The 121,896-nt window shown below is 40.7% G+C and overlaps 5 protein-coding genes, 1 long non-coding RNA gene and 1 other non-coding gene across 9 annotated transcripts; 1 reads left to right on the forward strand and 6 right to left on the reverse strand.

Moving 5' to 3' along the window:
• Nucleotides 1–3,027: 3,027 nt before the first annotated feature.
• On the reverse strand, nt 3,028–23,725 carry LOC132416372 (zinc finger protein 615-like). Its single transcript, XM_069540194.1, is given in 7 exon segments — nt 3,028–5,388; nt 5,391–7,019; nt 12,028–12,123; nt 18,134–18,226; nt 18,504–18,630; nt 19,808–19,996; nt 23,646–23,725. Coding segments are annotated over 6 exon segments (2,205 nt in total). The 5' UTR covers nt 19,823–19,996; nt 23,646–23,725; the 3' UTR covers nt 3,028–5,143.
• Nucleotides 23,726–24,775: 1,050 nt separating this feature from the next.
• LOC132416374 (zinc finger protein 615) lies at nt 24,776–48,620 on the reverse strand. Of its 3 annotated transcripts, none has more exons than XM_069540195.1 (6): nt 48,557–48,620; nt 41,521–41,702; nt 40,965–41,174; nt 38,048–38,174; nt 37,672–37,767; nt 24,776–27,852 (listed from the first exon to the last, which is right to left on the reverse strand). In XM_069540195.1, the coding sequence occupies exons 3-6, from the start codon at nt 40,977–40,979 to the stop codon at nt 27,743–27,745; spliced, it is 348 nt and encodes a 115-aa protein (XP_069396296.1). In that variant the 5' UTR covers nt 40,980–41,174; nt 41,521–41,702; nt 48,557–48,620; the 3' UTR covers nt 24,776–27,742. The 3 variants fall into 3 exon arrangements, with proteins under 3 accessions (XP_069396296.1, XP_069396297.1, XP_059855707.1); XM_069540196.1 differs by having other exon boundaries at nt 27,785–27,916; XM_059999724.1 differs by lacking the exon at nt 24,776–27,852 and adding an exon at nt 29,622–33,717.
• Nucleotides 26,252–26,338, forward strand: LOC132417353 (small nucleolar RNA SNORA40). Its single transcript, XR_009517795.1, has one exon. It is a non-coding gene; the product is annotated as a small nucleolar RNA SNORA40 (small nucleolar RNA).
• A 2,377-nt stretch (nt 48,621–50,997) lies between the features above and the next one.
• ZNF614 (zinc finger protein 614) lies at nt 50,998–73,505 on the reverse strand. Its single transcript, XM_059999744.1, is given in 6 exon segments — nt 50,998–53,792; nt 53,795–55,261; nt 55,570–55,665; nt 55,941–56,067; nt 59,488–59,710; nt 73,166–73,505. Coding segments are annotated over 5 exon segments (1,758 nt in total). The 5' UTR covers nt 59,503–59,710; nt 73,166–73,505; the 3' UTR covers nt 50,998–53,739.
• Nucleotides 73,506–76,612: 3,107 nt separating this feature from the next.
• Nucleotides 76,613–93,413, reverse strand: LOC132416380 (zinc finger protein 432). Its single transcript, XM_059999734.1, has 5 exons — nt 93,327–93,413; nt 91,675–91,862; nt 86,530–86,656; nt 84,732–84,827; nt 76,613–80,388 (listed from the first exon to the last, which is right to left on the reverse strand). Exons 2-5 carry the CDS (start codon nt 91,687–91,689, stop codon nt 78,668–78,670), a joined length of 1,959 nt encoding a protein of 652 aa, XP_059855717.1. The 5' UTR covers nt 91,690–91,862; nt 93,327–93,413; the 3' UTR covers nt 76,613–78,667.
• Nucleotides 93,414–98,237: 4,824 nt separating this feature from the next.
• On the reverse strand, nt 98,238–103,231 carry LOC132416458 (uncharacterized). The gene is made up of 4 exons (XR_009517596.1): nt 103,120–103,231; nt 99,247–99,374; nt 98,884–98,979; nt 98,238–98,582 (listed from the first exon to the last, which is right to left on the reverse strand). It is a non-coding gene; the product is annotated as an uncharacterized lncRNA (long non-coding RNA).
• A 1,677-nt stretch (nt 103,232–104,908) lies between these two features.
• Nucleotides 104,909–121,285, reverse strand: LOC132416381 (zinc finger protein 613). Its single transcript, XM_059999736.1, is given in 7 exon segments — nt 104,909–107,110; nt 107,112–108,708; nt 115,566–115,658; nt 115,938–116,064; nt 118,683–118,883; nt 120,407–120,519; nt 120,985–121,285. Coding segments are annotated over 5 exon segments (1,938 nt in total). The 5' UTR covers nt 118,704–118,883; nt 120,407–120,519; nt 120,985–121,285; the 3' UTR covers nt 104,909–107,010.
• Nucleotides 121,286–121,896: the final 611 nt, after the last annotated feature.

Genomic DNA, 121,896 nt, shown 5'->3' on the forward strand with positions numbered 1-121,896 from the left:
AACACATAGATCAATGGAACGGAACAGAGATCCCAGAAAAAGACCCACATACGTCAAGTATATTCAAGTGTTTGATGGAGGTACAAGGGTTATTCAAAGGAGAAAGATAGACTTTTCAGGGACTTCCCTGGTGGTCCAGTGCTTAAGAACCCGCCTTCCAATGCAGCAGACGTGGGTTTGATCCCTGGTTGGGGAACTAAGATACCACATGCCATGGGGCAACTAAGCCCACACGCCTCAACTAGAGAGCCTGCGTGCTGCAAACTACAGAGCGTACATGCTCTGAAGCCCATGCCCACAACAAAGAGCCCACACGCCACAACTAATACCTGACTCAGCCAAAAATAAATTTAAAAATAGACTTTTCAACAAATGTTGCTGGAACACTTAGTGGTCCATTGGCAAAAAAAAAAAAAAAAGGATCTCTAAAGTATCTCAACACTTTCATCCCATAAGTCCTATACTGGTAAAGGACTGATACCCAGAACATAGAAAGAATCCTTAAAAGTCAAAAATAAGGGACTTCCCTGGTAGCGCAGTGGTTAAGCATCTGCCTGCCAATGCAGGGACATGGGTTCGAGCCCTTGTCCGGGAAGATCCCACATGCTGCGGAGCAACTAAGTCCATGCGCCACAACTACTGAGCCTGTGCTCTAGAGCCCACGAGCCACAAATCCTGAGCCCACGTGCCACAACTCCTGAAGCCTGCACTCCTAGAGCCCATGCCCCACAACAAGAAATGCCACTGCAATGAGAAGCCCACACACCGCAACGAAGAGTAGCCCCTGCTCATCTCAACTAGAGAAAGCCTGCGCGCAGCAAAGAAGACACAACCCAGCCAAAAATAAATTAAAAATAAATAAATAAATTTATTTTTAAAAAGTCAACAATAAGAAACCCCAATTTTAAAAATGGGCAAAGACTTTGAACAGACACTTGATCAAAGATAACAGATGGCAAACAAACATATGAAAAAATGGTCTACATCATTTGTTATTAGGGAGATGCAAATTAAAACAGCTATATGAGGGCTTCCCTGGTGGTGCAGTGGTTGAGAGTCCGCCTGCCAATGCAGGGTACACGGGTTCGTGCCCCGGTCTGGGAAGATCCCACATGCCGCGGAGCAGCTAGGCCTGTGAGCCATGGCCACTGAGCCTGCGCGTCCGGAGCCTGTGCTCCACAACGGGAGAGGCCACAACAGTGAGAGGCCTGCATACCGCAAAAAACAAAACAAACAAAAAAACAGCTATATGATACAAGTACCCAACTATCAGACTTGCTGAAATTCAAAAAACTGAAAATATGAAATACTGGTTATAAGATGAAATAACGTGAACTTTTATTATTTGCAAGACACAATGCAAAAAATACAGCCTAGAAGATAGCGAGATTCTTGAATGTATGTTTATACAGATGATCCCAAGTTTTAGAACAGAAGTCTGAAAAAAATTTTTTTTCAATGAAATGGCTCTCATTGAGGAGTAGAATTCAGGAAAATGGTTGTTCTTACTTGTGTCAAAGAAATCTGAAAGGAAATGCCCAAGAGTAAATTTTGCAGTAAAATGAACAAATATCCTGTCTTTATTCCTATACACACCACTTGACCACGGTGCATTATTCTGATTTTTGTGGGGACAATGAGAAGAGTGTATGTAGGAGACAAAATTTTAACAGGAACCTTGGGGAAGGATCCAAAGGTTGAGCCTCTAAACACCCACTAGCCTGGGACTATGGGTCTCAAAACTTTCCGACTCCTGTGCTCTCAAACACAGACAAACTCTGTACTCCCTAAACAACACTAACCTCAAATTGAATCTGAAATTTACCACAGACACTCTTTCCCATTGACACTCCTCCCCCAATTCCAGGCTTCTCCAGATCATGAGCTGGATATTAAATAGCTAACCTAGGGGAGAGGCAGTGCTCATTGGTTTCACACCTTCCATCCAGTTTTCAATTACCGAATCTTGCAGACCTAACATATAGACCCTAAACCCTGACCAACAGGACCTTCAATCATTAAACACTTCAGATTAAGCCTTAATTTAAGGCTCCATCACTAACGCCCAGATTCCTCAGTGACTCAACCCAAATAGACCCCAAACACAGTCATTGACACGCATTCCTCTTCACCGACCCCAAAGGCCCCTCACTGGGGATCCTCACCCAGAATCAGGCTCAGCATATCTTGAGCCTCTGAAGACTCCTCTGGAAGCTGCCAAAGGCTGAACCCGGTCTAAAACCACTTCTGATTGTGATGTGTTCTCCCTGAAGTGCTTCTGTAGCTGTTGCTAGGGAAGCCAAGCGCCTGGGAGGAGTGTGTCTGGCGAGGGTTCTGGGTTAGCTTCAGAAGTCCGAGTTCTGGCCATACACAGGTCCTATGACATCACATGGCTTCATGACCTCACAGAGGTTTTGGCATTTAGGACAGGAGCAGCTTTAACGGCTGCTATCACTTGGCTGTGTGGGAAGACACAGAAATGTCTTATGGGCACCCCACTGCCTTCCTGTCTTTGCAAGAAATGGTCACAGGCATAGAGCTAAATTAAATTTTCAGGGGCCAGCACCTATCCAAGGCCAACGTGGTATGAGATGCATTTCAGTCATCAGTTTGTGCAAAACCAGCAAACTGATGGTGCCCTTGAACCCTTAGGCAGGAATACCTTGGGTACGGCCAGTTGCATGAACTCTGATATTCTTGTGGCAGGAAGGATGTGCAGAGAGCTTCTGGATGGATCCAAGGTTGAATTTACTTGAGGTCTATAGTGGAAAAATCCGTAGTTGTATTTCTTTTACTCGTGCTACTGCCACACTTGCAACACTTCTGACACGTCTGTCACCAAATATTGGGGGTGGGGCGTTTAACCACACCAAGCAATTCTTCACTACACCAACTGGATCCTTAACTGTGACTCAGTTCTAACACTGTCTACTTGGAGATAGTGTCAGATCCCACAGGTTAAGGGCTCAGTCCCATAAGACTGCTTCCACCCACTTCAGATGTCAATCACACGCAGCAGGTGCCCAAGTTACCTACAACTTGTCTGATTTGGCTACAAACCGGAGATTCCCACAACCTCTTCTTTGGGTTCAATTAGTTTTGCTAAATGGCTCACAGAACTCAGGGAAACACTTGCGTTTATCAGTTTATTAAAGTATATGATAAAGGATACAGATGAACAGCTAAATGACAAAAATAGGGCGAGATGTGGGAGGGTCCCAAGCACAGGAGCTTCTGTCCCTGTGCTGTGGTGTGTTACTCTCCCCATACCTGAATGTGTTCACCGATGTAGAAGCTCTCCAAAATTCCTACTATTGGGATTTTATGGAGACTTCCTTACATAAGCATGATTGATTAGTAACTCCAGTTCTAGCCCCTCTCCCTTCTCTGGAAGATGGGGAGTGGGCTGAAAATTCCAAGCTTCTAATCATGGCTGGATCTGTTGACCAACCCCCATCAAGGAGCCCACCCAGAATCACATCAATAGAGTAAGAGATGCTCCACACACTCTTATGTAGAAATTTACAAGGGTTTCGGAAGCTCTGTGCCAGAAACTAGGGGCAGAGACCAATATGTCTATTTTCTACAATTTCACAAGGTCAAACAGTCAACCTCAAAAGGATACATCCTAAATGATTTTTTTTTTTTTTTTTTTTTTTTTTTTGCAGTACGCGGGCCTCTCACTGCTGTGGCCTCTCCCGTTGCGGAGCACAGGCTCCGGACGCACAGGCTCAGCGACCGTGGCTCACGGGCCCAGCTGCTCCGCGGCATGTGGGATCTTCCCGGAATGGGGCATGAACCCGTGTCCCCTGCATCAGCAGGCGGACTCTCAACCACTGCGCCATCAGGGAGGCCCTATTTTTCTAATATTCTATAAATGACAAAATTATGGATACAAAAAGATCTGTGATGCCAAGGGTTAGTGTCGGGGAAAGGATGTGACTATGAGGATGTAGCATGAGGGAGTTTGTGTTGACAAAGCATTCTAAATTTTTACTGGGGTGTTGGTTACAGGAACCTACATATGTGATGAAGTTTCTTAAGGAGATATATAAAAACCAAACAAAAACTACTACATGTTAAAACTGGTGCAATCGAAATAAACCCTGTAGTTAACAGCACTGTAACAATTTCACTTTCCTCTATTTGACCTTATATAACCACACAGTAAACTGTGTTGTTATTATAAGATTTTACCTTTGGGAGTAGTGGGCTGAAGGGCATTTAGGAAATCTCTGGAATATTTGTTTTTGTGATTCTAAACTTACTTCAAAATTAAAAGTTATAAAAACATCACATTTATATTAATTTTATAAACCCCCTGATGGTACTTACAAACTTGGTTAAACACATCCAGATCTGTTGTTATACTTAAGAAACGAGTACATTTTTCATTTTAAGTACTTCAAATATTCTGAAATAACACAAACTTGGAACCAAAGAAATGCAAAAGTTAAATAATGAAAATTCAATCCATGTTGAGAGTAACTGCCACTATGTAAAATTTATAAGATCAATGACAAGGAAACTAGAAATATGGCTGAAGGTATCCTTCAGTTGCTTGTGAGGTGTAGTATCCCTTAAGACTTGTAACAGAATGCTCTCATTCATCATTTCCCCAAGGCTTCTTTCCTTCATTAAGTTGTCTGATATTTTGTTAACGTCCACCATATAGAATGGGTTTCTGCACGGATTTCCTGGCAAATGATAAAGCAATATTTACTGCTGCAAACCCTGCTATATTCATTGCCACAGGAAAGTATTTCTCTAGTGATAACTGACATCTGTTGAGGTATTACTTCTGGGCAAAGGCTTTTCCACAATTATACTTCTACCAATTAGAAACATTCATTCATTCATGTTCTATGATGATCACATATGATAGGGTTTATTTCCACTGAAGTCTTTCCTAGTCTTTCACACTCATAGGCTTTATCTCAGTATATACTTTTTAGACATAGAATGTCCTAAAATATTTTCACCAAGGCTGATTGTATCCGAATAGTTTTGTAAATTTTTTCATCAATATAAAATATGAGGTACTTGATCACTAAAGGTAATACCACATTCTTTGCATTGTGATTCTTCTCTGCATACTATTATCTTGAGGGTCTACAACCGGCAACAGGCTTCCCCAAAGTGACTACCTGTGAATTCTCTTATGTTTATCAAGGATTGACAAGTGGGCAAAATCTTTCTCACACTCACTGCATCCATAGGGCTTCTCTCCTGTATGTTTTCTTTGGTGAACACTGAGCCCTGACTTTGTGGTGAAGGTTTTCCCACATTCACTGCATTCATGTGGCTTCTCTCCTGTGTGAATTCTCTGATGGGTAATGAGATCATTTTTGTACAAAGAGAATTTTCCACATTCAGTACATGCAAAGAAGTCTTTCCTGAGTGAAATCTCTCATGTCGTATGAGGCATGTCTTCTTCCTAAAGGCTTTACCACACTCGTTGCATTTGTACGGTTTCTCTCCAGTGTGAGTTTGCTGATGTGTACCAAGAGTACTCTTCACGGTGAAGCCCTTGCCACATTCACTGCATATATATGGTTTCTCTCCAGTATGAGTTCGCAGATGTGCAACGAGCTTCCTTTTCGCGGATAAGCCTTTGCCACATTCATTGCATACATAGGGTTTCTCTCCTGTGTGAGTTCGCTGATGTACAATGAGATTGCCCTTCTGAATGAAGCCTTTTCCACAATCACTGCATACATAGGGTTTCTCTCCTGTGTGTGTTCGCTGATGTCCAATCAGCCGGGCCTTGGCTGGAAAGCCTTTTCCGCATTCACTGCACACGTAGGGTTTCTCTCCGGTATGAGTTCGCTCATGTACAATCAGTTGGCTCTTCACAGTGAAGCCTTTCCCACAGTCACTGCATATAAATGGCTTCTCTGCAATATGAGTTCGCTGATGTACAACGAGATCACCCTTCATGGTGAAGCCTTTTCCACATACACTACATACATAGGGTTTCTCTCCTGTATGAGTTCGCTGATGTCTGATGAGAGGGTTCTTCAAGGTGAAGCCTTTTCCACAATCATTGCATATATAGGGTTTCTCTCCAGTATGAGTTCGCTGATGTGGAATAAGACTCTTCTTCAAGGTGAAACTTTTCCCACATTCACTGCATACAAAGGGTTTCTCACCAGTATGAGTTCGATGGTGTGCAATAAGACGCCTCTTCTCGATGAATCCTTTTCCACATTCACTGCATATGTAAGGTTTCTCTCCTGTATGAGTTTTCTGATGTGTAGTGAGACTGAACTTTGTAGAGAAGGCTTTTCCACACAGACTGCATCCATGGGGCTTCTCCCCTGTATGAGTTCGCTGATGATAAATGAGCAGACACTTTGTGGTGAATGCTTTCCCACATTCACTACATGTGTAAGGTTTCTCTCCTATATGACTTTTCTGATGTTTATTAAACTGCGATTTCTCGAAGAAGGTTTTATCGCATTCAGTGCACTCATAATGTTTCAGTCCTGTATGAGTTCTCTGATGTTCAGTGAGCCTGGATTTTCTGGAGAAGGCTTTCCCACACAGACTGCATCCATGAGGTTTTTCTCTAGTATGAACTCTCTGATGATCAAAGAGCTGAGACATCTTGAAGAAGGCTTTCCCACACTCACTGCATACATGGGCTTTCTCTATGTTGTGAGTTCTCTGTTGCTTAGTAGACAGGGAGTTATTGCTGATGGGTTTTGCACTTACAGGAAATTTAATTTCAGTAAAAGATTGCTCATGGTTAGCATGGAGAAGGGATTTCCCATCTCCATTAAACTCAGCAGAGTTCTTTAAGTTACAGTTTCTCTTCTGGTTTTCAAAACTTATATTTGATTTTAAAGGTTTTTCAGTTAAGTCAAACATACCACAATTTTGCTTTAACAGGAAATGACTTTCGCTCTGATTAACAATATTTGCAAATGTATTATGTTCGCAGCATTGTTCCACAGTATTTTGAATGCTGTGATTTGGCAAGTGATGCTGCAGAAGGTCATCAACTTTCCTGATTTCTAGGAAAGAAGAGAACAAGGAATCATTCCGCAATCTCTCATAATCTTAATTTGGAAGAAAACTGTTTCAAAAAATGCTTTCATGTGAAGTAACTATTTAGTGACAATTCTATGTGTGGTATAAAAAGAAATATATTTGGTCTTCCTCCACAGAGCTCCTAAAGCCTTGTAATTTCCTAAGTGTTTAGGATGCTAATGAGGTGACTTAGCATAGGGTTCCTACATAACCTCAGGATGGGACTGACCACCAGAAAGACTAAGTGATTAGAAGGTTGGAACTTTCAGCTCCACCCACTGGCCTCTGAGAAAGGAGAGAGGGCCTAGATATTAAAGCTCTATAAGAACTCTTAAAAAAATTTGCTCAACCTTTGGATGGGTGAACACATCCATGTGCCAGGAGGGTGGTGCACCCCAGTTCTGGGGAAAGAAGCTCCCGCATTCAGGAATCCTTCAGACCTTGCCTTCTTGTACCTCTTTATTTCGGACCTTGTACCTCTTCACTTGGTTATAAACATAAGTAAATGTTTCTCAGTTCTCAGAGCCACCCTTGGAAATTAACTGAACCCAAGAAGCAGGTCATGGGAACCTCCAACTTACAGCCAGTTGGTCAGAAGCACAGGTAACAATCTGGACTTGCAATTGACATCTGACATTGGGACAACCGTGTGGGACTGAACTCTTAACTTGTAGAATCGGACACTATTTCCACATAGATAGTATCAGAAATGAGTCAAAATTTAGGACACCCAGGTTTAATTCTATGTACAGACCACTGAAGCAAAGGATAAAGAAGGCAATTGCAGTCTGTGATTCATGGTTAAAGGAGCAATGAATATGTAAGAGGTGGAGGAAATCAGGATATGTTCAAAGAAAAGACAAGGTTCACTGATGGACTTAATGGGAGAAGCATGGAAGAGGTTAAGACTCAAGGATTATTCCATGAATTATGTGGTTTCAGCCACTGGGTAGGTGGACTGCCTCTTAATAATGTGAGGAATATTACTGAAGTCCAGAATGAGAGGAAAATCTAGCACGCATTGTGAAACAAAGTTTTAGATGACTATTACAGGGACTTCCTTGGGGGTGCAGTGGTTAAGAATCCACCTGCCAATGCAGGGAACATGGGTTCAAGTCCTGGTCTGGGAAGATCCGAATGCCACAGAGCAACTAAGCCCATGTGCCACAACTACTGAAGCGTGTGCCTATAGCCTCTGCTCCACAATGAAAGGGGCCTGTGCACTGCAGCGAAGAGTGGACCCCACTTTCTGCAACTACAGAAAGCCCACACGCAGCAATGAAGACCCAACACAGCCAAAAATAAATTAATTAATTAAAAAAAAAGATGACTATTACATACCCAAGTACTATATAAACATGAACAGGTTGAATATATAAATCTTTAAAAAGGTTTTATCTGAAAATAGCAATGTGGATATCATCAATATACATTATTCAAAGATAGAGAACTGGATGAGACTGTGTTTAGAAACATGTAGAATAAAGGTGAAGGCACAGGGCCAAGGCTTTAGCCATTCCAACATGTAGAGTTTGGAATCCAATTAGGCCCACCTAAGAGAACCAAACATTGAGTATTGTGATCACGGATCCCCTGAAGATCCAGGTATATAGAACAAAATACAATGATGAGTAAGATGTGGATCCTCAGCATCTGATTTCAAGGTAAGTGTGACAGACTACTGAAAGACTGGTTATCATAGTCTAACATCTTGCCATCCTTCTTCATTCTGTAGACCACCATTCACCTAACTCTACCAAAGCACTAATTTGAATATTTTAGAATTTCTCTTATTGAAGTGTAGCTGATTTAAAATATTGTATTAGTTTCTGGTGTACAGCAAAGTCATTCATTTATACATACATAAATATATATATTTATATTCTTATCCATTATGGTTTACTACAGGATACTGAATATAATTCCCTGTGCTGTATTGTTTATTCAATTCTACATAAAATAGTTTGCACCTGCTAATCCCAACTAACCTCAAATTTAGGAGAAAACTTCTGTATTGTTTATTCAATTCTACATAAAATAGTTTGCATCTGCTAATCCCAACTAACCTCAAATTTAGAAGAAAGCTTCTGTAACCAAGATTCCAACTAATAGTCTAGCTGGAACATACCCTATGGTCCTATGTAAAAAGGGAACGTTGGTATGCAGTTACTCCATCCCTGCATCTTGCAAAGAAATGAGTGGCCATGACTGATGACTGGAAGATAACCTCTGAGTCCCTAATATGCTGCCTAATAAGAGTATCTTTTTAGACATGAGGTCTGAAGCCATAACATACAGTTTATACTAACAATGTGATTTGTGGTAGATGCCCGTTTTTTGTATGCCTGAGGCTTTGGACAACACTAACATTCTGATTCTGGGGTCTAGAGACAGCAGGCTTGGGTGAGCTTCCCTGGTTGGCAACACTTCACACGTATTGTCAAACATTCAAACATCATTGCTGGGAAAATTCAGCACTGTTCACATGACTCCACTGGTAGAGGACAACCGGGAACCTTGTGTGCAGCCTCTCCTGGAGTCTTTCCCATGCACATTTGATCTTTGATGACTTTAATCTGTATCATTTTATTGTCACACACTGTAACCAAGAGTATAAAAGTACATCCCCCTCCCAAATAATGGCTACCTTCTATAAAGTAGGCAAAGTGATCCACTTTAAAAATTGTATAATGCCACTCTTCTACTCAAAGTCCTGTTTTCTCAAATTATTCAGAAAAGAATCAAGGTCTTGAATGCCCTTGATAGGCAGTTTGTTACCTATGTACCAAAACCCGCAGCTACTACCCAGTTACCCTTAACTCTAGTCATTTTCCCTCTTGTTCACTCCCTTCTACCCATATAAGTTTCCCCAAAGTTCCTCAAACACATTCCAGATTCAGGTCTTTCAAATTCCCACAGTCTCACATTTAGAAAACTCCTCACCCAGGAAGATTACTCATATCCCTCATCTGTGTGCTCAAAGGCACCTTATCAGATTGCCACTCCCATTCCTAAAAGGGCAGTTCCAAGCCCCAACACCCACTCTTCCATTAGCTGCTTTAATTTTCCTTACAGCAATTTTTACACTAAGACATGTTAGTTACGCATTTGTTTATTATTCATTATAGAATATTTCAATTTAGAACGTACTGTGTGTGAAGGGACAAGATATATATATTTTTCCTGTTTTGTATTGCTATTAGCTTCAAAACTATTATGCTATTAGGCTCTCGAAATGCAATTTTAAAGGAGTAAAGCTAGCACATCAATTGCAGAAGGCAATCATATGTATGGAACATATTAAGAATACTTAGGGGACTTCCCTGGTGGTCCAGTGGTAAAGAATCCACCTTCCAATACCGGGGATGCGGGTTCAATCCATGGTCGGGGAACTAAGATCCCACATGCAACTAAGCCCACGCACCACAACTACTGAGCTCAAGCGCCACAACTAGAGAGCACGCGTGCCACAAACTTCAGAGCCCACATGCTCTGGAGCCCACGTGCCACAACCAGAGAAGAGAAAACCCGCACGCCACAACTAGAGAGAAGCCATGTGCCGCAATGAAAGATCCACATGCCTTAAGGAAAATCCTGCATGTCGCAGCTACGAACCAACGCAGCCAAAAAAAAAAAAAAAAAAAAGGAGAGGACAAAAACTCTTTACTCTTTATAATCAAGATGATATCATATCACGGGATCATTGAAAGAGAAAGTGTAATCACATGTGGCAGGAAACAGGGTTAACTGGGACTAAGTGTCATCAGAATATGACAAGAAATTAATCAATTTTATTTCTACATTCTAGCAATGAATAATCTAAAAATGCAATCAAGAAACAATTCCGTTTACTATAATATATAAAAGAATACCAATTTATTTAGGAATAAATTTAAGAAAGGAAATACAAAACTTATATTCTGAAAGTTAAAAAAAACATTGTGGAAGACATTAAAGGCCTAATTAGATTTAAAAAGATTCAATGATCATGGAACAGAATGCTAAATATGGTTAAGATGGAATGACTCCCCAAATTGACATACAGTTCAATATAATCCCTATCAAAATCCCAGGCAAATTTTTTTTTCTGCAGAATTTCACAAGCTGATTCGAAAATTTAGATGGAAATTCAAAGGCTCCACAATACTCAAAATAGGCTTGAAAAAGTTGGAGGATTTACATTTTCCAATTTCAAAGCTTACTGCAAAGCTATAATAATAAAGGCTACTAGAAGGATATATACATATAAAATACTCCAAAACTGATGGTGGTGATGGTTGCACAACTATGTGAATATAATAAAACACCACTGAATTATATAACTTAAGTGGATAAATTGTTTGATATTATATGAATTAAATCTAAATAAAACTGTTAAAAAATATAAAGTGAGACAAGAAGCTTTAGGAAAATAAATACAATGATAACATCTAAGAACTACAGGAGAATCTGAATTAGCAAAACTATGAAGGAAGTTATTTGGAGCAGACAGAAGTTATGACCTAGTTCTAACATGTAGCATGGTAAAAACATCTTTTCTAGCATCCAAGGTGGGGTTGGATGTTATGGTGGGAAATCATTATTTCCTAGCTGGGCAGGAAGAAGGTACAGTAGTAAGAAGAGTGATAAATTCAAAGTTCGCTCTTTCCAGAGAGGCCTGGAAAGTGGAATTTCACAGCAAGACAAGTGGTAACACAGAGATCCTGTGATGGTGAATGAAGAAGAGGGAGATTTGAAAATCCTAGGAAGAGGAAAACTATTTAAAGAAAAACAAGATGCATATGAAATAAACAGGGATCAGATCTCAAAAGAGAACAAAGTGATATATTTTCCTCTTAACTTCTACAAGGAAAAAGGGTTTTTACACTGGAAGAGAGGTACGTGGTAGGGCTGCTTATGTTTCCTCAGACACTATCACATCTCTGACGCCTTCTTTCCTGACCAGAGTACGACTTCCGTGGCTGCCCACCTTGCTGGGTCTCACCCACTCACCTGGACAGATTCGACCGTGGCTGTCATCTTCTACTGGCCACAGTTGTTCTCCTCGTTCCAACCTGGAGAGAGCATCTGGTTTGCTGGCTCGATACCCTGTTCATGAAAAATGATAGAAGACTTAGACATACCGAACTGGGCTGGGATACGGCAGGAAGGGATAATGGTACATGGAGGGAATAAACAGGTTTCACATCTGTAACCTCAAGGCTTTTCTCTCAGGAGAGGGGCTATATTATACCCTCTAGTCTGGGGCAAGAGAAGGATCTGAGACTCGACCATTGCAGAGGAATGCAGTTAGTCTGAAGAGTTAAGAGGCTGAGAATGGAACGGCCACTGACGGGCACCCTCTGAGGCACCCAGGGGAGCCGTCCTCACCCACGGACAGAAGGTTGCTATAGTTCTCCAGCATCACATCCCAGCACAGGTCCTTGTGATCAGGGTCGAGGAGCTGCCACTCCTCCCATGTGAACTTCATAGCCACGTCGTCATGTCAGGGATTCCTGTCATAACATGGTCTTATTTAGCGAAGTGATGTCCTTTGGGTAATATGGAAAAATGTAAAGGAAATTATTCTGCTCACTTTTGTCATATGGGAAATTAGTGGGTTTTTTTCCTTCACACGGTGTGATAGAGTAAGAATGCTAGTAAGATATTACGTTACTGTGCAGTCTTCCATTCATTCAACTAAAGTTGAAAATTCAAAGAAGTTTCGGTAATGTACCGTTAATTCCTCTAGCTGATGTAAAAACATGTGCAATCTCTATATATGTGAGCATTTGTAAAGGAAAAACCCAGTTTCGTTTCCTTCCTGTGCAGTGAAAAACCCAGTTCTTCTCCACTGTGTGCTTCCTCCCTGCGAGTCTCCTTTATTACCCACACAGAACATTTCGTTTCTGACCCTTCTGGTCACCAAATGTGTGGAGACTTTTTCCCCAGAACAAGCAATTCTCTGCCCTACCAGCTGGGTATCCTATAATTTAAATCAATTCTGACACTATCTACCCAGAGATAGCGTCAGATCCCACAGGTTATGGGCTCAGTTCCGTAAGACTTCGCGACCCCCACTTCAGACACCAGTCACAAATCCAGGTTGTCACCTGTGCTTCTGACCAGGCAGCTATAGATCAGAGGTTCCAATAACCCCCTCCTCGGGTTCAATTCACTTGCTAGAGGGGCTCACAGAACTCTGGAGAACTTATGTTTACCACTTTATTAAAGGCTATGATAAAGGATACGGGTGAATATCTAGATGGAAGAGATGTGTAGGGAAGGATATGTGGGAAGGGATGCCATGCTTCCACACCATCTTAGGGCACGTCCACATGTTCACCAACCCAGAAGTCCTCTGAACATCACAGTTTGGGGATTTCATGGAGTCTTCATCATGTAAGCATGATCAATCATTAACTCCATTTTCAACCCTTCTCCCTTCTCAAGAGAACAGGGGGTGGGGATAAAAAGGACAAGCTTCTCACCATGGCTTGGTCATTCTGGTGACCAGCCCTCATCCAGTAGCCCACTCAGAGTCACCTTGCTAGAACACAGTTACTCCTGTCACCCAGGAAATGACAAGAGTTTCAGGAGCCCTGTGTCAGGAACAGAGGTCAAAGGCCAATATTAAAACCAGAGATGTTCCTAGCGTTCTAATCACCTAGGGAATCACAAGGGTTTTAGGAGCTCTGTGCTAGAAACAGGGGGCAGAGACCAATACATATTTTCTATTACCTCATAGCATCTATTTACTAATACTGAACTCTATGATTCTTATAAGTGTATGAATAATACAGATTCCTAAATTCACCATTAGCAGTTGAGCCAATACCAAAACCAGTAATGAAGAGATTCCAGATGCCAGAATCACAATACATGCTAATTTCAGTAGTTAATATATTAAATGAAACAAAAGAAACTGTATAAAACATGTATAGAGCACAATAGGTTATTAGATGATCAAATCTGTAAAGAAATTATTCTTTAAAGAATATATATGGACACATATGGACACAGACTGATGCCTGTGTGTAGATTAGGCAGGATTAATATCATATTAGATAAAATGAAGAAACAGCTGTAGGAAACATGTTTTTACATTTATGAGAAGGACAGTTAGGGACTGCAGTTAACCTCACTCACCACATCACCTCTATGGAGAACCATCAAAATCCTATGTGAACTTGAGACCCAGGTGAACTTGAGACCCATGTGCCATGAAACGTTAACATCCCTTGAGGAACTGTTCTGCTTTTGTAATAGGGAAGAACAAATCTGACTCCATATCAGACCTGTTCCTTTTACTTTAACCTCACTTTAACCGTCGTGCTCTGTTGCCTGTACTTAGTCATGCTGGCTCTGTACATTTTGTAAAAGAATGCTGCCTATAGCTTGAAATATACAAGAACATCCGTGACCTGACCTGAACAGAGAATAACATTTGTCTTGTTCAAGGTTTACAAAAACATGGTGACCTGACCATGACCTGACTTACATGACAGCTGCAAGAACAAAGAATCCAACACCACCAAGAAGTGTGCAATAACTACCCAGGTCCCTCTCTCACCTTGCCTTTAAAAGGCTTTGCTGAAAGCCTTCAAGGAGTTCCAGACTTTTTAAGGCATGAGCCATCTGACTCCTGGCACGGTCAGGCAGTAAACCCTTCTCTGCTCCCAACTCCGACGTTTCAGTATTTGACCTCACTGTGCTTCAGGCACACGGTCTTGCATTCAGTATCAACCTTACCAACAATCTTCATCCATTTTTTCCTCTCCCAGCCTGTATTTACGTAATGTCAAATCTCATTTGCCCTCTACATGCAGCATATCCAGAACCTCACCAACACTGAACCCTCCACACATGCTGCAGTCAACCATTCTCCCTGTCACCATGTTTTTTGCAATAGCCTCCTACAAGGCTTTCCTGTTTGCCGCCCTGCTCGCTACTGTCTGCTTTCTACACAGAAGCCAAAAGGATTCCTTGAAAAATGTAAATTATTTCATGTCATTCCAGTACTCAAGAACTCCTCGTGTTTTTTTTAATTAATCAATTAATTTATTTTGGGGTGCGTTGGGTCTTTGTTGCTGCGTGCAGGCTTCCTCTAGTTGCGGCGAGCAGGGGCTATTCTTCCTTGTGGTGCACGGGCTTCTCATTGCGGTGGCTTCTCTTGTTGTTGAGCATGGACTCTAGGCACGTGGGCTTCTGTAGTTGTGGCTTGCGGGCTCTAGAACGCAGGCTCAGTAGTTGTGGCGCACGGGTTTATTTGCTCCATGGCATGTGGGATCTTCCTGGACCAGGGCTCGAACCTGTGTCCCCTGCATTGGCAGGTGGATTCTTAACCACTGTACCGCCAGGGAAGTCCTCTCCTCGTGTTTTCTCATCTTATTAGGGAGTAAAATCACGCTTCCTTGAAATGGAATACGTGACCAATCTTCCCCCCACCCCCACCCCGCCCCCACTGCTACTGCCTCTTTGGCCTTATACCCATCACTTTCCAGAAAGCACACTCTGCTCTGTCCACACAGGCTCCTTAATGTTTCTCAAACTCATTCGTGGCTCAGCCTTTTAAACCCGCTAGCCTCTCTACTTGGAAAACTCCTAACCCGGCAGCCTACTAACTTCCCACATTTCTTGGCTCAGAGGCACCTTATCTGAGAGGTGTTCCCAGCCTAAGGAGGAGCCCCAGCACCTACTCGTCTGTTATGCTGACTAAAGTTTTGTTTCTTTAAGTTTTACAGAAATATAGTTGATATACAATGTTGTGCTAATTTCTTCTGTATAGCAAAGCGATTCAGGTGTACATATATATTCTTATTCATGTTCTTTCGCATTATGGTTTATCACAGATATTGAATATAGTTCTCTGTGCTACACAGTAGGACCCTGTTGTTTACCCATTTCACATGTAATAGGTTACATATGCTAACCCCAATCTCCCATTCCATCCCTCCCCCACCACTCCTCCCCCTTGGCAACCACAAGTCTGTTCTCTATGTCTGTGAGTCTGTTTCTGCTTTATAGATATGCTGATTTGTGTCGTATTTTAGATTTCACCTGTAAGTGATATAATATGGTATTTGCCTTTCTCTTTGACTTACTTCGCTTAGTATGATAATCTCTAGGTCCATCCACTTTGCTGCAAATAGCATTATTTCATTCTTTCTTTGTGGCTGAGTAGTATTCCACTGTGTATATGTACCACATCTTGTTTATTCATTCATCTCTCAATGGACATTTAGGTTGTTTCCATGTCCTAGCTATTGTGAACAGTGCTGCTATGAACATAGGAGTGCATGTATCTTTTTGAATTATAGTTTTGTCTGGATATATGCCCAGGAGTGGGATTGCTGTATCATATGGTGACTCTGTTTTTAGTTTTTTGAGGAACCTCCATACTGTTTTCCATAGTGGCTGCACCAATTTACACTCCCACCAACGGCGTAGAAGGGTTCCCTTTTCTCCACGCCTCCTCCAGCATTTGTTATTTGTAGACATTTTTTCTTTTTTTTTTTTGGCCACCCCACAAGCTTGTGAGATCTTAGTTCCCCGACCAGGGATTGAACCCGGGGCCTTGGCAGTGAGAGCATGGGGTCCTAATCACTGGACCACCAGGGAACTCCCTGTAGACTTTTTCATCATGGCCATTCTGACTGGTGTGAGGTGGTACCTAACTGTAGTTTTGATTTGCATTTCTCTAATAATTTATGTTACTTAATCTTTATCACAGCACTTTTCACCCATTAGATATATTATTTGCTTATTTTTATTCTTTTTTATCTCACACCACCAGCCCCCAAAACACTTGATTAATTTCTTGACTCCTTTCTCTTAGACTAAAAACTTGTGACCTATATGTATACTGTTTTTCACTGGTCTTACCTTCCAGCATACAACAGGCTATCAAAAAAATGTAGAGGAATGAATCAAAATATCAATCACATATATGGAACACATTAGGGAGAATTTAAGAAAGAGGGTGGAAATATATCTCTTTGTGAGCATGATGATGTCAATATCATGGAGTTCATGGACAGAAGAAGAACTTTAATTGCCAAGTAGTTTGATTAGCTGGGATAAATGTCATCAGAATACAATGGAAAGAAAAATGAAAATTTTAGGGAAATGAAGACAGTAAGGTCTACAATCAACGAGAAGAAAGTTCAAAACTAATAAATACACAAAGGAATTAATTTGAAATAAGGAAGAGTTATGATCAGGTTGAGACCGGAACTGAGAACGTAGGATGTTAAGATAACGTCTCTAGTTAAAAATTCATCATGAACAGCAGACACATTTACATAAGACAGTTCTGCAGATGGGGAACATATGAGGTAATGCCTGAATGGCCAGGATGGAGGCTGCATAAGAGTAAGGGAGAATGTAAACTTATAGTGGTTTTCTGGGAGGGAAGATGATCCTGGGTCCTGGCAGTTATTCAGAACCCAGGAGAGCTGCCATAAACGTGAGTAAGTTATATAGGTCTCTGTGGTGGAGCACACTGGGGAGGGATGAATTTGGGAGTCTCCTCCAGTGACCCTAAGGAGCTTAGCTTATGACAATGAAGAAAACTTTGAAGGTTAGAAGATCATTGGAGAAAATGGAAAACAAAACCTTTGGAGAACCTCAGAGTGGGGACAAGGCACAGTGAAGACCAGTTTACTTTTGGGGCCGGCAGCCAACATGGGGTGAATGTGACAAAGGAAATCAACATTACCAGTGGGACAGAAAGGTGCAGCAGCTAGAACACAGTGAGGAATTCAAAGTTTTCTCTTTGGAGAGAGGCCTTGGAAGGTGGAGTTTCATAGAAAAGGAGGTGGAAGTGTACGAAGAAGAAGGAAAAGATATGAGAATCCAGGGAAAAGAAAACTATGTAAACAAAAATCAAGATGGGGGTAAAATAAAGAAGAAACAGATCCCGGAAAAGACAAGAGGCTTCCCTAAGAAGGGATATATTTTTCTCTAAACTCCTACAAAGAAAAAGAGGTCTGACATCGGGAGAGAGATGCATGGAGGCACTGCTTACCCAGCGTCCAACCCCCTCACAGCTGTGACTCTTCTCTGACCAACTACAGTGTGATTTCCACGCCTGTCACCTTGCTGGTCTCTCACTCACCTGAATGGGTTCGACAGTGGATTTCATCTTCCATCATCCATGGTTCTCCGTGATCCAAATTAGAGAGTACGTCTGGCTTTCTGGCTTGATAACCTATTCACCAGAAATGATAGAATATTTAGACCCAGTGAATTGGGCTTGGGGTCTGTGAAGACAGAATACTACAGCTGAGGACAAAACAATTTCACGACCTACAGAGAAAATGCTGTGCTCTCAGGAGAAGGGAGAATACCCATTTCTCATGGACCAGAGAGGGGACTGAAAATCTACCGCTTCAGAGCATCATAGACACTCCAGAGCTTTCAGAAGCCGAGAAAGGAAACACCACTGACTGGGGACCCTCTGAAGGGCACAGGGGAGCCGTCCTCACCCACAGACAGCAGGTTGCTATAGTTCTCCAGCATCACCTCTTGGTACAGGTCCTTCTGAGGAGGGGTCAGGAGCTGCCACTCCTCCCACGTGAAGTCCACAGTCACATCGTCAAACGTCAGGGTTTCCTATAGTAACAGTGGTGTTTAATGAAGTGATGTCCTTTTGATGATATGGAAGAAATGTTAAAAGTTTTTCTTCTCATTTCTACTTTATAGGCTGGATCTATATATCTAGGGGGTTGTTTTTGTTGTTCTTGTTTATTGATTGATTGATTGATTGGCTGCGTTGGGTCTTCACTGCTGTGCACGGGCTTCCTCTAGTTGCGGCGAGCAGGGGTTATTCTTCATTGCGGTGCGCGGGCTTCTCATTGCGGTGGCCTATCCTGTTGCAGAGCACGGGCTCCAGGCACACGGGTCTCACAGCTGTGGCACGCGGGCTCAGTAGCTGTGGTGCACGGGCTTAGCTGCTCCACGGCATGTGGGATCTTCCCAGACCAGGGAACGAACCCGTGTCCCCTGCATTGGCAGGCGGATTGTTAACCACTGCGCCACCAGGGAAGCCCCGGGTTGTTTGTTTTTAACGCAGAGGGAACAAGCAAAAGCCTAATAAAATACAAGGATCCAACTAAATATAATTGTGCAGTCAGTCATCCATCCATTTATCATTAGACGTTCTATAACGTATAAAAGTTAAACCTTCTTGTTAACCTAGAAACACCACATTCATATATATATATACATATACATACATACATATATATATATATATATATATATATATATATATATATATGACTAACACATAAGTCAATGAAATTGGGATGACTAAATCTTTATAGCCAGTTAATCAGAATCTTCTGGGAAGTGACTCAAGAAGCCAGAATTATAAGAAACTAAATGTTTAATAAGCATGTTTAAAGTGTATGAAGAAGAAACTTATTTTTTGATATGTGTACTTTGTTATGATTTCAGCCTTTAAATATATCCTTAAGTCAGCTGTGTAATGAACAAAAATAAAAGCAATATAAGAAAAAAGGTAGATTAAGAATCCAGATTTGAACATGGAAACCAAGAGTCAGTCACATTGCAAAGCCTGAGGAAACAGTTCCCATAGAACTGCCCTCGCTTCAGACACTGGCTGCAATTTCTAGGGTCCCCTGGATCACCCTCACTTCAGAAGCAGGCTACAAAGACACCCAGGGTCCCCAAGACACCCTTACATGCAATAATTACCTAGAATGACTCAGACAACTAACAAACCCATTCGGGAACAAAGAAAAGAATAAAACAAACCAAAAGTCACCTGGGCCTGGATCATTTTTTTCCGTCCTCTAAAAACAGCTGGCAGTAAGGAGGCTCTGTCGCTGTGTCTTCTGGATCTGCTCTAAATTCTGTTCTGTCTTCAATCAAGCATGTCCCCAGTAATGCTGATACCAAATCCTGTAACTTCTTCCTCCTTCTACTGATTCTTTTGCTCCTGGGAAGTCAGGACCTGTGGGTTGAGGAGAAAATTCAAGCTGAGGGTACATTTCCTCTGGGCCCAGATGCTAACGCTGCTCCTGGGCGCTCACCTTAGCCCAATGCCCACAGCATTGCCGAGTGTCCCATTTTTACCCCAGACGACTTTATTCCTCTGGCCAAAAAGGCTAAGATTCTGACTGTGGTGGGGGTATTCCTTTATTCCGTGAAGTTGAAGTGGGGTGACTGTCAAAGGAGTTGAAGGAGACTTCCCTGGTGGAGCAGTGGTTAAGAATCCACCTGCCAATGCAAGGGACGTGGCTTCGAGCCCTGGTCCAGGAAGATCCCACATGCCACAGAGCAACTAAGCCCGTGCACCACAACTACTGATCCTGCGCTCTAGAGCCTGCAAGCCACAACTACTGAGCCCACGTGCCACAACTACTGAAGCCTGCGTGCCTAGACCCCGTACTCCACAACAAGGGAAGCCACCGCAATGAGAAGCCCACGCACCGCAACGAAGAGTAGCCTCCGCTCGCTGCAACTAGAGAATGCCCGCGTGCAGCAGTGAACACCCAATACAGCCAAAATAAATAAATTAATTTAAAAAAATAGTCTAAGATTAAAAAAAAAAAAGGAGGTGAGAGAAACGAGATCCATCCCCGCAGCAGGCCTCAGCAGCAGGAGACTCTCAGGCAGCTCAATTATACAAAAGGGACCGTATGGGAGGAGAGGCGCTGGGCACTGCTTTCCTTTAAACCGCGTGCGCTCAGGAACCTCCTCAAGCGTTTTTATACACCCTGTGAGTACACACACTTCAGTTTGAAAACCAATATACTGGGCGAACCAGAAGCACTGTCTTATAAACAATAACGATAATATCTTAGGTTTTAAATACATTTTTTAAAGCACACAATATTGTAAATAAATTGGAAAGTGGTAAATTGAGTTGAGATGCTCTAAGACGCCTGTAATGTTAGAGAAGAGTGTAAAAGTACTAACATAAGAATTTGACAAAGAAAGCTTCCATACTGTATGTAATCTCTAGTGTCATGATGAAAACTAACAATTATCTTAAAGTATATAATTTCCATCCTAACAGAAGGGGGAAACAGAATAAGAAGAAATTCATTCAAAACATGGCAAAAAAGAGAATAAGGAATAGAGAACAAGTGGGGCAAATACCGTGCACTTATATGACTGTTTTAAAACAAAACACTAAGAATTATATTAAGTATATTAAATCAACTATACTCCAATAAAACAAAATTTTTAAATGAATTATATTCAGTATAAACAGAACAAAGATTCCAGTTAATTACATCAAATACAAATGCCTCGAAACTGTCAGACTGGATTAAAATTTAAAACCCAGGACTTCACCGGCAGTCCAGTGGTTAAGACTCCACACTTCCAATACAGGGGGCCTGGGTTTGATCCCTGTCAGGGAACTAAGATCCCACATGCTGTCCAGTGTGGCCAAAACAATAATAATAATAAAAAAATAAAATAAAACCCAAGAACATGCTACTCTAGGTGACATGCCTGAAACATAGTGATATGGACAGCTGGAGAATAAAAGGTTAGAAAAACATAAACCATGGAAAGAGTAACCACAGATAATCTATATTCTCTGAAAAAATGCACCAGAAAGCCCAAAAATTACTACAGAGAAGAGAAACAAAGCTTACTAGTAAGAGGTTCAACTCACCACATTTTAAGAAATTTGCCATTTCTAGGTACCTAACAATATAGCCTTGAAACATATACAGCAAGGGAATTCCCTGGGAGTCCAGTGGTTAGGACTCCAGGCTTCCACTGCAGGGGGCACAGGATAAATCCCTGGTGGGGAAACTAAGTTTCCTGCACGCCATTAGGTGGCAGACAAAAAATTTTTTTTCTAATTAAAAAAAAAGGAATGAATTATAAACATTAGAAACTGGACAGAAAATTAAGGTTATATTCAGACAATATCATCCTTGACATGGAAAGAGAGATTCAAAGAATTATAATACTTATTTAAAAATTTTCACTCAGAAACCCCCAAGCAGATTTTCACATATATTGCTGGCTAGAACTGCACCACGTACCTAAGCTCATTTCGTACTAATTCAATCACTAGCAACGGGAGCTGGAACCACCAGGATTAACTAAGACCAACCGGTATTGGGATATGGGTCACCCTGTCAGAAGGATGGATAACTAAACAAAACGGCGGTTCTGTTAGCAAAGAAGAAAGTGGGAACGCATGTCAGACAAAAAAGCAAGTGTCCACTGCCGCTGGTGAGAGCAAGCCTCGACAAACATTTTCTGCAAAGGTGAGACAGGCTGGGACCTGGAACACTTTGCTGCAGTGCTTGCATCTGGACACACCTCTCCTCCAGCAACAAAATACAAAGAAACTATAAGGGACTAAAAATAACTTTGTGTATGCACAGAGGAGTCAAATTCTGGACAACAAGATACAAAGAAATCAAGAAACCCAACCGCCACTTCTGAAGAACCAAGAGCAAAAGCAGGGGATCCGGAGCAAAAGCAGGTACTGCCATGCCCCTTGCACACAACACCACCTAAAGCATGGGCAAGCCATCTAAGCCGTCCCTCCGGCCCAACCCCCGGACATACACCTACCCTCACCACATATAAGGAACAAGATGTCCCCCCCCAACCCCACCTCAGAGAGCGAACAAGCAAGGGAACCTCTTACTTGTTCTCGCTCCCCCCTGCTGCAGTAGGGACCACAATAAAGCCTGGCCTGAATTTCTTATCTGGCCTTTGATCAACTTCTATGGACCAAGGAGGCCAAGAGCCCTGGTCTGTAACAAAGGGATAGATACTATACATTTCTGCTTTGAGGGTTCAGATCTGTCACAAGGACTCAATTCTGCCTTTGCAGTGCGAAAACAGCGATACACGATACACAACACATAGAGGAGGCTGGGTTAGTCCCTCGGTCTGCAGATAAAAGCCTAAAGAGCAGAAGGTTTAGAACTACACTACCGTCCCGGGCTGCACCACCTTCCTTCCCAGCCTACTAGGTTGGAATCTCGACGCAGCCACCAGCCAGGCCTCCTAGGGGACCAAAGCCTCAGCCCTCACAAGACTCTCTGTACCACAGACACTGACTACACACTTCCTTATTAATCCGAAGCCTGGGCCAGATACCCTCATATGATGACCATCCAGCCAGGCCCCAACATCTCTGAGCGCCATATTAATTCCCGTAATCTGAATCTCTTACCATCGTAAATACCACCTGCATCCTTTAGAAATAGAGTGAGCCGCAAAGACCCCCATATCAGGCCGGTCCGGTCACGACCGTTGATCTCTACAGATTTTTTTTGGGGGGGGGGGCGCCGCGTGGCTTGCGGGATCTTAGTTCCCTGACCAGGGAGTGAACCCGGGCCACTACAGTGAAAGCGCCGAATCCGCCAGGGAATTCCCTCTACAGATTCTTAATCGTTCTAACGAACAGCTCCCAAAGTACCCCAACGACAGGTACGCGCGTCACAAACGCTCCTGGTTCCTCTCAAATACCTCCACATCAGCACTTCCCACCAGACCCTCAATAATTCCGTTAAGTCCACACTACACCATTCCACCCTGTGGACGACACGTCCACAGGGACAAACCTCCTATGGGACAAAACCACAAAACTTCAAGGACCAAATGCACACACTGACCCGATTTTCTCCAGTCCACAAGCAGAACCTAAAACGTAACACTTCCACGAACCGCTTCTACTTCTGCCCCTGTCGCCCAGATTTTTCGTCGGTCTACGGCGGCCGAAGACGGTCTGAAGCATTTGAAGAAACGCGGACTGGATTTCTGGTATTACCTTGAAAGGCAATATGTCCGCGCCCAGCTCTCCGCGGCCCCACGGGGCGGCCATGTTGGCACACCTGACGTACAGAAGGCCAAGGGGCGGGTTTGGGGCCAGGAGCCCTGGATGGTCCGGGAGGTGAGAAGCCACTGAAATTATTTCATTACCTGTCACTTCAATTCTTCAGAAAATTAGCAGATTTTCAGAGACTCGAGGTTTGCGAGGCAAATATGGAGCTACCTAAACGGCGTTCGACGGACTGGGGAGACGAGTAACATCGCCGAGGCCTTTATTAAAAAAGGAGGGGGGCGGGTTTCGAAAAGGACCAAGGGTTCAGGTGTCGGTATAGCAGCAGAGAACGAACTCCTGGAATCAGAAACGGCAGTACATCCGGTAATCGGACATCCCCCCAAAAACTTCGGAGGAACATTTCTCGCAGGAAGCGGCTTTTAAGGACCGAATAAGATTTCGAGAAACTGGCACAGTGTGAAACAGGCCATCACGTTCAAGAGGAAAAGAGCGGCAGGGATGAAGCCTAAATTTTGATTGGGATTGGAGCCTCGGGGAAAGGCCACTTTAAAAATGAGGCCAGTAAAGGTCTGGAACCAATGAGAAAGGCACAACCAGAATGGAGTCCAAAAGTATTAAGGTCAATATCTATTTGGTCAAGACACTAAGATAATTCCATGGGGTTAGTTGTTTCAGCAAATTATGCTGGAAAAATTGTATACTTATTTGCAAAAACATAAATTAAGACCCATAACTCTAACCATATACAAAATTAACTCGAAATAGATCACAGACCTAAATTTAAGAGGTAGAAGAAGTATGAAACTTAGAGAGGCGAAGAGGAACCTAAGTTAGCCAAAGAGTTCTGTGACAAGACAAAGTATGAGCCATAAAAGGAAAAATAATAAATTGGACTTTATTAAAATTAAAAACTTTTGTATTTCTAAGCACAGCTTTAATAAAGTATTGAGTAGAGCCAGAGACTGGGAGAAAATATTGACACATTTAACATCTATTGATAAAGACTTGTATTCAGAATATATCAAGAGTTCTCAAAACTTAATGACAAAACAACTATCCAGTTACTTCTTGTGGGTTATGAAATTTTCTAAATATTGCATCGTGGTGATAGTGGCACAACTCTATGAACTTGCTAAATGTCACTGAGTTGTACGCTTACTACTGGTAAATGTTATATGTAAATTATGACCATAAAGCTGTTAAAATGAATTTCTGTTGTGTACAAAATTTATAGCATATGGATTTTTTTAAAGACATCAAATATAATTGCAAAATTATAAACTATCTAGGATTAAAAGTAAATGGAGATGTCTGGGACTTATAAGAAAAACAGTACAACAAATCTTGGAGTGAGAATTTCAATAATGAGAGGATCATAATAAAAAGTGAACATAGTTGAATATGTTATGTTTTTCAAGCATACCCCACTTCAATGCATACCTTTTATATGTGACTCAAGTTACCATTCTACTAGTTCACCCATGATATTATTACAGCCACTTAATATTAATTATATAGAGATATACAAAACATTTTATAATATGGAAATGTTTATGAGAATGTAAGTGATAAAATTAGATTACGTATTTTTTTTTTTACAGACTTACCGAGATATAACTGACATAGATTATACCTATTTTAAATAAATTTTTATTTTGGGGAAATTTTAGGTTTACACGAAAGTGACAAAGTACTACAAAGAGTGCACATATACCTTCATTTGACTTCCTCTCATGCGAATATTTTATGTAACCATGGTACATTTGTCAAACTTAGAAATTAACATTGGTATGACACTCAACTAAATTACAGATTCTATTTGGATTTCACAAATTTTTCCACTACTGTCCTTTTTCTGTCTTAGGATTCAACCCAGGGAAGAATGCTGCCTTTAGACATCATGTTTCCTTGAATTGCTCTGTTCCATGACCATTCCTCAGTCTTTTTTTCATGTCCTCAATTATTTTGAGGAGTACTGATCAGGTATGTTGTATATTGACCTTCTTTTAGGTTGGTCTGTTTTCCTCATTAAACAGGGATTTATGCATTTTGGAAAAGACACCACATGTTTATGGGTATTGAATATCAAAATGACAACACTGATCTACTGGCAAAGGTATTATTTGCCAGGTTTCTCCACTGAAAATAGCGAAACAACTTCTGACCAAAAAGAACCATTATACAGGGCTCACACCAAGAGATTTCAAGACTCATAAACCTTTAGTATTATTGGTGAAAGGACACATAGATCAATGGAACAGAGCAAAGATCCCAGAAAAAGACCCACATGAGCCAAGTATACTCAAGCGTTTGATAGATATACAAAGGTTATTCAATGGAGAAATACAGACTTTTTCAGCAGATGCTGCTGGAACATTTGGCAGTCCACAGGCAAAAAACAAACAAAAACAAAGAGAAAAAAAATCTCAAAAGACTCTCCTTATAGACAGGTGCAAAAATCCTCTTTTGCAACCCAGAACTCATTGTTTAGTATGAGTTTTGGTACAGGGAAGAAGGGACATGATACCTAAAACAGATTCAAGTGATGGGGGTGTATTGATAAACATAAAGATTGCTTCCAGGACTATAGAGCTGATAATTTCCCTTATATATTAAGTTTTTAAATTATCAGCTATATCGAGTTCATACTCTAATGTTGACATGAAACAAAGATGGCTTCTTTTTTTAGGCTTTTATCTTGAGAACACAGTGTCAGGATTTTAAAAAGGTATTGGCATATCCCAATGATCTGTACTGTTCTAGGGTGTGATAGCTTAGGAGTGAATATGATTTGAACTTAATACATTTTTAGAGGGTGTCAAACTCTGAAGCGGGCAGATCTATCTCATGACTCTAAACATGGTCCTAAAGTAAACTGCTTGAGGAAATTGGATCCCAAAGATTACAGGTGGAGAATTTTGAAGTGTGTCTGTATTCTACTGGAGATCAAAGAAGCTCAACTAAAAGAATTGTGTGGATTGAGCAAAACTTCTTTTTTGAAAGGGCTATCTCATCTTGAAGATTATGACTTTGGAGGAACTAAGGTGATTGGCAGTGGAAAGAATCAGAACATGTGAAATTCCTTAAAAATTTATTGACTTAAATAATTTTGCCTATGTTACACATAATAAAAAAAAAACCTTTACACTTTGTTCAGAAAAAAAAAAAAAAAAAAAAGAATCTCAACACATTCATCCTATAAGTCCTATACTTGGTAAAGGACTTGTATCCAGAACATAGAAAGAATTCTGAAAAGTCAACAAGAAACTCCTATTTCAAAAATAGGCAAACCTTGAACAGACACTTGATCAAAGATAACAGATGGCAAACAAGCATATGAAAAGATGGTCTGCATCATTTGTTGTTAGGGAGATGCAAATTAAAACAGAAATGTGAATAATGCTAATAATTTTTAAAAAGCAGCAGTGTGATACAAATACCCAGGTATTAGACTTGCTGAAATCCAAAAACTGAAAATATGAAATGCTGGTGATAATGTGGAGTAACAGGAATTTCGATTATTTGCCAGAGACAATGCAGAAGAAATACAGCCATGTTAGACGATAGGCAGATTCTTGAATGTATGTTCGTACAGATGATCCCAAGTTTTAGAAAGGTAGCCTGAAAAAAAGTTTTTTTAATGAGATGGCTCTCACTGAGGAGTAGAACTCAGGAAAATTGTTGTTCTTACTTGTGTCAAAGAAATCTGAAAGGAAATATCCAAGACTAAACTTTGCAGTAAGATGAACAGAAATCCTGTCTTTATTCCTATACACACCACTTGACCACGGTGAATTATTCTGATTTTTGTGCAGGCAATGATAAGAGTGTATGTAGGAGACAAATTTTTTTTTTTTTTTGCCGTACGCGGGCCTCTCACCGTTGTGGCCTCTCCCGTTGCGGAGCACAGGCTCCGGACGCGCAGGCTCAGCGGCCATGGCTCACGGGCCCAGCCGCTCCGCGGCATGCGGGATCTTCCCGGACCGATGCACGAACCCGTGTCCCCTGCATCGGCAGGCGGACTCTCAACCACTGCGCTGCCAGGGAAGTCCGAGACAAATTTTTAATAAGAACTTTGAGAAAGGACTTGGACTGGACAACCTGAAAAGAAATGTTTCCAGCATCCAAAGGTCAAGTCTCTAAACACCACTAGCCTGGGACTATGGGTCTCAAAACTTCCAGACTTCTGTGCTGTCAAACACAGACAAACTCTGCACTCCCTACATAACACTGACCTCAAATTCAATCTGAAATTTACCACAGACATTCTTGCCCATTGACACTCCTCCCCCAATTCCAGGCTTCTCCAGATCATAAGCTGGACGTTAAATTGCTAACCTAGGGGAGAAGCAGTGCTCATTGGTTTCACACTTCCATCCAGTTTTCAATTACCGAGTCTTGCAGACCTAACATATAGACCCTAAACCCTGACCAACAAGAACTTCGATCATTAATCTCTACAGGTTAAGCCTCAATCAAAGGCCCATCACTAACGCCCAGATTCCTCAGTGACTGAAGCCAAATAAAACCCCAAATGCCGTCACTGACACACATTCCCTCTTCACTGACCCCACAGGCCCCTCACTGGGGATCCTTGCCCAGAATCAGGCTCAGCAGATATTGAGTCTCTGAAGACTCCTCCAGTAGTTGCCAAAGGCTGAACCTGGTCCAAAACCATTTCTGATTTTGATGCGCTCTCCCCGCAATGCCTCCTTGGCTGTTGCTAGGGGCACTGAGGGCTCCTGTTCAGTTCCAGAAGACTTGCACAGGTTCTATGAGGACACACAGCACTGTGACCTCCTAGAGGTTCTGGCGCTTCCAACAGGAGTGGCCATAAAAGCTGCTAAGACTGCTGGGTGAGAAGACATGGAAATGTCTTCTGGGCACCCCAGTGCCTTCCTCTCTTTGCAAGAGATAGTCTCAGTCACAGAGCTAATTTAAGTTTTCAGAGGCCAGCACAAATCCAAGGCCAACGTGGTGTGAGATGCATTCCAGTCATCACTTTGGGCAAAAGTGACAAGATGATGGTGACCTTGTGCAGTTAGGCAGGAACACCTTGGGTACTACCAGTTTGCCTGGAGTCTTATTACGGACAGAGCCCAAACTTGCTCTGCTTGCCGCAGGTCAGGCCAATAAATCGGAAGATGACCTGTTGAGGCAAGGAGTAACGACTTTAATCGGAAAGCCAGCCGACAGAGATGGCAGACTAGTGTCTCAAAAAAACCATCTTCCCTCAGTATGAATGTGGGCTCCGCTTACACAGAGGAAGGGAAGGAGAAGGGACCCACTGCGATGCCAGTCAATGGCTGAGTGGGACGGCTACCAGTCATGCACTAACAGCTACGCACCTGCCCCGCCTCTATTACAGTCTGATATTCTGTGGCAGAGAAGATGCCCAGAGTTTCTAGTTGGATCTAAGGTTGAATTTACTTGAAGTCTGTATTGGGAAAAGCTACAGTCAGACTTCCTCCTGTCTTTCTCCTTTACTCTCACCCTGTTGCCACACACACACTTTCAATACTTCTGGTCACCAAATGTGTGGGTTTCCCACACACCAAGCAATTCCTGTCAGCTGGGTCCTACATTTTAACTCAATTCTAACACTATCTACTTGGAGATAGTGCCAGATCCCACCAGTTAAGAGCTCAGTCCCACAACTGCTCCCACCGCACCTCAGATACTAATCGCAAATAGCTGGTCCCCAAGTTACCTACAACTTTTCTGACTTGGCTCCAAATTGGAGGTTTGCGTGAGCCCCTTGTCGGGTTTGATTAATCTGCTAGAGTTTGATTTATCTCACAGAACTCAGGGAAACACTTATCTGTGTTTATTAGTTTATTAAAGGACACGATAAAGGACAGAAATGAACAACAAGCTGAGGAGAAACAGAGTGAGATCTGGGAGTGTTCTAAGCACAGGAGCTTCTGTCCCCATAGAGCTGGGGGTGTGTTAACACTCCCTGTACTTCAATGTGTTCACCCTTCTGGAAGCTCTCCATAGCCCCTACTATTGTTGGGATTTTATGGAAGCTTCCTCACATTAGGCATGATCAATTAGTAACTCCATTTCTAGCCCCTCTCCCCTCTCTGGAGGATGGGGAGTGGGCTGAAAATTCCAAGTCTTTTTTGGTGACAAGCACCCATCCAGGAGCCATTCATGAGCCCACCCATAGTCCCATCAATAGGACAAGAGATGCTCCACATGCTCTTATCATGCAGGAATTTACAAGGGTTTCAGAAGCTCTGTGCCAGAAACCGGGGGCAGAGACCAATATGTCTATTTTCTACAATTTCACAAGCTCAAATAGTCAATCTCAAAAGGATACATCCTAAACGATTCTATTTTTCTAATATTCTATAAATGATAAAATTATAGGATTAGTGTTGGAGAAAGGATGTGACAATGAGGATGTAGCATGAGGGAGTTTGTTTTGACAAAGCATTCTGAATTTTCACTGGGGTGTTGGTTACAGGAACCTACATATGTGATAAAGTTTAAGGCGGTATTTAAAAACCACGTTAAAACTGGTGCAATAGAAATAAACCCTGTAGTTAACAGCAATGTAACAATTTCACTTTCCTCTATTTGATAGTAAACTGTGTGGTTATATAAGGTTTTACCTTTGGGAATAGTGGACTGAAGGTGATTTAGGAAATCTCTGGAATATTTCAGTTTTTGTGATTCTAAACTTACTTCAAAATTAAAAGTTATAAAAACATCACATTTATATTAATTTTATAACCCCCTGCTGCTACTTATAAACTTGGTTAAACACACCAAATATGTTGACTTATACTTATGAAATGAATATATTTCTTCATTTTGAAGTACTTCAAATATTCTGAAATAACATTTAAACTTGGAACCAAAGAAATGCAAAAATTAATTAAATAATTGAACACTCCTGCACTGTATATACTAAAATTTAATCCACGATGAGAGTAACTGCCACTATGTAAAATTTATAAGATCAATGACAAGGCATCTAGAAATATGGCTGAAGGTATCCTTTCCCCAGTTGTTTGTGAGGTGTATTACCCCTTAAGTTTAGACCTGTAACACAATGTTCTCATTCATCATTTCTCCAAGGCTTCTTTCCTTCATTAAGTTGTCTGATATTTTGTTAAAGGCCACCATACTAAATGTGTTATTGCACAGATTTCCTGGCAAATGATGAGGCAATATTTATTACTGCAAACCCTACCATATTCATCACCATAGAAAAGTATTTCTCTAGTGTTAACTGACATCTCTTGAGGTGTTACTTCTGGGCAAAGGCTTTCCCACAATTATATTTCTACCAGTTAGAAATATTCATTCACTCATGATCTATGATGACCACATATGATAAGAGTCTATTACCAATGAAGTCTTTCCTAGTCTTTCACATTTTAGGCTTTATCTCAGTATACACTTTTTAAAAAATTTTTATTTATTTTTGGCTGCGTTGGATCTTCGTTGCTGTGCGTGGGCTTTCTCTAGCTGCAGAGAACGGGGGCTGCTCTTCATTGCAGTGCACGGGCTTCTCATTGTGGTGGCTTCTCTTGCTGTGGAGCATGGGCTCTAGGCACGCAGGCTCAGTAGTTGTGGCTTGCAGGCTCTAGAATGCAGGCGCAGTAGTTGTGGTGCACGGGCTTAGTTGCTCCACAGCATTTGGGATCCTCCCAGACCAAGGCTCGAACCCATGTTCCCTGCATTGGCAGGTGGACTCGTAACCACTGCGCCACCAGGCAAGCCCTTAGCATACACTTTTTAGACAATAAAATGTCCTAAAACATTTTCACCATGGCTGATTGTGTCTGAGTTTTCTTGTAAATTTTTTCATCAACATAAAATATGAGGTAATTGATCACTAAAGATAACACCACATTCTTTGCATTGTGATTCTTCTCTGCATACTATTATCTTGAGTACAACTGGCAACAGGCTTCCCCAGAGTGGCTACCTGTGAATTCTCTTATGTTTAACAAGGATTGACAAGTGGGCAAAAGCTTTCCCACACTCACTGCATCCATAGGGCCTCTCTCCTGTATGTTTTCTTTGATGAACATTGAGCCCTGACTTTGTGGTGAAGGTTTTCCCACATTCACTGCATTCATGTGGCTTCTCTCCTGTGTGAATTCTCTGATGGGTAATGAGATCATTTTTGCGCAAAGAGAATTTTCCACATTCAGTACATGCAAAGGAAGTTTTTCCTGAGTGAACTCTCTGATGTTGTATGAGGCATGTCTTCTTCCTAAAGGCTTTACCACACTCGTTGCATTTGTACGGTTTCTCTGCAGTGTGAGTTTGCTGATGTGTACCCAGAGTACTCTTCATGGTGAAGCCTTTGCCACATTCATTGCATACATATGGTTTCTCTCCAGTATGAGTTCGCAGATGTGCGATGAGCATGCTTTTCCCAGTTAAGCCTTTGCCACATTCACTGCATACATAAGGTTTCTCTCCTGTGTGAGTGCGCTGGTGTACGTTGAGATGACTCTTCTCTGTGAAGCCTTTACCACATTCACTGCATACATATGGTTTCTCTCCTGTATGAATTCGCTGATGTCCTATCAGCCGGATCTTGGCTGGAAAGCCTTTTCCGCATTCACTGCACACGTAGGGTTTCTCCCCTGTATGAGTTCGCTGGTGTACAATCAGGCGGCTTTTCACAGTGAAGCCTTTCCCACAGTCACTGCATACATAGGGTTTCTCTGCAGTATGAGTTCGCTGATGTACAATAAGATCACTCTTCATGGTGAAGCCTTTTCCACACACACTACATACATAGGGTTTCTCCCCTGTATGAGTCCGCTGATGTCTGATGAGAGGGCTCTTCAAGGTGAAGCCTTTTCCACACTCATTGCATGTATAGGGTTTCTCTCCAGTATGAGTTCGCTGATGTACAATGAGGCAGTGCTTCATTGAAAAGCCTTTCCCACATTCACTGCACATATACAGTTTCTCTTCTCTGTGAGTTTGCTGATGAGTGATAAGACTGTTCTTCAAGGTGAAACTTTTCCCACATACATTGCATATAAAGGGTTTCTCACCTGTATGAGTTCGATGGTGTGCAATAAGACGCCTCTTCTCGATGAATCCTTTTCCACATTCACTGCATATGTAAGGTTTCTCTCCTGTATGAGTTTTCTGATGTGTAGTGAGACTGAACTTTGTAGAGAAGGCTTTTCCACACAGACTGCATCCATGGGGCTTCTCTCCCGTATGAGTTCGCTGATGATAAATGAGCCGACACTTTTTGGTGAATGCTTTCCCACATTCACTACATGTGTAAGGTTTCTCTCCCATATGACTTTTCTGATGTATGTTGAACTGCGATTTCTCGAAGAAGGTTTTATCGCATTCAGTGCACTCATAATGTTTCAGTCCTGTATGAGTTCTCTGATGTTCAGTGAGCCTGGATTTTCTGGAGAAGGCTTTCCCACACAGACTGCATCCATGAGGTTTTTCTCTAGTATGAACTCTCTGATGATCAAAGAGCTGAGACATCTTGAAGAAGGCTTTCCCACACTCACTGCATACATGGGCTTTCTCTATGTTGTGAGTTCTCTGTTGCTTAGTAGACAGGGAGTTATTGCTGATGGGTTTTGCACTTACAGGAAATTTAATTTCAGTAAAAGATAGCTCGTGGTTAGCATGGAGAAGGGATTTCCCATCTCCATTAAAATCAGCAGAGTTCTTTAAGTTACAGCTTCTCTTCTGGTTTTCAAAACTTAAATTTGAATTTAAAGGTTTTTCAGGTAAGTCAAACATATCACAATTTTGCTTTAAAAGGAAATGACTTTTGCTCTGATTAACAATATTTGCAAGTGTATTATGTTCGCAGCATTGTTCCACAATATTTTGAATGCTGTGATTTGGCAAGTGATGCTGCAGAGCGTCATCAACTTTCCTGATTTCTAGGAAAGAAGAGAACAAGGAATCATTCCGCAATCTCTCATAATCTTAATTTGGAAGAAAACTGTTTCAAAAAATGCTTTCATGTGAAGTAACTATTTAGTGACAATTCTATGTGTGATATGATAAGAAATATATTGGGTCTTCCTCCACACAGCTCCGAAAGCCTTGTAATTTCCTAAGTGACAGGAGTATCTTTCAATACTGAGTTTATGCTAATGAGATGACTTAGCATAGAGTTCTTACATAACCTCAGGATGGGCCTGATCACCAAAAAGACTAAGTGATTAGAAGGTTGGAACTTTCAGCTCCACCCTGCAGCCTCTGGGAAAGGAGAGAGGGCCTAGAGATTAAAACTCTATAAAAACTCTTAACAAGATTTGCTCAACCTTTGGATGGGTGAACACATCCATGTGCGAGGAGGGTGATGCTCCCCAGTTCCATGGGGACAGAAGCTTCTGCTTCTGTCAGGAATCCTTCAGACCTTGCCCTATGTATCTCTTCCTCTGGCTATTCATCTGTATCCTTTATAGTAAACTGGTAAACATAAGTAAATGTTTCTTTGAGTTCTGTGAGCCACCCTGGCAAATTAATTGAACGAAAGAAGAGGGTCATGAGAACCTTCAATTTATAGCCAGTTGGTCAGAAGCACAGGTAACAATCTGGAGTTGCAACTGACATCTGACATGGGGACAATCTTGTGGGACTGAACCCTTAACTTGTAGGGTCTGACACTATTTCCACATAGATAGTATCAGAAATGAGTTAAATTTGTAGGACACCCAGGTTTAATTCTGGGCATAGACAACTGAAGCAAAGGAATAAAGAAGGCAATTGCAGTCTGTGAATCACGGTTAAAGGAGCAATGAATATGTAGGAGGTGGAGGAAATCAGGATATGTTCAAAGAAAAGACAAGGTTCACTGATGGACTTAATGGGAGAAGCACGGAAGAGGTTAAGACTCAAGGATTATTCCAAGAATTATGTGGTTTCAGCCACTGGGTAGGTGGACTGCCTCTTAATAATGTGAGGAGTATTACTGAAGGCCAGAATGAGAAGAAAATCTAGCACACACTGTGAAACAAAGCTTAAGGAGGTTATTACTTGTCTGCATACAAAACATGAAGAAGTGGGTTGAATATATAAATGTTTCAAAAGGTCTTATCTGAAAATAGCAATGTGGATATCATCAACATTGACGGATTATTGAAAAAGAACAGATATATGTATGTATATATATATATATATATAACTGATTCACTTTGCTGTACACCTGAAAGTAACACAACATTGTAAATCGACTGTACTCCAATATAAAATAAATTTTTTTTTTTAAACCAGAGTATTCAAAGACAGTACTGGATAAGACTATGTTTGGAAACATGTATCATAAAAGCTCAAGGCACAGGGCCAAGGCTTTAGCCATTTCAACATGTAGAGTTTGAAAATTCAATCAAGCCCATTGAAGAGAACCAAACATTGACAATTGTGATCAGGTACAAACTTGCAGACCCAGGTGTATAGAACAAATACAATGCCAAATAAGAATGTGTCTCCTTAGCATCTGATTTCAAGGTAAATGTGACAAACTATTGAGGTTTATCATATTCCAACAACTTTCCCTCTTCTTCATTCTGCAGACCACCATTTAGCTAACTCTAGCAAAGCACTAACGCTAACATCAAATACAGATAAAATCTTCTGTAACCAACACTCCCAACTAATACTCTACTTGGAACATACTCTCCTATGTTCCTACACGAAAAGGGAATGATGATATGCAGTTACTCCATCCCTGAACATTGCAAAGAAAGGACTGGCCCTAGAGGATACCTCTGAGTCCTTGGAATATCCCACCTGATGAGAATGTCTTTGTAGGTATGAGATTTTAGGACATATCATAGAGTTTATGCTAACAATGTGATTTGTGGTAGATGTCGGTTTTTGTATGCCTGGGACTTTGGACAACACTGTAACATTCTGATTCTGGGGTCTAGAGGCACCAGGCTTGGGTGAACTTCCCTGGTTGGCAGCACTTCACACATGCTGTCAAACATTCAAACATCATTGCTAGGAAAATTCAGCACTGTTCACATGACTCCACTGGTAGAGGACAACCGGGAACCTTGTGTGCAGCCTCTCCTGGAGTCTTTCCCATGAATAATTTGATCTTTGATGACTTTGATCTGTATCATTTTATTGTCACACATTGTAACCAAGAGTATAAAAGTACATTCCCCTCCCCAATAATATCTACCATCTATAAAGTAGGCAAAGTGATCCACTTTAAAAATTGTATAATGCCACTCTTCTACTCAAAATCCTGTTTTCTCAAATTATTCAGAAAAGAATCAAGGTCTTGAATGCCCTTGATAGGCAGTTTGTTACCTATGTACCAAAACCCGCAGCTACTACCCTGTTACCCTTAACTCTAGTCATTTTCCCTCTTGTTCACTCCCTTCTACCCATGTAAGTTTCCCCGAAGTCCCTCAAACACATTCCAGATTCAGGTCTTTCAAATTCCCACTGTCTCACATTTGGAAAACTCCTCATCCAGGAAGATTACTCATATCCCTCATCTATGTGCTCAAAGGCACCTTATCAGAGAGCCACTCCCATTCCAAAAGGGCAGTTCCAAGCCCCAACACCCACTCTTCCATTAGCTGCTTTAATTTTCCTTACAGCAATTTTTACACTAAGACATGTTTTTCTTTTAAATGTGTAGAACTGAAAGAGAACCTCAGTTTTTAAAAGGATGGAGAGAAGATTTCTGTTCTCACACACAAACTAGGAAGTCACAGGCCAGCTTCCATGATGAAGAATAAAATACATAGAAAGAAATTGTACATTAGACAATATTAAGAGAGAAGTCAATTTGGGGCATCTCTTTCAGAGAACAGAAAGAGCTTAACTCATGGGAATGGAAGAAACTTTTAACACTTATGAGAACAGAGAAGAAAATGGAAATGAAAGTATGGAAAACGCTGGAAGGGGGTGGGGACCAAAGAACCACAAAAATGCACAGCAGAAACCAGGTTATCATGGGGACACAGCATCCAAGGTGGGGCTGCATGCTATGGTGGGAAATTGTTATTTCCTCATACGGCAGGAAGAAGGTACAGTGGTAAGAAGAGTATGATGAACTCAAAGTTCTCTTTCCAAAGAGGCCTGGAAAGTGGGATTTCACAGCAAGAGAGGCGGTAACACAGACAGAGATCTTGTGATGGTAAACGAAGGAGAGGAAGATTTGAAAATCCAAGCAAGAAGAAAACTACACAAACAAACAAAAATAAGATGTGTATGAAATAAGCGGGGATCAGGGACTTCCCCAGTGGTCCAGTGGTAAAGAATCCACCTTATATTGCAGGGGAAGTGGGTTCGATCCCTGGTCAGGGAACTAAGATCTCATGTTCCATGGGGCAACTAAGCCCGAGTGCCACAGCTATTGAGCTTGCACAGCTCAGCTAGAGCCCGCGTGCCGCAAACTACAGAGCCCGCTCACTCTGGAGCCCACACACCACAATTACAGAGTGCACATGCCCTGTAGCCTGCGCGCCACAACTAGAGAAGAGAAAACCCGCACGCCACAACTAGAGAGAAGGCTGCGCACCACAACGAAGAGCCCGTGCGCCACAACGAAGATCCTGCATGCCGCAACTAAGACCCGATGCAGCCAAAAATTTAAAACTGAAAATAAATAAATAAATAATAAAGACACAATTAAAAAAAAACAACACTCATGGTTTAGAAATAAGCAGGGATCAGATCTCAGAAGAAAACAAAAGAATATATTTTCCTCTTAACTTCCACAAAGAAAAAGAGTTCTTACACTGGAAGAGAGGTACGTGGTAGGGCTGCTTATATTTCCTCAGACACTATCACAGCTCTGACGCCTTCTTTCCTGACCAGAGTATGACTTCCCTGGCTGCCCACCTTGCTGGGTCTCACCCACTCACCTGGACAGATTCGACCGTGGCTGTCATCTTCTACTGGCCACAGTTGTTCTCCTCGTTCCAACCTGGAGAGAGCATCTGGTTTGCTGGCTCGATACCCTGTTCATGAAAAATGATAGAAGACTTAGACATACCGAACTGGGCTGGGATACGCCAGGAAGGGATAATGGTACATGGAGGGAATAAACAGGTTTCACATCTGTAACCTCAAGGCTTTTCTCTCAGGAGAGGGGCTATTATACCCTCTAGTCTGGGGCAAGAGAAGGATCTGAGACTCGACCATTGCAGAGGAATGCAGTTAGTCTGAAGAGTTAAGAGGCTGAGAATGGAACGGCCACTGACAGGCACCCTCTGAGGGACCCAGGGGAGCCATCCTCACCTATGGACAGCAGGTTGCTATAGTTCTCCAGCATCACATCCCGGTACAGGTCCTTCTGATCAGTGTCCAGGAGCTGCCACTCCTCCCACGTGAACTTCATAGTCACATCGTCATACGTCAGGGATTCCTGTCATAACACAGTCACGTTTGGCCAAGTGATGTTCTTTGGGTGACATGGAAAAATGTAAAGGAAATTATTCTGCTCACTTTTGCCATATAGGAAATTGGTGGGGTTTTTCCTTCTTATGCTGTGATAAAATAAGAATCCTAGTAGAATACTATGTTATGGTACAGTCTTCCAGATAGAATAGATGTGTAAGGCAGGGTTAAAAATGCCAAGCTTCTCATCATGGCTTGGTCTTTCCTGTTACCAGCCCTCATCCAGGAGCTCACTCAGAGTCACCTCGGTAGAACAAAGTCACTCCTGTCACCAAGGAAATGACAAGAGTTTCAGGAGCCCTGTGTCAGGAACAGAGGTCAAAGACCAATATTAGAACAGGAGATGTTCCTAGTGTTCTTGTCACTTAGGGAATCACAAGGGTTTTAGGAGCTCTGTGCCAGGAACAGGGGGCAGAGACCAATACATATTTTCTGATCTCTCACAAGCATTCACTAATATCAAACTATATGCTACTTACAAGTAGATGAAGACAATACATACTAATTTCAGTGGTCAACATACTAAACAAAATAAGAGAAACTGTACAGGAAATTCCCTGGCAGTCCAGTGGTTAGGACTCGGTGCTTTCACCTTCATTGTTGTGGCCCGCGTTCAATGCCTGGTTGGGGAACTAAGATCCCACAAGCCAAGTGGCCAAAAATAACTAACTAAATAAATAAATAAAAGTAAAGAAAGAAAAGAAAAAAAACTGTACAAAACATGTATAAAGCATAAAAGATTATTAGATGATCAGGAACTTTATTAAATATCCTCTAATAAACCATAATGAAAAAGAATATGAATACATATAACTGAATTACTTTGCTATACACCAGAAACTAACAGAACATTGTAAATCAACTATACTTCAATAAAAAATTTAAAAAACAAAAAAAGAATAAAAAGTCCAAAAAAAAGATTATTAGATGATCAAATTTATAAGAAGACTATTCTTTAAAGAATATATATATATATACACACACATATAGACAGAGACAATGCACATATATGTGTGTATATCATTAGGCGGGGTTAATACCATATTAGATGAAATGAGGAAACAGCTGTAGGAAACACATTTTTACATTTATAAGAAGAAAGGACAGGGACTTCCCCAATAGCACAGTGGTTAAGAATATGCCTGCCAATGCAGGGGACACACGTTCGATCCCTGATCCGGGAAGATCTCACATGCTGTGGAGCAACTAAGACAATGTGCTACAACTACTGAGCCTGTGCTCTACAGCCCGCAAGCCACAACTACTGAGCCCGCATGCCACAACTACTGAAGCCCTAGAGCCCGTGCCCCACAACAAAAGAAGCCACCGCAGTGAGAAGCAGGCGCACCGCAATAAAGAGTAGCCCCCACTCGCTGCAACTAGAGAAAGCCTGTGCATGGCAACGAAGACCCAACACAGCCAAAAATAAATAAACAAAAATAAATAAATTTATTTAAAAAGAAAAGAAGTTAGGACAGTCAAGGACTGCAGTTAAGGACCCAGCACATCACCTCTATGGAGAACCGTCAAAGTCCTATGTGAACTTGAGACCCATGTGCCATGAAACATTAACATCCCTCAAGGAACTGGTCTGCTTTTCCCTCACAGTTGATCCCTATGATATGTGATATAATAAGAAACATGTATTTGGTCTTCAGCCCCAGTTTCTAACACAATTTCTCCTAAACACTTGGAGTTTTTTAAGTAATAGAGGTACGGGGCATTCTGTGTTATTTATAACAAGTCCCTTTCAAACTTACCTGAGTTTATGCTAGCAAAGTGAGTCTTGGTGGACCTCTAGAGTTTCAGGATGGGGGTTGGTTGCCCAGGGAACCAACCTTGTGATTAGAGGGTTGGAACTTTCAGCCCCACTTCTAGCCCTCCAGGGAGGGGGGAGGGACTGGAAACTGAGCCAATCAACAATGGCCACTGATTTAATCTACCACACCTACCCAATCAGACCTCCATAAAAAAAACCCTAAACTACAGGGCTCAGAGCATTTCCGGGATGGTGAACACATCTAGGTGCGGGGGGTGTGACACTCCCATAGAGGGCATGGAAGGTCCTTGTCCCTTCCCTCATATCTTGCCTAAGTATCTTTCCATTTGGCTCTTCCCAAGTTGTATCCTTCATAATGAACCAGTATAGGTAAGCAAAGTCTTTTCCTGAGTTATGTGAACTGTTGCAGTAAATTATGGAACCTGAGGAAGGGATTTCAGGAACCCCAGATCTTCAGCCAAGTCAGAAGTATAGGTACTGTGGGAAGCCAATACTTGGCATCCAAAGTGAGGGCAGTCCTGTGGGATTGAGCCCTTAAACCTGTGGAGACTGACAGTAAGTGCAGTAGTTAATGTCGTAATTGAATTAAATTGTAGACGCTTAGCTGGTATCTAGAGGGTTGGAGAAGTGATTGTTGGTCTGGAAAGACCCACACATTTGGTGCCAGAAGTGCTGGGAGTAGAAGCAGTTTGTCGTACTGCCTATCATGTAACTTATGACTGTTTTGTGATGGCTGTCAGAGACATTAGACACAAATTGACAGCTAATATAACTCACAGGATTTTGCACATTCACATGTTATATCCCAATGCGAGTCACAGCATATGAATCCTATGAATAATACATTCCTGATCTAACGTTACCAAGATTTCTCCAGATCCTGCTAGGATCCATTTAAACTTTTCTACTTAACTGCACTGACTTTTACAGGCAAAGCCACTGGGGAATAAAGAAAGAATAAAAGAAACCAAAAGTCACCTGGGCCTGGATCATTTTCTTCGGACTTTGGGAAATGGCAGCAAACTGGGATGCTGTCTTTAGCTCTTCTGGATCAGCTGTAAATTTCTGTTCAAAAATGTCAGTCTCCAATCAAGGATGTCTCCAGAACTGACAGTACTTAAGTCTCAGAGTCTTTTCCTCCTTCTTTCCTTTGATCCCTCTTGTTCCTGGGGAGCCAGCACCTGTGGGCTGAAGAGCAACTTACTCTGAGTGGCACATTCTCTCTCGGCCTAGATGCTGTCAGTGTTGCTGGCCACTTATCTTAAATTAAGGCCCCCAAAGATCGATTGGTCCTTTTAATACGAAGCTTTTACATCTGGGCCAATAAAACACAACATTCCGAATATTTGGGAAGTACATCTTTCTCTTGTAAAGTGGAAGCAGTAAGACTGTGAAAGGGGATGTGGGAAGGAGAACCAGCACAGCACAATACCCCACTAGCAGGGAAATCCACAGGTAGATCAACTTTAGGAAAGAGGACACACAGACAGGATATACACATTTTTCTTCTTTTAAACCACGTGCATCCACGTACCTCTTCAGAAGTCTTTTTACATCCCCGGGTTCACACACTCAAATTTGAAGAACATCATGTTAAGCAAATAAGAAGCACCGTCACGTAATTTCTCATTACCATCCACTTCTTGATCCTCGATAAGAGTATTATAAGCATAAACATATAAAGGATACTCAGCGAAAAATCCTTTAGGAATAAAACTGAAATAAAAACATTTTCAGGGGTCGGGGGGGAGAAGGATAAATTAGGAGTTTGGGATTATCATATACACACTACTATATATAAAACAGATAACCAACAAGGACGTACTGTATAGCACAGGGAACTATATTCAATATTTTGTAATAAACTGTAGGAGAAAAGAATCTGAAAAAAAAATAGATATATATGTACGTACAACTGAATCACTTTGCTGTACACCTGAAACTAACACAACATTGTAAATCAACTGTACTTCAATTAAAAAAAAAATTTTCAGGCAAAACCAGAGAGAATTCTTCATCAGAAGACCTGTAATACAGCAAATGCACATGTTCTTCAAGCAAAAGGAAAGGGTCCTCCAATGTTAGCAGAGGACCAAGGAATGAAAAGGAACTAAACTGGTAAATAAGCAGTTAAGTCTAAATTAGTACCAGCTGGGAAAATGATCATATCTCAGGAGGTTTTAAAAATATAGACAGTTAACCACCACTTCCCTGGTGGCACAGTAGTTAAGAATCCACCTGCCAATGCAGGGGACACAGGTTCGAGCCCTGGTCCGGGAAGATCCCACATGCCGTGGAGCAACTAAGCTTGTGCACCACAACTACTGAGCCCGCTCTGTAGAGCCCACGAGCCACAACTACTGAGCCCGTGTGCCACAACTACTGGGCTCATGCGGCTAGAGCCTGTGCTGCACAACAAGAGAAACCACCGCAGTGAGAAGCCCACGCACTGCAGGAAAAGTAGCCCCCACTCGCCGCAAATAGAGAAAGCCCGCGTGTAGCGATGAAGATCCAATGCAGGCAAAATTAATAAATAAATTAATTAATTTAATTAAAAAAATAGAGTTAAAATTTACCATGATAGCATATAAATTATGAGGTGGGAAAATGAATGAGTGTTCCAAGATCTCTGTATAGATAGAGTATAAACATACTAATTACAGTAATACTTTGACAAATAAAGGCTGTATATTATTTGTAATCTCTGGTGTCAGAATAAAACTAATAACTTTTAAAAACATACATAATTTCTATGTTAAAAGAGACAGAAAATGTAATGTACATGGCTTCTGTGGTAATTACTCAACTCTACCACTGTAGCTCAAAAGCAGTCATACTTTTGGACTTCCCTGGTGGTCCAGTGGTTATGAGTCCATGCTTCCACTGCAGGGGGCACGGGTTCCATCCCTGGAGGGCAAGTTCCGCATGCCAAGCAATGTGACCAAAAAACAGCCATATTTAAAAAACAAAAAAATAGGTGTGCTAGGTTCCAATAAAACTTTATTAACAAAAACAGGCACTGGGCCAGAGTTAATCCATGGGCTCCAGGTGTCCAACCCTGAACTGGAGCAGAAAAGCCATATGATCATCTAAATCAAGAGTCAGTAACAGACTCTCCAGGGCCTGGACCACCCGTTTTTACAAATCAAGGTTTATGGGAACACAGCCAGACGCACCTGTTGACTATTGTCTTAGGCTGTTTTTACACTATAATAGCAGGGTTGAGAATCTGAGTTTGGATACATTGTCCACTGCAATGCAATTTGAAAAAATAATAATAAAAGGTGAGTTTTGAATATAAGGAGAGGCAAATTGTATTTGCCTAATATGTCTATACCTCTGTTTAGTCAGGAGGCTGGTTACAAAATTAAAATGGAAAAATTCTATATGATTCTAAAGCACACACAGGTCAAGTGTCTGTTTAAAAAGAACGTTTCCTGGGAATAATTTAAAATTCAAGCGAAAATGATCAATGAAACTATCAACTGGTAACCTAAAAATCCATTTCTAAGAATCTCTGAAAGGGAAATATTGGCAAAGGTGTGATATTTGACAGGGCATTTTTACTTTCTTCACTATATTTTTCATAAGAGCATGTATATTTTAAAAATCAGAGAGGGGACTTCTCTGGTGGTCCAGTGGTAAAGATTCCGCCTTCCAATGCAGGGGATGCGAAATCAATCCCTGGTCAGGGAACTAAGATCCCACATGCCGCGGAGCAACTAAACCGGCGCGCCACAACTACTGAGCTCGTGCACCTCAACTAGAGTACGCGTGCCACAGACTGCAGAGCCCAGGCGCCCTGGAGCCTGCGCACCACAACTAGAGAAAAACCGCAGGCCACAACTAGAGAGAATCCTGCAAGCTGCAACAAAGAGCCTGCACCACAACTAAGACCTGATGCAGCCAAAAAAGAAGAAAAAAATATCAGAGAAATATCAGGATTCTACACTTTAAATAAAATTGCTGTAGCATGGTCATTAATATAAGTTCATGGCTTTCGAAGTTTTATTTCCAAAAATATAGAGAGGGAAAACAAGGAGGAAAGCAGGGAGAGAGAAAATGAGTTATAAATACAAATTTTACAAAACACAAAGCCACAAATATGGGGAAATTAGCAGCTTTTTTACTCAGATATGCTATGCATCTGCCATCACAGTTCATTATTTAAGGTATTTTGAATCTTCAAAATAACTCTAAGGGAGAGATTTTAATCGCTTTTCTTTTCTTTTTTTCTAAGACAGAAACAGACAAGAGGTCACACAAACTGCACAATGAGTAGGAGGCAGAATTTGGATTGAAAAACCAGATTCATCTCGCTCCGAAATTAATTTTCACTCCACACCAGGCCAAAATTATTTGTAAATAAGATGTCTGTTCATTACATAAAGAAAGGAAACAAGTAAAAGGCTGTTAGTAGAACTTTAATTAATCATGTGATTGAATAAGTATTTAAAGTAATGGTAGAGGTCTGCAACTTACTTGGAAATATACCAAAACCAACAACAACAAAAGACTGATACATGAACAGAAGGATGGACAGAGGGTTAGGTAACTAACTGGTAGAGCAAGTCTAGTACTATTAATAATAAAACCTAAGTGGTAGGTACATGGGTGGTTAATATAAAATCCTTTCAATATTTCTGTATGTTTGAAAATTTTCACACTAAAATGTTGGGTGGAAAGAAAGATAGTGTAGATTTAAGAATTTAGTAAGGTGACCAAACATAAATATTTAAAGTTATGGGCTTCCCTGGTGGCGCAGTTGTTGGGGGTCCGCCTGCCGATGCGGGGTACGCGGGTTCGTGCCCCGGTCTGGGAAGGTCCGGGAAGATCCCACATGCCGCGGAGCGGCTGGGCCCGTGAGCCATGGCCGCTGGGCCTGCGCGTCCGGAGCTTGTGCTCCGTGGCAGTGAGAGGCCGGCGTACCGCCAAAAAAAAAAAAAAAGTTAGTTGCTGGGGGGCGTGGGGAGAGGATAAATTAGGAGGATGGGATTAACATACACACACTACTATATGTAATATAGATAAGCAACAAGGACCTACTGTATAGCACAGGGAGCTATACTCAGTATTTTGTAATAACCTAGAAGGGAAAAGAATCTGAAAAAGATATCTATATATACATGTATAACTGAATCAATGTGCTGCACACGTGAAACACGATATTGTATATCAACTATACTTCAATTTTTTAAAAATCAGCCAAAAATAAATAAAGTCAACTGCTCTTTTATGTTGTAAAAAATTATAAGGAAACGGGAGTTAGCAAATAATAATACGTTTACAATTGCAATAAAAATAAGTAGTCTATGTTTGCAGATGACATGATACTATACATAGAGAATCCTAAAGATGCTACCAGAAAACTACTAGAGCTAATCAATGAATTTGGTAAAGTAGCAGGATACAAAATTAAAGCACAGAAATCTCTGGCATTCCTATACACTGATGAAAAATCTGAAAGTGAGATCAAGAAAACACTCCCATTTACCACCGCAACAAAAAGAATAAAATATCTAGGAGTAAACCTACCTAAGGAGAAAAAAGACCTGTATGCCAAAAATTATAAAACACTGATGAAAGAAATTAAAGATGATACAAATAGATGGAGAGATATACCATGTTCTTGGATTGGAAGAATCAACACTGTGAAAATGACTCTACTACCCAAAGCAATCTACAGATTCAATGCAATCCCTATCAAACTACCACTGGCATTTTTCACAGAACTAGAACAAAAAATTTCACAATTTGTATGGAAACACAAAAGACCACGAATAGCCAAAGCAATCTTGAGAATGAAAAACGGAGCTGGAGGAATCAGGCTCCCTGACTTCAGACTATACTACAAATCTACAGTAATCAAGACAGTATGGTACTGGCACAAAAACAGAAATATAGATCAATGGAACAGGATAGAAAGCCCAGAGATAAATCCATGTACATACTGTCACCTTATCTTTGATAAAGGAGGCATGAATGTACAGTGGAGAAAGGACAGCCTCTTCAATAAGTGGTGCTGGGAAAACTGGACAGCTACATGTAAAAGTATGAGATTAGATCACTCCCTAACACCATACACAAAAATAAGCTCAAAATGGATTAAAGACCTAAATGTAAGGCCAGAAACTATCAAACTCTTAGAGGAAAACATAGGAAGAACACTCTATGACATAAATCACAGCAAGGTCCTTTTTGACCCACCTCCTAGAGTAATGGAAATAAAAACAAAAGTAAACAAATGGGACCTAATGAAACTTAAAAGCTTTTGCGCAGCAAAGGAAACCATAAAGAAGACCAAAAGACAACCCTCAGAATGGGAGAAAATATTTGCAAATGAAGCAACTGACAAAGGATTAATCTCCAAAATTTATAAGCAGCTCATGCAGCTCAATAACAAAAAAACAAACAACCCAATCCAAAAATGGGCAGAAGACCTAAATAGACATTTCTCCAAAGAAGATATACAGATGGCCAACAAACACATGAAAGAATGCTCAACATCACTAATCATTAGAGAAATGCAACTCAAAACTACAATGAGATATCATCTCACACCGGTCAGAATGGCCATCATCAAAAAATCTAGAAACAATAAATGCTGGAGAGGGTGTGGAGAAAAGGGAACCCTCTTACACTGTTGGTGGGAATGTAAATTGATACAGCCACTGTGGAGAACAGTATGGAGGTTCCTTAGAAAGCTACAAATAGAACTACCATATGACCCAGCAACCCCACTACTGGGCATATACCCTGAGAAAACCATAATTCAAAAAGAGTCATGTACCAAAATGTTCATTGCAGCTCTATTTGCAATAGCCCAGAGATGGAAACAAACTAAGTGTCCATCATCGGATGAATGGATAAAGAAGATGTGGCACATATATACAATGGAATATTACTCAGCCATAAAAAGAGATGAAATTGAGCTATTTGTAATGAGGTGGATAGACCTAGAGTCTGTCATACAGAGTGAAGTAAGTCAGAAAGAGAGAGACAAGTACCGTATGCTAACACATATATATGGAATTTAAGAAAAAAAAATGTCATGAAAAACCTAGGGGTGAAACAGGAATAAAGACACAGACTTACTAGAGAATGGACTTGAGGCTATGGGGAGGGGGAAGGGTAAACGGTGACAAAGCGATAAAGAGGCATGGACATATATACACTACCAAACGTAAGGTAGATAGCTAGTGGGAAGCAGCCGCATAGCACAGGGAGATCAGCTCGGTGCTTTGTGACCGCCTAGAGGGGTGGGATAGGGAGGGTGGGAGGGAGGGAGACGCAAGCGGGAAGAGATATGGGAACATATGTATATATATAACTGATTCATTTTGTTGTGAAGCTGAAACTAACATACTATTGTAAAGCAATTATACTCCAATAAAGATGTTTAAAAAAAAAATAAGTAGTCTAGGCTGGAGATGAAAGGCAAGGGAACAAATCCATAGGTAAACGCATAATCATAAAATGTTCCAAAAAATGACACCTAAGTATTTTAAATATTTCACCTCTATATAGATGTATGCAATCACTGAATATAAACCTACTTACAATACCACCAGTTCACGCATTTAAAATAATTTGTAAATCTATATTCCATGAAATAAAGTGAAAAAGAAAATCATAGTACCATTTACACAATTTATCTGAATTATGAATATTAAAGCCATAATATAAACGCCTAAAACTGAAATACACTAAAATTTTATAAGCATTTTCCTTTGGGAACAGAACTCACGGTGACAGAGATGTTATTTTACTGGTTTTAGACAGAATCTGAAAAGAAATATCCAAGAGGAATGTGCAGGAGTCTTGTAGGACAAAGGATAAAAGCTGCATCTTACATATCGTAAAACGTACTGCTATTAGATATTCATCTGGTGGATCTCTGGATCATTCATCTCGCCAAAAACCTTCATTTCTGAGAGTTTAAGAGTAAGGGGTTATGTTGGGTGCCAAAGAGGATTTTAAAACTAGTGGTGAAGAAAGGACTCGGACGACCTAAACGGCAGAAGGGTGACGTTAACGTCCATCACATCTGTTACAGAGGCCGAGGTTGGAGCTCAAAACACGCAACACGCAGCGGCCAAAGTACTCGGGCCTCCAAAGTATCAGCCCATACACGCATCTGTACCCCAAACGATTACTACCACCACCGGGTTAATCTCAGAGACTCCCGTCCATTAACCCCGAAACAGATACTCCATCTTTTAGCCCCAAACAAAACCCGAACCATAAACAGCATTCACTGACAAACACCACTCTCCAGTTCGCAATCCTGAGCCCTACAGAGAGTAAACGGCAAAGACCCCAACACGTGCCCTCGCGACTAAATCGCTGACCTCTAGGGATCTTTAACCACTAACCACAAGAGAATCTCCTGACTGAAGCCAGAAGTACCCCAACCACACATACACTGTTACCCACACTTTAGGACTCCCCTGGAAAAGAACACGCATTCACGCTGTCCTCCCGCTTGTATTCCACACGCATCACCCAACGCGGACGCTGACAGGCCCGCCCTCCCTCCCCACTGTACACGAAGAGACCCAGCCACTAACTTGACTTCCTCCAGGGACGATCGCGACCCATCCACGGCTGAACTTACTTCGCGGAACTTCGTCGCTTCCCTCATCACCGCGGTACGGTGGCCAACGAGGGTCTGATACGTTTCTGTCGCAAAACGACAACTGAATTTCCGACTTCTCTTCAGAGGTAACTTGGCCGTGCCCTCTAGCGTGGCCCAGCGGGCGCGGCCATGTTTGGGCATCGGGCGTCTGAAGAGCGAAGAGCCCCGTTTTCCCTCGTCCGCGGGGAAGACTGGGAAGACGGAAGGTCACCGAAACTGTCAATTTTGGGGCACCTGAACCCGTAATAAAAAAGGACATATGCGCATAAGCTCGAGCTTGCAGCAAACAAGAAAGGCATGGGGGTAAATCCCTTTCTGCGAGCTGGCAAGAAAATTTAAATGGCAGTGAGGTTGATCCACTTTGTACGGAAGTTAGGAAACGGCCCAGTGGGGGCAACCATCTTACAGGAAGTGGAGGAATCCGTACAGCACAGCTCGCGTTTGGGAAAAGGTGAACCGTCCGGTAGAGGATATCTGGGCCAAGTTTCTAGAGAAATTGGCCTGAAGGGACTTTTGAACGGCACAGGGCTTGGAGAAGCTCTGACGTTACAGGGATGGCGGCCATAGGTTAGGAAATAAAAACAGCTGGAACGTGCTAAAGCTGTTCGTATGTATGGGGGAAAGGCCACTGAAGGTGGGCCCAATGTGAAGGGCGGTACCTATGACAGAGGGGGGAAGCTTTCCCTTTGGGGTCCAAAGACAAAGGCAGGGCTCAGAAGACCAGGGGTCAAAAATTAGGGAAATATGACTTCAAGGAGAATAAAAGGTTGTGTAAAAAAAAGAGAGTAATCATGTTACACTACGTGAGTCAGTTGCAAATAGCATTACAAAGTCATAGTAATGTAACACCGTAACTGTGGTTCCAAATAAACCCGTTGGAAGAATGGAGGAAAAGGAAAGGAAATGCCGTGTGTGTGTGTGTGTGTGTGTGTGTGTGTGTGTGTGTGTGATAGATATGAGTGTATTGAAACAGAAATGTCTAAACTACTCCAGACTCAAGGGATCATTTTACGTTCCCACCATCGATATATGAGATCCACTTTCTCTGATTCCTCACTAGGATTTGTTATAAAGAGGTTTTAAAAGGAATAAGAAAAAGATGACCAACCTAAAATTTTTTTTTACTTTTTTAATATTTTTTAATTTTTGGCTGCGTTGGGTCTTCGTTGCTGCGCGCAGGCTTTCTTCTACTTGTGGCGAGTGGGGGCTGCTCTTCATTGCGGTGCGCTGGCTTCTCATTGCAGTGGCTCCTCTTGTTGCGAATCACAGGCTCTAGGCGTGCGGACTTCAGTAGTTGCCGCGCGTGGGCTTGGTAGCTGTGGCTGGCGGGCTCTAGAGCGCAGGCTCAGTAGCTGTGGCGCATGGGCTTAGCTGCTCTGCGGCATGTGGGATCTTCCAGGACCAGGGCTTGAACCCATGTTCCCTGCATTGGCAGGAGGATTTTTAACCACTGCGCCACTGGCCTGGGGAAGTCCAGGCCAACCTAAAAATTTTAATAGCTAAATAATATACTGGCCACTTATTTTTTAAAATCGCAATACTTAATTTTTATAATGCCAGTCTTACTAATATTCAAATTCATGAAGAGTGAATGATGAATAATATTCATTCTATTGGATTTCACCTCTCATCTGCACAGTAGATAAGAGGTGTCCACCACATACAGCTTTGAATGAATTGATGTTATTATCAAGCTTGTCATAGTTCTAGTTCAAAAAATGCACACCAATAAATTTTAGGTGCTAGACGTTTGGTATGTTTTTTAGGGGGGCAGGATTGAGTCTAGAGTATAAAAATTAATAAAATGTTTTTGGAGTACAACTTGCAATTGCCCAATTTAAACTTTTGTCTTAGAGCCACCAATCAATTTTAAGAATTGAAATTCAGTAGAAATTATTTTTGTGAGAACAAACATGTACAAGGATATTCATGGCATCAATTTTGACAATTTTAAGGAAATAAATAATCTTGTGATTGTTACAAAAACTTATTATTGCATCTTGCATTCACACCTCTGGATAGTGCTCCTGCACAGTAACTGTGACCAATGTGTCCAATGGGATAATAGCAAGCTTGACACCGAGGATAGAAATAGACTTGACCACTGAGGCATGTTCTGTTTGTCTCTTGGAGCTCTTCTGACACATTGTAATACAGCCCAGGTTAGCCTTGGGATGAGAGACTACGTGAAAAGTGGCCTCAACCATTCCAGGGGAGGCTCAGATACATCAAAAAAGCCACCTAGATCATGTAGCCCCCAGTCAGGACAGCGCACACCAGACAGTCCAACTGTCAACCCACATAACAATTAATATTTATTATAATTAATGTTTGTTGTCTTTAGACATTAAGTTTTAGAGAGGTAGGTTTGTAATGCAGTCAAAGGTAACTAATACCAATATGACTGTACATTAGTAGGTGATGGGTTAAATAAATCATGGGATGTCTCTTCATAAACACTATGGAGACATAAAAAGAGTGAAGATTGTTATTGGTACAGCTACTATGAAAAACAGTATACAGGTTCCTCAAAAAATTAAAAATAGAAGTACCATATGATTCAGCAAGTCTACTCCTGGGTATATATATCCAGAAAAAAAAGAAAACTCTTATTTTTTTTGAAAACTCTAATTTTAAAAGATAACGTGCATCCCAAATGTTCACAGCAGCACTATTTACAATAGCCATGACATGGAAAGCCTAAATGTCTATTGACAGATGAATGGATAAAGAAAACGTGGTATTTATGCAATGGAATATTATCCAACCATAAAAAGAAGGAAATCTTGCCATTTGCGACATTGAGAGCATTTTGCTAAGTGAAATACGTCAGGCCAAGAAAGACGAATATTGTATGATCTCTCTTATTTGTAGAGTCCAGAACCCCCCAAACTTGTAGATAATAAAGAACAGATTGTGGTTGCCAGAGGCTGGAAGTGGGTGGGATGGTGGAAATTGTGAAGGTGGTCAAAAGGTACAAATTTCCAGTTATAAGTAAGTCCAAAAATGATGATGATAATGATAATAACAATAACAGGGTTGTTAGCCATGAGGGAAATGCAGGTTAAGCTCAAGATCAGATACGACCACAAACCTAATAGAATGAGTAATGTAAGATAGGACAATACCAAGTGCTGGCGAGGATGAAGAGCAATTGAATCTTTCATCTATTGCTAGTAGAGTGGCTAAAATAAAACATACTGAAAATACCAAGTGCTGGAGAGGATGTGGAACAAGTGGATTTCATACACTGCTGGTGAGAATGTCGAATGGTATAGCCACTCTGGAAGAGAGTTTGGTAGTTCCTTTTAAAGCTAAACACAACTTACCATATGTCCTAATAAGCACACACCTGAATATTTATTATAGAGGAATGAAAATTTATGTTCACACAAAACCCCAGATGCCAATTTACAGCATCTTTCCCTATAACAGTTGAAACCAGGAAACACAACAAACTTCTCTGAAGAGTGAATTGATAAACTAATACATCCAGTATGTATACTACTCACTAATAAAAATAAAACAATACAACTCAAATAAGTCTTAAAAGCAATTTGCTAAGGGACAAAAAAAAAAAAAACCAAAAAGCTTACATGTTCCTCATTAATAAGAAATTGTAAATTTGTATAAATAAATATAACTTATTTATATAAAATCCACTTATAAAAATTATTTTGATAACATTCATAAATGACAAAATTATATTGATGGAAAACAGACAAGTGGTTGCCAGAGGTAGGTTTGGATAGAGGATGTGAGCATAAAACGGTAGCATGAGGGTGTCTGTGTTGATAAAACAGTTGTACGTCCTGGGGATGACGGTTACAATGAAATCTATATATGTAATAAAGCACCTTAGAATTACAAAAAAATGATTAAAAAATTCATGTAAAATCTAGTGAAATCTAAACTCCAAAGGTTAGGAGTTAACAGTATACTACCAATGTCATTTTTCTGGGTTCAATAATAAAATATGGTTACATAAAATGTTTTTACTGGAAGAAGTTGCAGAAAGGACACTAGGGAATTCTCTGGACTTCTTTTGCATTTTCTTATAAGTTAAAATGATTTCAAATTATAAATTTTATAAAAATAGCTTTGAAGGTGGTTTTGTAAACTATTTGGTCATATTTATAAACTTAGTTAAGCAAGTGCAAGTACATGTTCATATTCAGTTTCCTTTCAAAGAAGTTCAGTATGCTAAATTTACAATTATGTTTATAGCTGAAGAAAAGTAAGAGCTAATCACATATGAGGGTAGGCATAGAACACTCTTGCATCGTATATAACAATAAAAATCAGTGATGAGAAAAGCAGACTTCTTTTTAAAACTATGGAATTACTGACAAGGCCAGAAAGGATATTCAGGTGCATTATCTGATATATGATGAGGTTAGATTTGTAACAAAAAGCACTCAAACATTTATCATTTTCACAGAACTTCATTCTTTTTTAAGTCCTCTGATATTTAACTAAAGATGCTCTATCTTTAGCATGTTCATAAAGGTTTTAATTTCTATATGATTTCCTGACAAATGATGAGGCAGAATGTATCACTGAAATCCTGCCATATATACTATCCTCTTAAAAGTTTTTCTCCAGTGTGAACTCTGACACTCATTGAGGTCTTCTTTCTGGGGGAAAGACATTCCCGTGGTCATCATATCTCCTTTTTTTTTTTTTAATCATATTTCTATGAACAATGAGCTCACTGATGATCAATGAAGATCCCTGATAAGAAAGTCTGTCTTCCCACTGCAGACTTTCCTAGTCTCTGCATTCACAGAATTTGTCAGAGAATATAGAGTATATTCTTTTCAGACATATAATGAAGTCAGAAAGTTTTGCCCAAGGCATCTCTGCACTGAATGTATCAGAGTTTTTCCAACATGTTTTCATTGACAGAAAATGTGAGGTAAGGATCACTAAAGGCACTACCACATTCACTATATTCACCAGGTTTATCTCCTGCGCAAATCCTTTCATCTCCTCAGGGCACACATCTGATAACAGGCAGTACCGTTCTGCTCTGCTAGAAACACTGGTGTTTAAACAAAGTCTTAGCTGCTACAGAAGGCATTTCCCCAGTCACTGTATTAATGGGGCTCTTGTTCAATCGTAAGTAATGAGCTGTGACTCTCTGTTAAAGGAATTTCCAACTTGACCAATCTACTCATTTCTCTTATGTGCATTTTCTTATGTTTAACAAGGTTTGACAAGTGGGAGAAGGCTTTCTCACAATCACTGCATCCATATGGTCTTTCTCCTGTGTGAGTTCTTTGATGTACATTGAGTACTGACTTCGTGGTGAAGGCTTTTCCACATTCATTGCACTCATAGGGTTTCTCTCCTGTGTGAATTCTCTGATGGGTAATGAGACCATACTTGTGGGAATAGGATTTTCCACACTCAGTACATACAAAGGGCGTCTTTCCTGTATGACACCTCTCATGTTGTATGAGGCATATCTTCTGGCTGAAGGCTTTACCACACTCGTTGCATTCATAGGGTTTCTCTCCCGTGTGAGTTCGCTGATGTATAACAAGAGTGCGCTTTGTGGTGAAGCCTTTCCCGCATTCATTACATAGATAAGATTTCTCTCCCGTGTGAGTTCGCTGATGTATAATGAGAGTGCGTTTCACAGTGAAGCCTTTCCCACATTCACTGCATATGTAAGATTTCTCCCCTGTATGAGATCGCTGATGTACGATGAGATTACTCTTCACGGTGAAGCCTTTCCCACATTCACTGCACAAATATGGTTTCTCTCCAGTATGAGTTCGCTGGTGTACAACAAGATAGCGCTTCATGGTGAAGCCTTTCGCACACTCACTGCATACATAGGGTTTCTCCCCTGTGTGAGTGCGCTGATGCACAATGAGATTGCTCTTCACAGTGAAGCCTTTTCCACATTCACTGCACACATAAGGTTTCTCTCCACTGTGAGTTCGCTGATGTGCAATCAGATAGCGCCTCACTGTGAAGCCTTTTCCACACTCACTGCACATATAGGATTTCTCTCCTGTTTGGGTTTGCTGATGTACAGTGGGACTGCTCTTCACAGTAGAGACTTTTCTGCATCCACTGGTTAAATGGGGTTTGTCTCGTGTTTGAGGTTTCTGATGTTTAGTGAACATGACATTTCTGGAGAAGGATTTCTCACACAGATCACACTGATGGAGTTTGTCTCCTATATGAATGCTCTCCTGAGAAATAAGCTGAGATTTCCTGATGCATGTTTTCTCACTTCCAACACAGGCCTGGGATTTCTCTATTTTGTGAGTCCTCTGACGCTTAAAGACTTGGAACTTAGCAATGATGTGTTTTATACTTTCAGGAAATTCAATTCCAGAATACAACTGTTCACGATCACCATGTAGAAAGAATTTCTTATCTCCATTAAACTCCACAGGGTTCTTTATTTCATATCTTCTCTTCTGGTTAACTAAACATAAGCTTGATTTCCAAGCTTTTTTACATAAGTCAAACGTATGATTTTGTGTTAGGGCTAAATGAGTTTTGCTCAGATGAACACTCTTTCTAAATGCATTGTGTTCACTGCATTGTTGCAGGCTCTTTGGAAATCTTTGGCCTTGAGAGTGCTCTGGCAGATGACTGTCAACTTTCCTGATTCCTAGGCAAAATGGAATGAAAGTGCTCAAAAGATGATATATAGTGGGGGGATTGGATCTTTATTGTCTACTATATGATCCCAGTACAAAATTATAAAGATGTAAGAGAAAATAAATATCAGATCCAAGAAGAGACAAGGAATATATTTAAAGCTAAATACCCACAAAGAAAGAGTGCTCATCTGGGGAGATGAATATATGGAGCAGCTGTTGTGGGGGCCTCAGTCACCCTCACAGCTGTGACTCCTTCTCTTAATGACTAGAATATGACCTCCCTGACCACTCCCCTTGCTGGTTCTCCCTCACTCACCTGGACGGGTTCTATTCTGGATTTTGTTTTCTATTATACATGGTTCTTTTCCATGTTCCATCTTGGAGAGTGATTCTGGTTTGGTAGCTTGATACCCTATTCATGAGAAATGATAGAAGACTTAGATACAGGGACTGGGGTACAGTATGTCAAGATGGGAAAATACTGCATTTTAGAGACAAAATTTCTTGTATGCAAAGTAAAAGTTCTCCTTCAGCATACAGGAGATTTATACCCTTTTGTTTGGGGCCAGACAGGGGACTGAAAATCTAACTCTTTGGAAGACCACAGTGACTGCAAAGCTTTCATCAGGTGATGGAGAAAAGGCCAGTGACTGGGCACCTCTAAGTGACACAGGGAGCTGTCCTTACCCAGTGACACCAAATTGTTAAAGTTCTCCAACATCACATCCCGGTATAGGTCTTTCTGGGCAGCATCCAGGAGCTGCCACTCCTCCCAGTTAAACTCCACAGCCACATCCTCCAGTGTCAGTAATTCCTGTAATAATAGAGTCCAGTTTAATATGACGGGAATTTTTTTTATCAATATGGAAGAAGCATGAGAGAAGTTGTTCTAATTTTCACTGTATAGCCTGCATCTATATACTTTTCTCAAATACATTTCAGTAGAAGAAAAATCCTATCTTTCTATCTATATATTTTAGCACCTATTTCCATTTGCATACTAAATATATGCAAATGATATCAGGACAAATAAAGTGTTCCTACATTACCATGAAACTTCACAGCCAATATGAGAATCAACCATGAACAGCCTCCACATCCAGAATTTACAAGAGTGTTTTTAATAAATGTAAAAAAAAAAACCCAGAAACTATACAAGATACATCCACAGCAAAAAAAAAAAAAAAAAAAAGACAATTAAAGTTGATTAGGAAGATTTGAAAACAAAAACAAAGAGAAAATATAGTAATGGAGAAGCAGTATCCAAAGATCTAAAGGTGAAAATTTCAAGACTGATTAAACACTCTGAACTTCAGACTCAGGAATCCCAACAAATTCCAAGCATGAAGTCTATACATAGGCACATCAGACTAAAACTATAATACACAAAATATGAAGGGAAACTATAAAAGCATCCAGAGACAAAAGACAGATTACCTACAACAGAAACAATAGAACTCAGAAAAAAAAAGGAATATTATCTTCAAAGTTCTGATTTTTGTGCCAGAAAGGTCAGACATGAAGGCCACTTGGTATTGAAACACATGACTCTCATCATGGAGTCCTGGACAGCATTATCTTCTCCCAGCCACACTGTGTGACACTCCTCAGGAGCACTGCCAATCAAGGAAGCTCGCCTGAACTTCAGTGTCCAGAGATTTTATTGAAGCTTCATTATATATGCATAATTTATTGAATCGCTGACCACATGGCTGAATGCAGGTCCTTCCCCCTTCCTGGAGGCTAGACTGGTTACATATGGCTGAAAGCCACAAGCCTCTAATCACATGGTTGGTCTTTTTGGCATTGACAGCCCTCATCTTGAGTTATCTCATTAGCACAAATCATCTAGGGCCCACATGAGTCATCTCATAGCATAAACTATAAAGTGTGGTCCCAGTGGTCCAAGATGAAAAACAAAGACACTCTTATCACATGGGTAATTCCAAGGGTTTAGCAGTTACCTCCCAGGAATCAGAGATAAAAGTCAGCCAAATTCCTTATTACATACTAGGTATTCATGCCCCTGTGAGGTACCCTTCCCTTGAGCATGGGCTGAATTGTTTCTAAAAAAAAAAAAAAAAAAAAGAATAGAGCAAAAGTGATGAGATACCCCTTTTAAATTAGGCTATATATGATTTCCAGCTTGCTAACAGAATCTGTCCTTTGATGACTTTGATGAAACAAGATGGCATGTTAGGGGGTCCCACGTGACAAGGAACTCAGTGGTCTTACATGAGCAGACAGGTAGAAACTGAGGATCTCATTTGAGTTCTGGAAATGACTTCTGCCAACAACCATGTAAGTGAGCTTAGAAGTGCATCCTTCCCCACTTGAACCTTCAGATCAGACCCCATCCTAGGGCTTACAACTTGATTGCAGCCACACGATAGACTGTGAAACAAAGTACTCAGCAATGATATGATACAAAAATAAACATTTGGTCTTTGTCCCTGGTTCCTGGTACCCTAGCTCCTAAAACACTTAGAATCTCCACACCGATAAGTGTTTTTTTTATGCTAATGACATGACAGGTAGTGGGAGGGCACCCAGACAGCTTCGGGATGGGGGCTGGTTGCTAGAGGAACAAACCATGTGATAAAACCTCCAGAGAGGGGAGAAGGGCTGGAGACTGAGTTCAATCACTAATGGCCAATGATTTAATCAATCATGCCTAAGTAATGAAACCTTAAAAAAAAAAACCCAAAACTACAGGTTTGGCAAGTTTCCAAGTTGGTGAACACACTGAGGTACTGGAAGGGTGACACACCCCCATACCTTGCTCTATGCGTCTCTTCCATTTGACGGTTCCTGAGTTGTATCATGTAAATGTAAGTAAATAAATCTGTAAATTAAGAAAAGTGGTTTCCTGAGTTCTGTGAGTTTTTGAGCAAATTATCAAACTTGAGGAAGGGATTGTGGCCACTCTGAAGCAATACAGATACAATTTCACAAAAAGCCATTAACAAGAATGTTTAATGTCACATGGTTTGTAATAACAAGAATATCTAAATATTCATTGGCATGCGAATTATTAAATTATCACACATATATAATTTGGTGTTCATTGCATCACGTAAAAAAGAAGTAAGCTGGCCTGTAGACACCAAAATGTAAAGAATTCCAGTACACCGAAAACAGGCTGGAGGATGTCATAAAAATGACAATGGTGGCTCACCCTGCAGAGGTGGTTCATATATGAGTGTAAATCATGGTCAAGGAGTATTGATCTGTTATCTGTGAAGCTTGAATTATTTCACACTGAATCTATTTCTTAAACTCAGAGTGAATCTCCACCACTGTTCCCCAAAACATAGGTTTGATTATGTTACTTCATCATTTCAAACGTCAAATATTTGATTTCTATCAAACTCTAATGTTTTTTTGTTCCAGTTTTATTGAGAAATAATTGACATATATCACTGTATAAGTTTTAGATATATAGCATGATGGTATGATTTACATATATTGCAAAATGACTACCACAATAGGTTCAGCTAACATCCATCTTCTCTCATGTAGATACAATAAAAAGAAAAGAAAAAAAGGAAAAAGATTTTCTCCCTGTGATGAGAACTCTTAGGATTTACTCTTAACAACTTTCCTATATATCATATAGCAGTGTTAGCTATAGTCACCATGTTGTACATTACATCCCTAGTACTTATTTATCTTGTAACTGGCTTTTTTGAGTATGACTATAAACTCATGGAATTTTATATAGCTATATAGGTGATGTTCTTCAGTCAGCTGCACTCATCTTTCTTTTAGATGCTCAACTGGTACCAGGCCAGTGGTAGTCTGGCTAGTGGGGAGCCCCTAAGAGTTATCGATGTTGTTAGGAGTATCATACCATTCACCTAAGTGACATAAACCGTTGAATCCCTCAAGAAGCTGGTCTGCTTTTTCCTCAGTCAACACATACCACGGAACTTTTCGTGTTTCTCTGGTTGTGACGTCTGCCAGAAATAATGCAAAGTGACAGCTGATGTAACCCACAGGGCCCACCACAGTCACACATTATCTTCCAATATTAGTCACTTGATGTGACCCCTATGAACGATATATTCCTGAACCCACTTTGTCCTGATTTTGAATTGAGAGTCTAAGTTAATTTCTCCCCAGAACCCAATTATCCCCAATTTATACTTCTTTTAGTTGAACTGATTTTTTTTTTCAGGTCACCACAAATCCATTAGACAACAAAAGAAAGATATAAAAAACCAAAAATCACCTGGACCTTGATCATCTTCTTCTATGCTCAGGAAATAGTGAGTGACATGGCTTCTGTCTTTTGTTTCTTCTGCATCTGCCATGTAATTCTTAGAGACAGAAATTCTTGGTGTCCAGTTAAAGATGTCCTCAGAAATGATGATATCCAACTCCAAGAATCTCCTCTTTCTCCCCTCATTCCTTCACTTGATCACTCTTTCTCCTGGGGAGCCAGGACCTGTGTGCTGAAGAGCAAATTGACTTTGAGTGTACATTCCCTCTGGACTCAGATGCTGTCACTTATCCTTAAATAAGGGACCCCAATATTTCCAACTGTTCCTTTATTTGGTGCCCCAGAGGCGTTCATACTCTGGGGCAATAAAACAAGGTTTTGAATGTGTGAAATGTATGCCTTTCTTTTGTGAAGAGGAAATGGCATGACTATTAAAGGGAAGGAGGGAAAGAGGAAATGGCATGACTATTAAAGGGAAGGAGGGAAAGCAGAACATGATGCCACGGGTGAAAGCTCAAGCAGATCAAGTTTACAGAAGAGGCCACGTGGAAGTTTCCAAGGATCTGGACATTGTGCCTTTAAAACGTATGTGTGCCCAGGTACCAATTCAAAAGTATATGCTCAGTAGGTACACACACCACAGTTTTTTTTCTTTAAGTATTATATTTAATAAAGTTTTTTATAATGTGGACCATTTTCTTTAAAGTCTTTATTGAATTTTTTACAATATTCTTTCTTCTTTTTTTTAATAAATTTATTTATTTATTAATTTTTATCTGCGTTGGGCCTTTGTTGCTGTGCCAGGGCTTTCTCTAGTTGTGGCGAGCAGGGGCTACTCTTCGTTGCAGTGTGCGGGCTTCTCATTGCAGTGGCTCCTCTTGTTGTGGAGCACGGGCTCTGGGAGTGTGGGTTTCAGTAGTTGTGGCTCACTGGCTCTAGAGCATAGGGTCACTGGTTGTGGCACACAGGCTTAGTTGCTCCGCAGCATGTAGGATCTTCCCAGACCAGGGATCGAACCCTTGTCCCCTGCATTGGCAGGCAGATTCTTAAACACTGCACCACCGGGGAAGCCCCTGCTTCCGTTTTTATGTTTTGGTTTTTTGGCCACGAGGCATGTGGGATCCTAGCTCCCCAACCAGGGATCAAACCCACACCCCCGTCATTGGAAGGCGAAGTCCCAACCACTGGACAGCCAGGGAAGTCCCCATACCTCACTTTGAAGACCACCTTACTAAGCAAATCATTAAGATTGTCTATTTCTCTTTGTATATGAAAAGATTAATCTTGCCCAACAGAGGTTTGGCTTTGCCCTTAGTTCCTGAGAGGGAACATATAAGCCCTTGGAATGCTCCACCCGATAACAATGGCTTTGCTTACCTGGGAGGCTTGGGCCATACAAGATAGTCTATGCTAATGATGTAATTTATGGTGAGGGCCCTTGGACAACATGGTATCAGCTTGACCTCTAGAGGGGCTGGAGACTAAGTTCAGCCAATCATGTCTATGTTCACTGAGCCCCAGTAAAAACGCTGGACACTAAGTGTTAGGTGAGCTCTCCCTGGTTGGCAATAATGATAAAACAAAAACAAAAACAAAACCAGCAAGGATATAGCAGACTTGAACAATATAATCAATCAACTTAAGTGACATTTATTTAACACTACACTCAACAGCAACAAAATATATTTTTTTTCAAAAGTACATGGATCATTCCCCAGGAAAGACCATATACTAGGGTATAAAACTGTCAATAAATTCAAAATAAAGGTAGGTTACAAGGTATGCGACATGGGGAATATGGTCAATATTTTGTAATAACTGTAAATGGAGTGTAACCTTTAAAAATTGTATAAAATGGTGTGTGTGTGTGTGTGTGTGTGTGTGTGTGTGTGTGTGTGTGTGTGTATGGCTTAGATAAAATGGACAAATGCCTAGGAAGAAACAAAAATGAAATAAGATTTAAAAAAAATTTTTAATACCTATGTAACAAGTAAAGAAATTGAATTAGTAATTAAAAATCATCACACACAAAAAAAGCCTACTGTCAACTGGCTTCACTGTATAAAGCCAGGATTACTAAGATACCAAAGCAAGACAAAGACATCACAGAAAAAAAAAATCTATAGAGCAATCTCCTTCATGAATATAGGTGAAAAATTGTTAAAAATGTATTAGCAAAACACATGCAGCATAATATAAAAAGGATTATAGACAACAGCTAAGGGGGATTTATCCCAGGAATGCCAGGTTGGTTTATCATGGGAAGATAAAGTAATGTACTACTCCAAATTAATACAATAAAGGACAAAACCCACATGTTCTTCTCAAAGGATACAGAAAAGTTATGTGACCACATTTAATACCCACTCATGATTAAAACTTTCAAAAACCTAGAAACAGAAAGGAAGTTACTCAAACTAATAAAGGGCAGCTATGAAAAACCAAAACCAACATCATACTTAATGATAAAATTCTGAATGTTTTTCTCCTAGAATTGAGAACAATGCAAGGATAGCTGCCTTAACCCATTTTATCCATTACTATACTAAAGGTTCCAGCCAGTTCAATAGGTAATAAACAAATAAATACATTTTAAAAACTTAAAGGTATCTGTATTGGAAATACAGAGTGCAACTGTTCTTATTAATAGACAATATGATTTTGTATATAGAAAATCCTAAGAAATACATGCAAAAAAAGTATTAGAACTAGTAAATAGGTTTAGCAAGGTTACAGGATACAGTAACAATATATTAAAGAAAATTGCATATCTCTATACTAGCAATGATCCAGCCAATAAGGAAATTAAGGAAGCAATTCCACACAATAGCATCAAAAAGAAAAAAAATACTTAAGAACAAATTAAAACTAATGCAAGACTTGTATATTGAAAACTATAAAACACTTCTGAGACAAATTTAAAGAGATATAAATAAATGGAGAGACACTCCAAGCCTGTAGATTAGAAGATTCAATATGGTGATGGCAATTCTCCCCAGATTCAGTGCAATCACTGTCAAAGGTACACCAGGAATTTTATAAATATGGAGAAGCTGATACTAAAATTTGCATTAAAAGATAAAGAATGTAGAATATCTAGACCAATTGTAAAATAGAATTATAAAGTTGGTGAGTGCTTATACTAATCTATTTCAAAGTTTATTTTAAACCCATAGTAATAAAATAGGTACTGTATTGACATAATGATAGATACGTAAGTCAGTGCAACAGAATTGAGAATTGAGAAATAAATGCAAGTATGGTCAGCTGATTTTCAACAAAGGTGCAAGACAAAGCAATGAGGAAACAGATGGTCTTTCCAACAAATATACTGGAACAACTGAATATCAATTTCCAATTAAATTAAAATGGATAATAAATGTAATAGCTAAAAATATAAACTACCTCAAGAAATTGAGAAGACAAGGCACAGGTTGGGAGAAAATATTTGCAAAAGACATATCTGATAAAGGACTGTTATCCAAAATATACAAAGAACTCTTAAAAACTCAACAATCAGGAAACACAACCCAACTGAAAAATGGGCAAGACCTGAACTGACACCTTACCAAAGAAGATATACAGATAGCAAATAAGCAAATGAAAAGATGTGTAATTAGGAAATTACATCATATGTAATTAGGAAATAACAAATTAAAAAAACAATGAGATACCATCACCCACCTATTAGAATAACCAAAATTCAAAACAATGACTACACAAAATGCTGAAGAGGATATGAAGCAACAGGAATTCTAATTTATTGCTGATGGGAAGGCAAAATGGTACAGCTACTCTGGAAGACAGTTTGGCAGTTTCTTAAAAAACTATATATACTCTTGGGACTTCCCTCGTGGCACAGCAGTTAAGAATCCACCTGTCAATGCAGCGGACATGGGTTCGGTCCCTGGTCTGGGAAGATCCCTCATGCCGCGGAGCAACTAATCTCGTGAGCCACAACTACTGAGCCTGTGCTCTAGAGCCCACTAGCCACAACTATTGAGCACATGCACCACAACTACTGAAGCCTGTGCACTCTAGGGCCTGTGTACTGCAACAAGAGAAGCCAATGCAATGAGAAGCCCGTGCACCACCATGAAGAGTAGCCCCCGTTTGCTGCAACTAGAGAAAGCCCACGTGCAGCAATGAAGACCCAACGCAGCCAAAAAAAAAAAAACCCCACCAAAAACTATATATACTCTTCACACATGATCCAAAATCACATTCCTTGCTATTGACCAAAGTCAGTTGAAAATTTATGTCCATACAGAAACCTGATCACAGGTAGTTATAGCAGCTCCATCTATCCAGATAATGAATGAATACTATTCAGCACTAAAAAGAAATGAGCTCAGATCAGAAATAAATGAAAAAGAAATGAAGGAAACGATAGCAAAGATCAATAAAACTAAAAGCTGGTTCTTTGAGAAGATAAACAAAATTGATAAACCATTAGCCAGACTCATCAAGAAAAAAAGGGAGAAGACTCAAATCAATAGAATTATAAATGAAAAAGGAGAAGTAACAACTGACACTACAGAAATACAAAAGATCATGAGAGATTACTACAAGCAACACTATGCCAATAAAATGGACAACCTGGAAGAAATGGACAAATTCTTAGAAATGCACAACCTGCCAAGACTGAATCAGGAAGAAACAGAAAATATGAACAGACCAATCACAAGCAATGAAATTGAAACTGTGATTTAAAATCTTGCAACAAACAAAAGCCCAGGACCAGATGGCTTCACAGGCGAATTCTATCAAACATTTAGAGAAGAGCTAACACCTATCCTTCTCAAACTCTTCCAAAATATAGCAGAGGGATGAACACTCCCAAACTCATTCTATGAGGCCACCATCACACTGATACCAAAACCAGACAAGGATGTCACAAAGAAAGAAAACTACAGGCCAATATCACTGATGAACATAGATGCAAAAATCCTCAACAAAATACTAGCAAACAGAATCCAACAGCACATTAAACGGATCATACACCATGACCAAGTGGGGTTTATTCCAGGAATGCAAGGATTCTTCAATATATGTAAATCAATCAACGTGATACACCATATTAACAAGTTGAAGGAGAAAAACCATATGATCATCTCAATAGATGCAGAGAAAGCTTTCGACAAAATTCAACACCCATTTATGATAAAAACGCTGCAGAAAGTAGCCATAGAGGGAACTTTCCTCAACATAATTAAGGCCATATATGACAAACCCACAACCAACATCATCCTGAATGGTGAAAAACTGAAAGTATTTCCACTAAGATCAGGAACAAGACAAGGTTGCCCACTCTCACCACTCTTATTCAACATAGTTTTGGAAGTTTTAGCCACAGCAATCAGAGAAGAAAAGGAAATAAAAGGAATCCAAATCGGAAAAGAAGAAGTAAATCTGTCACTGTTTGCAGATGACAGGATACTATACATAGAGAATCCTAAAGATGCTACCAGAAAACTACTAGAGCTAATCAATGAATTTGGTAAAGTAGCAGGATACAAAATTAAAGCACAGAAATCTCTGGCATTCCTATACACTGATGAAAAATCTGAAAGTGAGATCAAGAAAACACTCCCATTTACCACCGCAACAAAAAGAATAAAATATCTAGGAGTAAACCTACCTAAGGAGAAAAAAGACCTGTATGCCAAAAATTATAAAACACTGATGAAAGAAATTAAAGATGATACAAATAGATGGAGAGATATACCATGTTCTTGGATTGGAAGAATCAACACTGTGAAAATGACTCTACTACCCAAAGCAATCTACAGATTCAATGCAATCCCTATCAAACTACCACTGGCATTTTTCACAGAACTAGAACAAAAAATTTCACAATTTGTATGGAAACACAAAAGACCACGAATAGCCAAAGCAATCTTGAGAATGAAAAACGGAGCTGGAGGAATCAGGCTCCCTGACTTCAGACTATACTACAAATCTACAGTAATCAAGACAGTATGGTACTGGCACAAAAACAGAAATATAGATCAATGGAACAGGATAGAAAGCCCAGAGATAAATCCATGTACATACTGTCACCTTATCTTTGATAAAGGAGGCATGAATGTACAGTGGAGAAAGGACAGCCTCTTCAATAAGTGGTGCTGGGAAAACTGGACAGCTACATGTAAAAGTATGAGATTAGATCACTCCCTAACACCATACACAAAAATAAGCTCAAAATGGATTAAAGACCTAACCGTAAGGCCAGAAACTATCAAACTCTTAGAGGAAAACATAGGCAGAACACTCTATGACATAAATCACAGCAAGATCCTTTTTGACCCACCTCCTAGAGTAATGGAAATAAAAACAAAAGTAAACAAATGGGACCTAATGAAACTTAAAAGCTTTTGCGCAGCAAAGGAAACCATAAAGAAGACCAAAAGACAACCCTCAGAATGGGAGAAAATATTTGCAAATGAAGCAACTGACAAAGGATTAATCTCCAAAATTTATAAGCAGCTCATGCAGCTCAATAACAAAAAAACAAACAACCCAATCCAAAATTGGGCAGAAGACCTAAATAGACATTTCTCCAAAGAAGATATGCAGACTGCCAACAAACACATGAAAGAATGCTCAACATCATTAATCATTAGAGAAATGCAAATCAAAACTACAATGAGATATCATCTCACACCAGTCAGAATGGCAATCATCAAAAAATCTAGAAACAATAAATGCTGGAGAGGGTGTGGAGAAAAGGGAACCCTCTTGCACTGTTGGTGGGAATGTAAATTGATATAGCCACTGTGGAGAGTATGGAGGTTCCTTAAAAAACTACAAATAGAACTACCATATGACCCAGCAATCCCACTACTGGGCATATACCCTGAGAAAACCATAATTCAAAAAGAGTCATGTACCAAAATGTTCATTGCAGCTCTATTTACAATAGCCAGGACATGGAAGCAACCTAAGTGTCCATCATTGGATGAATGGATAAAGATGTGGCACATATATACAATGGAATATTACTCAGCCATAAAAAGAAACGAAATTGAGCTATTTGTAATGAGGTGGATAGACCTAGAGTCTGTCATACAGAGTGAAGTCAGTCAGAAAGAGAAAGACAAATACCGTATGCTAACACATATATATGGAATTTAAGAAAAAAAAATGTCATGGGCTTCCCTGGTGGCACAGTGGTTGAGAGTCCGCCTGCCGATGCAGGGGACACGGGTTCGTGCCCCCCTCCGGCAAGATCCCACGTGCCGCGGAGCGGCTGGGCCCGTGAGTCATGGCCGCTGAGGCTGCGCGTCCGGAGCCTGTGCTCCGCAACGGGAGAGGCCACAGCAGTGAGAGGCCTGCGTACTGAAAAAAAAAAAAAAAGTCATGAAGAACCTAGGGGTAAGAGAGGGAATAAAGACACAGACCTACTAGAAAATGGACTTGAGGATATGGGGAGGGGGAAAGGTATGCTGTGACAAAGCGACAGAGAGGCATGGACATATATACACTACCAAACGTAAGATAGATAGCTAGTGGGAAGCAGCCGCATAGCACAGGGAGATCAGCTTGGTGCTTTGTGACTGCCTGGAGGGGTGGGATAGGGAGGGTGGGAGGGAGGGAAACTCAAGAGGGAAGAGATATGGTAACATATGTGTAACTGATTCACTTTGTTATAATGCAGAAACTAACACACCATTGTAAAGCAATTATACTCCAATAAAGATGTAAAAAAAAAGAAATGAGCTATCAAACTATGAAAAGAAAAGGAGGAACCTAAAATGCATATTATTAAGTGAAAGAAGCCCATCTAGAAAGACTATATACTATAAAATTCCAACTATATGACATTCTGAAAAAGGCAAAGCTAAGGAGACAGTAAAAGGATCCGTGGTTGCCAGGAGTTGGAGGGAGGGCAAGATGAATAGGCAGAATCCAGAGGAATTTTAGAGCAGTGCAACTGTTCTGTATGATACTAAATGGTGGATATATGTCATTTTTCATTTGTCAAGACCCAAAGAACATACAACACAAGAGTGAACCCTAATGCAAATTATTCACTTTGGTTAATAATGTGTCAATATGTAAATTGACTGTAACAAATTCAGCACTCTGGTGCAGGATGTTGACAGTGGGGAAAGGTTACATATGTCAGGGAACAGGGGTATATGGTATCTCTATGCAGTTCCCACTCAGTGTTGCTGTGAATCTAAAACTGCTCCTAAAAAAAATAAAGTCATATCCTTATCTATCTATATCTATACATGCACACATTATCTTTCAGAAAACATATAAGACATTTCTCATGACCTTGGGTTAGGCAGAGAAGACATGTCACCAAACCAGCAAACCATAAAAGAAGAAAACTGGACTTGTATTACATTTTACACATCAAAAAACACTATAAAGCTAAAGGAAAAGGTAAGCTACAAATCGGGAGAAAAATTTGCAAATCATATATCTGATAAAGTACTTCTATGCAGAACATATAAAGAACTCAAAAAGCTCAATTTGTTAAGAAGACAAAGAACCCATTTAGAAAATGGGAAAAGACTTGAATATCTATAAACACATGAAAAGATGATCAACATTATTTGTCATTAGAGAAATTAAGATGATGGTGAAATTCTAGTATACGGCAACTAGATATAATTAAAAAGACTAATAATTCCAAATGTTGATGAGAATGTGGAGAAACTGGAACTCTCATACAATAATAATAAACTGGTACACGCACTTTTGAAACTTTGTAAAACACACACTTATCTTAGGAACCAGCCATTCCACTCAGAGGAATTTAACAAACAAATGAAAACATGTCCAATTTGCACGTGAATATATGTAGCAACATTATTCATCAAAGTCTCAAACTAGGATTTGACAAACAAAATTCACTATATACATCCAATGGATCATTCAGGAATAGAATTGAAGAGAAGAGAATATTTCCCAATTCATTCTATGAGGTCATTAATTTTAAAAAATATAATACTATCTATAATACAATTTTAAAAATGTAAAACACTTATGGGAAAAATTACCAAAAAAATGTAAAAGACATTCTGAAAACTATATCACTGAGAAATCTGTAAAGACTTTAATAAATGGAGAGATGTAGCTTGTTAGAAAAAGAATTATTTTCTGAAATAAACAAAACAGACCAGTCCCCACAATTAGTCTATAGAGTCATAAAATCTCACTCATAATCCCAGGAAAGTTTTTGTGTAGCGACTTGACAGCCTGATCCTTAAATTCAGATAGCAATGCAAAAGGTCTAGAATAGCGAAAACAACTGTGGAAAAGAACAAAGTTGGTGGGTTGACACTACCTGATTCCAAGAATTTATATCAAGCTACAGTAGTCAACACAGGGTGGTATTCATGTCAACATAAACAAATGAATGGAACAGAATAGAGTCCAGAATAAGATTAAGACCCACATATATATATACATATAGCCAACTGACATTTTACAAAGGCGCAAAGGCAATACAGTGGAGAAAAGAAAGCCTTTTCAACAAATGTTGCTGGAACAAGTAGATATGAATATCAAAAGAAAAAAGAATTCAAACAAGAACTTGGATCCACACATTGCACCATATACATAATTCAAGATGGATAATAAACCTAAATGAAAAACCTAAAAAGAAAAAATCTGAAACTTCTAGAAGAAAAAATTGGCAAAAATCCTCTGATCTTGTAGTTAGGCAAAGATTCTTAGGTACAACACCAAAAGGATTATTTTTTTAAAAAAGTTCATACACTGGACTTCATAAAAACTAAATCCTTCTGCTCTTCAAAACATATTGTTAAGAGAATGTTGAAAGGCAAGTCAAAGACTGGGAGAAAATCTTTGTAAAGCATGTAACTGGTAAAGGAAGGATTTGTAGCTAGAACATAAAACGAATTCTCAAAAATCAACAAGAAAACACAACAGAAAACTGCAAAAGACTTGAACAGATACTTCACCAAGGAAGATATATGGATAGCAACTAAGCACGTGAAAAGATGCTCAATATCATTAATCATCATTAGGTAAATACAAATTAAAACCGCAAGATACTGCTCCACACCTATTAGAATGCCTACAATTAAAAAGAAAGACGAAAAAAAAAAGAAAGACGAGGGGCTTCCCTGGAGGCACAGTGGTTGAGAGTCCGCCTGCCGATGCAGGGGACACAGGTTCATGCCCAGGTCCGGGAAGATCCCACATGCCGCGGAGCGGCTGGACCCGTGAGCCATGGCCACTGGGCCTGCGCGTCCGGAGCCTGTGCTCCGCAACGGGAGAGGCCACAACAGTGAGAGGCCCGTGTACCACACACACACAAAAAAAGACGAGGGCTTCCCTGGTGGCACAGTGGTTAAGAATCCGCCTGCCAATGCTGGGGACATGGGTTCGAGCCCTGGTCCAGGAAGATCCCACATGCCGCTGAGCAACTAAGCCCATGTGCCACAACTACAGACGCCCGTGGGCCTAGAGCCCATGCTCTGCAACAAGAGAAGCCACCGCAATGAGAAGCCCACGCACCGCAGTGAAGAGTGGCCCCCACTCACCACAACTAGAGAAAGCCCCCGAGTAGCAATGAAGACACAACACAGCCATAAATAAATTAATTAATTAATTAATTAATTTAAAAAAGAAAGAAAGACGATACAAAATGTGGAGCCACCCAACAGCCACCCATCTGCTTCTCCTAGATATAAAGTACAACCACTTTGGGGAACAGTTTAGCAGTTTCTTTAAAAGTTAAACATACACCTACCACATGATTTAGCCATTCAAATACTGGTGATTTACACAGGAGAAAGAAGAACACATGTAACTGGAACATGAATGTTCACAGAAGCTTTATTCGTAAGAGCTAAAAACTGGAAACACAACTACCCACCAAGAGGTGAATTAGAGACTTCCCTGGTGGTCCAGTGGTTGAGATTCTGCACTCCCATTGCAGGAGGCCTGGGTCTGATCCCTGGTTGGGGAACTAGATCCCACATGCCACAACTAAATACCTCGTATGCTGCAACGAAGATCCCGCATACGGCAACAAAAATACCGCGTGCCACAACTAAGACCCGGCGCAGCCAAATAAATAAATAAATGATTTTTTTAAAAAGGTGAATTAATAAACTCTATAGAATGAACTAATGTTCCTACAATGGAATACAAAGCAATAAAAAGAAACTATGGATACACAGAAGGATGAATCTCAAAATATTAATGTTGAGTGAAACAAGTCAGAATAAAAATGAGTGTACACTGTATGATTCCATTCACATAAAACTTTTAAAAACTATAAACTAACCTATAGTAATGAAAGAAAGATTTGTGGTTGCTTGGGGAGGTGTGGGGAATATAAGAAGGATGGATTAAAAAGGGACACAAAGAAACTTCTTAGGTGATGGATATGTTCACTATCTTCATTGTGGTGATAGTTTCATGAGTATGTATGTCAAACTTACTAATCTGTACAATTTAAATATGTGCAGCTTATTGTCTATCAATTTTGTCTCAATAGATCACTTGGGGGAAAAAAAGGAAAACTTACTGATACTTATAATATATATAGACCTCAAATACATTATGTTAAATGAAAAAAAGACAGCCCAAGAAGACTACGTATTTTATGATTCTGTTTCTATGAAATGTCCAGAAATTGCAAATCAATAGAGGCAGGAAGATGATCAGTGGTTGTGTGTGGCTCCGGGTAGGGGTGGAAACTGAGCGCACAGAGGAACAAGACAACTTTCTGGGGTGATGGAAATGTTTTAAAGTTGGATTGCGCTGACGGTTGCACAACCCTAGAAACTCAGTTAAAATTACTTGGTGAATTTTATAGTAAATAAAAATACAACAAAAAAGACTTCCTTTTCTGGACCTCCCTGGTGGCGCAGTGATTGGGGGTCAGCCTGCCAATGCAGGGGACATGGGTTCGAGCCCTGGTCCGGGAAGATCCCACATGTCAAGGAGCAACTAAGCCTGCGAGCCACAACTACTGAAGCCCACGCGCCTAGAGCCCGTGCTCTACAACAGGAGAAGCCACCACAATGAGAAGCCGGCGCACCTCAATGAAGAGTGGCCCCCACCCGCCACAACAAGAGAAAGCCCACGTGCAGCAACGAAGATCCAACACAGCCATAAATAAATAAATAAATAAAAAGATTTCCTTTTCTACAGTACGAAAAAACAAAACAAAAAACCCCACCAACTGAAATTGCAAAAAAAAGGTCAAGGAAAAGAGTTTACCAAGAAATAAAGGTAGCCAGAAATCTCTGGGACAAAACAAAAAACGTACCATAAATTTTTAAGTGGAGTGGTAGAATCAGAAAGTAATCAGAAAGTCAAAATGGGTTACTGAAATTATAACTGAATACTTTTAAATACTGTATGTCAATACTACTTACATTAATGAATACATTTGATTCCAGACACCATACCACTGGTTCACCAACCTGTGTTGATACTATTGAAACAATTTTTTAAAAATTAATTAATTAATTTTTGGCTGTATTGGGTTTTCGTTGCAGCGCGGGCTCTCTCTAGTTGCAGCGAGCGGGGTGTGGTGCAAGGGCTTCTCATTGCAATGGTTCTCTTGTCACAGAGTACGGGCTCTAGGCACCAGGGCTTCAGTAGTTGTGGCATGCAGGCTCAGTAGTTGCAGCTCTCTGGCTCTAGAGCACAGGCTCAGTAGTTGTGGCGCAGGGGGTTAGTTTCTCTGCGGCATGTGGGATCTTCCCGGACCAGGGCTTGAACCCATGTTCCCTGCGTTGGCAGGCGGATTCTTAACCACTGCGCCACCAGAGAAGTCCCTGAAACTATTTTTAAAAAGTATAAATATCTCAAATGCAAATATGTTGAGATCGGAGAAATTAAGTGATACAATTAACTGTCCTTATGTTTATACAGATTATCCCAAATGTAAAAAAAACCCTAGCATTAAAAAAAAAGTTCTCACTGCGGAACATAATATAGGGTAAAGGAAATGCTTTTATTTGAATAAGAATGACCCTAAATGCAAATATCCAAAAGAAGTATAGTAAACTTGGAGATAAGAAGAACGAAAACTACATTAAATTTCATTAAAAATAGTAAACTTAGCACTAGATCACTCCGAACCATATTGAATTTTGTGAGGACAGCGAGAAGAGTGGTGATGGGGGGAGACAAAGTTGTTAGTAAGGTCCGTGAGGACAGACTAGAAGGAGTGAACTGTGCTTGGATTAACTGGGGAAATGCAGCCTTCATGTCTGTTTCTGGCGTTCAAGGTTTGACCCTGAACGTCCTCAAATACTGAGAGCCCCCATCAGGCGTCTCTATGACTGAGTCCTATATTAAATATCAGTCTAAACTCCAAACATGCCCAAGAAACCAACAGGGACATCTCCCTAACCCGGGCCTCTCTAACACTGAGTCCCAGGTTAAATCGCGAACCCAGACGAGACACCGCGTTCACCGATACAAACTTTCCACCACAGCTCTCAACCCCTGAGTCCCACAAGCAGAGTGATCCAAGTGGACTCCAAACTCTGACAGAGTCGGACTTTCGGTCGATGGTTTCTTCAGACTCTTAATCACTGACTGCCAAAAGCCCCATCACTAACGTCCAGACGTCTCTGGGAATGATTCTAAATAAAATCCCAACTAAGGTCCTTCACACGCGCTCACGTTTCACAGTCCCAAGAGGCCGTGAATCCAAGCTCACAACCCGACTCACCTGATCCCAAACCCCTCCAGACACCACTGGCAGCGACAAAAGGTTGAGCCCACCTGCTATTCGGATGCCCTCCTGAGCGGTCCCTAGGGACGCAGACCGGCTAGGACCAGGCAATCTGGCGAGGACCTTGGAGCGCTGCGGGATTTCCGAATTCCGGCCGCGCGCTCCGCTCTATGACGTAACATGGCCCCGTCCACCTCGGCATTTCCGAGGGGCGGGGGCCATAAAGGCTGTAGGAAGACATCAAAATCATTCCTGGCCCCCTCAATGCTTTTATCAATACCTGCCGGTTGCGAGGGATGGTCAACAATGCTGTGCTAACTGCATAAGATTTCAGAGACCGATGCCTATCCAAGGCCAACATGGCGCGTTCAGCTGGCTGAGGAACAAAGAAAGATGGCGGCGCCCTTCATGCACTTTAGAGCTGATTCGTTACTCTGGAGCGCCATGGGCGCGGCCATCTTAGAAGAAGGCAGGTGTCCCTATGACCGAAAAGGGCTTAGACCCGCGGTTGCTTGGGAAGATTAAAAAAGGTAGAAGTTGGGGCTTCCCTGCTGGCGCAGTGGTTGAGAGTCCGCTTGCCGATGCAGGGGACACAGGTTCGTGCCCCGGTCCGGAAAGATCCCACATGCCGCGGAGCGGCTGGGCCCGTGAGCCATGGCCGCTGAGCCTGCGCGTCCGGAGCCTGTGCTCCGCAACGGGAGAGGCGAAAACAGTGAGGGGCCCGCGTACCGCAAAAAAAAAAAAAAAAAAAAGGTAGAAGTCGAGACATCGCTGGAGAGGCGGGGGCCACGGAATTGACAGAAGCAGTCGTCACTTAATATCTTAGGTTTGTGGAGAGAGCGGTTGTGTGTGGAGTGGGTAAGGCCTTTGTAGTTTAGAAGAAATTAAGACAGCCTTTGTATAGGCGTAGCCAATAAGGCAGAGTTCGATAAAAATGCTGATACCTGCGTGGGATCGATACATAGCAACCTCTAGTGGGTAAGGGGATGAAGTGAAGGTGCAAATGAGTGAACTACATGTTTCCTTCCAAAAATAAATGGTGACAGTGGGACATTTGAGAATATAGAATTATGAGGTAATCAATTATCATACTTGGCATAGCTCACAAATTTAAAAAAAAGAGCACACTTTAAAATGTTGTTTTTATGCAGGTGTGGGAGGTTTCATTGTAGAGGATTTAAGTTAAAGAGGACTATTAGAAGGCAACCTGGATCCAATTTAAATTTTTCATTCTCTTTGACCCAGCAATTGTATTCCACCCATTTATTTGGTGAAAGTTTTCTTAATATTAACCACAGAGGTTTTTGTAATAAAAAAGAAAAACCTAAATGTACAATGATATATGAATACTTTGGTAAATTATGGAACATCCACTCAACATAACAGTATATAACAATGAAAGATTGTCAGTATAAATAAGGAAAGGTAAATATTCTTCAGAGGATAAGACGCATCTGCAGGATAGTACATATATTAAGATCCTCTTATGGGAACAAACCATAAGTGTTTGTCTTTTTGAAAATTGCGATTAGTTAAATAAAATATTTAGCTTGGATTACTTTAGGGTTTTTACTTATGGGTAGAGCATATCAGAAGTTTTCACATTCCCAATTTTTGCAATTCTCCATTGTCAACATATCTTTGTATAATAATTATGTATTACTTTAGTATTATAAAAATATCGATTTTAGAAAAGTTTTAGAAGAATACTGAATGATGTAGATGTTCATAATATAGTAACTATAAAGAGACTAGTCTCATTTTTCTTTTGTAAAAATATACTTACATGCATTTGAAATTTGGAGAATATATTGTTAACAGTATTTGGCTCTTAGGTACAATATGGGTGATTTAAAATTTCTGTATTGTTTATATATGTTTTCTAATTTCTATACATTAAGAATTGTTTTCATAATTTCTTAATAATATTACATTCCCTTCAGGGATTAAATTTTAGCCGCATTCACCTGATATGTCAAGCTCTGAAAGTAGAGTTACACATGTGGTCCAGAAAACTCAGGGCAGCCTGGGCAGCCCATTCTGGGATCCTGACAGATCAGTTTCAGGAATGAGCTGCTCTGACCTTGCCATGGCAGCATGTGTAGGTTCACAGAAGGACAAGATACTAGCATCTGAGGGCCTGGTTGCTGGGGCCCTCATGTCTAATTCTTTGCTGTAGAATATCTGCCCAGAATCCATCCTGTGACAGTGTGGGGTGGGGGTGGGAGCACTAACCCAGGAATTAGGGCAGAGATGTTCAAATTTAAACATAGATCAAGTAAATAAATAAATATAGATCAGAAAGCTCACTTTATAAACCCAGAGCCCTGGGTCCCAGTTCCACAGGTTCTAGCTTAGGTCGTGGTGTGAGGCAGGAAGCCCAGAGAAAACACTTGGAAACAGGTCTGGAGTGTTCTTGGCTCATAAATATTATGCTGGCTGGCTCCCCTCAGTACACTTAGGTATTGTTTCAAATTACATTTGTGCAGAATAGCCTTCCTTGGAAACCCTTTCTAAAATAGCTCCTCCATTACAGCCTATATACTAGGCTTAATATTTCTCCACAGCATTTAACAGAACTGAAATTCTGATGTGTATTTATTTTACTCAGTCGCTTTCACTAGACTGTATGTTCCATGAAGGCCATGGCTTTGCCTGTTTTGCTCACTGATGTGTCTCCAGTGACAAAAACAGTGCCTGGCATAGTCTAGATGCTCAAAAAATATTTTTAAAGGAATGAATTACTCAACATAGAATTGATATAGTATTCAACATAGATTGAATATTGCCACAGTACTGTCTGGCAGATGTCCTTTTTCTCCCCCCTCCCCAAAAGCAGGACTCACCATTTGTAAACTGAACTAAATATGCTTATTATATCAAAGAAATTACTCTGGATAAAGACAAGAGAAGAAGAGCCCTACTGCTAGGAAAACTAAGAATTTGTTGCCAGTAGACCTTCTCAAAAAGAATTGATAAAGGAGACTCTGACAAAAAAGAAATAACAGAAGGAAACATATGAAACATACGACATCAGGAATGAAGAAAAAGGAATGGAAAGGGTGAATATATCATCAAATATAATAGGCTATTCTCCTTTTGAGTTTTAAAAATTATGTTGGATGGTTGAAAGCAAACATGACAAGTTTACCTGCTATGGTCCTCAATTTGTATATAAGTGTCGAATATCATTTGCTGTTAGGGAATTGTAAAGTAAGCCCATCATTATATACTACCAAACCCCTGATAGGATGGCTGGAATCAAATATGACAGTGCCAAGTGCTAGAAAAGACATGAAACAGCCAGAGCATTCATACACTGCTGGTGGGAATGTAAATTAGTACAGCCACTCTGGAAAAGTTGGCAGGTTCTTACAAAGTTAAACACAAGCGTAACATATACATATGACTCCCGGGTATTTATCCCAAAGAAACAAATTCTTATGTTCACATAAAATTGGGTACACAGATGTTCATAGATTTTTATTCAAAACAGTGAAACACCAGAAACAACCCAGACATCCGTCAACAGCGAACAGATAAACAAACCCATGGTACACCCATACAAAAGATTTCTAGTCAGTAACAAAAAGTAAAACTATTTATACACCCAACAAATTGGATGGATCTTAAGGACAATTTGCTGAGGGAAATAAAGCCTATCTCAAAGGATACACACTGTATGATTCCACTTTAATAGCATTCTTAAAATAGCAAAGTTGGAGTGATGGAGTGTGATCAGTGGTCAGCATGGGTCAGGGTTGGGGGAGAGTGTAGCAGGAGGATGTTGTGTTGGCACAATGCCACATCCCAATTGTGGTGGGGTTTACAGAAATCTATATATGAGATAAAATTTCTTAGAACTCTATATATCAAAAAACAAAACAAAACAAAACAAAACTCATAAAAATTAGTGCATGCAAAAACTATTGAAATCCAAATAAGGTCTATAGTTTACTTAACAGTATTGTACCAATGTCATTTTATTGGTCTTGGTGATGTATTATGGTTATGTAAGATAATATCACTGAAGAAGCTGAGTAAGGGTATTCTGGAACTTTGTATATTTTGCAATTTCTTGTAAGTCTAAAACTATTTCAAAACAAATTTTAGAAAAATCATTTTGAGGTGTTTTTGTAAACTACTTAATGCTACTTATAAACTTGGATAAATACATCCAAACATGTTGAATTACATATATGAATATATTCCTTTTCCTTTTGAAATACACAGACTGAAAGAGATGAATTTAGAGCCTAAGAAATGCAAGAGCGAATCATATAATGATATGAGGTGGGCACAGAACACTCCTGCATTGTATATAACATTAAAATTTAATGTATATAACATTAAAACCCTAAACACAAGGTGGGCTTGTGTTCAGAAGAGCCCACTTTAAAATTATGGAATTATTGATAATATGGTTCAAGGTATTGTGTCCCAAAATGGACATCAGGTGTACAATAAGTTTAGATTTCTGAGAGAAAACTCAAATATACGTCATTTTCATGAGGCTTTTTTCCTTCAGTGTTCTCTATATTTTGCTAAAGTTACTCCACATTTAGTGGGTTCATAAACTATTCTATTTCTGTATGAATTCATGAGAAGCGATGAGGCAGAATGTATCACCGAAATCCTGCCATGTTCATTGTCATCTGAAAATTTTTCTCCAGCATGCATATGAGGCAACTATTGAGGTTTTATTTCTACGATCATCATATTGCTACTATGAATGAGCTCACTGGTGATCTGTTATGATCACTGATGAGATAGGGTTTTTATTCCCACAGAAGGCTTTCCTAGTCTCTCCATTCATAAGATTTATCTTAGTATATACTTTTCAGACATATAACTACCTAGAAATGTTTCCTGAAGCCTTTTCTGCATTGTATGTATCAGAGCTTTTTCCTACATGTTAATTTAGACATATAGTGTGAGGTAACTTATCACTGAAGGCACTAGCACATTCTCTGCATTCATTAAATTTTACTCCTATGCAAATTCCATAGTTTTCCAAGGGTGAAATCTAGCAACAGGCTAATCTACACTGACCACAGTCAAGTAGAGCACACTGATGTTTAATGAGTTCACTGAACTATCATGGTTTGTACCCTGAACAAGTTCACTTATATATAATGAGTTCAGAGTCACTGCAAAGGATTATGTACCTTGACCTATACGTTTCTCGTGTGTATTAACAAGGCTTGACAAATGAGAGAAAGGTTACCCCCAATTGCTGAATCCACAGAGTCTCTCCCTTTTATGAGTTCTCTGATGTACAACGGGTGCGGAATTTGTTTTGAAGGCTTTCTCACATTAATTGCATACATACAATTTGTCTCCTGTGTAAATTTTCTGATGGGTAATGAGACCAATACCAATTATGAATAGGATTTTCCACAGTCAGTACATATAAAGGTAGTTTATCCTGTGTGAAACCCTCTGATGTTGGACAAGGCATATTTTCTTCCTGTAGGTGTGACTATATTCATTGCTTTGTTAAGATTTGTTTCCATTATGAGTTCTCTGATGTACAATGAGATTCCTCTTTGAGGAGAAGGCTTTTCCACATTCGCTGCATACAAAAGGTTTCTCTCCTGTATGAGTTCGCTGATGAACGACTAGACGACTTTTCACAGTGAAGCCTCTGCCACATTCATTGCAGGCATAAGGTTTCTCTCCAGTATGAATTTGTTGATGTAAAATGAGCTCTGTTTCCATGACAAAACCTTTTCCACATTCACTGCATATATAGGACTTCTCTCCCATATGAATTTGCTGGTGTATGATGAGATAGCGTTTCATCGTGAAGCCTTTTCCACACTCATTGCATGTAAAGGGTTTCTCTCCAGTATGAGTTCGCTGATGTACCACAAGATTGCTCTTAAAGGCAAACCCTTTTCCACATTTATTGCATATATAGGGCTTCTCTCCAGTGTGAGTTCGCTGATGTAACATCAGTCCGCTATTCACGATGAAGCCTTTCCCACATTCGCTGCATCTATAAGGTTTCTCACCCGTATGCGTTCGCTGATGCACAACAAGCCGACTCTTCAATGGGAAGCCTTTCCCACATTCACTGCAGATGTAGGGTTTCTCTCCAGTGTGAGTTCGTTGATGTATGATGAGCATGCTCTTCACGGTGAAGCCTTTTCCACATTCACCACATACGTAGGATTTCTCTACTGTATGATTTCTCTGATGTACAATCAGATTATTCTTCCTGGGAAAGCCTTTTCCACATTCATTGCACACATACGGCTTTTCTCCTGTATGAGTTCGCTGATGTTCAATCAGACGACTCTTCATGGTGAAACCTTTCCCACATTCATTGCATATGTAGGGTTTCTCTCCTGTATGGTTTCGTTGGTGTATGATGACATAATGCTTTGTGGTAAAGCCTTTCCCACATTCACTGCAGATGTAGGGTTTCTCTCCTGTATGAGTTCGCTGGTGTATAGTAAGCATGCTCTTCCCAGTGAAGCCTTTTCCGCATTCATTACATATGTAGCATTTCTCTCCAGTATGATTTCGCTGATGTACAATGAGGTTACGCTTCCCTGGGAAGCCTTTTCCACAGTCACTGCATATGTAAGGTTTCTCTCCAGTGTGAGTTCGCTGGTGTTCGATCAGACGGCTCTTCATGGTGAAGACTTTTCCACAATCACCGCATATAAAGGATTTCTCTCTCTTGTGAATTCTCTGATGTTCATTGAGCCTGGACTTTCGGGAGAATACTTTTGCACACATACTGCATCCATAAGGTTTCTCCCCTGTATGAACTCTCTGATGGTCAGTGAGCTGAGACTTCTTAACAAAGGCTTTCCCACATTCACTGCATATGTGGGCTTTCTCTGCCTTGTGAGTTCCTTGGTGCTTAATGACTTGGGACTTAGTACTGATGGATTTTGCACTTACAGGGCATTGAACTGAAGAATGAAATTCTTCAGGCTTACCATGCAGAAATGATTTCCCATCTCCATTACATTTAGTAGAGTTCTTAATTTCATAGCTTTGGCCCTGGCTGACTAAACTTAAATGTGATTTCAAAGTTTTTATATAGAACTCAAACATATCATGATTTTGCCTGAAAGAGAAATGACTTTTGCTTTGAGGAACAGGATTTCCAAATGCATTATGTTCCTGGTATTGTTCTATACCTTTCAGCATTCTTTGATTTTCCCAGTCATCCTGAAGACGATTACCAACGTTGCCAGTTTCTAGGAAAGAAGAGAACAATGAGCCCTTTTTATTATTGTTTGGAATAAAATTGTTTTAAAAATTCCTTGGTTTTTTAAAAAAATGGCACTTTAGTGGCAACCCTATGATAACAGTATAAAAGAAACACCATGTATAAATGTTCCTTATTTCTTACACATGGTAAAAACACAGTAATATAAACGAACCAAAAGGAAAAAAAACAGTTAATGTACCAATAAGGTTAGGCAGTTGACAATCTATGTAGACTTGGCTGCTCTCTAAATAGGAAATTGCAAAACATGCAGAGGTAGTAAAATACATGCAAGTCTTTTTTTTTTTTTTTTTTGGCCTCACTGTGCGGCTTGCAGGATCTTGGCTCCCTGAGTAGGGATTGAACCCAGGCCCACAGCAGTGAAAGCATGCAGTCTTAACCACTGGACCACCAGGGAACTGCCAAGCAAGTCACGGTTAGCAGCAAATGAGAGGGTATGAAGGAACAGAACTTGAAAAGACACAAGACCACAGAGGTGCAAGAGACAACTGATCCAAAATGATGAGGCTTGCATTTGTTCACTCCAAAACTATTTGGAGTGAACAAAGGCACTGTGTTGGTGTTTGGGATATATAAAATATGCCTTACTTACTTTCACTTCTCATAATTCCTGTTAGGGAAACCCAAATGAAAAAGAAGAAAAGAAAAAAAGTAGGGAGTTGGAGATTGCTAAATGTGGTTTGAAGGAGCAAAGGAGATGGTGGCAAGCAGAGGAAATGAGGATATTTTGAATACTTGCATAAAGAAAAGGCAAGGTTGGGGCTTCCCCGGCGGTCCAGTGGTTAAGACTCCAGACTTCCAGTGCTTCCACTGCAGGTGGTGTGGATTCTATCCCTGGTAGGGGAACTAAGATCCTGCATGGCACACAGCCAGAAAATTTTTTTAAATGTTAAAAAAAAAGAAAGAAAGAAAGAAAAAGCAAGGTTAACTGATGGGGTCAGTGCAGAGAGTGGTCTTTGAAAGTGAGGAACCCAGGATTACTCTGCTAACTGTATGGCTTGAACCAATGGTTTGGTAAAAGCATCTCCAGTTGTGATGAGGAAGATTACTGAAATCCACATGTAGGAAAAAAAAGTGTACATTGTGGAACCTAAACTTTGAGATGATATTAGATGTGTAGTACAGAAATCAAGAAGCCAAGTGGAAGTATAAGTGGAGGAAACAATGTGGAAATAATATGTGCATACTATTCAAGAAAAGAGGACTGGATGTGTTGGGAGGACATGTAGAATGAAAGATGATGATGGTACAGAACCAACGTCTTAAGACATTCCAACACTCAGGAGTTTGGGGATTCTTTAAGCCCACTTAGAGGATCCAAATTCTGACTACAGAAATCAGGGAAATATGCATACTAAGGTGTATAGAATAAACGTATTTGTAACCTGGCAAGTAACTGTAAAGGACTGTAAACTGAAATAATCTCTTGCATTGTAATCCTGTTCCTAAATTTGCTTCTGTAGACCACCATCAAACTAACTTTCCAAAAACATCAAACATATTAGTGGATAACTTGTATAATCAAAACTCTAACCTTTAGTCTATCTGTGTCACGTTATCCTATGTTCCATTCATAGTGAAACAGGGCAACAATGACTGTTAGGAAATTTTGTAACTGGCCGTGTACCATGTAGTCATCTTTGGAAGCTAATGGAATATGGAAACTGTCGTCTTTTTCAATCACTTTCTGCATTCAGTAGAGAGGTCGTATCCAAATTTTTCCCATGTCAATGTCCCTAATAAACTCTTCACTTGCCACCAGCAGCATCCACTTCAGTAACTCTACATTTGCATCTAGGTTGGCAACAGGTTGTACTAAAGGACCAACTTCCTCCTTTAAGACCAGGTTGTGTCAGCTTTACCTTCAGGTTTTTTTTTTAAGAACATCTGACTGTTCCTTATTATTGCTATCCTACTGCCACCCAGGTAAAAGGTAAGACAGCCTAGAGCTATAAAAATACAAAACCTACCAACCCTCCACTATGCTACCTCAATTACTCACATAGCAAATCCAAACAGTCATCCTGGCAAGAAAAGTGTACATCACCATGAATATTCCATGGATTCATGTTTCCACTCCACTCCTCCTCCTGAAGAGACCTTCTAACACTGGCTTTCATTTGCCTGACTTCAGGCCACTCTTTTGATAGTCAATCCCATGGGCTTGCACATTTCTTATTTCATGCCTTATTCCTAACTCATGGCATCATCTTCCTAATTTAAAATGTAGATAAACCTTGTACATATCATGCTGTCATTCCCACTCTGACTGTATTACTATAAGCTCTATTTCCTCTGTTTTTCTAAAGGAATCCCTTTATTGTTCATTTGTACAGTTACCTTCAGTGAAGACTGAACCTCACTCAAAGAGAGGTCTGGCCCTTGCCCTTGGCTACTGGGAGGTGATATCTAGGCCCCTGGAATGTCCTGCCTGATAGGAGTGTCTTTGTTTGCCTGGTGGCTTTGGCCACCAAACACTCTAACAATGTGATTTATGACATGGGCTTTGGGCCACACCATATCAGTTACAACCTTTGGAGGAAATGGAGACTATAGGTATTAGCCTGACTTCTGGAGGGGCGAAAGACATATTTCCATGTGGGAAATGTGTGATTGAATCCCAATGAAAACTCTGGATACCAAAGGCTGAGCCTTTGGTTGGCAATACTCTGTGTATTATCACACATCATGGCTGGGAGGACATAATGCCGACCATGAGTCTGGAAGCACCACATTTGGACCCTTCCAAGAGTCCATATGACCCAAGAATTCCACTCCTAGATATATACCAAAGAAAAATGAAAACATATGTTCACAAAAAAGTTGTACATGAATGTTCATAGCAGCATAATTCAAAAAAGCCAAAAAGTGGATACCACCCAAATGTCCATCAATAGATAAATGAGTAAATAAAATGTGGTATATCCATACAATGGAATATTGTTTGGCAATAAAAAGGAATGAATTACAGATACATGTTAGAACTTCTATGGAAGAATTTCAAAAATATTATGATAAATGAAAGAAGTCTTTCACAATAGACCACATAGTTTATGACTCTATTTATATTAAATATCCAGAACAGGCAAATCTACAGAGATAGAAAGTAGATTAGTGCTCGCCTAGGGCTGAAGGCTTAGGAGGAAACTTTTATAAAGTGATGAAAATCTTCCAAAGCTGCTGTTGGTAATGATTACATAACTCTCTTAATATACTACAAAACAATGAATTGTATGCTTTAAGTTGGCAAATTGTAGCATATGTGAATTATCTCAGTAAAGCTGTTAAAAAAAAACAAGAATATAATGGAAAAATCAAATGATTTAGGGAAATGAATACAGTGCTAACACCTAAGATGAGCCAAAGGAAAATCAGAAATAGCAAATGTATGAAGGAAGTAAACTGAAGGAGACATAAGCTGCGACTTAGGTAGAACCGATGTAGATGTAAAACAGTCTTTTCTAGTTAAAACAGTCAACAGCAGAGACCTCTAAGATGAGAACTCCATAGGCAGAGAATAACATTCAAGATAATACCAGCATGGACAGGGTAAGATATGCAATATTAAAAGAGAATCTAACATTAAAATAGGATGGTGGAAAGGGCTTTTTTTGTGGAGAGAAGATGATTCCTATGCCTCATACAGGAACTCAGAAATCTTAGGCCAGTAAAAGACCTAGAACATCTAGAACTCAAAGTATAGACAATAGTAAGGGAGATAGCAATTTGGAGTCTCAGCCAGAAAACAGATAGAGCTTAATTCATGAGACTGAAGGAAAATTTTGAGAAAATGGAAAGCAATACCTTTGAAGAACCTCAGAATGGTGGTGGGGGGCAGTGTGGTGGAGAAACTAAGGAGCTGGCTTGATGCACAGTCATAGACTAGGTTACTGTGAGGGCGCAAAATACAAGGTGCAGTTGGATGTCAGGAAGGGAAGTCTGTCTTTCTCAGTGGGGCAGGAGAGTGCAGTAGTCAGAAAACAGTGATGAATTCAAAGATCTCTCCTTGGAGCGAGGCCTGGAATTTCATAGCCAGGGAGGCGGAAGGGATTTGTGACAGGGTTCAAAGAAGAGGGTTACAGAATCCAAGGAAGATGAAAACGAGGCAAACAAACAAAAATCAAGATGTAAAATAAAATCAGCAAGGAACAGATCTCAGAAGAGAAAAAGGGGTATACTTACCTCTCAAGACCTAAAAGTTCTTTTATGGGGAAAGAGATACATGGAGGCACAGTATCCTCAGACGCCCTCCCAGGCTTCTCGCACTGACTGACTATGATGTCTGCAGTTACCCAGCTGATCCTCACTCACCTGGACAGGTTTGACTGTGGATTTCATCTTCTATTGTCCACGGTTCTTCCCCTCGTTCCAACTTGGACATTGCATCTGGTTTGCTGACCCGATACCCTGTTCATGGGAAACGATAGAAGACTGAGACTCACTGAACTGGGCTGGGTCTGTGGGGACGGGAGAATGTTACATTTGAGGGACCGTTTTTCACATCTGCCAAGCGGAGGTTTTTCACTCAGGAGAGACTCATGGGATATTGTGATATAATAATATATATTTGGTCTCTGCGCCCAGTTCCTGGCACAGAGCTTCTAAAGCCCTTGTGGGGACTTCCCTGGTGGTCCAGTGGTTAAGACTCTGTGCTTCCACTGCAGGGGGTGTGGGTTTGATCCCTGGTCAGGGAACTGAGATGGCACAACCAAAAAATAAAAATAGGGACTTCCCTGGTGGCACAGTGGTTAAGAATCCACCTGCCAATGCAGGGGACACAGGTTCGAGCCCTGGTCCTGGAAGATCTCACATGCTGTTGAGCAACTAAGCCCACGTGCCACAACTACTGAGCCTGCCCTCTAAAGCCCATGAACCACAACAACTGAGCTTGCAAGCCACAACTACTGAAGCCCATGTGCCCTAGAGCCCACGTGCAACTACTAAGCCTGCGTGCCTAGAGCCCGTGCTCCAAAACAAGAGAAGCCACCGCAATGAGAAACCCAGGCACCGCAACAAAGAGTAGCCCCCGCTTGCCACAACTAGAGAAAAGCCCGCATGCAGCAACAAAGACCCAGCACAAAAATAAATAAAATTTTAAAATAAATAAATAATAAAAATAAAATAAAGCCCTTGTAATTTCCTATGTGACGGGCTGGCAGGAACCTCTTCTGTTACAGCATTTGGTTTAAGTTCCAGTTCCTGACACAAGAACTTCTAGCACCTTTGGTGTCCAGAGTGATGGGTGTCTTCTGTGTGCTAATGAGATGACTGTGGCTGGGGGTCCCTAGAGAGCTTCAGGGTGGAGGCTGGCTGCCAGAAAGACCAAGGCATGAGTAGAAGGTTGGAAATTTCAGCTCTAACTCCCTAACCCCTCCATGCGGAGGGAAGGGGCTAGAGATTGAGTTAATCACCCATGGCAAATGAATTAAGAAATCACGCTTACACAATGAAATCGCCACAAAAACTCCTAAAAAACCAGGTTGGGGGAGCTCCCGGGTTGGTGATCACATCAAAGGTGACACACTTGGAGCGGGCATGGAAGGCCCACACTCCTTCCCCCATACCTCATCCTGGGCATCTCTTCCATTTGGCTATTATCCTTTATAATAAACTGGTAATGGTAAGTAAAGTGCTTTCCTGAGTTCTGTGAGCTGTTCTAGCAAATTACCAAACCTGAGGGATGGAGAGTGGGAATGCCCGATTTAAGGTCAAGTCGGACAGAAGTGTGGGTACCCTGGGTGCCCAATCCGTTCGACTAGTGTCTGAAGTGAGGGCAGTCCTGCGGGACTGAGTCCGTAAGCCTGTGGGATCTGAGGCTGACTCTGGGTGGTTAGTGTCAGAAATGGATTGAGTTTCGGGACACCCAGTCCATACCTGGAGAGTAGGAGAATTGGTTTTGGGGATAGAAAAAACTCCACAAGTTTGCTGTCAGCTGTGTTGGTAGTAAAAACAACTCATGGCACATTGTATACACCCTTTTATCAGGAGCCAGAGGAGGCACTGAGAATCTGCCATTAGGGCACTGCAGTGACTTCCAAGTGTAAGCAGCTGAGGAAGGAAAGGCCACTGACTGGAGACCCACTGAGGGACCCAGGGGAGCCGTCCTCACCCACGGACAGCAGGTTGCTATAGTTCTCCAGCATCACGTCCCGGTACAGGTCCTTCTGAGGAGGGGCCAGGAGCTGCCACTCCTCCCACGTGAAGTCCACGGCCACATCCTTGAATGACAGGGTTTCCTGTAATAACAGAGTCCTGTTTAATGCGAGTGTTTCTCTTTGACTGACTCATAAGGAACATAAAAGAAGCTGTCCTGCTCATATTTCTATGATTTTGACACCAATTCCGATGTGTTTCTTTAAACACATCACCAAGCAATTCTCTGACACCAGCTGTGTGTCCTACAATTTAATTCTGACATGATCGACCCGAAGAGAGCATCACATGCCACAGGGTAAGAGCCCAGTTCCACGAGACCTCACCACCACCCCACTCCAGATGCCAAATGCAAGTCCAGGATGCCACCTGTGCTCCTGACTAACCAGCTATAGATTGGAGGCTCCAGTGAACGTCCAATGCTCCTTGGGTTTGATTAACTTGCTGGAGAAGCCCAGAGAGCTCGGGAAAAGAGTTTACTTACTGTTCACCAGTTTATTATAAAAGCATATGATAAAGGATACAGATTTCATCCAGATGCAAGAGCTGCTCAAGGCAAGGTATGTGGAAAGGAGCTTGGAGCTTCCGTGCCCTCTCCTGGTGCCCCTCCAGCACCTCCATGTGTTCGCCAGCCCAGAAGCTCTCTAAACCCCATACCTTTGGGATTTTTGTGGAGGCTTCATCACGTAGGCATGATTGATCATTAACTCTATTTCTAGCCCCTCCCTCTTCTGTGGATAATGGGGAATGAGATGGAAGGTTCTAAGCTTCTGATCATGGCTTGGTCTTTCTGGTAAACAGGTCCCATTCAGGAGCCCTTCAAGTGTTGCCTCATTAGAAAGAAAGGCACTTCTATCACCCAGGAAATTCCAAGGGATTTAGGAACTCTGTATCAGAAACCAGGATCAAAGACCAAATTTTACAACAAAATATGCTCTTAGTATTCTTTTTAAAAAAAATTTATTGAAATATAGTTGATTTACAATGTCATGTTAATTTCTGCCGTACAGCAAAGTGATTCAGTTATATATATATATTCTTTTGCATATTCTTTTCCATTATGGTTTATCACAGGATACTGAATATAGTTCCCTGTGCTACACAGTAGGACCTTGTTGTTTATCCATTCTAAATAGAATAGTTTTCATCTGCTAATCCCACACTCCTACTCCATCCCTCCATCACCCCCAGTCCCCTTTGGAAACCATAAGTCTGTTCTCTATGTCTGTGATTCTGTTTCTGTTTTGTAGAGAAGTTCACTTGTGTCATATTTTAGATCCCACATATAAGTGAAGTTGTATGGGAGCTCGTAGTACTCTTATTATTTAGGAAATTACAAGGATTTTAGGGACTCTGTGCTAGGAATTGGGGTCAAAGACCAGAAGATTCTCAGAGCACCCCTATTTTTAAGGGTTTTAGGAGCTCCATGTCAGGAACTAGGGGCAGAGACCAATGTGTATAGTTCTTATTATTTCACAAAAGGCTAACATCATATTAGATACACTGAAAATATAACGAGTGAACTGGAATATGCATTTGAAAAAATAACTAAAGATGAAGCAGATGCAGAAAGAGACAGAAAATATAAAGGAGAGTTTACTAAATATGGAGAATACACTGAGGTCTAACATAGGCCTCTATGTAGTTTTTGAAAGAGATTATAGAGAGACAGAGAAGTGATATGAAGATCTCAGGAATTAAGAAAATTTTAGAACTGATTAAACATCCTGTAACTCAGACTTAGCCAGCCAGCAAAGCCAAGCAGGAAATCTGCTTCTAGATGAGTGAGACTGAAACTATAGAACATCACTTGCAAAAGTCAGATTCGGAAACCAACTAGAAAGAAAAGACTCGGGCTTCCCTGGTGGCGCAGTGGTTAAGAATCCGCCTGCCAATGCAGGGGACACGGGTTCAAACCCCGGTCCAGGAAGATCCCACATGCTGTGGAGCAACTAAGCCCGTGTGCCACAACTACTGATCCTGCACGATAGAGCCCGCGAGCCACAACTACTGAGCCCACGTGCTACACCTACTGAAGCCTGCACGCCTAGAGCCTGTGCTCCACAACAAGAGAAGCCACTGCAATGAGAAGCCCGCATGCCGCAATGAAGAGTAGCCCCCACTCGCCGCAACTAGAGAAAGCCCGCATGCAGCAACAAAGACCTGATGTAACCAAAAATAAATAAATTTAAAAAAAAGAAATGATGAGGAAAGGATTAAAAAAAGAAAGAAAAAGAAAAGAAAAGACTCATTACCATCAAAAGAAAGACAAAATTGACGAAATGAAAACAACAGAAGCCAGAAAAATGTTGTGATGAATATATATTTGGTCTTTGCCCCTGGTTCCTGGAACACAGTTCCAAAAAACCGTGGGCTCTCTAGGGTGATAAGAGTATCTTTTGTGTGCTCATGAGATGACTGGTTCCTGGTCCCCAGAAAGACCCCCAGCCTCCAGGGAGGGAACTGGCATTGGGGGTTGAGTTCAGTCCCCAATAGCCAGTGATTTAATCAGCTTGTGCCTACATCAGAAAACCACCATAAAAACCCCTAAAACATCAGGTTCAGAGAGCTTCCGTGTTGGTGAACACATAGAGGTGCTGGCAGGGTTGTGCTCCCAGGGAGGAACTTCCGCGCCCCTTCCCCCATACCTCGTGCTATGCATCTCTTCCATCTGGCTATTCCTGAGTTGTAGCCTTTAGAATAAACCAGTGAATGTACGTAAAGAGCTTTCCTGAGTTCTGTGAGTCATTCTAGTGAATTACCAAACCTCAGCAGGGGGTTGTGGGTACCCCCGGATTTAGAGCTCGTCATCAGAAGCTTAGGTAACAGCCTGGGACTCTTGACAGGCACCTAAAGTGGGGGCAGTCTTGTGGGACTGAGCTCTTACCTTGTGGGATCTGACGCTAACTCCAGGTAGTTAGTGGCAGGATTGAGTTGAATTGTAGGACACCCAGTTGGTGTCTGGAGAGTCACAGAATTAGGAGGTGTGAGGAAAATACCCCCACATTTGGTGTTAGAAGTGTTCTGGATAACTACAGTTCAGCAGTGTGGAATGTCTTCAATGTCCTGATCCTGTGGCCATGCAGCCGAGGCCCAAATGCCACCAGGGAATGAAATGAGACCTGCTTGTCAACCAAGCTGCCAGATGAGGGGAAATCTGATGGGATAATCTATCTCTGTGTTCTTGCAGAGATTACGTCATAGAGAAGAGAGTTACTTGGTTGAGCAAATTCTTTTCTTTTTCTTTTTTAAAAGAGGCGGCAAACTCTTAACATTGCTGATCTTACCACCTTCTGAATTTTTTCACGTGAGATGTAGATCCATTTGGAAAAACAAAACCTTAGGTTCCTACCTAATTTCACACTCAAAAATAGTTTGTTTCCTGTTTAGATTCCTAGCCATAAAACAAAAGAATCTGTGAAAGAAATAGAGACAAATATGAATTATGTTCATGTCACAAACCAAAAACCATAAAAGAAAATAAGTAGCAAACTTTATAAGAGGAAAAATTAAAATGTCTGCATTGAAAAGTTACCGTGGATAAAGCTGAAAGAAAAGTGACAAGCTGGGAAAATATTTTTTATAAACAAAAGAAAGAATCAATATGTAATGGATAGGCATGACTCCTATTAATCAGTAAGAAAAAAAATCATTTTGTTAATGTAAAAATGATAAGGACAGGCATATCACAAGAGAAAAAGAGTCCAACTGGCCAATAAATATACAACATGGATTTCAACCTTACCTATGATGAGGTAAATGCAAAATAAGGTAAAAGAATAAACACTGGACCATCCAGATTGATGAAATTATACAATTTGATAATGTCCTATTATTAAGTACTGGCAAAGATTTAAGGCATGGACGATCTCACACATCACTTACTATGTAGCAGGCATGAAAAGGAGCAGGACCCTAGGGCGCCTCCCCAGGAGAGATAGATACACACACACGCACACACACACCACACACCACCATGTCCTCAGCCTGCCTTTTGACTGCAGAAAAACTTTAAAGAATAAATTTAATCAGAGAAGTGAGAAAATGCAGACACAAAGGAAAACAGTCCAACAAGACCAATAATAATAATAATAATAATAATAGCTTAGTCATTAAACAAAGTCAAGGACCTTTAGTTCCTCTTCCAGGGCTATAGATAATATTTTAAGCCATATCCTTTGAGCTGTTTTGTAGATACTGAAACCCTCACCAGTTGGAAGAAGTTAACTACATGACGACCAGACTGTAGCCATGACATAAGCTGTCAAAATTCTAAGAACTGGCTTCAAGGAATGGGAACAAACCAACCGTGGAACTAAAGATGAACTGTACTCACCACAATCAAGATGACGCTGATCAGACCATGGCATGACCGATTTCAAGATGGCGGCCAGAGTTGACTATGCTGTTTCTGCATGTAGCCCCCTCCCTCTGCCTATACAGCCCTGAAACTCCCCTTTAAAAGCTCTGGCCCACTGACTGGCAGTGGGGAGTTGGCCTCTGGACACGAGTACACCCTCTTCCCCCAGTTGCCAGCCTCTGGAATAAAACAAACTTTCCTTTCCACCAACCTTGCCTCTCGAGTTATTGGCTTTCAAGCAGCAAGCAGCCAGACCTGACTTTTGGTAACAGACACTCATCTAAATGCTTTGCATAGTTTGACTCATTTCTTTGAGTACAATTGTAGACGAATGGAATTTTATACAGCTAATATTCACAAAACAGTTGCAGTCATTATTCTATTAGATGCTTAAATTATACTATCTCAGGCCAAAGGGATGTTCTTTAGAGTATAATTCCACAGATGCACAAAACATAACAGACGTATTTATGTACACAGATATGTACATGAACCCACATGCATTTATAAATAGGCACGGCGCACACACAGAGTCAGTAACAGTTACACATTATGTTCCAACACTAATCATTTACTAGGAATCATATAAACACTATGTTCTTGATCCTACTTTGCCATGGCTTTGAAGATTATCTACAAAATTTATTTCTCTCTAGATACTGAACTGATTTTTTTTTTTTTTACAGGCCTCTACAAATCCATTCAGGAATAAAGGAGAGAATAAAACAAGACATGAGTCACCTGGGCCTGGATCATTTTCTTCTGTTCTCTGAAAATAGCTGGCAATGCAGAGGCTCTGTCTTTGTCTCTTCTGGGTATACCAAAATTTCTGGTTAGATATAACCGTCGCCAAAGTATCCCTAGAAATAACAATATCTAGGTCCTGGAAACTCCTCTTTCTTCATTCATATCTTGTCTCTTGTTAGCACCTGTGGGTTGAAAAGCAAAATTACTTCTGGAATTGTATTCCTTCTTCCTGTGCACTCACCTTAACACGTGGTCCCCAATATTTCTGTCTCTTCATTTGATTCCCCAGATAATTGCACACCTTGGGCCAATGAAACCTAACTCCCTGAATATATGGAAGTAGCATGAATTTGAAAGGGAAAGTGGCAAAGGAGAATAAGCACAGTACTATATTTCAGTGGCAGGTAATTTTCAGACAATTATAGAAATGAAGCCATCTAGGCAGTGAGAAATTGTAAATTTTTCCTTTAAACTTTGATGCCCTCAAGCTTCTTTAAAAGTCTTCATATAGGGCCTTCCCTGGTGGCGCAGTGGTTGAGAGTCCGCCTGCCGATGCAGGGGACATGGGTTCGTGCCCTGGTCCGGGAAGATCCCACATGCCGCGGAGCGGCTGGGCCCCTGAGCCATGGCCGCTGAGTCTGCGCGTCCAGAGCCTGTGCTCCGCAACGGGAGAGGCCACAACAGTGAGAGACCCGCGTACCAAAAAAAAAAAAAAAAAAAAAAAAGTCTTCATATCCCCTGTTTACATACACATTTTAATATGAGGGACAATGAACACATCAAAAAAAGAAGAGAGAGAAAAGGAATATAAGCCATAAATACAAATTTAAAAAACAATTCAAAAATACAAATACTGGGAAAGGAGCAGTCTTTAAATATTCACATATAGAACCTGAAAAGAAATATGCAGTCAACCTGCAGGAGGAGTGATAAAAACAAAACTTAAATTAAAAGATTACTAAATTGAAATATGCTGAATTGTTCTTCCCCCAAACTTTCATTTCTTTGGGTTCAAAAGGAAGGGGTGCTGTAGGGAGCCAAAAGGGATTAGAAAATTTGTGGTGGGGCAGGGACTTGGACCTGAAGCTTTCAGGGAACGTTAACTAACGTTCACCAAGTCTGTCCCAGCAGCCAAAGTCTGGGCTCAACACACGCACCTACCAGGGCTCCTGAGCCTCCGAGCCTTCTGCTGTCACACATCCCTGCACGAAAGACAGTGACCATTACCCCACCGGATTAATACCAAACCAGGTCAGATACACACGTACACTGACCTCCATTAACGGTTCCTCGACCTTTGAGCTCCAAATTATCCGAGAACCCGAACAAGTCTCCGCATTCATTGACGAACCCCACGCCACCAGTTGTCAATCACCCCCGAAGACCTTAAACCCTGACCTCAGGACTCTCGGTAGTTGATCTGTTCAGACCTTTAATCGCTGATGACCAGAGCCCCCCATGATTGACCCCAAAGACACCCCGATCATAGACATTGTACTGACTCCTCCATGCTCCCTTCAAAAACAAAACCAAACCACCATCCACCCTTGCGCCACCTTCCCAGACTCAAAGGAGCCACAGCCCACCTAAAGGCCGACAGACCGCCCCCATCCCCGCCTTTTCTACAGCCAGACCCACATACCCACCTGGTTCTCTCCTGAACCTGCAGCGACCTCTTCAGGGCCTAACTTTATTCCCCGAACTCCTTTTACTTCTGGTCCCCTCGCCCAACCCCCTCTCCCGAGACCAACCGACAAGGGTCAGCGGCGTTTCTACCGCGTTTCTATGGTGAACGGATTGGGGGTTTCCGGCTTTTCCTTATGAGGTAATACGTCCGCGCCGCCACCACAGACTCGGCGCCCTGGGGTCGCCATCTTTGCGCACCTGACGTACAGAAGGCGTGGCGGCCGCTGAGAGACCAAGGCTGAAAACTATCCTATTTCCTGGTACCTCAGCCCCTTAAAAGAAAATGGGGAGATTTTAAGAGGCTCGAGCTCATACAAAGCAAGCATGACGTGGGGGTAATTTCATTTGAATGGACAGGGCCCGCTTGTGGACGGTGAACGGCGCAAATTTTTCAAAGGCCGGAGCCCATCAAGACCGAAAGGGCGCAGTACATTCTGAGCGGCTGTGACGTCTCGGCTGCGTGGGAAGTTAAAATTGCTTCTGGACACCTCGATAACTGGTTTAATTGCGAAAAGATTTAGAGGCCGTATGAAAACTTAAGCGTGCTTGGCAAAAAAAAACCCTGGCGGCGCGCTGTAGCCATTTCGGGTTTGAGCCGTTGGGCAGGAGCACCGTGGACGCCGCCCTCTTAGAGGAGATTCGGTGTCCGTACTGCGGGGCAAATGCTGTCTGCGGAGCTCGGCGTGGAATTGGCAGATGGAAGTGTTTGGGGAAGACCAAGGTTTGGAAAAGTGACAGTACGGGGGATGCAGCGATCACAAAGTGATCGGAAACGGTGGACTTTGTGAGCCTCTTCCCAACCGTGCTCCTTACCCAGCCCATCCTGGGCAGCACTGGGCTGCCTTCTGTCACTACAGATTAGTCTGCGTTATTTTCATAAAATTAGTAGTGTCTGTGCTGGCTTCTTTCACATAGCACGACTGTTTTGAAATTCATCATTTTTAAAAAATATATTTATTTATTTGGTTGTGGCTCACAGGTTCCTTAGTTGCAGCAGGCGGGCTCCTTAGTTGTGGCATGTGAACTCTTAGTTGTGACATGCATGTGGGATCTAGTTCCCTGACCAGGGATGGAACGCGGGCCCCTTGTATTGGGAGGGCGGATTCTTATCCACTGTGCCACCAGGGAAGTCCTGAAATTCATCATTTTAAAAGTATCAATAGTTCGTTCCTTTTTTGTTGCTTTAGTATTCATTGCTGGATATTCCAAAATTTAATCATTCACCAGTTGGTAGACCTTTGCATTGTTTCCAGTTTTTTGGATACTGCCAATGGAACTTCTATGAACATTTGTGTGCAAAAAATAAAATGACCTCAAAGAACTGGTTTTCCCACAGTCCTATGCGTCTTCATCAGGTCACCAAGAAGTTTTTGCCAGCCATTTACAGGCCTGCTACCCATTTCTAGCCCTGCTCCAGCTCATATTCTCTTCCTCCTCTCACCCCAGCCCTGAGCTAGAACGCTCATTCACCCTGGGGAAACAGATCTTGAGAACACAGGCTGTGGCACAGATGCAAAGTTCACCTACTTTCTTCAATTACGTTCAACTCCATAGGACCTTGTAAGTCTCAGAAAGCACCTGATAAAAGTCATATAATGAAAGGTCAAAGCAGGAAGTCAGTTTCATTTTCTCTCACTGGACCGTCATTACCATGCTGGTCTAATCTCTCACCTGAGATACTAGAATTGTCCCTGCTTATATCCTTGACCCATATGATCTCATCTTCATAGAACAGGCAAGGCAATCCTTGTAAAATGCAAATCAATCATGAAATTTTCCTGTTCTCAATTATCTAATGACTACATTACAGGATTGAATAAATATTAGATGGCCAAGTTTAGGTGTTTAAAAATATTATGTTGGAGTAAATTTACCCGATAATCCAGGGTTTGTGATGGAAATGTAGGACAGCTACTGCATAGCAAATTTCCATTTCTTGTTCTTTAAGCAGGACTCAAGATTTTTTAGCAGGATATGTTTAATAGATCAAGGGAAAGACTCTGGATAAGAAGAGGGGATAAGAGCTCCGCTTATAAGAGTAAGAAGGAATGAAAAAATAAGGAAAATCACATGTCTAATTGAACAGGTCACAGAGGGGATGGAATCTTTTTTTTGGGGTGGGGGATGGAATCTTTGAAGTGATGGTAACTCTCAAAGGTGATAGGCCTGTGAACAAATAAATACAAGGTTTCTTCTCGAGTACATCCCAAGGGGATCTTACCACTTTTCATCTCCTATACTTTGTTCCAATGTACAATGAAATGACCTTCGGGATGAAACCATTTCCACAATCTACATATAGAGGGTTTCTCTCCAGTCTGAGTTTTCTGAGGTAAAATGATACGTGATTCAATGAGGAAGGCTTGGCCACATTTAGCATATACGTAAGGTTTCTCTCCTGTATGGATTTTCTGGTGTTCGGTGAGCCTGGACTTTGTGGTATGTGCTTTCCCACGTATGCTGCATCCATGGGGGTCTCTCTCCCAGGTGAATTCTCTGATGTTTAATGAGCCGAGACTTCCTGATGAAGAATTTCCCATATTCACTGCATACATGGGATTTCTCAACTCTGCGATCTCTCTGATGCTTAATGAACAGAGCCTTAGTGCTGCTGAGTTTTCCAATTTCAGGCAGTTTTAGTATGAATTTGCTCATCCTTTATAAAGAGAGGATTTCCCATCTCTGTTACACCCCACAGGGTTCTTTATTTCATAGCTTCTGTTCTGATTTTACTACATTTAAATTTGCAGAATTTCCATGATTTTGTCTTAAAGGAAAATGCTTTTGGGCTGGATGAACAGTATTTTCAAAGGCATGATGTTCGTGGCATTGTTCATTCTGCTTTAGGCATCATTGGTTATGCAAGTGTTCCTGCAGTTGATCATCAACTTGCTTGACTTGTAGAAAAGATGAGAACGTGAATGCTTAGGTGTGGATCAAATCTTTAGTGTTGGTTGCATGATCTCAGTACAAAAGAATCTTTAATAATGTTCCTTATAATACTGTGATAAGCCATAATGTAAAAGAATATGAAAGAGAATGCATATATATGTATAACTGAATCACTTTGCTGTACAGCAGAAATTAACACAACGTTGTAAATCAACTATACTTCAATAAAATAAAAAAAATGTTCCTTGTTTCTTAGACATTGGGAAAACCACAATACACAAAAATCAAGTCGCAAAAGCAGAAAGTGTACAAACAAGGTGAGGTAATTCACAACGAATAAATATAGATCTGGCTGCTTTCTAAATACTGCCTTGCAAAATGTGCAAAAGTACTAAAAAAAAACAAGAAAGTCACTGTTAGAAGAGAAAATAGAGGTGGTAGGAAAACCTGATCCAAAATTACAAGGGCTGGGACCTCCCTGTTGGTCCAGTAATTAAGACACTGCGCTCCCAATGCAGGGGGCCAAGGTTGGATCTCTGGTCAGGGAACTACATCCTGTATGCCGTAACTAACAGCCCACATGCTGCAACTAAAAGATTGCGCACTTGGCAATGAAGATCCCATGTGCCACAACTAAGACCCGGCACAGCCAAATAAATAAATATTTTAAAATAAAAAATTACAGGGGCTGCTTTCTTTCATTCAGTAAATCCTTGTTAAATGCCTATTATGTACCGGCCATAGTGCTGGTGTTGGGGACACACGAACATATTCTTTCTTCTCACCTGTGTTGACATCCTGGTTAGCAAAAATGAAATAATAATAAATAAATAATAAATGGATAGACCTATAGATTATCATATTAAGTGAAGCAAGTCAGAGACAGATATCATATCACTTATATGAGGAATCTAAAAAAATGATACAAATGAACTTATTTACAAAACACAAATAGACTCACAGACATAGAAAACAAACTTATGGTTACCAAAGGGAAAAGCCAGGGGAGGGATAAATTAGAAGTTTCAGGTTAACATATACACACTACTATATATAAAATAAACAACAAGGACCTACCGTACAGCACAGAGAATTATACTCAGCATCTTGTAATAACCTATAATGGAAAAGAACCTGAAAAAGAAATATATATATATATATATATATATATATATATATATATATATAACTGAATCACTTTGCTGAACACTTGAAAGTAACACAACACTGTAAATTAACTATACTTCCATAAATAAATTAATTTAAAAAACAATCAAGCAAAGAAAAAAAGGAAGAAGCTACAAACTATGAGAAGTGGTCTGAAGGAGCAAAGGTGATGGAGAGAGGTGGAGGAAATGAGGATATATGATAGAGTGAGACATGGCTTCCTGATGAGTTCAAATTGTGGGAGAGGGAATAAAGAAAACAGAACCTCTGGAGAATTCCAGACTGGGGCAAAGAGAAGTCTTAGTCCATTTGAGCTGCTATAAAAAATACCATAGACTGGGTGGCTTATAAAGGACAGAAATTTACTTCTCATGGTTCCAGAGGCTAAGAAGTCCATGATCAAGACGCTAGTAGATTTGGTGCCTGGTGAGGGCCTGCTTCCTCATAGACAGAGCCTTCTAGCCCCCACCTCACATGGGATAAGGGACAAGAGCTCTCTCTGGGTCCTCATGACCTAATCACCTCTCAAAGATCCCACCTCCTAATATCATCACCTTGTGGTTAGGGTTTCAACACATGATTGGGGGGACCCCAACATTTAATCTATAGCAAGAAGCTAAGAAACCATATAAACACACAGAGATCAGGTTATGATGTGGGTACAGCATTTAACGTGGGGTTAAATGTCAGGAAGGGAAATCACTATTTTCCAACGAAGCAGGAAGATGCACTAGTTAGAAGACTGCTGAATTCAAAGATCACTTTTCTTTTTTTAAAAAAATAAATTTATTTATTTTTGGCTGCAGTGGGTCTTCATTGCTGTGTGCAGGCTTTCTCTAGTTGCGGCGAGCAGGGGCTACTCTTCATTGCGGTGCACAGGCTTTTCATTTTGGTGCCTTCTCTTGTTGCTGAGCACGGGCTCTAGGTGCACGGGCTTCAGTAGTTGTGGCCGTGGGCTCAGCAGTTGTGGCACATGGGCTTAGTTGCTTTGTGGCATGTGCGATCTTCCTGGACCAGGGCTCGAACCCGTGTCCCCTGAACTGGCAGGAGAATTCTTAACCACTGCGCCACCAGGGAGGTCCCTTCAAAGATCTTTGGAGTAAGAGCAGGAAGGTAGAATCTTGTAGCAAGGCAGGTGGAAGAAATAGGCAGAGATGCTGTGACAGAGGACAAAAAAGGAGAAGATGTAAGAAACCTAAGAAGAAAAGTAGGTAAACAACAAAGAAACTCAAGATGTATGTAAAATAAACAGGGACCACTGGGATCAGATCTCAGAGGAAGAAATGGGGGTCTATTTCCCTTTAAACACCTGTGAAGAAAAAGCTCTCATATGGGAAGATAGATACAAGGTGCAGTTGTTTAGACATCCTCAAACACTCTCACAGCCATGGGACTTTCTCTTACTGACTAGAATATGACTTCCCTGGCCACCCACCTTGTTGGTTATCAGCTACACACCTGAACAGGTTCAACTGCGGTTTTCATCTTCTATTGGCCACGGTTCTTCCCCTCGTTCCAACTTGGAGGATGCATCTGGTCTGCAGGCTTGACACCCTGTCCACGGGAAATGACAGAAGACTTAGACACATCAAATTGGGCTGGGATGTCAAGATGGGAGAAAGCTACCTTTGAGGGAAGTTTTCACATCTGCAAAGGAGAGGCTTTTCTCTCAGGAGAGGGAACATTATACACTTGTCTGGAGCAGAGAAGGATCTGAGAATCTACTCCTTGAGCGCATTGTAGATACTGAAACATTAAGCAGCTGAGAAAAATGGCCACTGACTGAAGATTCTCTGAGGGACACAGGGGACACGTCCTCACCCACAAGACACCAGGTTGCTATGGTTCTCCAGCATCACATCTGGGTACGGGTCCTTCTGATTGGGGTCCAGGAGCTGCCACTCCTCCCACGTGAACTTCATAGCCATGTCGTCATATGTCGGGGATTCCTGTCACAACACGGTCCCGTTTAATATAAAGTGTTTCCCTTCTATTGATGTAAGGAAGAAGGCATGTAAAGGAAGTTATTCTGTTATTTTCACCAAATAGGCTGCATTAATACAAGTAGTTTTTTAAAAAAAACACCTTGTAGTAGAAGGAAAACACTATTGGGATATTCTGCAATTATACATTCATAATTCTATTTATTCAACAAATGAGAAATTTGTATAATGCGTAGCCATTATATCCTCTTGCTAACCAAGAACTATATATACATAACTCTACATATATGTACTTATTTGCCAAACACTATATACATATGGGTGATATCAAGATTAGTAAAACATATTATTACATTCATCAAGGGCCTTCCCTGACTTGGTGGATCAGAATTCACCATGTAGAGACAAGAGATGCCAGAATTACAAGAGATGACATGTTTAATAAATGTGTTTAAAATGTTATAAAGAATAAAATATTTTAGGGAATTCCCTGGCGGTCCAGTGGTTAGAATGCTGCGTTCTCACTGCAGAGGGCCCAGGTTCTATCCTTGGTTGGGGAACTAAGATCCTGCAAGTTGCACAGCACAGCCAAAAAAAAAAAAAAAAAGTCTACAGAAGAGGAAACTATAGGGGGCCTTAAACCCTACACACATGAATGCTTTTAAACCTCATTTTCTTCATTTATAAAATAGAGATTAAAATGATCCTTCCCTTGAAAATTAAGAATTAAATAAGAAACCTCTAAACCCCATAGAAATATTGACTGCATATTCATTCAAAAGTATTTATGGAGCATCCACTGTGTGCCAAGCACTATTCTTGGCCCAGAGATACAACAGTTAATAATAAAGTTAAAATCCTTTTTTTTTTATGTGAACCGTTTTTAAAGTCTTCCTTGAACTTGTTATAATATTGCTTCTGTTCTTTTATGCTTTGGTTTTTCGGCCCCTAGGCATGTGGGATCTTAGTTCCCTGATCAGGGATTGAACTTTTACCCCTGCATTGGAAGGTGAAGTCTTAACCCCTGGACCGCCAGGGAAGTCCCAAAAATAAAGTCAAAATCCTTGGAAAAAAAAAAAAAGAACAGGAAAATATAAAGAGAAAATTGGTCAGATTTGAGAAAAAAAGTAAAGAAACATACGCCTGTGGCATGTGTCCACACGAGTTCAAAGCTTATGTATAGGCCTTGAAGGGATAATTAGTGAGCTAGAAATTACCCAAAAGGCAGCACAGAGCTACTGCAGTTAGGGACAATATTCCATAAGACCACAATTATTTGCAAGAGGGGCTCAGAACTCACTGAAAGCTGTTCTGCTGAAAGTGAGGGTTCATTACAGTTAAAGGATACAGATTAACATCAGCCAAGGGAAGAGGCTTGAAGGGCAGAGCCCAGGGAAATTGCAAACATGGAACTTCCAGCTGCCCTCCCACAATGGAGTCATGGGCAGTGTGACTTTTTTTTTCCCCTTTACTGATTTTTTAATTGAAATATAGTTTATTTACAATGTTGTCATAGTTTCAGGTGTACAGCAAAGTGATTCAGTTATACATTCATATACATATATTTATATATATAGTCTTTTTCAGATTCTTTTCCCTTATAGGTTATTATAAAATATTGAGTATAGTTCCCTGTGCTTTACCATAGGCCCTTGTTGGGTTATTTATTTTATATATAGTAGTGAGCATTACTTTCTTGGCATAAATGTGTGACAGCAGGCAGGGAGTACCACCAACCAGGGGAGTTCCCTGAGCCCCGATGTCCAGAGGCTTAACTGGGGCTGGGTCACATCAGCCTGGTAGGACACCCACGTGCTTGACCTCAGTCTCCAGTCCCTGCAGAGGTCCACTGACACCATGGGATCCACAGCCTCCACCTTAAATCACATTGTGGGTGTGGCTTTTCCTATTTCCCTTGCTGATTTTAGTCTCTATCCTTTCTATAATAAATGTAACCTGGAGGATAACAAGATTTCTGAGTTCTGTGAGTTCTTCTAGCAAATTATCAAACCTGAGGGGGGTCTTGGGGAACCCCCAAACAAAAGGGAACTTCCTCGTTTGATAAACATATATATATATATATATATATATAATTAAATATATTATTAAAAATATACTGCCTTTACTTTTAAAAAAAATGACCCACTTGACTCATGGATACATTTTATAGATAAATGACTACATATATATATATATATATATATAATTTAAATGAATAATTGATTATTAACTCAATCTCTAGTCCCGCTCCCTTCCCCATAGTATAAGGGATGGGGTGGAGAGTTCCACGCTTCTAATCATGATTTGGCCTTTCTTGTGACCAGCCCCATTCAGGAGCCTACCCAGGGTCACTTTATTAGAACAAAAGACACTCTTATCACCCAGGAAATTCCAAGGGATTTAACAGCTCTGTGTCAGATGCTCCTATCACCCCCATCACTCAGGAAATTACAAGGGTTTCATGATCTCTGTGTCAGGAACCAGAGGCAGTGACCAAATATATATATTTCTCATTAAGGCTTTGGGATTAAATATCTCGCTAAGGAACATACTCTATGTGTTAGAACTACAATCTGCACCCAGGTCTGCCTTTCTCCAAGCACATGGCCTTAACAATGGTTGTATTCCCTTACCAGATATCCTCAGAATAAAACTTCCCTCTCCTTGTTACTTCCTTAAAGGAGTTTACTACCCAGAGCTCCCTTGGAGGATGGCCACGTAGTCACAGACGCAAAACCTGAACTTCTGAAATCATCCCTTTAAACACTGTGGTACATGAAACCACTTTCTTCCACAAAGATAGAAACACACACAAATTGGTTCAGCCACTGTGGAAAATAGTATGGAGATTTCTCAAAAAACTAAAAACAGCAGGGAGAGAGGAAGGAATAAATTAGGAGTTTGGGATTAACAGATACACACTACTACATATAAAACAGAAAAACAACAAGGACGTACTGTATAGCACAGGGAACTATATTCAATATCTTGTAATAACGTATAATGGAAAAGTTCCTATACGGAACTGAATCACTTTGCTGTACATCTGAAACGAACACAACATTGTAAATCAACTATACTTCAATTAAAAAAAAAGAAACTAATAATAGAACTACCATATGACGCAGCAATTTCATTCCTGGGTATACATCTAAAAAATGAACTCACTAATTCAAAAGGATACATGTACCGCTATGTTCACAGCAGCATTATTTATAATAACCAAGATATTTAAGGAAACTAAGTGTCCATCAACAGATGAATGGATAAAGAAGATCTGGTGTATATATATATATATATGATAGAATACTACTCAGCCATAAAAAAGAATGAAATTTTGCCATTTGCAAAAACATGGATGGACTTTGAGGGTGTTATGCTAAGTGAAATAAGTCAGAGAAAGACAAATACTGTATATCACTTATATGTGGAATCTAAGAAATAAAACTAGCAAATATAACAAAAAAGCAGCAGATTCACAGATACAGAGACTAAACTAGTGGTTACCAGTGGGGAGGGGCAAGATAGGGGTAGGAGATTAAGAGGTACAAACTACTATGTATAAAATAAATAAGCTTCAAGGATATATTGTATAACACAGGGAATAGAGCCAATATTTTATAATAACAATAAATGGAGTTGACCTTTAAAAATTGTGAATCACTATGCTGCACATTTGAAACTTACATAATACTGTTCATCAAATATATCTCAATTTAAAAAACTTTTTTAAAGATAGAAACACACAAACCTCAGGCTCCATGATTGCCCCAAGAGCAGCAGATCTGAGGCTAGCACTTCCACAGCTTTCTACAGCCCAAACCCTGGAGCCTGGTTGAAAGATTTCTGGGGTAAGTCACCAACTTCCTGGATCATCTTGATCTCATCTTCCACCAAACGTGGCCACAAATTATTCTCTGATGATGAGCTTCTGTGACTTTCCTGCATCCTCCAAGCTCACAGGGCCCCTCACCTCCCATCCTGTATCTCAAATATCAGGACTTGAGGTTGAGGCCCCAGGACCTTCATATCTGACTCTTTGCAACACCATTAAAGGAAAATGTGCACAGCCCAAATGCAGTGCTACTCAGGGGCAGAAATGAGTGAATGAAGCTTCTTAGAGGCATCCAGGGTATATTCCTTCAAAAGTCAACTCTTCCAACGAGCGTCCATGGTCCTCCACTGAGGAAGGAACAGCTGAAGAGTTTCTACTTCATTTTTCAGCCTAAAGCACTTTCCATAAACGGAATCTCTCCTCTTGCCTCTAGTGGCTATTTCTTATCTTTGTCCCCAAGGGAGCAACTACTTTTACAGAAAATACATGTGTTTGTGTGTATAGTGTCTGTGTATGTATATATGTATTTCCCTAAAGAGGGACTCACTTGAAGGACTGAAGATAAAGTAACATTCATTGTCTGTTCCAGTGGCCCAGGGATCCTGGGCCTCCAAATCTCCAGCTTCTCAACACAGACACACATGGGCCTCCCCAGATACTGACCATATGACACTTTGTTAACTGTCAAACCTGGAAAAGACACTACCATTTACTGACGACGAGACAGATCCATCAGTTAGCCCAATATAAACTTGAATGGCATTCACTGACAAATACCACTGTTACGGGCTTAACTGTGCTCCCCCCAAATCCATATGTTAAAGTCATAACCTCCAGTACCTCAGAATGTGACTGTATTTGAAGATAAGGTCTTCAAAGAGGTAATTAAGTTTAAGTGAAGTTATTACAGTGGGTCCTAATCCAATATAACTGGTATAATGTGAAGACATGGGGAGAAGATGGCCATCTACAAGCCGAGGAGAGACCTTGGAAGAAATCAACCCTGCTGACACTGTGATCTCAGACTTCCAGCCTCCAGAACTGCGGGAAAAAAAATGTCTGTGGTACTTTATTATGACAGCCCCAGCCAACTAACACAACCACCACCGACCCCAGTTCTCCATCACTGAGACACACAAGGTAGAGCAACCCACTAAGACTCCAAACCCTGATGTTGGAACTCTCATTTGACAGACACGTACAACTGCGTACAGTAGGTGGTTACCTGTACTAAGGAGAAAGGAATTAGCCTTCAAACGTATACAAATGTTTGCCTAAAATACACAAAGATGGAGCATTGGAGAGTGCTAAATAAATGATACAGTGACTGTTTGGCAAACAGCACACTTAATAACTGTTAGCTATAGTTTTTATGAATGCGAGGGGTAGAGGAGTAGAGGATAGACGCTGGTATGGCTTTCTTAAAGAGGGCGACCAGGAATTCCCTATCCCATTAACGTTTTCATTTACCTGGAATGCCAACCTCTGAAAGGTGAGTTCAGCACCTGGTCCTCAGGGCAGGCTTGGGCAGCCCATTCGGGAACCCAGACGGACGATTTCACTGGGAAAGACGCCGTGACTGCCATGATAGGACGTGCAATTCACAAGAAGTGGAAGGGAGCTGCACTCCGAGTTGAAGAAGAATCCATTTCTGATGCTTTACTGAGGAGCATCTGTCCTGAATCCATCCTGTGAAAAGGCCACTACTTTGCATGTTTTGTTCACCAGCATATCCTGTGTCTACAACAGTGCCAATGCTCAGAAATATATTTGTTGTAGTGAGTTACTCACACACCCAGAATTTGGAAATTCAATTATGGGACAGCCACTCCATGGCAAATTTCCACTTTTTTTTTTTCTTCCTTGTAAGCAGGACTGTTTTTAAGCTGTATAGATCATTATTGGATCAAGGGAAAGAACCCTAGGAATAGAAATAGAGGACAAGGGCCCCAGTCCCAGGAGAGAATGAATGATGAGGCTAAATCACGTCTCAATTCGTTGAGCTACAGAAGAGCTTAGATCTTTGAAATGGCGGCAACTCTAAAAGGTGATAAGCCTGTGGACAAATGTAAGGTTTGTTCTCCAAAACAGTCAAAGGGATCTCACCATCACCTGTCTCATGTACCAACCTCCATTTTAATTAATTTTATTTTTTGGCCGTGCTGCATGGCTTGTGGGACTTAGTTCCCCGACCAGGGGTCAAACCTGGTCCACCACAGTTGAAACTGCCAATTCCTAAACACTGGGACCGCCAGGGAACTCCCCAGTCCTCCATTTTTAGTGACGTTATTTTCTTCCATTAATTGGGCTTATTCTATGGATCCTAGTCCTTCTTTGATCTGCCCTTTTTATAGTCTGACAGGAGCCTCTATTCAAGAAACAAATGTTTCTTGGAATAATACTGAGCCTGAGAATTGCTTGCCAGTAGCTCCTTTCCTTCAGTGAGAGAAATAAATTTGATTGGTTAGTCCATGAGGTCATTCATTCGCCTTCATTCATTTTTCAAATCTACGTATAATTCATTTCCTATTTTGCTATGTGCTGAGGAATATACAATTATCTATATACTGTCAAGGAATTTATAATCTAGGTGGATGTGAAAAATTTTAAAAAGTATCCATAACTTTTTCTATGTAAAACTAAGTAAATCCTTTCCCTTTACCCCTCTGATATGTCCCTTAAACAGGAAATTATCAGGATACTTTGTTCCTTATACTATATGTCCTTTTCAACAAATGTAGGTGTACACATCCTTTGATTATCTTTGCCAGAGGGTAAAATTGCTATAGACATGAAACCTAGCTTTAAAAAAATTTCCAGCTCAAAGGCGGCAAGGACTTTCTGTTAAGTTCATCACTGACATCATCTATAGGTCCTAGGACAGGACCAGGTCAAGGAAACAGTTGTTAAAGTTTTTCTGAGTGGTGTGTGTACAGGATGGGAACTATCTTCTAGGGCAAGAGCTTGGCTAATAGGTTATTCATGAATTTTGAGCTTTGTTCCTCCAGGTGAGATTTATAAAGTTAAGCATATCCAAACATGCTATGTTACATTATCAGATTAAATGTAGTCAGTTTCCTTCTGAAGGACTTTTGGTAGACTGGAATAACAAACTGAATAAATTTAGAACTGAAGAAATCCAAGAGTTAACCATATAATGATCCTGGGTGGGAAAAGAAGACCCATGTCCCCCAAACGAGGGGGGTGAACTGCATTATAACTTTAATCAATTATGTGCAACACAGACACCCTCCTTTGATTTAAAGCATTACTGACGTATCAATTAGGCATTTGATTCAAGGTATACTGTCCTAAAATGTACACTATGTATATAATCTTATATATGATTATGTTAGGATTGTGACAGAAATCTCTAAAAGATTCACTTTCATAGGGCTTATTTGCTTCATGAATTTTCTGATATTTTGCCAAAGACATTCCATAGTTGGGGTGTTCAGAGTTTTATTTCTATATGATTTCCCCTGCCAACCAATGAGGCAGAATGTACCACTGACAACCCTGCCACAGTTACTGCCTTCAGAGGTCCAACAATTTCTCTCCTGTGTAAACTCTCTGATACCAACTGAAGTCTTATTTCTGGGGAAGGATTTTTCCATGGTCATTACATTTCTACCAACTGTCCTCACTGACAGTATGTGACTTATGAAGCCCTGATAGGGTCTATCTTTCCACAAAAGGCTTTCCCAGTCTCTGTGTTTATACTGTTTGTCTCAGTATACACTCGCCAGCCACAGGATGATCTAGAAGGTTTTATTCAAGGGTTTTCCACCTTCACTGTATCACAGTTTATTTCTGTGTGTTTTCTGTGATGCAAAATATGACATAATTGATCACTGAAGGTGCTACCACACTCACTGCATTCATTAGGTTTTTCTTCTGTGCAAATGCTATTATCTGCTGACACTGCACCTGTGGCACCTGGCTGTCCCACAAGGGCTACTACATTCCTATCTGCTAGGAACCCATCACTGTGGAATGGAGTCTCAGCTGCCACAGAAGGTGTGTGCACGCTCACCACATTAACAGGGTTTTCCCCCTGTACAATATCACTCGAACGTGATGAGCTGGGACTCTCTGAGAAAGAATTTTCCAACTTGACTGAATCTCCACGTTTCTCTCTTGCATGCAGCATCCCTTTGTGGTACACGAGGCATGACAAGTGGGAGAAGGCTTTCCCACAGTCAGTGCATCCATAGGGTCTCTCTCCTGTATGAGTTCTCCGATGTCTATTGAGGCACGACTTATCCCTGAAGGCTTTCCCACAGTCACTGCATGCGTAGGGTTTCTCTCCTGTGTGAATTCTCTGATGGTTAATGAGGCCAGACTTGTGTGAACACGATTTTCCACATTCAGTACATACAAAGGGAGTCTTTCCAGTGTGAAATCTCTGATGTGAGATGAGGCATGTTTTCTGGCTGAAGCCTTTCCCACATTCAGTGCATACATAGGGTTTCTCTCCAGTGTGAGTTCGTTGATGTATGAGGAGATTGCCCTTCTGGATGAAGCCTTTTCCACATTCATTGCACATATAGGGTTTCTCTCCAGTGTGAGTTCGCTGATGTACAATGAGATTGCCCTTCTGAATGAAGCCTTTTCCACAATCACTGCATATATATGATTTCTCTCCTGTATGAGTTTTCTGGTGTGCATTAAGCTGTGATTTCCAGCGGAAGGCTTTGTCACATTCAGTGCATTCATATGGTTTTTCTCCCGTATGAGTTCTCTGATGTTCGATGAGCCGGGACTTCCTGGAGAATGCTTTGTCGCATAGACTGCACCCATGAGGTTTCTCTCCTGTATGAACTCTCTGATGATTAATGAGCCGAGACTTCTTGATGAAGCCTTTTCCACATTCCTCGCATACGTAGGGTTTTTCTCCTGTATGAGTTTTCTGATGAATAAGCAGCCGTGATTTCTTGGGGAAGGCTTTGTCACATTCAGTGCATGTATACCGTTTCTCTCCTAGATGGGTTTTCTGGTGTTCAGTGAGCCTGGACTTTCTGGAGAAGGCTTTCCCACATATACTGCATCCATGAGGTTTTTCTCCTGTGTGCACTCTCTCATGATCGATGAGGCGGGACTTCTTGATGAAAGCTTTCCCACATTCAGTGCATAAGTGGGGTTTATTTATCTTCTGAGTTCCTAAATGCTTGATGAACTGTGAATTTGTGTTCATAGAACTTCCACATTCAGTAGATTTCATTTCACTATGAAATTGCTCATGCTTTGCATGGAGGAAGGATTCCCCATCTCCAAGAGGGTTCTTTACTCCATAGCTTCTGTTCTGGTTGACTAAACTTAAATTTGATTTCAGTGTTTTCCCATGAAAGTCCAACATATCATGATTTTGCCTTAAAGGAAAGTTACTTTTGCTCTGATGAACAATGTTTCCAAGTGCATTATGTTCGTGACATTGTTCCATTCTTTTTGGACATCTTTGATTTTGCAAGTCCTCCTGCAGAAGACAGTCATCTTTCCTCATTTCTAGGAAAGAAGAGAAGAATGAATCTTCCCATAGCTTGGTACAGAGTGAAACTACTTAACAAACGCCTTTGTGTAGGCTGGCCCTTTATGGACAACACTATGACTTCAGTTTAAAGAAACTCCAAGGCTTCCCTGGTGGCGCAGTGGTTAAGAATCTGCCTGCCAATGCAGGGGACACAGGTTCGAGCACTGGTCTGGGAAGATCCCACATGCCGCGGAGCAACTAAGCCCATGTGCCACAACTACTGATCCTGCATACTAGAGCCCGTGAGCCACAACTACTGAACCCATGTGCCACAACTACTGAGCCTGTGCTCTAGAGCCCATGCTCCGCAACAAAAGAAGCCACTGCAAGGAGAAGCCTGTGCACCCCAACAAAGAGTATCCCCTGCTCATCACAACTAGAGAAAGCCCGTGTGAAGCAACAAAGACCCAGTGCAGCCAGAAATAAATAAATAAAATAAATTAATTTTAAAAAATAGAAAAGCATTAAAAAAATATATCTAAAGAAACTCCAAGTAGAAAAGGGAACGCTCCTACACCATTGATGGGAATGTAAATTGGTGCAGCCACCCTGGAAAACAGTATGGAGGCTCCTTAAAATAGAGTTGCCATATCATCCAGCAATCCCACTCCCAGGCATATATCCAGACAAAACTATAATTCAAAAAGATATATGCACCCTGTGTTCATAGCAGCACTGCTCAGAATAGCCAAGACATGGAAACAACCTAAATGTCCATTGACAGATGAATGAATAAACAAGATGTGGTACATGTATACAATGGAATACTACTCAGCCATAAAAAAGAATGAAATAATGCTATTTGCAGCAATGTGGATGGACCCAGAGATTACCATACTAAGTGAAGTAAGTCAGAAAGAGAAAGACAAATACCATATGATATAACTTATATGTGGAATCTAAAATATGACACAAATGAACTTATCTATGAAACAGAAACAGACTCACAGACATAGAGAACAGACTTGTGGTTGCCAAAAGGGAGGTGAGTGGCGGAGGGATGGATTGGGAGTTTGGGATTAGTTGATGCAAACTATTATATATAGGATGGATAAACAACAAGGTCCTATTGTATAGCACAGGGAAGTATATTCAATATGCTGTTATAAACCATAATGGAAAACAATATGAAAAAGAACGTGTGTGTGTGTGTGTGTGTGTGTATATATATATATATATATATATATATATATATATATATATATATATATATATATATCTGAATCACTTTGCTGTACAGCAGAAATTAACACAATATAAATCAACTATACGTCAACTAAAAAAAAAAAAAAGAAACTCCAATATATGTTTGTTATCACGTGGACAAGGGTAAAATATAATAATGTAAACAAAGAAAATAAAAGGTAAAAACAGGGCATAAGCGAGGTTAGAGCATTCAAAATGAGCAAATAGAGATTTGGCTGCTTTGTAATTGTAACCTTATAAATTATGCTGATAGTAAAATAAAATCAAGTTATTATGAGCACTAGACCACAGAAGACAGAGGGATATTTTTTTCCAAATGCCGTGGGACACATTCATACATGCATAAATCCTTAAATGCAAGGAATCAAGTATTATTCCTAATTATGTGACCTAGGCCACTGGATAGGTGAGTAGTGGTTTTTAATGAGATGGGGACTATTATTGAGGTTCACAATGTGGGGAAATCAAGTGTGCATTTCAAAGCATATCAACCTCCAGGTGGGTTTTGGATATCCAAAACAGACATGAAGAATTCAATTGGCTATGAAGATCCTGAGAAAGGTCTTAACCATGTGGGAAAGGAGATAACAATGTGGGAATCATTTGTATATAAATATTATATATATAAGGATAGAGGACAGGATGGAAAATGTGTAGACTGAAAGTATCAATAGATGAAGGCGTGTGACCAAGTTTACAATTATTATAACATTAAGACTTTGGGTTTTAAAAAGCCCATGGAGGAGCACCAAACATTGACTATACCAATACTAATAAAGGAAATAAGTGATCCTATACTCAGGAAACTACAAGACTTTTCGGAGCTCTATGCCAGAAACCAGGCCAAAGACCAAGTACATATATATCTTATATTACAATATCATACTAGGGAACTGGCATCTTTTTCATTCACCCTTTGTACTTGTATATATGGAACATTTAAATTGTTCCCATTTCATTGTAGTGATCCCTAAACCCACATCCTGCCATTAATAGCATTTTCTTTCAAAAGTCTGCATACCCATCTTGGTTTCTACCATTTAAGGGGTCCTAAAGGATCACACTTCTGATCCTGGACCAAGACTCTTGACAGTTTTGCCTGCCATTTGTCTTAGAACTACTGGATGTACTTAACTATAGCTCACACTGCTGCCACCCAGTTCAAAAGAAAGACTACGTATCCAAGGATAATACAGATCAAATTCACAATGCCACCACTATACCTCAATTACAGGTGACGGTTGAACAAGGCGGGGGATAGGGGTACAGACCCTCCATGTGGTCAAAAATCCAGGTATAACTTTATAGTCGGCCCCCTGTATCCAAGGTTGTGCATCTGAGGATTCAACCAACCTTGGATTGTGCAATACTACAGTATGTAGTCACTGAAAAAAATCCGCATATAAGTGGACCCATGCAGTTCAAACTCATGCTGTTCAAGGGTCAACTATACTAACAAAGTCCAGAACAGCCTGGAAATAAAAGTTACATTACCAACTTTTACTCCATTTATCCATGTCCACACTCTACTCATTCCTCTACAAATACCTTCTAAAACTGGCCTTCAAGAGGCTTCAGGCCAATCTTTTGACCAAGTTCCTCAAGACCTTGCACATTTCCAAATTCACACCTTCATTACTTGCCCTTCCTCATCTTTACTCAAATCCCAGATATGCCTCCTATATATCACGCTATCATTCTATGTCACTGTAAGCTCTGTTTCCCCTACATTTCTAAAGTAGTCCCCATCTTTACTGTTCATTTAGACAATTTAGTTCACATAACCCTGAACTATAGCAAAGATGCTGTATTCAAAAGAGGAACTTCCACATATTACCTGCAGATTTATCCTCTGTTTGTTACTAAAATCTTACTCCTAGAATGTACTGATTTATTTCTCACTAATCTCCTCTAGCACACATTAAGGCTGTGGTTCACCAAGTAGGTTCAAGAGGGCCTGCTTACAACATTATGTATAGACTATTCCAGGCAGTCCACCCCAAATCTACCAAAAATACACACTCTGAAAATAAGAGGTCCTAGTACATGTATTAAGAAACCATGCATTTCACAAATCCTCATCTTCCGGACTGCTAGTGGTCCAAGGCTCTTCTTTTTTTTTTTTTTTAATTCTACCTTGCACGTATGTAATCTCTACTCAAAAGAATCTTTCTTCCTTTCTTTTTTTTCAAATCAAGGTATAATTGACATACGACATTATATTAGTTTCAGGTGTACAACATAATGATTTGATATTTGTATACATATAGCAAGTTTTTTCAATTCTACTATCTGTTTTTATTTTTCAATTTTAATTTTTTATTATTTTTGTATTGAAGTATAGTTGATTTCCAACATTGTGCTAGTTTCAGGTGTGCAGCAAAGGGATTCAGTTTTATATATATATATAAATCCTTAGTATAGGATTTCTATAAATATATTTATTTATATATTTATATAAATTTACTTCTATAAATATATTTATATATATTTATTTCTATACATATATTTATTTACATATTTATATAATTTCTATAAATATATTTATTTATATATTTATATAAGTTCATTTCTGTAAATATATTTAGTTACATATTTAGTTATATTTATATAAATTTACTTATATAAATATATTTATCTATATGAATCCTCCTTATTTTTATATATATACATATTCTTTTTCAGATTATTTTCCCTTATAGGTTATTACAAAACATTGAGTATAGTGCCCACAATTTTTTTTTTAATCCAAGTCTCTTCTTAATCTGTACTCATCCCATAGGAGATCTCAATCTGTCCACATTTCTAACTCTAGTCCTAAACTCTCCCTGAATTCCTTGGGTAGATCCAAATACAACAGAGCATTTGCATCCAAGGTGATGTGAACAAACATGTCTAAATTACAATGTCCAAAACAAAACTCCTGATTTCTCAACCCACATCTCCTTCTCCATACACCTTCTTCATCTCAGAAATGGCGACTCCACTCTTCCCCAGACTCATGCCAAGAACCTTAGCGTCATCCTTCAGTTGTATTTTTCTTTCAACCCATTATCTACTTCAATAGGAAACGCCTTCTCTCCTTTATAAATATATTTCCAAGCTCACTAACCCTCACCCCCTCTACCCAGGTTGAAGACAAGCATTCTGTCTTATACTACAGCAATGGGCTACACTGACTGGATTTCAGGCTTCAACTTCCCTTCTACAAAGTAGTCAAAGTGATCATTTTATTTTATTTTTTAAATTTTTTATTTTATATTGCGGGTATATTTGATTTACAATGTTGTGTTAGTTTCAGGTGTACAGCAAAGTGATTCAGTTATATAGATATCTATATATATATATCTATTCTCTTTCAGATTCTTTTCCCATATCGAAGTGATCATTTTTTTTTTTTTTGGCTGCACCACGCAACACGTGGGATCTTAGTTCCCCGACCAAGGATCGAACCTGCACCCCCTGCAGTGGAAGTATGGAGTCTTAACCACTGGACCACCAGGGAAGTCCCACAAAGTGATCATTTAAAATATAAATTATATTATGCCCTACTGTTTTCTCATCTGATTGTTTTTAAAAAATGAAGTCCTTGGGAGTTCCCTGGTGGCCTGCTGGTTAGGATTCTGGGCTCTCACTGCTGTGGCCCAGGTTCAATCCCTGGTTGGGGAACTGAGATCTTGCAAGCTGCACGGTGCAGCCAAAATAATTAATTAATTAAAAAAAAAATCATGGACTTCCCTGGCAGTCCAGTGCTTTAAGACTTCGCCTTCCAATGCAGGGCGTGTGGGTTCAATCCCTGGTCGGTGAGCTAACATCACAGATGCCTCGCGGCCAAAAAACCAAAACATAAAACAGGAGCGATATTGTAACAAATTCAATAACGACTTTAAAAATGATCCACATCAAAAAAATCTTTAAGAAACAAACAAAAAAATCAAGTCCTTGAAGTGGCCCTGAAAGGTCCTACATGACCTGTCTACTCCAAACTCCACCTACTGCCTTACTGCCGTCATCTCCATATTTTCTCCATCCACTGTCCCTCTCGCTCACTCCACTGTACTCATACAGGCTTCCTCCAGATTCCTAAAACATGCTCCTGCCTCAGGCTTCTGACCTTGCTATTTTGTCTTCATGGAATGCGATTCACCCAAGGGACCTACCCACATCGCTGATATAGCTGCTTTAAAACATCTTACCAGAGACATTCCCTTTCCTAAAGGATGTAAGATGAGGAGGCCTAAGCTAAATTCCTAGCTGTCAAGAGCACAACGTAGCCCCCCCACACATGGCTGTATTTGCTGGAAGGGCTGGAAATGAAGTTAATGATCAGTCATGCCCAGGGCGATAAGGTCTCCTTTAAAAATTACGGGGTTCAGAGAGCCTACAGGTGGCTGAACAGAAGGAGGTGTTGGGAGAGCATCACACCCAGAGAGGCCATGGAAGCTCCACGCTCCTTCCCCGTACCCCGTGCATCTCTTCTACCTGGGTGTTCCTGACTTAAATCCTTTCATAACAAACTGGTGATCTAGTAAGTAAAATGTTTCTCTGAGTTCTGTGTGCCACTCTAGCAAATGAATTGAACCTGAGAAGGAGGGCGTCTTGGGAAGCTCCAGTCTACAGCCAGTTGGTCAGAAGCACAGGTAACAACCTGAACTTGTGTTTGGCATCTGAAGTGGAGGTCAGGGAAGTCTTGTGTGATGGAGCCCTTAACCTGTGGGATCTCATGCTTTCTCCAGGCAGACAGTGTCAGAATTTAGTTAAACTGTAGGACACTTAGCTGGTGTCACAGGGAATTGCTGGTGTCAGAAGTGCCGTGAGTGTGGCAGTGGTGTGAGAACAAAGAAGAAACACAAGAGGAGGACTGAGGTTTCTCGAGCACAGCCAGGATATATGAAGAAAGAAACAGAAGGTACTAGAGACTGAACGTTTATGTTCCCCCCACAATTTATACGTTGAAATCCTAACCTCCAATCAAAGATGGCATGAACGTTAGGAATGGAAATCAATTATTATCCAAAGGGGCAAGAAGGTGCAATTGCCAAAAGACAGCACAGAAATCAAAACATCTCTCTTGGGGCTTCCCTGGTGGCGCAGTGGTTGAGAGTCCGCCTGCCGATGCAGGGGACACGGGTTCGTGCCCCGGTCCGGGAAGATCCCACATGCCACGGAGCGGCTGGGCCCGTGAGCCATGGCCGCTGAGCCTGTGCGTCCGGAGCCTGTGCTCCGCAACGGAAGAGGCCAGAACAGTGAGAGGCCCGCGTACCGCAAAACAACAACAACAAAAACAACAACAACAACAAAATCTCTCTTTAGAGAGAGGTGTGGAAGGTTGAATTTCATAGCAAGACAAGTAGAAGGAACAGGTAGTGGTACAGTGCTGGGGGAAGAAGGATGGGAAGATTTGAGAATTCTAAGAAGAAACTTAGAGGAAAAAAAAAAATCAAGACCCAGGTGAAATAAATAGGGATCAAATCCAAGAAGAGATATGTTCCTCGACACCACTAAAAGAAAAAGAGCTCTTCGGTGGAGGCTATGCTTCCATGTCCTCAGACATACACAGATGTGACATCTCTGAATGATTAGAATATGTCTCCCTTGGCCGCTCAATGCTGGTTCTCTTACTCACCTGGACAGATTCGACTGTGGATTTCATCTTCTACTGGCCACGGTTCTCCTCGTTCCAATCTGGAGAGAGCATCCGGCTTGCTGGCTTGATACCCTGTTCGTGGGAAACGACAGAGAGACAGACTCTTGAATTGGGCTGTGGTCTGCCAACATGGAAGAATGTTACATTTTACGAACTATGCAATTTGCGGCTCAGCAAAGGAAAGGCTCATCTCTCAGGAGAGGGCATGTTATACTCTAGTCTGGGACCAGAGAAGGAACTGAGACTCATCTACCACTTCAGGGCACCATGGACACTGCAAAACTTTCAGAAGCTGAAGAAAGAGAGGCCACTGACTGGGGACTCTGAGGGACCAAGGGGAGCTGTTCTCACCAACGGACAGCAGGTTGCTATAGTTCTCCAGCATCACGTCCCGGTACAGGTCCTTCTGAGCAGGGGCCAGGAGCTGCCACTCCTCCCACGTGAAGTCCACGGCCACATCCTCCAGTGTCAGCGATCCCTGTAACAACACGGTCCTGTTTAATATGAGTGTTTCTCTCGTTACTGAAATGGAAGGCAAGTGAAGGAAGTTGTTCTGCTCTTTTTCACCATTTAGGCTACATCTATATACGGAGGTGCTTTGATTTTTATTTTTTAATTTTTTAAAAAATTTGGCTGTGCTGCGAGGCTTGGGGGATCTTAGTTCCCTGATCAGGAGTTGAACCCAGGTGCCTGGCAGTGAAAGTGCCAAGTCCTAACCACTGGACCACCAGGGAATGCCCCTGATTTTTTAAAACTACATTGTCATAGAAGCAAAATCTATCCATGTTCTAACTTATGTATTGCAAAATATTCTGTAATTATACAGTGAACCATCATTCAGCAAATCACAAGTTTCTGTGATAAGTAGTCATTAATCCTCTTGCTAAACTAGAAACATATACAATATATATTTAAAACATTTGCTGTGTATACAATATATATTTAAAACATTTGCTGTGTGTATATATATATATATATATATTTTTTTTTTTTTTGTAGCGAGTACATATTTGCCAGGTATTAAGTATATTCTAATAACATCAGGACAAACAAAACATATTCCTACATTCACCAGGAATCTCCATAACCATTATCAGAATCAACCATGAAGAAACTCCAGACGCTATAATTAAAAGATACAACGGGGGGCTTCCCTGGTGGCGCAGTGGTTGAGAGTCCGTCTGCCGATGCAGGGGACACGGGTTCGTGCCCGGGTCCGGGAAGATCCCACATGCCGCGGAGTGGCTGGGCCCGTGAGCCATGGCCGCTTGAGCCTGTGCGTCCAGAGCCTGTGCTCCGCAACGGGAGAGGCCACACAGTGAGAGGCCCCGCATACCGCAGAAAAAAAAATTAATAATAAGATACAACATATTAAGTATGTTTTATATGTTAGGAAGAATAAAAACACCTTTTTAAAACATATTAAAGGAATGAGAGACTAGTAAAGAACATTATTCAAAGTAAGAAAATAAATAGCATCCTTCAACAAACACACAAGTACATATATACATAGGTACATTATTTATATTTACATTTCTAGTCAGGTTCACAACATATCAGATACATTGAAGAGATAATAAACAGGAAGGTAGATATGAAGAAATTACTCAAAATGCAGCACAAGGACAAAACGATGGAAAATATAAAAGAGAGAATAAATATAGAGGATAAATATATAGAGAGGATAAAGTGAGGTCTCACATTCCCCAGCTCAGTTTATGAAAAAGTAAATACAGTAATGGAAAGGCACTACCCAAAGACCTAAGAGCTGAGTTAGATCCACCCGCAAACATCCATACAGACACAGATGTACACACAGCTCAGTGACTGGAAGTACACACTCCTGCACATTTTTTAAGCGACACCAGGGGATTAGGAAAGAAGCGTATGAAGAGGACTCTTACTTTTTCACTAGATGTACTTTGTCATCACTGGAGTTTCACAAATGTATTCACGCATATTTGTATTATGAAATTTTTTAAAGGCAATGAAAGATGAGGCAGTAGGACTTGGCTTTGAACACAGGGAGGGGAAGTGGACTACCTTCAATAGCTGGAAGTTCTTTTTTTTTTTAATTTAAGTATCATTGATTTACAATGTCTCAGATGTACAGCAAAGTGATTCAGTTATACATATACATATTGAATATGTCTATTCTTTTGCAGATTCTTTTCCATTATATGTTATTATAAGATATTGAATATAGTTCCCTGTGCTACAGAGTGGGTCTTTATTGTTCATGTATTTTATATATAGTAGTGTGTATCTGTTAATCCCAAATTCCTAGTTTATCTCCCCTTGCCCTTTTCCTCTTTGGTAACCATAAGTTTGTTTTCTATGTTTAACAGCAGGAAGTTCTAAAGCAAACCCTGAGATCGCAACAACTTTACCAGACACAGATTCTTTCAACTCCCTCCTGCCAAATCTGTACTCAAACACCTGTTCGATCACCTGTTCATACGGGACCTTGGAAAGTCATGCAACCCTTCCATTTTCTTATGTTACCTAGGTTTTACTCCCAAGCTAACCCTGACCACTACAAGGTTGGGTCCATGGGTCACCTTGCTATGGTCCCATGAAGCACTGTGCCCGCTGAGTTTTCTTGGTCTATTTCCAAAGGGGTCTCTGGAGAACCAGCTTTTCATTTATGAGAAGGTTGTAGTTAAGGACACTGTCTGCCATATCACCTCTAGGACGAACCATTTGAAAAGTCCCAAGACCTAAGTGCCATGAAATATACAGTGACATCCTCTGAGGAACTGGTCAGCTTTCTCCTCAGAGTCAATGCCTATCCCATCATCAGGAGTCTCTGGCTGTGATGACCGTCAGAGCTATTAGACATGAGTCGACAGTGCATGTAACCCACTGGATAGTCCAATCACAGAAGATATTCCAACATTAGTCATTTAGTGTAGGTCCCACAAACAATATATTTCTGATGCTACTTTGCCTTGATGTTGAATTTAAATCTAAATTTATTTCTGCACAAATTCTAGTTTTCCAATTTGTTATTTCTATTGAATTCAATTGCATTTTAAAGTCCCCCCAGAAATCAATCACAGAATGAAGGAAAGAATAAGACAAACCAAAAATCACCTGGTCCTTGATCATTTTCATCTGTTACTGGGAAACAGCCAAAGCTAGGATGTCTCCTGAGCCTCTTCTTGAACTGCCCTAAATTTCTGGTTAGAAATCTTAGTCTCCAGGCAGTGATGTCCCCACAAATGATGATATCTAGGTCGTGAAACCTTCTCACATCACGTGATGTATCTTGCTCCAGGAACCACGACCTGTGAGCTGAAAAATAAATTCACTTTGAGTATAAATTTCCTCTGGGCCCAGATGTTGTCACTGCCACTGTCACCCACCTGATTTCAAAGCCATCTGTTCCTTTATTTGGGATCCCAGAGGCTATTACACCCTGGAGCAATAAAATAGAAGATTGTGAATGTGTGGGTACTATTTCTTCCTTCTGTGAAGGGGAAGTGGGGTGACTGTGAAAGGGGAGATGGGAAAGGAGAACCAGCACAACACGATGCTCCCGCAGCAGGGGAATTATCACAGACCAGTTTTTGGAAAGAGAACATATAAAAGGTGAGGACCTGGACAGCTATTCCTTGGAAACAATGTGTGCTCAGGGACCTGTTTAAAGTCATTGAACCATCTTCACTAATCGTCATTATGTGAAAGAAACAAACAAAGGAAAACCAAGAGAAGAAATTAAAGCATATACAACAAAGATTACTATTTGTGGATATATGCACATTTAGTAAAAGTATAAAAACATGCATTATATAAAACGAGTTCAAGGAATGTGATTACAATAAAAAACCACTGAATTGTATGTTTAAGTGGATGAATTGTACGGTGTATGAATAAAAAAAGCTGTTATTAGAAAAAAGCTATGAGTAGAACTCTAATTATATGCTTACTAAAATATTTACAGGAAATGTATAAATATCTGCAACTTACAATAAAACATACCCTCAAAAATGTAAAAAGGTGGATTGATGATGATTAGAGGAGTGATATACGGATACATACACGATAAAGGAAACTCAATAAAATCATGATGATAAAATCCACGTGGCAAGCAGGCAGGAACTCAAGTGTATAGTTCTTTAAACCTTGCTATATGTTTGAAATTTTTCATAATAAAATCATGGGAGGTGGAAAAGCTTGTAATAATGAGATCAGTAGGGTGAGCAGAAACAAATCTTTTCAATGTAATTACTCTTCTGTGTAATAGTAAATTAAAAGTGAATAAAAAGATCGAAAGTAGAAAGACACCATTCACAATGGCAAAAAAATTAAAAATAATGGTGGAGATGAGGGACAGGGAACCACACCCTTATGTAAATGCAGAATCATAACCTGTTCTCAGAAGTGATAAATGAATATTTAAGCATTTAAATTCTATCTAAATGAATGCACATATTGAGTGATTCCAGTCATTAATGGAACAGGTTTTTCTCTTGGTATCTGTAGAAATTCTTAAAAAACAACTCTTACAGAAAAAAAATTCATGATATATTTATTAGTAATGTTTATGATAGGAAATTAAATGATGAGGCAAATTATACTAAAATTTCGGCAGTTTATTGGAATTGTGAAAATCAAGCATAGAAAAACGAAGACTAAAAGGAACTATATGGAAAATTTAACAAACGTTATCGTTGGAGAACAGAATTGGGGTAATAGAGATGTCATTTTACTTGTGCTAGAACAATTCTGAAAGGAAATATTTACAAGTGTGTGTATGCACACACGCAGTAAACTTGCAGGAAGGGCAAACTCCTCATCTTTAGTAGAAACCTTACCACTTTACGTGTGCTTAATCCTCGATCTCCAACAACGCTTTCATTTCTACGGGGTCGAGAGAAGATGTGGAAAGCCAAAGGTGATTGGCAAACGAGGCCTTGGACTTGAGGAACTGAAGGAGAAAGTCACGTTTGAAAACACCCACCCACCGACCAGCTTCAGCTCTCACAAACTTCTCAACGACTGACACACCTGGACCACCCACGGCAACCACTGGTCACATATACTCGGAATAATCCCGAAACCTGGACTAGATGCCCAGGTTCGCTGACCATGAGACCCCCCACTCCTGTCATTTAGCCCGCTACTAAATCCCGACTCCAAACCAGACACCGCTTTCATTGACAAAAATCATTCCCTACCGCAGTCCTCAATCACAGAGCACTGCAGACAGACACAAAACTCTGATTACGGACTTTCAATCCTAGATTTCGACTGGCCTGTAATCACTAACACCAGAATCCTTCAGGACTGACTCCGTCACCCCAATCATAAATACCCCAGTTACCGACTCCCACGTGCTTCTTCTCCCATTACGGACCCCACGGCTCCACCCCACCCAGACGCCCACAGACACCTCGTTTCCCTCATCCTATTCCACGCAGAGATCCACACACGGTCCCGATTTTCTCCTGATCCCACCGCTACCTCCTAGAATCCGCACTTCCGTGAATTCCTGTACTGTTGCGCCTTCGCCCAGCCGCCGCGCCGGACTACGGCGGCCGACGAGGGCCACGCAGCGTTTGTACGGAGCAGGCACGGAGATAATGTCTGCGCCCATCTCGCCACGGATCCCGGGGCCGCCACCTTTCAGGACTCTCCGTACAGAAAGCGAAGTGGCAGTTTTGGTCCAAGTAGCCATGGAAGGCACGGAACGGATAAAAGCCATCCAAAGTACCCCCACTCAAACCCTGCGCCGCAAACTGCACGGATTTTCAGAAACTCGAGCCCACACAAGGGAAACGGGGTAGGATACGTCCGCCTCAGCGGGCTGGGGGGAAAAGTAACCCACTTTGCACGAAGATTGGGAAACGACACAGTGGGCACAGCCATCTTAGAAGTTAGGTGTCCGTACAAAAACCAATAAACAGCCAAAGGAAAAGGAGAAAACATATAAGACGAAAGGCAAATACCCCGAGGACGCTTCTGGCTCAGTGTGGACGGTGATAAGATGACTTTGAGGACAGAAAAGAGTCTGGAGAAGCACTCGCGGTAACGGGGACAGCATAACGCCGTCAAAGAAAGTAAAAAAAAAAAAAAAAAAGAGCAACTGGCAGAAACCTAGCATACATTTGGGGGTGGAACATGGTTACCGCCCAGTGAAGGGGAGGAGTGTAGTCATGAGCCAATGGGAAGAGGGAATCCAGGGGTGGGGTGAGTTTTTCACACGTGACACCCCGCTTCCCTTCTACCAGCTGTGGAGCCAATAACAAGTGCAGAGCTTTCTGAGAACCAAAAGGCCAGAAATTCTGTAAGGAGTAAATAAGAC

The sequence above is a fragment of the Delphinus delphis genome, chromosome 20, assembly GCF_949987515.2.
Source record: "Delphinus delphis chromosome 20, mDelDel1.2, whole genome shotgun sequence".
In the NCBI taxonomy this organism is placed as follows: domain Eukaryota; kingdom Metazoa; phylum Chordata; class Mammalia; order Artiodactyla; family Delphinidae; genus Delphinus; species Delphinus delphis.

What these genes read in the sequence shown, in the direction of transcription:
- LOC132416374 (XM_059999724.1), bottom strand. An exon ending in TAGCAACCTGCTGTCCATAG is followed by an intron (nt 37,768 to 38,047) that starts GTGAGGATGGCT and finishes TTTCATGAACAG; the next exon opens with GGTATCGAGCCAGCAAACCA. An exon ending in CCACGGTCGAATCTGTCCAG is followed by an intron (nt 33,718 to 37,671) that starts GTGAGTGGGTGA and finishes CTTCTTTCCTAG; the next exon opens with AAATCAGGAAAGTTGATGAC.
- LOC132416380 (XM_059999734.1), bottom strand. An exon ending in TAGCAACCTGCTGTCCGTGG is followed by an intron (nt 84,828 to 86,529) that starts GTGAGGACGGCT and finishes TCCCATGAACAG; the next exon opens with GGTATCGGGTCAGCAAACCA. An exon ending in CCACAGTCAAACCTGTCCAG is followed by an intron (nt 80,389 to 84,731) that starts GTGAGTGAGGAT and finishes CTTCTTTCCTAG; the next exon opens with AAACTGGCAACGTTGGTAAT.